Source organism: Bos javanicus, chromosome 9 (genome assembly GCF_032452875.1).
Source record: "Bos javanicus breed banteng chromosome 9, ARS-OSU_banteng_1.0, whole genome shotgun sequence".
Taxonomy (NCBI): Eukaryota; Metazoa; Chordata; class Mammalia; order Artiodactyla; family Bovidae; genus Bos; species Bos javanicus.
Window position 1 is genome coordinate 75,044,513 of NC_083876.1, and position 144,179 is coordinate 75,188,691.

Here is a 144,179-nt window from a genome sequence, read left to right on the forward strand (position 1 = left end):
CTTCACAAACCTCCTTAACCCTATATTATGTGCTCTATAATTTTTAAAAAATTTTATTTGTTTATTTTTGGCTGTGCTGGGTCTTTGTTGCTGCGTGTGGGCTTTCTCTAGTAGCAGCAAGTGGGGGCTACTCTTCGTTGCGGAGCACAGACTTCTTGCGGTGGCCTCTCTGGTCGCAGAGTACAGCACTAGGTGCTCGGCTTCGGTCGTTTGAGGACACAGGCTCGGCAGTCGTGACTTGCTGGCTAGAGTGTGTAGGTTTCAGTAGTTGTGATGCACGGGCTTAGTTGCTCTGAGGCACGTGGAGTCTTCCTGGACCAGGGCTCGAACCTGTGTCCCCTGTGTGGACAGGCAAATTTTTAACCACTGGGCCACCAGGAAGTCTTTATAATTCTTAATTAGGTATTATTTATTTCTAGCCTCCTGTAGACCAAACCATATTAATAAAACATGAAATAAATGTCACCTAGGTAGCCATGATATTTTTTTGTCCATTTGTCTAGTAACCTCTAAAATCCTTAGATTATTATATTTTGGTCTTAGAATCTGCTCACTGTTTTGACCTTTTTCCTCAGATGATTTCAGCTACCCCAATATTCATTCTAGAGTGATTAGCACAGGACTAGAAGTAAAATAACCTGCATTCTAGAATGAGCTTGTTTTCTCATATGTGAAACAAAATTAATGCGTATATCATACTTTGCTGTGAGATGGATTAATAAAAGCTATGTAGAAGTGCACTGAAAGCCATAAATATTTTAAAAATTAAAATATTATTACTAAAAAGAGAAAAATATAAGAAGAAAGAAACATGGAAGACATTCATGGGCTGTGCACTGTGTTCCAGGCACTTAACACAGGTTACTTCACAACTGTGCTGTGAGGTAGATATTGTTATCCCTGTTTTAGTGATAAGGAAACTGAGGCAGAGAGAGGTTAAATAACTGTTTAATGCTGTTGACTTGTAAGTGTTTGAGTCATGACTCACACCTAGCATTTTGGATTCCAGACTATGCCTTGTTTTCACTGCACCAAAGCTGACTCTCAATTAATTTTGTATAATCCGTAGGGATCAGTTTACTATAGTCAACCTCAGTATCCATGAAGGGATTGGTCAGGACCCTCCTGGATATCAAAATCATGATGTTTAAGTGACTTCCCTGGAAGTCCAGTGGTTAAGAATCTGGGCTTCCACTGCAGTGGCTCAAGTTTGATCTTTGGTCAGGGAACTAAGATCCTGGATGCCTCAAGGTGTGGCCAAAAATAAACAAACAGATCATCATGCTCAATTCCCTTATATAAAATGGCATGGTATTTACATGTAAGCTATGCACACCTTCTGAATACTTTAAATCATTTCTAGATTACTATGATACCTAATACAATATGTATGCTATGCAAAGTGTTGCCAGTGTGGCAAGTTCAAGTATTGCTTTTAGGAATTTCTGGAATTTTTTCCCAAATATTTTTCATCAGCGGTTGGTTGAATTCTGTGGATTTGGAAACTGTGGATAATGAAGGGTCAGTCGTATTGTGAATTTTCCCATTTACTCCCCATCCTATCTCTTTCCTAGTCATCTCTGGTAGTGTGCCCTAGCATCTCAGGGAGGCACGTGTGCTTAAATGCTCTGTCTGACTCTTTGCGACCCTTTGGACTATAGCCTGCCAGGCTCCTCTGTCCATGGGATTTTTCAGGCAAGAATACTGGAGTGGGTTGACATTTTCCCCCTCCAGGGGGTCTTCCCAACCCAGGGATGGAACCTTCATCTCCTGTGTTTCATCAGCTGCAGGCAGATACTGTACCGGCTGAGCCATTGGGGAAGCCCCCTTAAGGAGGCAATGGATTATAATCAGAACTTCTTGGTTTTGGCAGTTCAGTTTACCTAATTTCCCATGTTTGCTTTAGATTAAGAAATCTGAACATCATGAAAATACATGCTATCATGGCAACTTACAAATGTAACACAAATCTAAACATCATAAAAATGCATGCTATCACAGCAACTTATGCATAGTTTTATATATCTAATGTCAGTCCTTAAAAGGAAGAAACTGCTCTGAGGATGCATCTCACAGGTCAGTTCCAGAAGGTCAGGAGGTGCAAATGAGCTGAGCTGTTGATTCAGTTGAGGCAGTTTTGATGAGCACATGCTTGCATGTGGGTCTATAATGTGGTTCATCTCCATAAAATTCCAAGCTTTATGGGTTTGAAAGCATTAACTCATGTCTTAGGAACATCCCACATAGATTATTATAATTCTTGGTGTGTTGCCTGACCATCTGCTTACCTACAGGAATTACAATCAGATGGAATGGCCCCGTTCAAATCTAGCTCAGAAAAGAAATATGAGAAACCTGAGTCCTTTTCTGTTTTGTTGAAGCAGCACTATTTTTTTATACTCTGCCCGGCATAATAATAAAAGTATGTTAATTTGTGATTTTTCTTGCTTCAAATTGATCAGAGCAGGAAAACAGGTATAGTTTCCCTGCTCTGTGGTTCTGTGAGAATAAACCAGTGATCTCACCCAGCAAGCCTGTAAGTTAATGATACTTTAATGCTTGCTGCCTTGTATCCTGTCAGGATGTCTCCTTAATTTCAGTTTGTAGATTTAGCTAAATCACAGGAAAAATACATTGTATTTCTGCTGGGTCACCTAGTTATGGTTTGAATGGAACAGAGGGAAAGTGACCAGATTCCCTTTATTTTTCCTTCTCTTCTGATAATCAAATATTAATTTTTAAATCACCTTATTAGCTGAATGCTAACTGACAGGAAACACCCATTGTGGTCCAGTAAAGAGCTTGTATGACTTTAAGAATGTCATGATTATTAAGACCATAATGAGGTTTCTGTAAAAATCATCATGTCAAATATTAATTTCTTAGTTGCCTATGAACAACACAAAAATACCAAATTTCAACATTGCTCATCTCATTTCTCTCTTCATATAACCTCATATGGCCATGTGACTCTATCCAGGTATAAAACCCGGACGGAGTCCATTGCATATAAGAACTGTATATTTTTCCCTCTCTGAAAACATGAGTGTACAGTTATAAAGACTGATTAGAATACAGTACACACAGAAATAGTGTCGCTATATAATGCCTATGTGGGTTTATGATCTCCTAATTATCTTCTGTTTCATGACCACACATTACATCCTAAACCTATGGGGCCACTAGAAGACAAGGCATCCATAGTCACTCTGGGAAAATAGCTGAACCTCAGAAAGATCCCTCCTTCCTTTCTCTCTTTCTTCCTCCCTCCTCTTCTCCCCTCCCTCCCTCCTGCTTCCTCTCCCAACTTCCACACGTATTTTATTGCTTCATTCTAAGTGCTGGCACTGCCCTGGTCTGAGGACACACAGATGAGCAATAGCCATTGCACTTTCCCTTAGGAAGAGCCCATTCTAGTGAATGAGATAAACATTAAACATAATTTCACCATGAACTTGGGGATTGCTCTCTTGGTAAGTGCTATGTCTAAAAATTCCTGGATACTGTGGGGGAAAATATGGAAGTACAACATTTTATTAGTATTTTTCTTTCTTTTTTTCAATTGAAATACAACTGACATGGAACACTGTAGTTTCAGGTATGTAATGTAATGATTTGATATGTGTATATATTGCAAAAGGACCACAATAAGTCTAGATAAGAGTCATGCCACGCACAGTGTTTTCTGAAATGAGATTATCTCCATTGCTGTTTTGCTGTCAGCAAGAAGCATTTGGCAACTCAACAGATGAAATCTTTTCTACTCTCCTTTCTGCTTCTTGACCAGTTTCAACAATGGCCTTTTGGTATCTTGAGCAAATGCAGTTTTACAGGAAAACAGTTATAGTTCTAATGCTTTTGCTTAGTCAAAAACCATTATATTCCCTGCCACCCAAAATGACATTTAAAAAATTACTTTTTAGGTTTTTATTCTAGTTATCTTAGACATATTCTTATAGTGTCCTGCTTACTGCTGCTGCTAAGTTGCTTCAGTCGTGTCCGACTCTGTGCGACCCCATAGATGGCAGCCCACCAGCCTCCCCCATCTCTGGGATTCTCCAGGCAAGAGCACTGGAGTGGGTTGCCATTCCCTCTCCAATGCATGAAAGTGAAAAGTGAAAGTGAAGTCGCTCAGTCGTGTCCGACTCTTCACGACCCCATGGACTGCAGCCTACCAGGCTCCTCCATCCATGGGATTTTCCAGGTAAGAGTACTGGAGTGGGGTGCCATTGCCTTCTCCTGTTTAGGTGCATGTAATTTTTCAAGTGCGGCTAACTTCCAACTAAAGACAGAGGACTGATTTTTATGGAAGCCCAAAGAACTTGGAAGAGTTTTGTCCTTAAAACAATGGTGACAGGCGACCAGGGTGGGCTGCAGGGAGAACTGGAGAAGAGAATCATGGTGCTCATAAAGGGTCTGAAAAAGTGGGGAATGAGTTGAACAAACCTCAGGGCCCAGAGTTGTGTGTGAATCTGTTACTCTATAAAGTTTGGCTTTGAAGTGTAGCTATAGAATTTATTATCAGTTAGTTTATCTTCCGCTTGTTTTATTTATAGAAGTTTTCCCAAAATGTGTCTGTGAATACTTATTCCATGGACTGTTAACAAATGTTACATGGAAAAAAGCCACAAAATACACAAAATTATCCATGGTCAAAAAATGTTCTTTACTGTCAGACTTCTCAGAAATTTTAAAATCTAAGTCACATTATGAATCACCAAGAGAGGAATCATAAACAACATATATTCAACATATATTCATATATTGATAATGAACCTCTTTTTTTTTATAGAACATCTTGTAACTATTGCTTGGAATGAAGTTTGGGAAACACAGGCTTAGAAATACTTTCTAAATTAATTTATTCTCTTAAGGATAACAATGGTGAGAAAAATGTTTCATCACATATAAAAAATTAGAGAATAAAATGACTCTGGGATTAAAGTATTCCTATGACAATTCACAAAATGGCTAATTCACATGTGCAAAATAATTGAGAATTGATATTTACTACAATATTATTTAATTTCACAACAGAATAGTGAAAATGAACACCAGTGTAGTTTACATATATATGTGAAATTTGGCAAGAGCAATCTGTTCCTAGGTACTTTGGAGTCAATTATGTAGAGCTTCCCAGGTGGTTCAGTGTGTAAAGAATCTGCCTGCAATGCAGGAGATGCAGGTTTGATCCCTGGGTTGGGAAGATCCCCTGGAAGAGAGCATGGAGAATCTCTTGGATAGCGAAGTCTGGAGGGCTACAGTCCATGGGGTCACAAAGAGTTGGAAATGACTGAAGCAGCTGAGCACACACCCATGTAGAGTCAGAATAATTTTTATTTCATTTCTTTCAGTCTACCAGAGTCCATTTTTCAAGTTTCACCCATCTGATGTAAACATGAATAGTTTGTAGCATTTCCATCCTTCTTTTGCTAGAAATGAATTTTCTGGTTTAGGAAATGACTTCACTGGAGATGAATAAAAGTGAAATCTAACTGAATGCTGCATGATTTCATAACTCTGTAAAAACATATCGACCGCTTTGAATTGGTCTATGAGGATCTCTTCCTGTTTGTTTCAATATCAGTTTTCTCAATTACTCTAGCTCCTGTGTTCAGTGGGACTTTGTGGTGTCTCTTTGGGATTTTAACACATGCTATAGAACTCAACACCCAATTCCATTTCCTGATTTCTTGATAGAAGCAAAAAGTACAGTTGTGCTTTTTGTTCCTGTGGCATCTGAAAAAGAAATTTTCTCTTTTCTGGAGTTAGATTGTTTAATCTATCTTTTTTATTGAAAATCATCCTTTAAGTTATTGGCCATATAGTAAAACACTTTACTTAACAGATAAAGTAGAAACGCATTTCAGATGGGTGGAACTGTGTTTATTTGAAATTTAAAAAGGTGGGTGGGAGGTCGAGAACAAGATGGCAGAGGAGTAGGTGGACATGCAGTACATCTCTCTCCATGGATACATCAGGAATACACCTTCAGACACAGAAGTGCATGCAGAACACCAGCTGAGAGTGGACAGGAGTACCTGACCAGAGGAAAAGAAAATGTAGAACCACACAAAACTTGGTGTGATGAAGGAAGTAGGGGGAAAAACAGGAGTGTTAGTAGCACTGGATCTGCCCTTGGTGGGTGGGGGAACTGAAGCAGGGGTCCGATCCCCACATCAGGACACCTGTCTGAATCAGAGTTGAAACATTTAAGGTTGAAAGTGAAACAGCTGATCTGTGGCAGCCTAAATGGAATGAGACAGTCCTTGCCACAGCCATACATACCCGGGACAGGAACCCTGGTCCCCTGGAAGGCACAATGGTTGGGAGCTGGAGTTTAGGGAGCAATCCCGGGGTGAGGGCTGCTGTTGACTGTGGAGAGACAGATTGAGGGGGTGTGAGGGAGGAGATCATGCTGGGAAATGCCGGTGGAGGAAAGCCAGGCAGCAATGGAAGCAAGGCAATACTGCTGAGTCACATGTAGGGGATGGAGCCATCACCATAGTCTCTCTCCCCACACGCCAGCATCAGCAGCTGAACAATAGAGAGGCTGGCCCATCAAACACATGATGCACTGAACTACAGAGTAGAACCCCACCCGGGGTGTTCCTTCAAGTGACTGATGTGCCGAACTAAGAGTAGGACCCCAACCAGGGGGGCCCCTCTATGTGCCTGCTGCACTGAACAACAGAGAAGGACCCCGGGCCAGGGAGCCTCTAAGTGCCTGAATGTGCAGAGCTACAGAGAAAGACTGGCCAAAGAGGCCTTCTGATTGCCAGCTATAAGAGGCCTGAGAAAAGACTCTGATGGGGCCATAACTCCTGCGGGAGGGAGTCTGTGTCCTGGCACACTTGGCATCACCATGGTCCCTGCAAGCCAAGCAGCTGTGCCACCTTTTGGTTTCCTTTGTCTTCCAGGTCAGTCTCCTGTACTTTATTTTTGTTGGGCTCTTTTGACTTTGCTCATGGGTGTACATATATATGTGTGTGTGTGTGTGCGCGTGTGTGTATGTATGCCATTATTTTAATTATTATTTGCCTGATTTTGTAACTGCCATTTGTTTGGGGTTCATCTTTGGTTTCTTGTTTTTGGATATTTGTTTTAGTCTCAATTAATGCCATAACAAATCACTTTTGTGGAATCTTCATTCCTGACCAGAGATCAAGCCCTGAGCCTTTGGAGTGGGAGTTCTGACTCCAAGACCCTAGACTACCACAGAACTAACCCTAGGGAGTATCAAATAGTGAGAATTCACACAAAGGAAGCCGCTTGAATACAAGACCTGGCATCATCCAACCATCAGTAGCACCCTGTGCAAACAAACAAAACAAAAACTCAGCACAAATTTCACCCTATATGAAGCTTACACAAACCACTGGACCAACCTTAGGAGGGCAGAAACCAAAAGGAAGAAAGAATTCAACCTTATTCAAGGAAAGAATTCAACTTTCCTTGAAGCCTGGGAAAAGGAGAAATCAAACACAATACATTAAAAAAATAATGAAAAGGCAGAGAAATACTACACAAATGAAGGAACAAACTCAAAACACAGAAATTCAAATAACTGAAGAGGAAATAGGCAAACTACCTGAAAAATAATTTAGAATAATGATAGTAAAGATGATCAAAAACCTTGAAAACAAAATGGAGAAAATGCAGGAATCAATCAACAAAGACCTAGAAGAATTAAAGAATAAACATAGAGAGACAAACAACACAATTACTGAAATTAAAAATACTCTAGAAGGAATTAATATCAGATTATATGAAGCAGAAGAATGAATCAGTGAGCTGAAAGATAAAATGGTGGAAATAATTTCTGAAGAGCAGAATAAAGTAAAAAGAATGAAAAGAACTGAGGACAGTCTCAGAGACCTCTGGGACAATATCAAATGCACCAACATTTGAATTATAGGGGTCCCAGAAGAAGAGAAAAAGAAAGGGTATGAGAAAAATTTTGAAGAGATTATAGTTGAAAATTTCCCCAACATGGAAAAGGAAATAGTCAATCAAGTTAAAGAGGCGCAAAGAGTCCCATCCAGGATAAACACAAGAAGAAACATGCCAAGACACATACTAATCAAACTAACAAAGACTAAACACAAAGAAAGAATGTTAAAAGCAGCCAAGAGAGGATCAACAAGTAACATTCAAGGGAAACCCCAAACACTTAACAGCTGATTTTCAGCAGAAACTCTGCAGGCCAGAAGGGAATGACAGGATATACTTAAAGTACTGAAAGGGAAAAATCTACAACCAAGATTACTATACCTGGCAAGAATCTCATTCAAAATTGATGGATAAATGAAAACTTTTCAGACAAGCAAAAGTTAAGTGAATTCAGTACCACCAAGCTAGCTTTACAACAAATGTTAAGGGGGCTTATATAGTCAAGAAATACAAGAGCAGAAAAAGGATCTAAAAATTCAACCCCAAACAATTAAGAAAATGGCAATAGAAACATATATATCGATAATTAATGGACTAAATGCTCTAACCAAAGACACAGACTGGTTGAATGAATACAAAAACAAGACACATATATACGCTGTCTACAACAAACCCACTTCAGACCTAAAGACACATGTAGACTGAAAGTGAAAGGATGAAAAAATATATTCCATGCAAATGGGAAGCAAAAGAAAGCTGAAGTAGTGATCCTTATGTCGTTTCTGACTCTGTGCGACCCCATAGACGGCAGCCCACCAGGCACCCCTGTCCCTGAGATTCTCCAGGCAAGAACACTGGAGTGGGTTGCCATTTCCTTCTCCAATGCATGAAAGTGAAAAGTGAAAGGGAAGTCGCTCAGTCATGTCTGACTCTTAGGGACCCCATGGACTGCAGCCCACCAGGCTCCTCCATCCATGGGATTTTCCAGGCAAGAGTACTGGAGTGGGGTGCCATTGCCTTCTCCGTCAGGCAAAATAGACCTTAAAATAAAGAAGATTACAAGAGATAAGGAAGGACACTACATAATGATCAAGGGATCAATCCAAGAGGAAGACATAACAATTGTAACTATCTATGCACCCAACATAAGAGCACCTCAATACATAAGACAAACACTAACAGACATAAAAGGAGAAATTAACAATAACACAAAAATGGTAGGAGACTTCAACACCCCACTCACACCAATGGACAGATCACCAAAACAGAAAATTAATAAGGAAACACAAGTCTTACATGATACATTAGATGAGATGAATCTCACTGATATCTTCAGGACATTCCATCCAAATGCAGAAGAATACACCTTCTTCTGAAGTGGACATGGAATATTCTCCAGGATAGACCACATCTTGGGTCACAAATCAAACCTCAGTAAATTTAAGAAAATTGAAATCATATCAAGCATCTTATCCGACCACAACTCTATGAGACTAGATATCAGGTACAAGAAAAAAACTGTAAAAAACACAAGTACATGGAGATTAAACACCATGTTTCTAAATAACCAACAGGTTACTAAAGAAATCAAAAGGGAAATTAAAAAATTTCTAGAAATAAATGACAATGAAAACATGACAACTCAAAACCTGTGGGATGCAGCAAAAGCAGTAATACTACTTCAAGAAACAAGAAAACATCGAATAGACAGCCTAAGTTTACACCTAAAACAACTGGAAAAAAAAGAAGAAAAAACCCCCAAAATTAGTAGAAGGAAAGAAATCATAAAGATCCAAGCAGAAATAAATGAAAAAGAAATGAAAGAAACAATAGTAAAGATTAATAAAACTAAAAGCTGTTTCTTTGAGAACGCAAACAAAATTGACAAGCCATTAGCCAGATTCATCAAGAAAAAAAGAGAGATAAATCAACTCAACAAAATTAGGAATGAAAAAGGAGCTTTTACAACAGACAATGCAGAAATACAAAGGATTATAAGAGACTATTACAACTACATGGCAATAAAATGGATAACCTGGAAGAAATGGACAGATTCTTAGAAAAGTTCAATCTTCCAAGACTGAACGAGGAAGAAATAGAAATTATGAACAACCCAATTAAAAGCACTGAAATTGAAGCTGTGATCAAAAATCTCCACAAAAAATGAAATCTCAGGACCAGATGGCTTCACAGGAGAATTCTATCAAATATTTGGAGAAGAACTAATGCCTGTCTTTCTAAAACTCTTTCAAAAAATTGTAGAGGAAAGAACACTTTAAACTCATTCTACGAGGCCACCATCACCACATTACAAAAACCAGACAAAGACAACACAAAAAAAGAAAGCTATAGGCCAATATCACTGATGAACATAGGTGCAAAAAATCCTCAACGAAATTTTAGCAAACAGAATTCAGCAACACATCAAAAAGCTCATACACCATCATCAAGTTGGGTTTATTCCAGGGATGCAAGGATTCTTCAATATGAGCAAATCAATCAATGTAATATACCATATTAACAAATTAAAAGATAAAAACCATATAATAATCTCAATAGATACAGAAAAATCCTTTGGGAAAATTCAGCACCTATTTATGATTAGAACTCTTCAAAAAATAGGCATAGAAGGAAACTACCTCAATATAGTAAAGGCCATATATGATCAGCCTACAGCAAACATTATTCTCAGTGGTGAAAAACTGAAAGCACTCCTCCTGATATCAGGAACAAGACAAGGTGTCCACTTTCACCACTATTATTCAACATAGTTCTGGAAAGAAGAAAAAGAAATAAAAGCAATCCAGACTAGAAAAGAAGTAAAGCTCTCACTGCTTGTGGATGACTGATATTGTACATGGAAAACCCTAAAGATAGTATCAGAAAATTACTAGAGCTAATCAATGAATTTAGCAAAGTTGCAGGATACAAAATCAATACACAGAAATCACTTGCATGTCTATCTACTAGCAATGAAAAATCAGAAAAATTAAGGAGTCAATCCCATTCACCACTGCAACAAAAAGAATTAAATATCTGGGAATAAACTTACCTAAGGAGACAAAAGAACTGTATACCGAAAATTATGACACTGTTGAAAGAAATTAAAGATGACATAAACAGATGGAGAGATATTCCATGTTCCTGGGTAGGAAGAATCAGTATTGTGAAAATGGCTATACTATCAAACTCAATCTACAGATTCAATGTGATCCCTATCAAATCACCAATGTCATTTTTCACAGAACTAGAACAAAAAATTTCACAATTCATATGGAAAAACAAAAGACCCCAAATAGCCAAAGCAGTCTTGAGAAAGAAGAATGGAACTGGAGGAATCAACCTTCCTGACTTCAGATTATACTACAAAGCTCCAGTCATCAAGACAGTATGGTGCTGGCACAAAAACAGAAATATAAACCAATGGAACAAGATAGAAAGCCCAGAAATAAACCCATGCACCTATGGGTACCTTATTTTTGACAAAGGAGGCAAGAAGATACACTGGGGTAAGGACAGCCTCTTCAATAAATGGTGCTGGGAAAATTGGACAGCAACATGTAAAAGAATGAAATTAGAACACTTCCTAATACCAAACACAAAGGTAAACTTAAAATGGATTAAAGGCCTAAATGTAAGACCAGAAACTATAAAACCCTTAGAGGAAAACAGAGGCAGAACACTTGATGACATAAATCAAAGCAAGATCCTCTATGACCCACCTCCTAGAGTAATGGAGATAAAAACAAAAGTAAACAAGTGGGACCTGGTTAAATTTAAAAGCTTTTGCACAGCAAAGGAAACTATAAGCAAGATGAAAAGACAACCCTCAGAAAGGGAGAAAATGATAGCAAATGAAATAACTGACAAAGGATTCATTTCCAAAATAATACAAGCAGCTCATACAACTCAAGACTAGAAAAACAAACAACCCAATCAAAAAGTGGTAAATAGACCTAAACAGACATTTCTCCAAAGAAGACATACAGATGGCTAACAAACACATGAAAAGATGCTCAACATCGCTCATTATTAGAGAAATGCAAATCAAAACTACAGTGGGATATCACCTCACACTAGTCAGAATGGCCGTCATCACAAAATCTACAAACAATAAATGCTGGAGAGGGTGTGGAGAAAAGGGAATGCTCTTGCACTGTTGGTGGGAATGTAAATTGACACAGCCACTATGGAAGACGGTATGGAGATTCCTTAAAAAACTAGGAATGAGATCACCATATGACCCAGCGATCCCATTCCTAGGCATATACCCTGAGGAAACCAAAATTAAAAGAGACAAATGTAATCCCATTGTTCATTGCAGCACTATTTACAATAGCTAGAACATGGAAGCAACCTGGATGTCCATCAACAGATGAATTGATAAAGAAGTTGTGGTATATATACACAGTGGAATATTACCCAGCCACAAAAAGGAATGCATTTGAGTCTGTTCCAATGAGGTGGATGAACCTACAACCGATTATACAGAGTGAAGTAAATCATAAAGAGAAAGATAAATATAGTATTCTAATGTATATATCGGAGAAGGCAATGGCAACCCTCTCCGGTACTCTTGCCTGGAAAATCCCATGGACAAAGGAGTCTGGTAGGCTGCAGTCCATGGGGTCCCTAAGAGTCAGACACGACTGAGCGACTTCACTTTCACTTTTCACTTTCATGCATTGGAGAAGGAAATGGCAACCCACTCCAGTGTTCTTGCCTGGAGAATCCCAGGGACAGGGGAATTTGGTGGGCTGCCGTCTATGGGGTCTCACAGAGTCAGACACGACTGAAGCGACTTAGCAGCAGCAGCAGCAATGCATATATACGGAATCTAGAAAAATGGTACTGAAGAATTCATTTACAGAGCAACAATGGAAAAACGGAGATAGAGAATAGACTTATGGACATGGGGAGAGGGGAGGAAAGGATGAGATGTATGGAAAGAGTAACATGGAAACTTACACTACCATATGTAAAATATGGGAATTTTCTGTATGGCTCAGGAAACTCAAACAGGGGTCTGTATCAACCTAGAGGAGTGGGATGGGGAGGGAGATGGGTGGGAGGTTCAAAAGAGAGGGAATATATGTATACCTATGACTGATTTGTTGAGGTTTGACAGAAAACAGCAAAATTCTGTAAAGCAAGTATCCTTCAATAAAAATAAGTAAATTAAAAAAAGGCGGGGAGTGTTCCCAGCTCATACTCTAGAGTGAAGGTTGGATATTTCTGAGGTGGTAAAATTGAGGGTAATGGGTTTTGATTTAGATATCTCAATTTAAAATTATACCACATGTGTTCAAATAGAAATCTTTTTTAAAAAATTAAAATGCCCTCCATTGCTGCCCCGCAAATAAATTCATCAGCACCATCTTTCTAGATTCCATATATATGTGTTTGTATACAATATTTATCTTCTTCTTTCTGACTTGCTTCACCCTGTATAATAGGCTCTATATTCATCCAGTTCATTAGAACTGACTCAAACGCACTCTTTTTTATGGCTGAGTAATATTCTATTGTATATATGTGCCACAGCTTCTGTAAAGCTATTATCCTTCAGATAAAAAAAAAATAATTAAAATGCCCTAAAATCCTGGTCATAAAGTGCTCCAGAATAGTAAGTTGTTAAAAAGCATTTGCAACTAATGCAGCATTGTCTCAACATTAAATAACAATGGAAACCAAGTGGATTTTATGACTTTGTTCTAGGATGTCCTTAGATATGATAATCTGATTGTTAATCCACGTTTTCTCCCTGTCCAATTGGATTTCACAGTCAGTTCGAAAGTGGGATTTCATCTTTTAATTTATTTATTTAAAAAATTGTCTATTATTTGTTAACTGAGCTATCCTGATAGCTCAGTTGGTAAAGAATCCACCTGCAATGCAGGAGACCCTGGTTCAATTCCTGGGTTGGGAAGATCCCCTGGAGAAGGGATAGGCTACCCACTCTAGTATTCTTGGGCTTCACTTGTGGCCCAGCTAGTAAAGAATCTGCCTGCAATGCAAGAGACCTGGGTTCAATCCCTGGGTTGGGAAGATCATTTGGAGAAGGGAAAGGTACCCACTCCAGTATTCTGGCCTGGAGAATTCCATGGACTATATAGTCCATGGGGTTGCAAAAAGTCGGATGCAACTGAGTGACTTTCACATACACATTATTAGAGTATAATTATGATTATAATATACTGAATTTTAAGATGTAAAGAAAGTCAGGCATTTATTCAACAATGATTGATCATTATACATCTTACATACCATAGTCTATGCATGGATCTTCATGCTGTCCAGAGACTTAGTATAATTCACTGCAAAAAAAAAATTGGAAAAATCAACAATAATCCAAAAACTTGTCAAAATTCTTGTATCAAATTCTTAAAAACAAAACAGTTTGGACTTACTCAAGAGGATAAAGAATCCAAACTTAAAACTGGGCCATACATGGCCTTGGACCTGTAAAGTGTGAGGACCAGCTTGCAAGAGTTGATTGTCCTCATCTCTTTCCAGCTCCTAGTTTAGTAATGTCAACTTGAAATGGGCCATGACAGAAATAATTACACCATACAAACTGGCAAGTTGTACAAATTGGGGCCGTTTGTCCCCAGAAAACTGGTTTTGAGACATTTACCTGTACACCACTGAATGTATGTTACTTGCTGTCTGAAGTTATTTATAACCAGATTGTGCTTATTCTAGTAAAAAAAAAAAAAAAAAAAAAGAGGATAAAGTCAGAAATAAATAGGAGAAGTAAAAGTGGTAAATTCCAAAAATTGTGGAAATTAAAAAACATGCTCTTAAGCAATGGATTAAAGAAGTAATCACAAAGGAAATTATAAAATACTTCAGTTCAGTCGCTCAGTCATGTCCGACTCTTTGCGACACCATGAATCGCAGCACGCCAGGCCTCCCTCTCCATCACCATCTCCCGGAGTTCACTTGAACTCACGTCCATTGAGTCAGTGATGCCATCCAGCCATCTCACCCTCTGTCGTCCCCTTCTCCTCCTGCCCCCAATCCCTCCCAGCATCAGAGTCTTTTCCAATGAGTCAACTCTTCGCATGAGGTGGCCAAAGCACTGGAGTTTCAGCTTTAGCATCATTCCTTCCAAAGAAATCCCAGGGCTGATCTCCTTTAGAATGGACTGGTTGGAGATGAATAAAAATGAAAATAAAGCATACCAAAACTTATGAAACACAGCAAAAGCAATGAGTGCTAAGGAGAAATCTTATAGCTATAATCGCTGACATTAAAACACAAGAAAGATCTCAATTCAACAACGTAATTTTACAGCTTAAAGAGCTAGAAAAAGAAGGGCAAACTAGAACACACCCCAGTATAATGACAACCACTTTCCCAATGATGACACAGAAGCACAGGATATATGCTACTCAGGGACCTCTCCTGCAGTTGCTGTTTGAGACCTGAAAAGAAATTGGGTTTAACTTGAAGGTGGCACTTTGAAGTATGGCCACAGGAGGTCAGCAGTGTGCTGTGGGTCCACCAAGAAGCAAAAAAAAAAAAAAAAGAAATTGAGCCTTCTCTACTCTCTTTAATCCATAAATTCCTTACTCTAAACTAGGAGTATCTATTCTTTTCATACTTTCAGATAGATTGATTGATTAGCTTTAAGAAATAATGTTTGCAGCTTATAAAATAGCATAGGCACTAATTTCTTCTTAAAGATTCATGTACTGTGATACCAGTGTGTTTGAAGAAATGGTGTTTCATTAAACCTGTGTTTGATTAAGGGTGTTACCACCCATGTCACATTTAGATCACCACTTTTCAAGGAAAATACACGCTGTATTTGTATAACTGAATCACTTTCCTGTACACCTGACACTAACACAACATTGTAAATCAACTATAGCCCAATAAAAAAATACACTCAAACACATGTATTGTTAGAATTAGAGTATGCATAATTTCAGATTTCTCTGATATTTGGGACAGCAGAGACTGAATGGAAATACCTCTGAAATCCATTAATAAGAGGGCAGCAGAAACACTGTGCATACTTGTGCGTAGCAGACATGCCTCAGTATTAAAACACAGATTCCTGGGCATAAATCACATAAGGATATAGAAAGGCCACTAGCCATTGTACCGGAAGATGTTTGCCCTTCAAATGAAGCTGAGGATCATTTGTTCAGTTTTTGAAGTTAGACATCATGTAGTTTTGAAGTTGTCATTGTGATTTGAAGCCAGTAACTAAAAACAAGCCAACAAAACAAAATAAACCCCAAACTACTGCTCTTTATCTCCCCAAACAGTTCTTATTCTCTCACATTACACTCACCAGGACAGTTTTCTTGACAGGAACTTCTGTTTCCTTCCTTCCTTCCTCTCTATCTTTCTTTCTGTTTTTCTTTCTTGTGACGAATATATGATGTTTACTTTTAAAGCACACTTTAAAGGAGAGAGGTGAAATTTTCCCTCTCTGTCCTTGGCTGCCCACCCTCTCCATGCTTGTCTTGGGAATAAAGAGGTCAGAGAGGATGATCTCATAAATGTCTGATGATTTTAAAATAGGTTTGCTCTCCCTTAAGAGGGGAAGACATTTGTATCACCTGTATTCTAGGTTGATGATAAAACTATCTTGTGAAATTGGTTAATTATGCTGGGTTTCAACTGTTTACTACGCTGGTAACAAGGGTTTGCAGGGAGGTCCAAGGGGAAGAAATTGGTGATGAAGGAGGCCTCGACTTACAGCTTTTACTAGCAGTAAAATCTGAAGCCTGGAAAAACCTCAATATTGCCCAATTACGTAAAACCAAGTTAATATTTCTTGCACTGTCAATATTTAAAAGCCACTTGGTGGACCATGTTGGCACACCTATATTTTGTAGTTTGTAAGGAAACAACTGTGGTCACATTTACAGTATTCCATTGGATAATGTGCTTCCAAGTCAAGATGTGCTGTTTCTCACTGATCATATTTACAGACGTGTTTGCATCCAGTTCAGTTCAGTTCAGTTCAGTTGCTCAGTTGTGCCTGACTCTCTGCAACCCCATGGACTGCAGTATGCTAGGCTTCCCTGTCCATCATCAATTCCTGGAGCTTGCTCAAACTCATGTCCATCGAGATGGTACATCCAGATCAGATCAAATCAGTTGCTCAGTCGTGTCCGACTCTTTGCAACTCCATGAATCGCAGCATGCCAGGCCTCCCTGTCCATCACCAACTCCCGGAGTTCACTCAGACTCACGTCCATCGAGTCAGTGATGCCATCCAGCCATCTCATCCTCTGTCATCCCCTTCTCCTCCTGCCCCCAATCCCTCCCAGCATCAGAGTCTTTTCCAATGAGTCAACTCTTCACATGAGGTGGCCAGGGTACTGGAGTTTCAGCTTTAGCGTCATTCCTTCCAAAGAAATCCCAGGGCTGATCTCCTTCAGAATGGACTGGTTGGATCTCCTTGCAGTCCAAGGGACTCTCAAGAGTTTTCTCCAACACCACAGTTCAAAAGCATCAATTTTTCGGCACTCAGCCTTCTTCACAGTCCAACTCTCACATCCATCCATGACCACAGGAAAAACCATAGCCTTGACTAGATGAACCTTTGTTGGCAAAGTAATGTCTCTGCTTTTGAATATGCTATCTAGGTTGGTCTAACTTTCCTTCCAAGGAGTAAGCGTCTTTTAATTTCATGGCTGCAGTCACCATCTGCTGTGATTTTGAAGCCCCCAAAAATAAAGTCTGACACTGTTTCCACTGTTTTCCCATCTATTTCCCATGAAGTGATGGGACCGGATGCCACAATCTTATTTTTCTTAATGTTGAGCTTTAAGCCAACTTTTTCACTCTCCTCTTTCACTTTCATCAAGAGGCTCCTTAGTTCCTCTTCACTTTCTGCTATAAGGGTGGTGTCATCTGCATATCTGAGGTTATTGATATTTCTCCCGGCAATCTTGATTCCAGTTTGTGTTTCTTCCAGTCCAGTGTTTCTCATGGTGTACTCTGAATATAAGTTAAATAAACAGGGTGACAATATACAGCCTTGACAAACTCCTTTTCCTATTTGGAACCAGTCTGTTGTTCCATGTCCAGTTCTAACTGTTGCTTCCTGACCTGCATACAAATTTCTCAAGAGGCAGATCAGGTGTTCTGATATTCCCATCTCTTTCAGAATTTTCCACAGAGTGCCCCCTAAAAGTTAAAATGAAATCTTGGAAGAAAGGAGGCAACTCATTTTCCTCACCTCCTTCTCTTTTTAAAAACCTTCTCTTTGAATTTAATGTTTTTACATGATGATTATTTCCCTCTAATACTTAAATATTTTTCAAAATTACTCTGAAGTCTTCAGTGACTCCTTTCTGTATCAGAGACATACTTTGCAGCAGCCCCTTCTCTTATTCATTGTAACGATCCGACCTCCATACTGACATACATCTCAACTATGATCAGAGGGATGCTATCTTTCAAAAATAAACCAAAGAGAAATGTAGTTAGCCAAATCTAATTAAGAGAATCCATTTAACATTGTGATGTAGTAGAAACAAACAAATTTCTTTTCTTGCCTCACTGATATTTACAAGTTACTTGAAGCCATTTTCAGACACCTCTGTTTGCTGCAAGCATAGGTAACAGCTGGGTAACGTTTATAGCATTCCATTCGATAATATACTTCAGAGTCCAGGTTTAGGATTTCAGATCTGTATTTTATAGGCATATGTGCCTCCAGATATCAGAAGACTTTGAAGTGAGATAAAATCATAAAAAAGAAAGCATATCATTCTACCACAAATTTTTTTTTAACTTTTTTTCTTTTGCAAGTCAAGTATTACTATTAGTATGATAGCTCTTTTTTATATTGCTTCAATTTTGAATACTCTTAAGATCTTAAACCATTCTCCTTCCTACGAAAGTCATTCTTAGCAGTTTCTTTCCATACCTACCCCACAGTACAAAAATGCAACCTTGAAAACAATGGAAAACAAATTTTTTTTTGAAAACAACTTTTAATATGAAATACTGTTGAATTTTATGATGAGCCTTATTGAATTCTCCAGTTTTTGAGCAGAATGTGTTGGGAAAAGCATGGTCTGTGGATTCTGACCCACCTTTGTTCAAGCATATTTCAGTTAGATACCCCTGCACTTGACCTCAGTGAGCCTTGCTTTACTCTTTCATAACATGGATAAAACAATCCCAATTTCCAGGGTTGTTTCAAGGATTAAATGAGAATGACTGTAATAGCTAATATTCATAAAGGAATTTCTACATGCTAAAAACAGTCAGGGAGGAAAACCTTTTCCTCTGTCCTCTTAGGTTCTGTGTCTGGGTACCTGTGAATGTAACCGAGAAAGATTAACAGGAGAGAAGGAATACACATTTATTAATATTTTACATGCACAGGAATTCACAGGAAAGAAGTGAAACTCAAAGGAGGGGTTAGACTTGGGAGCTTATGTAACATTTTGACACACAAAAGAGGGTTTGGATTTCAAGGGACTGTAAATTGTGGGGAAGTGACTAGGAAATATATGGGGGAACTAGTGGAAGACACAGGTTATTTTAGTAAAGTTTGTTTATGCAGAGTCATCTTGGTTGGTTTTGACTCTCTCATAATAAAGGTCACTTTCCTCATTTTGGAATAGGAGTGTGGGGAGAACTTAAGCTACCTTCACAAACGGAAATTTATGCCTGCATGCAGGCAAGTAAGGGGAAGGCAGAGAAGTCTTCCTTTTTCTGTTGAGTCTTAATTTCCTTTAGCTTAAAATAATCTTTATGCCAAATTGGCGTATTTGTGGATGAAACATCCTGATTCCTTTCAGTACTGTGCAGACAGCTTTATGCAGATCAAGTGTCCTTGGAAAAGGTGCAGCATTAATTAGGGCAGAGAAATATGAATGTCCCTTCCTATGTCATTACAGATTTTCCTAAGAGTGACTTTTGATTAGAACATAATAGTCTAAAGGACACGTCCTAGTGTACTTTGGCATTTCCCTATTGTTGAAGAGCATTCAGATGGTTTCCGCTCTTTGTTTTGCTATTAAACACTGCAGTGAATATCACTGTGCCTGAATTTGTATCTGCATTTTGGAATTTTCACCCTTAGTATGAGGCCCCCAAATAAAATTAATGTGTCAAAGGATTCGAACGCTTTGAAGCCAATTTGCTTTCCAGATTGATTGCCCTATTTATTGATCTCATTCCATCCTTGCTATTGTAATTTAGTCTTTTTCTAGTTGATAGGTGCGGAATGTTCTTTGTTTCAACTGAAGTTTTTAACATTACTAATGAATTGAGCAATAAAAATTTACTGAAAACTGTGTTTTCTCTGTTGAGAACTGTTTATTTATGTCTTTTTCCTATGTATCTGTTGCTTTGGTGTTTTCCTCATTAATCCCAGGACTTCTTCATATGTTAAGATTATTAACTCTTTTTTCATTATCTGTTACCAAAAAAAAAAAAATATCACACCATGCTGTTTGACTTTAATTCAGTTTGTGTTAAATTTGATGATTGAGAAAATTTAAAGTTTAATGGAGTAAAATCTATCAATCTGTTTCTATTGTAACTTATTCCCTTGTTTTTATGATCTAAAAGTCTTTACCTTCCAGAGATCAGAAAAAAATTGTTAAAGTGTATTCTTCCAAGTTTATTTTTGGTTTAAGTTTTTTCCATTTAGTTCTTTGGTAATCTAGAATTTGTTTTGATGTGTGGTGTAAGGGGAAGATCAGAGTATTCTTTGGTCTGTACCATAAGATAGGGCCCACAGAACTTGGGTCCCATTAAAAATAAATGAACAAGACATCTAAAACAAGACGCGCAAAGCCAAGTAATCAATTAATGGATTTTTTTCTTGGAAAAAAATCTGTCTTTACAAAAGAAAGAAACTTAGAAAAATTTTTTTTGTAACCTTAGGTTTAACTTAAGATTTAAAAACACAAGAAAGTCTCTTTTTTTATCTTAATTATTGAAGGCACACAAAACATTGTGTTATGTTGCTTCAGTCGTGTCCGAGTCTTTGCGACCCTATGGACTATAGCCCACCAGGCTCCTCTGTCCATCGGAGTCTCCAGGCAAGAATACTGGGGTGGGTTGCTATTTCCTTCTGCAGCAAAACATTACTTTTACCTTATTCTAGAAAATCCACTTGAATAAACTCAGGGAGATAGTGAAGGACAGGGGAGCCTGGCATGCGGCCGCCCATGGGGTCACAAAGAGTCAGCTATGACTTAGCGAATGAACAACAACAAAGAAAATTTGTATCTTGGTATGTAAAAACTCTGAAACTTACATACCTGTATCTATATCTCTTATATCTATATCTAGTCTTTATTATCTACAGACATACATACATTCCTCGTTTGGCCTTCTCAACTTCTAAGGACTTGCTGGGTTAATTCTCTCCTGCCACACTGTAAGTTAAGACCTCAGGAGGGTATCCTGATTGAGATTGAAGCATATACATAAATAAATCCCCAGCCAATGCTTGATTTGAATAGATATATGGGAGTTGGGGATGGAATTGACCAGATGCTGGACCATATGATAAACACAGAGGGTCATGGTGTGGTATAAAAACTGGGCATTTATATGGTACAGCTGGCTGTGCATAATCTTCTACTAATTTATAAGGCAGGAGCATCTGGTCTCTAGCTGCTGCTCTTTCCAATTTTCTAACGGCCTTCTCCTTGAGTCTCTTGTTTAATCAAGCAGCTCCCCCCGCCCAACAAACAAGCTGCGGGAAAGAAGGGGGGTGGTCACACCAGGGAAAAACAACACGGTCCTGAATCTGCCTTTCAGAGAAGAGGGCCAGAAATAACTCCAGGAAGATTCTTGGTCTCATTCTGAATAAGACTTCTTTCTTGGCTGGTAGCATTTTGAACACGGTCTTTTACATGGAGCATCTTGGTTGCTATCATTGGGCAGGGTCTTCCTCTATAAGGAGAAGTTTCTCTTTGTCCCTTAACCTATTAGAGGAGAATTTAGGTCAAATGAAAGCCTCATATTGCTTTCAACCAGTATTAGTATTAGTTTCTGTTTAATTTGAATTGACTAGCATTACTGGGGACTCTTCAGGCAAAATTGGGAAGCAGGATCTATGACTCACTCCTCACCCTACCCCTCCCCTCAAAACATACCTTTGAGGGAATCTGCCACCCTACCCACTGTTCTTTCCTTTGTTATATTTTTTTCTTCCTACCTCCTGCCAGAACGAGGTGGGGTAATGGAGGTGGCATATGCTTTATTACCTACTAGACTAAGATCAGCATTCTACTCCTTATCTACCTAAACCCACTCATGTATTAGGCGATGAAGGTTTAGAGTATTTTTATTTTAAAAGAGACTTCTATCATTGATTTCAAAACATTCAAAGAAATGAGCATCTTCATGATGAAATTGTGTTTCCAGAGATGCATGGATCATATAGTTTAAAGAAAAGAAGCTCTTTAACTTCAAATAATGCTATTTGGGAAGAAACCCACTGGTCTAGGCTTTAGAAGAACTTTAGTCCTGATTTTGCCACGCATAGCTTTGTGATGTTGGTCGTGTCACTTAGCTTCTCTGAGTCTCTGTTTCCAGAATATTATGGTGGGGGTAATAAGACCACAACTCATTTTACAAGAATATTTTTTAAGATGTAAGACATTAGGCAAATATAAGTGACTATGATTAGATCCATGGACATGTAGAGTATTAGAGCTATACATAATTTATTTAACCGTGTCCCTGACAATTCCTTCTCACCCCCTCCTTCAGCTTTAGCCATTTCTTCTGGGGCTGTGTGCTGTCCTTGATGTCCTGTGATCTTCCCACCATGCCCTACTCCAACCTAACACTACCTTCACTGATGGCACCCTGAGTTTTTATGTAGTGAATATTTTTAACTCCTCTGATCTTAAGAATCACTTGGGGTGCTCTCCTGGTGATTCTGAGTCAGAAGGTTTGCGGAGGAGTCTGCTGATCTGTATATTTAACCAAAGTCCCAGGTGATTTTTATGATCACTTGAGTCTGAGATACATGAATTCAATAAACATGAAAGTAGAAAGATGTCCTCAAGATCATTTAAACCAGTGGTACTCAAAGAATGTCTTTCCAACCAGGAGCATCAGTATCATCAGGGACTTGTTGGAAGTGTCAATTATTGACCCTCTGTTGAGTAGAAACCCTGGAGGGGAACCCACTGACTTGCATTGTAACAAGCCCTCCAGAGATTCTCACATAGGCTAAAGTTCCAGACCACTGGCTTAGACCAGCCCTTTCCTGTTGTCCTCGATTTTACAGATGAGAAATGTTGATACTCTCTTCTCTCACGTTGGGACCTTGAGTGCTGATGGAAGGACAGTACCGCAATCCCTAGATGATTGTGAACAGGGTGAGATGACAGAAGGTAGGGAGCCACTGGGGATGGCGCATCAGTGAGTGTGGTCCTTAACTCTCTCTACCTCCAGAGTGAGGTCTTGCCTGTGCAAATAAGGAATCATGTTTACCAAGGAGATTGCTGAAAGACAAAAGCTTCTGGAGAGCCACGTCCCTGTGGTAAACCAGAGCCTGGTGTTACCAGTGACTCCCCACCTAAGAAATCCCCTGAGAACCCAGAAACCAAGGAGCCCCAGTTCCCTCCAGAGAAAGACATGCTTCACCCTTGGAGAAGTTTCAGCTCTGCTTTCGGTGGTTAGTCTCTGCTCATTCTCAGGGTGGTTGATGAACGAATTCTAATTAGTGCTGCCTAAGAGTCATCTGAAATTGTAACCTACTGGTGGACACTAATGCGGTTAGATCACACATCTTCTTACATCACAGTGGTGAGGATGAGTGAGTGTTCAGCAGCTAGTTCACACATTCTTGGTAAGTGCAAAACCAGTGTTCTGAACTTTAGTCATTGACTACAATTTTCACAGTGTTTTCAATATTCAAGTACAATATGTTCTATTATTTAATACTTTTTATCTACTGAACTTTAGAAACTCTTTAAAAACAGTTTTGAACTAATAAAAAAATTATGAAGATAGTACAGAGGTTTCACATATACCTACACCTAATTTCCCTTATTATTATCTGATGTTGGTAATATATACTTGTCATAATGAATGACCCAATCATGATACCTTATTATTAATTAAAGTCCATGCTTTATTCAGAAATCCTTAATTTTAACTTAATGTCCTTTTTTTTTTCTGTTTCTTGATCCCATTTAGGATATCACATTCAATTTAGTTGTCATATTATATCTGGGTTCTAACCCAGACCTATTGAACAGTGAACTGATGCAAAATGATGATACTCTGTGTCATGTTATTGCCATGAGTGTTAAAGCTCTTTGTCTCTGACCCAGGAGTCTCATATCTGCTGTCAGCATTGAAAAAATATTGACAAGCTAATTTGGTGCTTCTAATTGGAGTAAACTATCAGATCTCTTACAGTTTTTGAAAACTTTGTGTTATACAATTGAGATAGTCAAAAGAATATGGAATATATTAAATTTATAGATATAGAGAATAATTCACTTAAATTGTAAAAGCCCTCTTAAAAGTGATTATTTAAAGATTGCCAGATTTATAAACAGAGTAATAAGGTTTATAAGTTGAACTGAGAAACAAAGAATAATAAGGGATTTGAATTTGTCATTCTCATAAATCAAGTATTAATTGAAAACAATCCAAATATCCTCTGAATAGTTTTTTTTTCTGGCAAAAAAGCCATTGCTAAGGATGTCATAAAACTCATGTTTTATATCATAAAACTCATGTGTGTGTTTAGTCACTCAGTCATGTCCGACTCTGAGGCCCCATGGACTGTAGCCTGCCAGGCTTCCCTGTCCATGAAATTTTCCAGGCAAGAATACTGGGGTGGATTGCTGTTTTCTACTCTAGGGAATCTTCTGGACCCAGGGATAGAACCAGTGTCTTCTGCATCTCCTGCATTGACAGGCAGATTCTTTACCACTAATGCCACCTGGGAAGCTCCATAGAACTCATACAAATAATCCCAAGCTTGATCTTGGGTTGCTGTCCTATGAGAACCCATCCTAGAAATGAATTTATGCCATGAACTCTTACCTCAACCCTATTTTGAGAACACTCTCTAAAATTCCTCCTCATCAAAGTGGGCATGCCCTTTTCACATTCCCAATGTCTCTCCCTCCATCCTTTTAAAGAAAATCTGGGATGGGACTTCTGGGCTTGACCACTATCCAAGGAGAACAAACAATGCCTACGAAATGACAGTTGAGTTGGAAGAAGAAACAATTACTCTAGGAGAGCTCTCTGCTCAGAGCTGCCCTCAAGCTGTTCTCTGCTTATCTCCATTATTACAACTTTGTCAAGAGTGGCTTGCTCTCTCACACTAACTTATGGAGAAGAATAGGCAGTAGCTTGTACAAAATGATAAGAAAAGCTCCCCCTCCTGTCCTCCTCACCACTTCTCCCATGATCTTAGTGGTTCTACTCTTGTTTCATTAAATTATCTGACAAATATGAATTGAACATCTGCCGTGCATTGGTTCTGTTTTAGAGAATGAAGAGACAGCTGTGGGAACAAAACCAAACCAAACAAAATGAGAGCCCTAGTGGAGGAGGGAAAGATAAACAATTAACAAGACAAATAAGTAAACTACAGTGCATCAAATGGTTTAAGTGCTGTGGGGGAAAATGAGGAGCAGAGAGAATTGTAATGGGTAGTTTGCAACTTTAGACTGAATGATGAGGGAAACCTGAGTGGTAAGGCAACGTTCCAGTAAATACTTGCTAGAGGTGATGGCATGAGCCTATGGCTTTCTAGCACTGCTCTCCATGAAGCAGCTGGTATAGAGGCCTCGGGGCAAGAGCATTTTCATTCTAGGGCCAAGCAGCAGAGTCAGTGTACTGGAGCAGAGTGAGAATAGCTGAAATCAGGAAATGAGGTCTGAGAGATTATGAGCTAAGGAATTAGATCATCCAGGGTCTTGGGGACCATGAGAAGAACTTTGGTTGTTTTTTTTACCTGTATGAGATGGGGAGACACTGGAGGATTAGGAGCAGAAGAGTGACATGATCTAATTTACATTTAGAAGATCACCCGGCTATCCTGCTGAGACCAGACGAGAGCGAGGCAGGAGCAAAGAGGAAGACTAGCCAGGTGGCTCTAGAAATCATCCAGATGAGAAAGGCTGTTGGCCTGGAATAAGGTAGTTGTGAGAAATGTTGTATTTTGGAGTTTAGATCCAAGAGAATTTACTGACAGATTGAATATGGAATGTGACTGAAACAGGGGAAAAAAAGATGGCTCCAGAGTTTTTGGCCTGAGAACCTGTAAATGTGGAATTGCCATTTGATCGTAGGGCCAGATCAGTGATAAGCTTCCCTAGTGGCTCAGATGATAAGGAATCTGCCTCCAATTCAGGAGACTGGGATTCAATCCTGGGTTGGAAATATCCCCTGGAGAAGGAAATGGCAACCCACTCCTGGAGAATTCCATGGACAGGGGAGTCTGGTGGGCTGCAGTGCATGGGTTCGCAAAGAGTCGGACATGACTGAGCAACTAAGACTTTCACTTTTCTTTTTCAAGATCAATGAATGCCTCAAGTCCTGCTCAACTCTGCTCCGTTCTGGCTGGAACTTAGTGTGGGTCTAGCAAGTCTAATTAAGATTTCGTCTGACAGGCTTCACAAGTCTATCCTTCAAAAACCCAAATAATAGATACTTCAAAATGCAAAGCAAAAAAATTAGAAGATTTATTGAAAGGGATATATATATAGTTGACTCATTTTGCTATAAGTAGAAACTAACACAACTTGGTAAAGTAACTATATTCCAATAAAAATTCATTTAAAAAATAGATTTATTGAGCCCTGAAGTCTACAGGCTCTATAATGGAATTGTTGGCAATCTCTGGGAGGGCTCGTGCCCAGGGGCACCTCCCAGCATTGCTGCTGCTGGTGCTGCTGTCCCCGAGGTGAGTTGCTGCTGACTCATGTCTCCGCAGGAGACCCTCCAACATAACAGGGACTGGTTAAGTATGCTGAGCCCACTGATTGCTCCTCCCAGTCAACAGCCAGCAGAGCAGCATCAGGATTCTTCTAGAACCTTGAGTGCTCAATGTAAAGAAGACGTGAGTGTGGAAGAGGACAAGGGAGCACTGACTCTGTTGTATGACGCGTGTCTGAACTGTTACTTTGATCCCCAGACTGGGAAATGCTATGAGTTAGTGTAATGCCTCCTTCCAGGGCAAAGAATGGCCACTCCAGGTGGAGGAGGATAGCAGTTCTGACTCTGCTAAGTTGGCATCACATGAGTGTCTTGGGCAGGCCCATGGAATTAAAAGGAGGCTGGCTCAGTGGAAAAGAATCCACCTGCCAGTGCAGAAGACACAGGAGGTGTGGGTTCAGTCCCTGGGTCAGGAAGATCCCCCTGGAGCAGGAAATGGCAACTCACTCCAGTATTCTTGCCTGGAAAATTCCATGGACAGAGGAGCCTGGAGGGCTACAGTCCAGGGGGTTACAAAGAGTCAGACACGATTGAGCAACTGAGCACTGAGCAAAAGAAATGAAGTTAGTTTGTACATAATGTTCAATGTTAAGACTACCTACATTCTTTTTGTGTATGGAGGTGTTTTTTATAACTGTGAAGGAATTAATACAGAGACAAGATTATAAAAAAGTTTATTGATTGAAATAGTATAACAATATATTCCGAATACAATGAAGAATATGACATATCTTTGTTACAACATATTTTATAGTTGCTTAAGAATGCCCGAGCCATATGGCTAAGTATGAAAGCAAAAACAAAGTATAGCAAACATGAAACAAAACTTGATTCTAGCTAATAACGTTCATGAGGCAACCATAACTTTTTTAAGCCAGACGTTAGGACTATTGAACTTCAGAAACTTAAATGCTGTTGGCCATGTATAATCCTTACTCCCAACCCATCCCATTGCTGTTAATTGCCCCTGAAAAGGACAGTAAGCCCCCCAGAAAAGCATAATTCAAAAACACAGATTAAAGTAACTTTAGTTTTGAGACGTATGCTCAAATTCGCTTTTTATAACTTTATAGAAAAGCAGTAAGGCTAATTCTCTAGCTCTTTCTCTCTTACTATCTCCCTCCTTGCATTTCTGAATACTTTTTAATGTTTATTATTGTCTAGGTGGCTCAGTGGTAAAGACTCTGCCTGCCAATGTAGGAGACTCAGGAGACATGGGTTCAATCTCTGGGTCAGGAAGATCCCCTGGAGTAGGAAATGGCAACCCAATCCGGTATTCTTGCCTGGAAAATTCCATGGAGGGAGGAGCCTGGTGGGCTACAGTCCAGCGGGGTTGCAAAGAGTCAGACACAACTGAGCAACTGAGCATGCATGCATACATGTAACTGTGTAAAACCAGAAACTCTATACTTTTGTCACAGTTTGAACAATGTTTATGAGAAATTGTATAAAGGTTCTCCAATTCATATTGTTTCACAAGAAAGACAACCTTAAACACATATGCAAGGCTGAGCCCCAAGTGAGGAAGGCCACTTGAGCCCAAGGTCATAGATCTTTACTCACTTGGGACATGGAGCTGTTAGAAGGTTGTTGGAGGTCTTTAATGGCCCTACAATCTCTATCAGCACCAGCTCCTTTTCCCAATAAACCCACCACCCATGCTATGCTTTCAGCTGCAAGCCAACCTTTCTACCTCGTCCCCAGCCATCTCCCATGTCCCCAGTCAAACTGTCATTCAAAAGATCCTTGTATGTAGAGATAATGAAGATCCCACTGGCAGGAGACCCTTCACTGGAAGGGCTGGGTAATGAGTGTGGTGTAGTTTAGAGTTAGGCATTAGTTTTTAACTTGTTGCTGAAAATTATTATACCTGATTTTGAGAATAAGGATATAGTCTTCTCAGGCAGTATTAAAAATGAAAACAAAAACAGAAAAAAAATATTAATGTGCTGCTGCTGCTTCTGCTAAGTCACTTCAGTTGTGTCCGACTCCTAGCGACCCCATGGACTGCAGCCTACCAGGCCACTCCATCCATGGGATTTTCCAGGCAAGAGTACTGGATTGGGTTGCCATTGCCTTCTCCGAATATTAATGTGAGTATGTGCTAAATGAGGGAAGTTGTATTGAGTAGGCGTTCTTTGGTGTTTAGATGTTATTGTTGATAAACTATTCAGATACTAACCCAGAGACTGTGAGAAGCTTTTTTAAAATACCATTCTTATTTACATAGGGTAGAACTTAAAATAAAATATTGGTTCATTAAGTAGGAATATTATATAATGGAAAATGAATGTCTTTGGAGTATATTCGTATAAAATAAAAACATATGGGAAAATACTTCTTCACACAAAAATTCCACTTTTGTTAAAGTTGAATTACCTATGTCACGTTAACTGTCAATAGAGACTGAAAAAGAATTATATCTGGATCACTTGTTTGTAAAACTATTTTTAAAGATTTATTCAAGAATATTTTTTTAAAAATGCCTACACCTCTTTGGTTCTTTAGTTTTTATTTAGCAGACTTGGAAGAATGGAGATTGTGTTAGAGATGTTAGAAATGTAAACAAAATTCTGTATTTCAGAGAGTCCTTTTTTTCTAAATTTTTAAATTCTGATGATTTTGGGGGTGGGGGAGAGAGGTACTTCTTATTTTTAATTTACAAATAAAATATAAAAGAAGAAAGAACTATTAAATAAAGTCCCTGAAGTATAATGGTGAACACTGTGTTAAGAAAATATAAAAACTAACATTGTAACATTGTAAATCACCTATACTTCAATTTTAAAAAAAAAGAAAATATAAGAATGGCTTTCAGTAAGATTCTTCAAAACAAATCGTCTCATTCTCAGAGAGCTTTGAATTGCACTCTGCAGAGTACTTCAAGGAGTTTCCACGCATCTCTCTCGGCTTCTCTGACTTTTTCTGTCTAACATGGGCTGGTATAGCTCAGCCACTACACAGTAACCAGTGTGAGGTGAGGTAACTTTAATTTCAACAACTCTGTGAGCTCCTTCATACACCTTTTGCTCCTGCACACAAGGGGGAAAAATGAGATGATAAACAGTTTTCAGTAAGTCATTGGCTTGCTCTATTTTTGATAAAACTAAGTTGTTCATGACCACAGTAGTAGTGGGCTGTAGAGCTACCTCCCAGACACATCCTCCATCTCCCGAGTCCTAGTTCTCAGACTGAGAAAGGGACAGGTCACGTAGCTGAGAAGGAACCACATGACTCCTTCGTGAGTGATGTCCATTGATTGCCCCAGTGGTCAGAGTCTCTTTTTTAAGAATTTGAACTGTGCAGTGAGGAGAATAGAGTAGACTTGGAGACAACTGTAGACATGTGACTTACTTCTCCAGTTCTCCTTCCCAGTCATTATAAAGCCTGGCCACACTTTATTTCTTGCTTCCAGCTGCCTTAAGATTGATCTTTGCTGCTGCTGCTGCTGCTAAGTCGCTTCAATTGTGTCTGACTCTGTGTGACCCCATAGATGGCAACCCACCAGGCTCCCGCATCCCTGGGACTCTCCAAGCAAGAACACTGGAGTGGGTTGCCATTTCCTTCTCCAGTGCATGAAAGTGAAGAGTGAAAGTGAAGTCGCTCAGTTGTGTCTGACTCTTAGCGACCCCATGGACTGCAGACCACCAGGCTCTTCTGTCCATGGGATTTTCCAGGCAAGAGTACTGGAGTGGGGTGCCATTGCCTTCTCCGAAAAATCCTCTCCTCTCCACTTTCCTATTTGAACCAGTTTGAATGGGTTTCTGTTGTTTTTATAGCCAAAAGAACCCTGTCTTAGATGGATATCAAAAAGGGGAACATTTAGTTGACCACCAGACCTAAATAAAGGCACCAATGGGAAATTATAATATCATAGCAAAATTGGCACAAATATGTAATGCTCTGATCCAAAAGCCACTTAAAAGTGTGTAAAGATTCCATAAAAATGAATATTTGTGACCATCAAATGGAACTGAATATTGTTAATATCAATCTTTAGATATACAGGGACGATCAAATGGAAACCAACTGAGAGATTAAAAAGGTGCAAGTGTGCACGCAATTCTGATGGTGATGGTAACCATCAATTGCTTATCAATGAGGGTGAAAGGGAGAAGGAACTAGAAAAAGATAAGGAAAAATGAGAAGGGGTAGAGTAGCAAAAGACAGGACCTGTTTCACGGCTAGAATGTTACTTAAACAGAAGGAAAAATACCAAATTTATCTATCTGAACTTACCTTTTCCAGTGAATTGTTAAATATGAAGACTCGATATACTAGCTCATAGTATTCCATTGACACATTTTCCCCTTCTTGGTCTCTGTATGGTAAGTTGGGAGCATGGAGATTTACTAACAAAGATCCATTAACGTGGGTTATATTCATGACTGGAGGATCTATTTTTGCTGAAAGAATAGGAAATTTTGACAAATCACTCAAAATGTAATATTTCCCATGAACACATAATAACAGATCATTATTAAATTCAGGGATCAGGCAAAAGTCATCAGGGAGGGATACTGGTGACACTCAAAATATAAATATCTGAGAAGTTTCTTTGAAGATGATTTTTTATTTGCAAAGACTGATGTATTCTGAATCAGCTTTAAGAGGACATTTATCAATCACTTCCACAGCCTGCAGTGATTGTTTCAGAAAATGAACTATAAAAAGTTATTTGGGTGAATATTCTTAGCATAAGGCAAATATTTTGTAGGTCCTTAAAGAGGTAGAATTTCAAAGCAGCATTAAAATCATTCGAAGACTTGTTTGCATAACATTATTTCAATGGAACTATGTTATATAGTATGGAGTAGCTGGAGAAGGATTGAGAGAGAATTTTTGTTTCTTGAATTTTGGTGTCAATAATCAGATGATCATTAACTAGGAAAGAAAACCAAATAAACTGTCACTTTAATTTCCCCCAGATTAACTATTTGGGGGCAGGGTTTAAGGTCAGTTTAATTTAATTTAGCAAGTTAAATTCATTTAGTAATTATAAATGAATTAATTCATTAATTGATTTTGTTGTTGTTTTCTTATTTGGCATTCATTATGTGTTTTTAGTTTGTAGATTTCTATCTTTTATAATTCTTGAAAATAAGCCATGATCAATAGATTTATAGATAGATAAATTGATATAGAGATCGGGATACATATGTTTTTATTCTAGAATTTCAGTTCAGTATCTGTCACTATTTCTTATTTGATTTTTCCATGTCTTAATTTCTTTTTTATTTTTCCATCTCTTTTTCTCAGTATTTTGAATGGTTTCTTCAGAGCTGTCTTCTAGTCCATTGATTTAAGAGTTGGAGACTAGTTGGCAACTGAACAACAACAGCATTTCTAAACTGATCTTTGCGTGTGTGCGTGCTAAGTCCCTTCAGTCGTGTCCGACTCTCTGTGACCCCATAGACTGTAGCCCACAAGGCTCCTCTGTCCATGGGATTCTCCAGGCAAGAATACTGGAGTGGGTTGCCATTTCCTTCTCCAAAACTGATCTTTAACTCCTCTTAAAATCAAAGTTTTAATTTAATTGATTATATTTTTTTATTTCTATGAGTTCTATTTGAGTACTTTCCAGTCTATTTGGTCTTAGTAATATTTTGTCCTTTGATTATGTTTTTATTCTCCTCTATTATTTCTTTAAACATTTATTTTATTATCTGCTTTCAATAATACAAATCCTTAAAGCGCTGGTCCAGCCAAGTGCTTGTTTCTTACAAACTTGCTCGTGTTGATCTGCTTCCTTGTGTTTTTATTGTGAACACATGTTGAAAGTTGGTACTCATTTTTGTTGCTTTGGTTTGAAGTTTTAAACTTTAAATAAACTTTTAAAAAAATCAACCTATAAGATAGATGCAGACAAATAAATCATGACAATATGGCTAAACAAATCTTTACAGATAAACACCATGTACAGATACCACCCAGACAAGAACAAGGACATTACCAGCACCCCAGAAAACTCCATGTTTTCTCCAATGACTTAACCCCAGAGAATAACCACAATTGTCCTAGCTTTTATTGCCATGTGCATTTGTTTTTGGAATCATGCAATGTACACTTTTTTGTCTGGCTTGTTTCACTCTTTCACTTTTATTTGTATGTATATAATTATGGGCTGAATTATGCCCCACCTCAGACTCATAGGTTGAAGTCCTAACCCTAGCACCTCGGGATATGACTGTATTTGGAGACAGGATCTTAAAAAAACACACACAGTTAAGATAAAATGAAGTCATATGGGTGATCCCTGATCCAATGACTGGAATCCTTATAAGACTGAATACAGAGGGATGACCATGCAAGGCCACAGTGAGTGAGGTGGTCAAGGAGAATGGCTTCAGAAGAAACCAAACCTCTGGATACCTGATCTTGGATGTCTAGCCTCCACAACTATAGGAAAATAAACTTGTTCGAGCCACCTAGCCTGTAGTACTTGGCTACGGTGGCCCTGGCAGTCGAACGCGTACATATCCATCCATGATGCATGTGTCAAGAATTTGTTTTTTTGATTGCTGTGTGGTATTTAACTGTATGAATAACACAGTTCATCCATTGTGTTATTCACAGACTCTTAGTTTGTTTTTAGTTTTTGGATATTCTGAGTAAAGTTTAATGAACATTCTTTTGTATGTAGTTTGGGAAACAAGCATTTCATTGGGACTATAACTAAGGCTGAAATTTCTGGGTGATAGAGTTTATATATGTTTAACTTTTATAAATACTTACATTTTCCCCACAGTAAATACACCATTTTTACTCCCACCAGCAGTATATGAAAGATTCTGTTTTTCACTTGACATTATTATATTTTAAAAAGTTTAATTTTGGTCATTCTAGTAAGTGTGTAGTACCAGTTAATTGTGTTTTTAAGTTGCATTTCCTGCTGACTAGTGGAATTTCATGTTTATTGGCCATTTGAATGTTCCCTTTTGTGAAAAGACTGTTCAAGTCTTTTGCCCCTTGTTATTGATGTGTAAGAATTCTTTGTACATTCTGGACATAGTCCTTTTTCAAAAACAGGCATTGTGAATATTATATCTCTGTGGCTTGCATTTTCATTATTTTAATGTTATATTTTAATAATCAGAAGTTCATAATTTTAGTGTAGTCCAATTTATCAGTCATTTCCTTCTTCATTAGTACTTTTGGGGGTCTACCTATCTCCAAATCATAAAAATATTCTTCCATGTTATTTTACAGTGTTGGTTTAGTTGCTGAAGTTGTGTCCAACTCTTGCAACCCCATGGACTGTAGCCCACCAGGCTCCTCTGTCCTTGGGATTTCCCTGAGCCATCAGGGATTCCCATGTTATTTTATAGAAATCAGCAAAAGTTCTCTGTAAAGGGCCAGATAATACATATTTAGGCTTTGTGGGCTGTATATGGGGCTTCCCAGCTGTCTCAGTAAGTAAAGAACCTGCCTGCCAGTGCAGTAGACATAAGAGATGTGGGGTCAACCTCTGGATTGGGAAGATCCCCTGGAAGAGGGCTTGGCAACCCACTCCAGTATTCTTGCCTCAAGAAACCTATAGACAGAGGAGTCTGGCAGGCTACATAATCCATAAGGTCCCCAAGAGTCAGACATGACTGAAGTGACTGGGCATGCACACACATACATGAGCCATATATGTCTCGTTGTAACTGCTTGACTTTACCATTGATGACTGAAAGCAGTCACAAACAAAGTGTAAATGAATGGGGGTGACTTTGCTCCAATAAAATGAGATTTTAGAAACAGAAGTAGGTCAAGTTTGGCCCACAGTCTGTAGTTGCCAAGTTTTACTGTTTTCATTTCGCCATACTTGATTTTGAAAATGAGGGATGTAGGGGACCAAGATTTCTTATTTTTCCAATTGATCCAGTCTCCTTCATTAAAAAGACAGTGGGTACTCTACTGAATGGCACCATGGACACAGATCACATGACCTCATCTCGGTAGTGCTGCTTCTGAACTTGGGTCTGAGCATTTGCTTCTGCAAGGTATCCCATGGCACCATCAGCGTGGTACAGCCTCAAAGTGGTATTTTCTGGAACATGAAGGTTGTATGTATTTGAATCTCAAAATGTTCTGAATTTAGGAAACATTTGATTCCTAACAGTCAAGACTGAAACTGTACACCTTTCTTTGTTTCTCTAAAGGGCTTTTTCCTGCACTTTTATTGAGAGTGTAGCCCTATGTGGGGGCAAGATATTTTGGAAGTACACTCCCCACGCTGTGCTGGCTATGACATTGTCTTCTGTTCAGGGAAGGGCTGTTTCCCCTCCCAGGGTCCAGTTACTAAATTGGGCAAATGTCCTCAGGGCAGTGGAACTTCACTTTGTTTCTTCTCTGGTTTCTAGCTTCTTTGTTTTGGCACCTGGGGATTTCCTTCCTTTTCTTTCCCTTTCGTCTACAGAGTTAAGAGAATGTGGTATAATATATTCAGAATTTCTAAGCCTCTTAGAAAAGGGGGATTCATTTTAATTTGTAACCAAAAAAAATGTTAATTCACTTTTCAACTATGTTGGAAACTTTGCCCGATTGCTTGAAGAAGGAATTCTTGTTTGTTTACATTTTAATCATGCAAAGTGGTTGATATTTAATTTTGTTTATGGTTTTCATGCTCCGAATTCTGGTGACCATAGACCTCCTGCCTATCACTTGAAAGATGAGAAGCATGAGTCAGTTTTGTAGGCCAGTATGATATGTATAGGGCTTCCTGGTAGCTCAGCTGGTAAGGAATCCGCCTGCAATGCAGGAGACCCCGGTTCAATTCCTAGGTTGGGAAGATCCCCTGGAGAAGGGATAGACTACCCACTCCAGTATTTATGGGCTTCCCTGGTGTTTCAGACTGTAAAGAATCTGCCTGCAGTGTGGGAGATCTGGACTTGATCCCTAGTTTGGGAAGATCCCCTGGAGGAGGGCATGGCAACCCACTCCAGTATTCTTGCCTAGAGAATCCCCATGGCAGAGGAGCCGGGTGGGCTACAGTACATGTGGTCACAAAGAGTCGGACATGACTGAGTGACTAAGCATAGCACAGCACGATATGCATAACTGATTTTCTCCTAGTAATTTTGTTATTTCTGGCCCAAGTTATGACTGTTGAAGAATTTCCCTTTAATCATATGCATACAGACCTCGTCCTTTGAATGTAGTGACTCATTATTTTAGAGTCTGGATGTTTAATGTGTTATTTGATCCTAAATACAGATGAAGCACATAATTTCAAGCATTGGCCTAGGAACACCAGTGAACCTGACTACAGACTTCATAAGGGCTCCTGATCTGTGATCTATGATGGAGGACTTTGTGACTCAGAGACCATTATCAGCCGTTTCACTGGACTGTGATTGTGTTGCAATGGCCAATTTAAGATTACTTGACCTCATAGCACTGTTTTATTCATTGACTTCTCTCTCCTCGAGATATTCACAAATAAAGCAGTCCCCTGATTTCCTCCTACATCTTTGGCTATTTCTTTTCAGTCTCCTTTTAAGATTTATCCTCCCTACTCAGGCATCTTTTGTTGGGGTTCTCTCAACACCTGGTCTTACTCAACACTCAACACTCTGTCTCAGTCCTATCAGGCTTCCCCGATGGCTCAGCAGGTAAAGAATGTGCCTGCGGTGCAGGAGATGCCAGTTCTTTACCTGGGTCAGGAAGGTCCCCTGGAGGAGGAAATGGCAACCCATTCCAGTATTCCTGCCTGGAGAATCCCATGGACAGAGGAGCCTGGCAGGCAATAGTCCAAAGGGTCACAAAGAATCTGACACGATTAAGCGTGCATGTGAGCAAATTGTATCAATACCCTTTGTACCGTAGGCAAATGACTCACAAATGTGTGTCTCTAACAGAGTCCTGGATCTGTACAGATATTATCCTTGGGTGTCTGAAAAGTATCTTAAACTCAATACAATAAAAATTGAACTCAACAATCATAGCTACTTTGAACCCCCATTAAACTGGTCTTTTCCCATCAAATCCCATGAAAAACATCTCAGTGATTCATCTAATTATGCCAACCAGAAACTTAGAAGTCCTCTTTCACATATCCTTCTCCCTTAACATTATATCCAGTCTATCACCAAGCCCTGACAATTTTTCCTACCAAATGTCCCTCCAACAATAAATTTTCTGTAGCCCTTTTCATTACCCTAATTCAAGCCAAATTCTATCTTATATTTCAGGAGTCTACCTCACTTACCCATATCCTATTTGTTTTTTGTTTTCTGATATGTAACTTTCCAATATACCCAAAGTGATCTTTTTAATACCCAAGTCTGATCATGTGACCCCTTGATTTAAATTATATTTTTCTGGAGAAAATGATTACTTCAAAGCAATATCTCATTGATGGCCTACTGCTCCAGCCCTGCCTCATTTTCTGCTCCCTTCTGCCTGCTCTTCTTAACCATACGGTTGTCTTTCAGTCTCTTGTATTTGCCATGCTTCTTCCTGCAAAAAGGGCATTTGCCAACCCCTGGGATGCACTACCTTCTTTGCAGTTGGTGTTGTTCAGTAGCTAAGTTGTGTCTGACGCTTTGCGACCCCATGGACTGCAGCACAAGAGGCTCCTCTGTCCTCCACCACCCTTGGAGTTTGCTCAAATTCATATGCATCTTCAGCTATCAGCTCAAGTGTCATTTCCTCAGAGATGTTTTTCCTGACATCCCTGATCAGGTCCCTCCTTAACCAGGCTCTCACAGCACTGGGCACCTCTTTGGTAGTTGCTGTTGTTCAGTCGCTCAGTTGTGTCTGAATCTTTGCAACCCCATGGACTGCAGCATACCAGGTTTCCCTGTGCTTCATGATCTCCCAGAGTTTGCTCTAACTCATGTCCACTGAGTCAGTGATGCCATCCAACCATCCCATCTTCTGTTGCTCCATTCTCCTCCCACCCTCAATCTTTCCCAGCCTCAGTTCTTTCCCAATGAGTTGGTTCTTTGCAACAGGTGGCCAAAGTATTGGAGCTTCAGCCTCAGCATTAGTCCGTCCAATGAATATTCAAGACATTTCTTTAGGATTGACTGGTTTGATCTCCTTGCAGTCCGAGGGACTCTCAAGTGTCTTCTTCAACACCACAGTTCAAAAGCATCAATTCTTCAGCACTCAACCTTCTCTATGATCCAACACTCACATTCATAATGACTACTGTAAAAACCATAGCTTTGACTATATGGACCTTTGTAGGCAAAGTAATGTCTCTGCTTTTTAATATGCTATCTCAGTTGGTCATAGCTTTTCTTCCAAGGAGCTAGTGTCTTTTCATTTCATGGCTGCAAATTGCTATCTGCAGTGATTTTGGAGCCCAAGAAAATAAAGTCTGTCACTATTTCCATTGTTTTCCCATCTATTTGCCATGAAGTGATGGGACTGGGTGCCATGATCTTAGTTTTTCAAATGTTTAAGTTTTAAGCCAGCTTTTTCACTCTCCTCTTTCACCTCCATCAAGGGGCTCTTTAGTTACTCTTTGATTTCTGCCATAGGGTGGTGTCATCTACATATCTGAGGTTATTGATATTTCTCCAGGCAATCTTGATTCCAGCTTGTGCTTCATCTGGCCCAGCATTTCTCATGATGTACTCTGCATATAAGTTAAATAAGCAGGGTGACAATATACAGCCTTGATGTACTCCTTTCCCAATTTTGAACAAGTCCATTGTTCCATGTCCAGTTCTAGCTGTTGCTTCTCAACCTGCATATATGTTTCACCGGAGGCATGTTAGGTGGTCTGATATTCCCATTTCTTTAAGAATTTTCCACAGTTTGTTTTGATCCACACAGTCAAAGGCTTTAGCATAGTCAATGAAGCAGAAATAGATGTTTTTCTGGAACTCTTTTGCTTTTTCTGTGATCCAACAGATCATAGAAATACTGGTCCATGATTCTGAGTTGATGGTAATCCTTGGGGACTCAGAATACTACTGTGTGAATACAGAATGGATCAAAGATTTAAATGTAGAGCTAAACTATAAAACTCTTAGAAGAAAACTTAGGATAAATCTTCATAGCCTTAGATTTGGCAAAGGATTCTGAGATATAATGCCAAAATCATGAGCAACCAGAGTAAAAATAAGTAGACTGGACTTTATCAGAGTTAAATACTTGGGGCTTCAAATGACACCATCTAGAAAGCTCAAAGACAAAACACATAATGGGAGAACATACTTGAAAATCACATATCTGATAAGATATTGTTGTCCATAGTACATAAAAAAACTTCAAACTCAGTGATTAAAAACAAAGCATTCAATTTCAAAATGGGCCAAGGGTCTGAATAGACAGTTCTCCAAGGGACATATGCCGAAGTCCAATAAACACATGAAAAGATGCTCTGTATCACTAATCGTCAGGGAAATGCAAATCAAAATCACATGAGAGACCACTTCATATCCACTAGGACTGCTATAATCAAAGAGCAGATAGTGGTGCTGAGGATGTGGAGAAATAGGAAGCCTCATACTCTGCTGATTGGAGTGGAAAATGGTGCATCTGCTCTGGAAAACAATGCAGCATTTCCTCAAATGATTAAACAGAGTTATAAGGTGACCAAGTGATTCCACTTCCAGGTATGTACCCAAGAGAATTAAAACATATCAACCCAAAAACTTGTATATGAGTGTTCACAGGTACTCTATTCATAGTAGTGTAAAGGTGGAAATAAACAAACATGCAGCAACTGAGGAAAGTATAAACAAATGCAGTGCATTCAGGTACTGCAATGCTTTTCGGCAGCAAGAAGGAATGAAATACTGATATACATTACAACATTAATGAATCTCGAAAACATTAAATGCTAAATGAAAAAAGCCAATCACAAAAGATCACATATTATGTGATTCTATTCATATGAAATATGACCAATAAATGGTGCTATTTCTTCCATGGACAGAATTCACTGGTCTAAGATACAGGAAGTAAAAGATGGAGGGGCAATTCTCACTTTTAAACACAGCGGATGATTCATCAAATGGTTTGTTTCCCATACATTTGATCCTTTCCTTCTTCTGGGTTATAACAATAGTTTCCAAGAATTGGAAGTTAAGGCTTCTTCCTGATGGTTGGGAGATTTTTACGCCATTTAACCAACAAGGAGGAAGAGAGGTCCTTGTGTTGTCTAGGATGACTGGTTTCAATTATCAAAGTGAAATAGAGCTGTTATAAATACATTGGGGTCAAATATGCTAGGCATCCTCAGAGGTGCTTCTTAGAACTCCTGTTTTCAGAGATAAAAATTAATGTAGGCTATGTTAAACTAATAGAGGAAAGATCAAAAGGACACAAACTCCTGAAAAATGAAAGGCTGAGGTGCTGGCTGAAAAGAAAGCAAATGTTGAGTTAATCATGAGAGGAGACGTTATAAATATTAACTATAGATTCATGATTAGTTGCATTGTGAGGACTATAATATCTATATTTTTGTTCTTGTTCTGTTATGCATATCTTTGTACATATACTTTAGACATATTTTTCTCATACATTTTGTCTACTATTTTATATGAAGTCTGTTAGTTTTTTAAATAACTTTCATCATAAGTTATAATACATTATTCTGAGATTATGACTAAATTAGAAGGAGAACAAACCTTATTGAGAATTGGATACTAGAGAGTATTTTGGATCTCCTGTTTTGGAGAGGTAACTAAAAACCTTACTTTTCTCAATAGAAAAATTGTCTAAAGTGTATTTTTAAGAACGTAACCCTCATGCTTAGGAAGGGCAATATGAACCCTTTCTGCTATATAAAAATACTTTTTTTTCTAGATGGCAACATCCTGGCAGCAGGATGGAGTGTCAGCTTCGTAATCAGAGGCAGCCCATTTTGAATCCTGACTTGGCTTATACAGGCTGTGAGACCTGGGCTACTTCCAAAGAGTCTGTCCCTTGATTTTCTGGACGGTTAAATGAGAACAGTAAAACCCATCTGCTAGAGTTGTTCTGAGAATGAGATCAAATGAGATGATGGTGTGCACCTCAGCAAAGCCCAGGGCCTGGTAGCTAGCTAGCCAGGTTCTGTGAGGGCTACTGAAGGTCAGGGAAAGCAAATGCAAAGAAATGCCATGGAACTCACTTTCCCACCATGGAATGAACCGCTGTGTCATGGTCCAGCCTGAGTGGATCCCAGCCAGAGCTGTCTTCACTCTCCCATAATAAGGTTCCCATATATCTGATGTTTCATTGGTAAGGTCACAGAAGAACTCTCGAATCCCCCAGCAGGTCTCTTTATTTTTCCACTGTCTCTCTCCATACCTAGAGACAGAAAAAGACAAAATCTGAGTTCCTTTATTCCACTGGAGGAGTCTTCAGTTTTTTTTCAGTCTATTCAGTTTTCAGACTGGTTGGCATTTGTCCTCCAATATCATCAGCACCCCTGTGAAAGTTGACAGTTGTTCTTAAGTCTCTTTAAATGTTTTTTTCTTTTTGTTAATAAAAATGCTATCTTGTTGAAAGATAAATTCAAGCCTGATAATCTTCTGTATCCCTAGCATAAGGGTTTTTGGATCTTTAGTACTTAGGCAAGTTTTTCTTCTGGTGTCTGAACCAACTTCCATTTTTGACTACGTCCTTCAGGCTCCTGGGGTTTCAGGGCTTTGTGGTTTTCCTCACTTCTCATCAGCCTGCTGTTGAGTAATGCGGCTGGTTCTGAGAAGTTGCTACCACTTTTCATCTCAGGTGATGTTTACCCAACACCTAAGGTCAATCTCTTTTTTTTGACAACTGATCAGGGGTGGTAGTGAGGGTTAGCTAAGGAGTTTTGCAATTAGAGGCTGGGAGAGAGGGAGGAGAACCCAAGAAGAGAACATAATGAGTCAAAGAGCCAGATACAGTGATTCAGCCTAACACTCTGGGATGGTGTAACAGCAAAAGGGAAGATTACCAGTCACAGATAAGAGAAAACGCAATAAGGTGATGGTGGAAACAGAGGAGGGATTAGATGCTGGGGAGAAAAGCCCCCAAAGTATTTGCTGAAGGACTTGAAATATAATTCTATAGTCATATAAGGAGGAACATTCATGGTATTTGTTCTCTGCAAACTATATGTTGACAATAGTTTCATTATATCAAAAGATACCATATGGGCAGAACCAATAACATATATTGAACACAATTTAATGTTTTCTAACTGCAGATGGTGATTGCAGCCATGAAATTAAAAGACGGTTACTCCTTGGAAGGAAAGTTATGACCAACCTAGACAGCGTATTAAAAAGCAGAGACATTCCTTTGCCAACAGAGGTCTGTCTAGTTAAGGCTATGGTTTTTCCTGTGGTCATGTATGGATGTGACAGTTGGACTGTGAAGAAAGCTGAGCGCCGAAGAATTGATGCTCTTGAACTGTGGTGTTGGAGAAGACTCTTGAGAGTCCCTTGGACTGCAAGGAGATCCAACCAGTCCATCCTAAAGGAGATCAGTCCCGGGTATTCATTGGAAGGACTGATGCTAAAGCTGAAACTCCAATACTTTGGCCACCTCATGTGAAGAGTTGACTCATTGGAAAAGACTCTGATGCTGGGAGGGATTGAGGGCAGGAGGAGAAGGGGATGACAGAGGATGAGATGGCTGGATAGCATCACCGACTCGATGGACATGAGTTTGGGTGAATTCCAGGAGTTGGTGATGGACAGAGAGGCCTGGCGTGCTGCAATTCATGGGGTCACAAAGAGTCGGACACGATTGAGCAACTGAACTGAACTGAACTCTTATTTATTGATGAGACATTGTCTTTGCTAGCTAAATTTAGCTGTAATGACTGGCTTCTTTTTTTGGTGTAATATATCATCTTTTGTCCTATTCCAAAGGGAATATATATCTATGAGTATGAGAGGGTAACAGGCAGGAAGGCCAGGGGTCTCCAAATGGAGGAAATAGCCTGCAAGTGTCAAACATTTTTATCTCTCTTAAGCGGCAGGAGGAAACAAACTAGCAATATTTTTTCCTTCCCTATACAAATTTAAAGGGAGGTTTCTCTTAAAATACTGTGTTGCCATAATGACACCCGGTTTCGCCTGAAGTTAGCTATTCTTGAGCCTAGAGATAACCAATGCCTTTTTCTTATGGAAATGTTCGTCTTAAGCTATGCTAATGTACTATGCCTTTACCCCAAACTCTGTCTCCAAGTCGGTTCTGCCTCTTGGCCCAGAACCTACATGACAAACCAGTATGGATATTGCTCCCCTAATCTATGTAAATGAAACTATTTGTATGGTGGTCTGCCCTTCTTAAAGATTCAAGTTAATCATTTTATGGCCCAGGATAAACCATTTATCCCAAAATGCATCTTATGGGTGAGGGGCCTAGTGCCATTCTGAATTTTAAGACATTCCTTTCTTTCATTAACAGACTGCTAGTGACTATATAACATCCAGCTGAAGACTACCAGGGGGGTACTCTTTCTGCCCCCTTCTGATGCCTATGTCAGAAGCTTTCTCTATCTCCTTTATACTTTAATAAAACTTTATTACACAAAAGCTCTGGGCGATCAAGCCTCGTCTCTGGCCCCGGATTGAATTCTCCTCCGGGGGCCAAGAATCCCGGTGTATTCGCGTGATTCAACAACAACCTTTCAAGTATATCTATGAGATATCTAACAGTATATCCACGAGAATTGGATAGACCCAAAGCAAAAAATTTCAAAAATATAAATCTGCATCGTGCTACTGAAAATACCACATAGGTAGGAAGGGATCCAGATATTCTGAACTTTATACAAGTCTGGGAGCTCTATTTAAGAAAAAGAATTAGAACTATGAAATTCTTCCATGGGGCCCTAAAGTCTAATCTTCATTAATTTCATGGTAAAACAACTTCTAATCCACTGTTTATATTGAACCACAAATAGGCTCATTTTGGACATGTTTATACTGCCTAAAGGGGAAGCATAAAAAGATCATCGATCCCCACTTCCTATATGCAAGGAGCATTTCCAAAATAGATGCACAAGTCTATTTTAGAAGTGGAGAAATTTTTATCATAAAGATTCATAAAGTTTATAATTGCTCCACAAAACATGTTGAAAAAACCCACCAAGACTGAGAAACTTTTGGAGATAGTCCTTCTGAAGTTAGAGAGATTGATTAATGGAAAAATTTGACCTTGAATCTATCCCATGCTAGAGAGACAGGAATGAATTTATGGCATAAAAACTGCCATTTTAGTCCATAGCTGCATCTGATCTTCTGAATTTCTAATAGAAAACCATAAAAGCTAAACAGTAATATTGCCTGCCTCATGTTCAACTAGCATCTCAATCTATGAAAGAGAAGAGCCTTAACTCCCACCTTGTACTCCACCGCCCCACCGTGTCCTCCGCCGCCCCACCGTGTCCAGAACAAGATGTGTGAAGGGGAAAATCTGCCATCTGCAAATCTGAAACTTCTGTTCCCAGGCCTTGATCCAGGAAAGGAGTAGATTATATCTGAGTTTTTGCATTGATCCATTAGAATTAGCCTGAAGATCATGAAAGAGGAACATGCCGTGGTGTGTTCCAATTTGCGTTCATGCTTTCAAGAGGCATTCAGTTTTAAAAGGACTTTTCTAAATAGCAAACTCACTCTAAACTTAAAAAGACTTTTAATTGAAAATATACTTTACACACTCACTTCCCTGTGTCCCACAACTTCTTTTTCAACTATCAATAGCAGCAGTTTAATTGAGATTGAGTACTTATTATATGCTAAACAAGTCGCTTCTAGCACTCAGTGGACAAATGAATAGTAAGAGTCTATTGTGAAGCTGAAGGCTGAGCCTGTAAGGCCTCAGTGGGGTCTCCTAGGGATGAAGTACCTCCCTCCACAGACTTCACGTCATCATGCATTTTGTGTCACCTTCAGGGGAGACACTCTTCTGCCCCAATCTCTGCTTCTTCTCAACCCTTCTGAAACTGACAAAAGCTCAGATCCTGACACGCCATCACATTCTAGGACATGGAATCTCAGCAGCCATCTACTAGCTGGAGGACACTCAGATGACTTACATTTTATACTGCACAAAATAGATACTGTTGTTCCCAAGACAAGCCCGTCCAGGCTGCCAGCGCAAAATGTTGTGAAAATTTCGGGATTGAAAATGGACTCGTTGAGGTTTCAGAGACTCGTTGGCTGGCTGAGTTTCTAAAATAATAAGAAGAGAGACAAAACTGAACATTGATACAAGCACCATTGTCATTAGCCATAAGTTTCAGTGTAGTAATATCTCCATTGGGATTCTTTGAAATTGTTCTAAGAGCAGGTGGTAGACATGGAGCCCAGAAATCAACATTTTGGATCTCTGATGTGATGGATTTTGATGCATGCTAAAGTCTCAAAACAGTTGTGATCCAGACTGTAAAAACATATGTGATAATCTCCCACATCACTCCTAAACTGGAGAGGAAGTAAGAGAGTGAGAAGATACTGTCTTGATCTGTCCCTGGTGGTGATGAAATATAATGACTGAGATGCTCATCTTCCTAGGAGGTCTTGTATTACCACTCCTCAAGGTTTCGCCTGGGATCAGTTCAGTCTCCAGGACCTCACCCTAGCACTCATTCCTCCTTTCTCTGGTTTTTCCTCCATCTCCAGGTCCTGCCTCATTGTCCTCTGCCTGTCTAGTTGACCTGACTTTATTCCATGTACTCAGGAGTAGATCCTCTTACCTGCCTGCATCCTGGCTCCAAGTGCCCGAGCATAATTGTTTAGGTGACTGGTCTAAGCTATGGAGGGAGACTGCCCGTGCCAGGAACTTCCCTGAGAGGAGTCTCATCAGGGGTCATGACAGGAATGGGCATAATTTCACACTGGCACAGTTTGTGATTTCTTGCTCAATTAATGGAATGTGAAAGCTCAGTCTCACCAGCCTTTAGTCCGCTGGAGGTAAAAGATCTTTGACAATTTTTTTTCTGGAGTCTGAAGGAAACCAGAATATATCACCCCCAGAAATGTCTCTTTGACATAAAAATTATTTTGAGCTGAAGGCAATTGAGAAGCAGCAAATGCAGTAAAAACTTTCCTGATCCCCTCCTTTTCTGCCTAAATGCTATGATATGCTGTCGCTCAGTCATGTCCAACTCTTTGTGAGCCCTGACTGTAGCCTGCCAGGCTCCTCTGTCCATGGAATTCTCCAGGCGAGAATACTGGAGTGGGTTGCCATGCCCTCCTCCAGGGGATCTTCCCAACCCAGGGATGAACCCAGGTCTCCTGCATTACAGGTGGATTCTTTACCCTCTGAGCCACCAGGGAAGCCGGCATATAAATTCTTCTTTTACTGGAGACAGACTCTTACCAGCCCAAAGAAAACACTAGATGAATCTGCAAATGAAACTGACTCCATTAGTTTCCTCATATTTACTTTCCCACAGATTGCCACCTTTGGAAGCCTAGAACTGTTCTCCTTTGTCTTGTCATATTTCCACAGGTATATCATTCTTTGTTGAAGATGCTACAGAAGCTGGGATTTTAAGACGCCATTTTGAGTTCATCTTCATTTAAGTTCCTCACTAGTGATGTGCTATGTATGCATTAATAAACTGTTTTTCTTTTGCTAGAGTCCTAGTTGACTTTTTTACTGGATAAATTTGTCATGTAACATTGTGTAAGCAAATTAAATAAAAAAGAAGAGAGTACCAGATGAAAACGTAAAAGAGGCAGAATTAAAGGTTTGCCTTCCTGACAGGCCCAACGTTTCTGCTGAAGGATAGGAGATAGGCAGAAGCAGGAGTCAGGAAGCATGTCTCCCCTGCCTCTCTCTTCCTCATCTTCTATCACTTGCCCCCTGGCTTCTCCAGAGTGTCCTCCTTTCTCCTGCTCTACCATGCCGGGGGTGGCCCCATCTGAGGTCTCTGTATTGGCCCTTTCCTTTTCCTTAAATACTCTTCTCTGGATTTCCACAAGCCTCATTTCTTCACCCCCTTCAAGTCTTTGCTCAAATATCATTCAAAGGGAAGCGAATATTCTGATGCCTATGATCTCTTCCCTGAACTTTCGAAACTTGTTATTCTCGGGGCTTCCCTGGTGGTCCAGTGGTTAAGAATCCCCCAGCCAATGCACGGGACACAGGTTTGATCCCTGACCTGGGAAGATGCCACATGCTGTGAGGCAGTGCACAACTACTGAACCCGCGTACCCTAGAGCCCGTGCCCCACAACAAAAGAAGCCATCACAGTGAGAAGCCCACGAACTGCAACTAGACTGCGGCCCCTGCTCACCGCAACTAGAGAAAGCCTGCAGGCAGCGAGGCAGACCCAGCACAGCCAAAAGTAAGTAAATAAATAAAACGTGTTATTCTCCAATGAATAAGGCTGTTTCCTTAGGTATTTATTTTTACCAACCAAATTGCTGTTATTTGGTTTCTGTTTATTTTTTACTTTTTTGGACTTCCTTTCGTCCAAAGTACAAGAACATATCACTTGGAAAGAGTCAAATGCCATGATTGGTTTCGCTCAGGCAAGTCACTATCGGATCAATCATATTTAGCACATAAAAACTTTGAAAGTTTTCAGGAGTTGATAGGAAGTGATAGGCACAGTTTCCTAAAGATCCTGCCTACAGTTGATCTGCTATCCTGAAGACAAATGGTCCAGTGTCCTTTATCTCGTCTGTCTTCAGGCTTCTTCTCTCATTTTTGTAACACCGTTGGTAGGCACCATCAAAGAAAATAACAAGCCCTCTGCAAAACACCGCAGGTCTTCTACCTGCAAGAATCCGCCCAGCTCACCTATGAAAAGGATAATATTATGGTCTTTCTCTTACAGACCAAAATCCAAGCCTTGGGGAGGTAAAAGAGCTGGCAAAGTGGCAGACAGTGAAGCTGATTTTATACCAATGCTGTCTGGCTCCAGAGCCTTCCTCTCAGCGGCCACAGCAAACCAAGAGCAAAGCCTGGGGGGACAGGAGCCAATGGAGGAAGCAGAGCAGTGAGAAGTCAAAGATATTCCTCCTTTTTGCCCTCTTCCTCCTCTTCCTGGCTGGTATTCATAAAACATATTTTGAACATTAAACATCTATCAGGCACTGTGCTCAAAGCTTCATTTCTTTTTTCATTTTTACAACCACCTAATAAGGTAGGTACTTTCATTAGGACATTTTACAGATGGGAAAACCGAGGTCTAAATAAGTTGTGTGATTTGCCTAGGGTTGGTAAGATGCAGCACCAAGGTCATTTTGGTGGCACTTGAATTCCTGTCATATTCTTTTAATTGAATCCTTGGTATGACCAAAGACCAAAGGCATAGTCTTCCCAAATCCACACATTTCTGGGAAATGGAGGCTTGTTGTGTTTAAATTATCAGTCACTGGGCAAGTGTAGAATGCTGGGAAAGTTACTTGAGCCACTTACACTGGAAGGTACACATCTGTTAACTGGGGGCCCTCATGGTTTTGCTCAGAGGTAAGCTGGGATGACAAGATACTCTCTGCTCTTGAAGAATTCTCCATGAATGCCAACAGCAAATTCTCACATGTTGTTTATGATCTATTCTATGCTAGGCACGGTGCTAAACACTTGGCATATATTATTAACTCATTTAATCCTTACAGTGACCTACAATCCCCATTCTACAGATGGAGTAATCGGGGCAGAGGAGGTTTAAGCCAATCAGCCCAGTTTTTCTAGATAATAAAGAGACAGAGTTGAAATCCAGATTCAGGCAGTCTGGTTTAGGAGCTCTGCTTGTCCCTTGAAGTTGAAAGAAATGCTAAGGAGACCCAGAAGGGTGTGTATTTGTCCTGTGGAGTTTTTTGGACCCTAGAGTGCCTCCTCTTTAGTAGCTACTCATGAAGTCTGCATGTATTTATCCAGGCTATAGAGGGAAACTGGGCTTCCCAGGAAGTGCCAGTGGCAAAGAACCTGCCTGCCAACGCAGGAGACGCAAGAGACATGGGTTTGCTCCCTGGGTCAGGAAGATCCCCTGGAGGAGGGCATGGCAACCCACTCCAATATTCTTGCCTGGAGAATCCCCATGGACAGAGGAGCCTGGGGGGCTACAGTCCATAGGGTCACAAAGAGTCAGACACGACTGGAGCAACAACACACTGAGAAACTGACCCCATATCTGTTCTGACCAATATGTGACAGGAGAGAGCTGAAATTTTTCCAAAGCCCAGAAAAGCGCCACTGCTATGTCTAATGGTCCCCTGGAGCAGACTCTGATGACAACACTGTGAGAAATTAAGAAGAAAGGAAGCACTTACCTACCACACCAGGCAGGAGGACACTGAGGAGGAAGCCTAGAAAGCAACATTTCGGCGTCATGGTTGCGAGTGTGACTGGTCGGGTGGCCAGAGTTCACCTTAATGAGACGACAGCGCTGGACAAGAGAGGAAACCAGAATCCTCTCGCTCGAAGATCCCCTTTTGGTTTTAACCATGCTTCTTGAAGTAAATACAATTTCATCCTGTTCGTGTATTATCACTTGAGAGGACTAAGTATTAAGAATCATTTCAAAAATATTGTCAGTTAAGTCACTTTAATGTGGAAGCTTGTTTTTCTTGGGAGCTTTGCTAGCTGAGAAAAGGCAGAACACTGAGGGTTGGTGGGCCGGGGGGCAGGCAGGGTGAGGAATTATGCCAGGTTCTGGCAGGTGAGCGGAGGAGGCCTAAATGGCATCTGGCAGAGGGGGCAGAGGGGCTGCCAGTGACTCTGAATAACGGGCTTGGCGGTTGCAGTAATCAGGGTCCCTGGCAGTGGTTCAAGCAGGTGGGGTCTCTGGCTAATTTTTCCTTTTCCTCCCTTCATGGGAGCTCCTCGAGTAACCTCCTCGGTGTAGACCTCATCCCCTCCATCTACCTGGCCTCTCTGCAGGGCTCTCTCCCACCCTCTGCGGCCGTCCCAGTCCATAGCGCCCTGGGCCCCATGCAGCTCTTGCCTCTTCCTTTTCCATCTGCACTCTCCATTTCCAGCAATCTAGCTGATAAAGATTTTGAGCCCAACAAACCAAGTAAATCCTTAAAAGGAGGAAGACCAAGGACAATCATTTTGAACTACGTTAAATCTTCATCATATCTTCTTGGAAATCTAATCAAACTAGGTCATCTGTTCTTTGCCCATGATTCACTACATCAGTTTTCTTACCAAACTTTTTTTTTATTACATGTTTTTAGCAACACTAAGATTATACATTAAAGAACAAGAAACTCAAAGATTTTCTTTTAAGGAGGCTTTTGGGGTAAAAGAAGAAATACATGCTGGTTTCTTTTTCCTTTGGGGTAGTTGAACTTTCAAGCTCTTGGTGGAATAACCCCTTTAGTCGGCAATAGTGATGGCTGCTGAGCAGTATCCATTAATTAATAATTATTTAAGTAATAAGTAAGTAAATACTTGACTCAATAACATAGTTTCTGCCCTACCATGAGATAGGCATTGTTCTCAGCATCAAGGATGAAGCAGCAAATAACATAGACATTGTCCCTACTTACCTGAAGATGAGTTTTAATGGGGGAAGTAGGCACAGTTCCTAAGCAGGATGGGGGGCTTTGTGGAGACAATGCTGGGTTTTCTAGCACTTTCTGGCAGGGTCAGACTTCTGAATCCAAACTCCTTACCTCCTCCAGGTGAAGTTTCCACTGCTTCTAAGTTGACTTAGGCTTTCAAAGAAGAAACAGCAGCCTATCTCAGGTACCCTTTGTATGAATACTTTCTGAGGGATCTTTGTCCCTTAGCGTTTTCAGCATCATCCTTCATTTCCTTGCTCATAATTCACCACTGAACGCTAGACTTTTTATTCACCTTGGTTTCAAGTGGGGAATAGTGATTTAGGTTTGAACCATTGATGTTCAATATCTTTAATGCCAATAACTCATGTTTTAGAGCAACCAAATTGCTCCAACTTCCAGTTAAGAAAAAAAAAGAAATGAATTCAAGGTTTAATAAGTAGAGAAGCAGAGAAGGAAATTGGGTTTTCCACTGTAATGACTTTTTGTAGGAACAAATAAGGGGAAAATGGGGTCGGGGGAGAAGATTGGAAGAGAGCAGAGAATATACTAAGAACCAAATTTGCTCAAATATGTGTGAATGTCTGTGCTTTGTTAAATTTCAGAAACGGAGCTCATCTTGTCACCCTTAGATGAGCTGTCTGATTGTCTCAGATCACAGTCTGCATAAAAGCCAACACTGCCAACCATGCCTCAAGTTAATGAAAAGATACAATTAAAATACCACCAATTGGAAAGCAGAGGAATTTGTATAGAATTATTTCAAATCAAATGAGATCTGCTTTGGGAAGTAAGAAACTTACAGACAATGGGAGACCCCTGCTTTATTCGGCTTCAGGCATGAAATGCTGGCTGCAAACTTGTTCCTTCCCCTCCCAAATCCCCCACTCCCAGCCACCAGCCCCTTAGCAGGAAGAGACCACCTCGACAGTGACCATGGATGCCTCTACCGTGTTGGATCTGGAGAGAACTTGCCTAAAGCCCTGCCTTGGACAGACCTGATTCTCTTTTCTCCTGTGGCTTCCAGCTGACCAAAAATTCATCAAATTAAGGAATCTTTATTCATTATTTTTAGGAATGATATGGGATTTTAGTTATTATTTTAGAAATACACATTGAAGTATCACAGATGACATGACATAATGTCTGGGATTTGCTTCAAAATAATCCAAGCGGTTGGGGAAGGGGGGTGACCATCAATGAACTGATAACTATTGAAACTGGGTTCTGGGTACAAGGCAGTTCATTATACTCTGTACTTTTGTGTATGTTTGAAATAATTTGTAACAAAAGAAAAAAATTTTACGTTTATCTACAAGATGTCATCTCTGTGAAATTTCTTATAGTGATTTTAATGCCATTTTAGTGATGATAATAGTATCTAATAACTATGAGGCAGTATGCTGTATCCTTTTTGAACATTACTTTAGTTAATCCTCACAACAAGCCCAGGAGTTTGGTATTATTATCCTGATTTTGCAGATGAGGAAACAGTTGCTGAGAGGCAAGAGAAGCTGACCAGGCTTGATAGCATGCAGTAACACAGTGGGCAGTGAAGCCAGGTCTGCCTGCCCTCAGGGTCTGAGGATTATAAAAATCGGAAGTTGCTTTTTTCTTGTAATGTTGATTCCATAAAGGGATTGAATGATGTCAAAGAAGATTCAGCTATTTATTCCTTTGTTTATTCACTCAAACAAATCTTTACTGAGCATGTGCTGTGTGCCAGGCACCCGACTAGGCATGTGGTACTGAACATACCAGCAGAGTCAGTCCACAGGGAGCCCGTGTCATTGTCTTCAGTGCGTCTTGGTAATGAAGGGCTATATGTTTCTTATTATCTTCAGAAAGGTGTTTAAAAACTGATGTTCTGCACTATTTCAGTGGGTTTATCCAAGGGGGTCGGATGGATTGGGTTTCTGCTTCATGCCCTTTCCCTCATTCTATGACTTGGTAAGCAGCAGGACATCTTTCAAACTTCAATCATGAATTATATCTCGAACACCACTCTTCTCAGCCTACAGAGAACCACATGCCTCTAATACCCTTAACTGGGAAACTATTTGTTCTTTCTTACCCGCTGGACCCTCAATAACTCTGCTGAGTAATAACCATGACCTTTAAGTACTTCTGCATTCTGGAAATAGCTGGCATGAGTTTTAAAATAGTTTATGGGCTTAAATTCAGAAAAAAAGGAGCTGCATTGTTCAAATACAGGCAATAAGCACAATGACCAATTTGATCAAGTTTAATTTTATTTTTGGACTTTGTACACTAATAGATTATTCTCAATCTCCATTCATTGGATTTAGGGCTTTATTAAGATAACTTTTTCTGCTCTTCTCTCATATTGTTTGGATAAAAGATGCTACTGATTTTGCTTCGATTGTTCTTGACTGAGGTCTTCCACTGACCTCAAAAACTCTATTGGGTGTCATCAGTCATGATACTTAAGCACTAGCATATGCCTGTACCTTGTTGCAACTCTGAAAGGATTTTTGGCATAGCCAGGTCACCCCCGTGATTGCAACCACGTAGGTCTCTGCCGCCATCATCTCCTTCCCGGGTTGAGGCTGACTGTCTCCTTGCCATTCTCTCTGCCTCTGTCTCTGTCCTCTGCATCAGGCAGATTGTTTCTCTCAAATGTCAGATCAGAGCCATTGCTCAGAATCCTCCCATGTCTTCCCATGCCTCTCAGAATAAAAATAAAAATTTTGATGGTCACCTCTGAAGCTCTGTATAATCTGGCCTTGCTAGATTCTAAATTCATCTGCTATAACTCTCCTCCTAACCCCAAGCCCTCCGGCCCTGGTGGCCTTTTCTGCTGTTTGTCAAATACGTCAGGCACATCCTCCACTAGGACTTATTTTTATTAGCTGTCCCTTCTGCCTGAATGCTCTTTCTGAGATGTCCAGGCTCACTCACTCACCTCCCTCATATTTTAACTTGGATATTATCTTATCAGTGAATCCCTCTGTGACCACCCACCATGGCAGCACTTCATCTGCTTCATTTTTCTCCATCACACTTTCATTTAATGCACCGTGTTATGTTATTCTTGCTGTCTGTCTCCTCCACTAGAATACAGACTCCATGAGGTCAGGAACATTGTATGTTTTAATTGCTGCTTCCATTGGGAAGGATGCCTGACATAGAGTAAACACAGAATATATATCTAGTGAATCAGTGAAAGGAAGTGATATAGCAGTTTTCATGAATTTGCAAGACTGAAGTTAAAGGAATAAGATGCTTCTCTGTTTGGGGGGCTTCCCTGGTGGCTCAGACAATAAAGAATCTGCCTGCAATGCAGGAGACCTGGATTCGATCCCTGGGTGGGGAAGTTCCCCTGGAGAAGGGAATGGCAACCTACTCCAGTAATCTTGCCTGAAAAAATCCCGTGGACAGAGAAGCCTGGTGGACTACAGTCCATGGGGTTGCAAAGAGTCAGACACGACTGAGTAATTAACACTTTGCTTTTGCGGTCTGAGTTTTGGAGTCCTGGTGGGAGAGGGCTGAGATTCTCTGCCTGGGGTCACTGTAGTTCAGTCAGACACACAGAAGAAACAATGACCTTCTCCGTGTTATGTGGCCATGAAGCTGGACAGATTAATCTATGTGACCTGAGAACTATTTGCTTCTTGAAGGTTGGAGAGATTTCCCTGAGAAATCATCTGGGTGCTTTCCTGGGTGGGACGTCGGGGAACTTGGGGGTAGCATTTCTTTGCCAATTTTATTATAATTCTCGCATAATCATTAGTCTGTTTAGATTTTCTATGTCTCCTAGGTTTAGTTTCTACAAATTGTATTTCTTTAGAACAGTCAGTCTCTACTTCATTCATGCTTTTAAATGTATTTGCAGAGAGTTGAGCCAATTATTCCCTTATGGTGCATGCAATTTTGCCTGTTTCTGCAGCTTCCCTTTTATAATTTCCTATTCTGAGTAGTGATATTTTCTCCCTTGTTTTGTTATTTTTAGTTAGGTAAGCTAGTTATTTATCTTTTCCACTTTTTAAGGAAGCAGACTTTGTGATATATTCTGCTTTTTGAAAATTTCATGTCTCATTCATTTCTCCTCTTTTACCTTTTAAAGTTCTTTTCTTCTACATATTCTTTTTAAGAAAAATTCTGTGTCATATGTTTATTGCATTTGCTTTGTTCTTTATTTGATATCAATACAAATATTTACACTAGGAATTTGTTCTGGACTGTATCTAGCAGGCTCTCCCTTTGTTTCTGAAATGTGATTTTTTTCCCCTCTATTATTAACAATTCTGTAACTTGGATTACTTGTTCTGATCCAAGCGTTTTTAAAGAGAATTAAAAACAAACTTTCCAAGTGGGAAAAGTTTTTGATTTCAATTCTCATTGCTGCTTTTTCGTGATTCCCAGGGAAGAAAAAGATGCTGATTTTGGCAACCACTTGCAACTTGGAAACCCCCTTTATTATTGCTTTGCTTTCTGGGAGGAGTTGAAGAGCAGAGAAACAGATCAGTATTAATTTATTATTCACGAACAAAGATAAAACATGGCCAGACAATCCAACAAGGACACTGAGCTTCTTAACAAAATTTAAAAATCCTCACGAACCTGAGTAAGCAAAGGAACTTTCCCATTTTAAAATAATGACTTCATGTACTATTTTATGATAGCATTGTGAGTAACTGCCGTTAAGTAACTTATGCCAGTATATTCCCAGCTTCATCGAAGGCTGTTTCTGGGGGTAGGTGCCAGTTGTCAAAGAATAACACATATTCAAAGACAAGTGGAAGGTTTAGGGTCCCCCCTAGCCCTTTGGTTTTGAATAATAGGAAGCTAGAGATATCAGACCACAACAGAAAAATCCTGGACTTTGGAGACAAGTGACAGTTGAGTTTGAGTCTCTCAACATGAGTATCTCTGAGCTTCATTCACCAGTGTAGTCCCCAGTCAGGTGCTCAAAGGCCTGGAGGATGCCATTTTTTATCCCCCTCCACCAAATGCCCAGAAAACCCAGAGCACTAATTTTTGATTTCTGGAGTCTCTAGACTTTTAGGCTTCGTAAACTCTCCAAAGTCAGGGTCCCACATCATACTGCAGAGGTGACCTGCCTTCCCCCATCCTGTCCTTTCCTCAGCCTAAGAGGCTCCCGCAGAGGTTCCTGCCCAGGGTCATGCTGGGCTGCTGGCTTCCACATTCCAGGACTTGGCTGACCCCTTCACCTCTGACCTGCAACCCACCCCACTCCCAGCTGCACTGGTCCCAGGCCTGCTGTCCTCCAGGTTTTATTGGCTTCTGAGTGCCTACTGTGCTGTGTTCCCAAGATACACCTTTGTGATTTCTAGTTTACCTAACAACTTTTAGCAACTTCCCTGTGCCCCAGTTTCTTTACTTGGAAGAAACATAGAATACTTTCCACATTAGGTCACTTGGGATCAATAAGAAATTTGCCAGACATCTGCTTAGAGCAGACTTGATAAATATCAGTCCTTCCTGCAGGCTGGGGGAGTCCAGAGAACTGTTGGTTTTCCAAACATTCAGGCAGGAGTCAAGGGGGATTCCTGCTGTGTGAAACAAAGGATCCCTACAGATCTAGAGAGTGAGTCATATCTTGTTCCATGTAACCCTGCAAGACACTGGGAATGATGGAAAAGAACAGTTCTATAGACACAACACAGGTGGAATTGTTGAGGTAAAATCAGTTCACTGAGTTTGATTCCCTGTTACAAAACATGGAAATTGGTACTCTTAAAAAATATAAAAGAGGCTTCCCTGGTGGTGCAGTGGATAAGAATCCGACTGCTAATGCAGGGTACATGGGTTCGATCCCTGGTCTGGGAAGATCCCACTTGCTATGGAGTAACAAAGCGGATGCACCACAACTATCGAGCCCAAGCTCTAGAGCTCGAGTGCTGCAACTACTGTGCCTCTATGCCACAAATACTGAGGCCTGCGTGCCTAGAGCCCAAGCTCCACAAGAGAAGCCACAGCAATGAGAAGCACTGCAATAGAGTAGCCCCTGCTCGCCTCAACCAGATAAACCCGAGTACAGCAGAAAAGATGCAGCACAGCCAAAAATAAATAAAATTATAAAAAAAATTAGAAGTTTTTTTGTAACATGTCTAGCTTATCATCTGACTTTACTCCCACACCTTTATTCCAGATTTTACTTCAGTTCTTGCTTGCAAGAATTTGTGGTTTTTTCAGATTTTTCTGGAAGCACAAAAACAGGACACTTCTCTCTACACACACACACTTCGCTGCAAAAGGAGTAAAACTGACATGGACATAATCGTAAGCCAAATAGAAGTGACTGTATAGACAATTCATTTCCTCAACAAGTATTTACTGAACACTTGCTGTGTTCAGTAACACTTGCCAGGCACTGTCCTAAAGTCTGGAAATATTACAAGGGATTAGAAAAGTTCTTCCTCTCAGAGAGCTGACATACTAGCATCTACATGTTGAGGCAGACACATGACTGCTTTCTCAGGCAAGGATCAGTGCCCTCAAGAAAGACGAAGCAGGGGGCAGGGGGAGAGCTTTTCAGCAAGGTGCTGTTGCCAGTGGAGGTGAGCAGAGGCCTGAGTTGGGTGAGGCAGGGAGCCCTCCACGATCTAATCTGTACTTTTAGGTGAGAAGAAATACGTTTTTTCCATGGCTTGTTAACGTACTCACTTAATTTGCATTTAACATTCTTGAGGGTCAGTTAGTTAATTTGAGTCTTAAAATTCCTAGCCTCTTAGTAATTCCCCAAACTTCTGTGTAATATAAACTTTTGGTTTTCCTTGTGTGTGTTCTGCACACTGATTGCTAAATATTAAGACATAGATACAAAAAGACCATTTTTAAAGATTAGACTATTTTTAGGATGGTTTTAAAGATATGAATAATTAGAAAATGATTCTATAATATTAATGGATAGAAACAAGTGAATGAATAAAAAACATCCCAGTTAACTGAATGGAAACAAAAATGAATTTTAAAGTTACTTTATTAAAAAATATCCCTCATGGTAATTTCTCATAAAAAATACATACATGCTTTCACTTACACATTCTATTTAATACTACTGATTTCAAGGCAATTTTAAGTGCAGTTTTGAAAAGCATTCAGGATTTCTCCTTAAAGTATATGAAAAAATTATATACATTGCTTGCAGCATTGCGAAGTCGTTTCAATCGTGTCCGACTCTGTGCGACCCCAGATGGCAGCCCACCAGGCTCCCCCGTCCCTGGGATTCCCCAGACAAGAACACTGGAGTGGGTTGCCATTTCCTTCTCCAATGCATGAAAGTGAAAGGTGAAAGTGAAGTTGCTCAGTTGTGTCCGACTCTTAGCGACCCCATGGACTGCAGCCTACCAGGCTCCTCTGGGATTTTCCAGGCAAGAGTATATCATGCTGAGGCACAAAAAGGAAAACAGTCCTTATTAAGCCAAATAGAAATGACTGTATAGACAATTCATTTCCTCAACAAGTATTTACTGAACACTTGCTGTGTTCAGTAACACTCTTAAAGTGGTTAGAAAAGACCCTGGAGTTAACACCTACAGGAAGCAGGGTTATGTTCACCATTAACACGTAGATGCAAAGGTTCACATGTGACAATGGCTTTTTTTTTTAAAAGAGACTGCAGTTTTCAGACCAAAAGTGACATGGCCAGACAGGCTCTTTACACTTTTATCTAAACCATGACACTCCATCTGATTTCTATCAAGTGACGCCATTTCTGAAATCCTGGATCTGTTCATGGAATAAAAGTGGAAAAGCTCTTCAGGAAAAACAGATCCTTCCCAGTTTGTCACCTTGGTTGATCTCATGAAAACTCTCTGGAGTCTGCTGTAAGTCTGTAACCAATTAAGGACTCTTTACCACCTTCATCCACAAGCAGATCCACTAACACATGCGGTTTATCATAACCAAAGGAGGTGGTGGTGTTTCTCAGCGTTATGAAGTCTTGTCCTTCAGTCTTTACTTCAGTTTTATTACTTGGGGGAAATTCTGAGCTGGAGCAGTTGTCTGACACCGCCAGGCCACTATCAGAGCCATTTCTGGAGTGATACGCATTCAAAGTGATGCTGCAGGATTCAGACTGGTTGCTGCTTGCGTGGATAGAATCCTCTCTCTCTGGGGTCAGAGGACTACATGGGGCCAAGTCAGAAATATTTTCTTCAATGGTCACCACTTCCATTTCACTAGAAAGATCTCCGTGTTCCACTTTTCCTGGATTGTCCTCAGTGTGCAGGCTTGAAATGGTCCCTGAGGACAGCTGCTCATTTTCTACGGCAATTGGCTGGTAGGTGATGGGTGATATAATTTTTGAATCAAATTTTGCCTCTGAAGAGGCATTTTTTACCACAGACAGCTAAGGGAAGAGAAATCAGTGATTAAACAATAAATTATTAAACTTAAGTGCTTATTCTCAAAAAAAAAAAAAAAGTTTAAAAGGGTAGAGGGTAACTAAATGTATCACTCATTGGCATATTTAGGATAACAGTGGAATAGAGTCTGATAATTGCCTTTTCTTTCTTTTTAATGGAAACACCATTAAGATTAAAATCAAGTTTTTAGAAAGTCACTATCTCACCAACATTATGTTGCTTTTTGTGTTACCTTCAACAAGCATGCACATTATGTTTGTAATAGGAGTATAGTTACTTATTCTAGGTAATGTTTCACCATTTGTCTTTATAGTCTAATTTTCATAGGCTCAATAATTTTATATTGATGATGAAATCATTTATCTAATACTAAGTGTTAAGGTGTTCGAATTTTTACCATTTGTAGAACATGCTAAAGTTAATACTTTTATACATCTTTTTATTTATGAAACTATCTTTTTAAGGATTAATTTTTTAGAGTGTGGCATGCTTAGGATGCTGCTACTTTGTACACCCATTGCATACTTATCAACTCCTCAGGGTTAAAATTTCTTTTTTTGCCAGCATACACTACTTTTATTACAAGGTACTAGTGGATATTCAGGTTTATTTTTCCTTCTCGAGTAGGTGTAAAATAGCATACTGCGAGCTTCGTTTGTGCTTAACCACTGCTGCTAAGTCGCTTCAGTTGTGTCCAACTCTGTGCGACCCCATAGACTGCAGCCCACCAGGCTCCCCCGTCCTTGGGATTCTCCAGGCATGAACACTGGAGTGGGCTGCCATTTCCTTCTTTTAACCACTGCTGCTGCTGCTGCTAAGTCGCTTCAGTCGTGTCCGACTCTGTGCGACCCCATAGACGGCGGCAGCCCGCTAGGCTGCCCCATCCCTGGGATTCTCCAGGCACTAGTAGTTAATAATTCATATATGAATTGTCTGCTAACTTTTGACAGTTCTTATCCCCTCGACTTAAAGACAGTGTTTCCATAACAAATTTACATGTGCCCTTTACATACCACAGGTATGATTCCTGTCATATTTGACTTAAATAGTTATCATTCTGACACTTTTAAATGTTCTTTTCATTATACTTTAAAATGTTAGGCACTAAAATGTCAACCTTCTAGTTTAGACTCACTGTTGGTCATCTCTCCTTCTACACTTCAACTACCATGAAGCATTTCTGTATTCGCAGGTTTTCAAAAGCCACACCTTATTGACAGTGGGCCTTAGCACACACTGTCCCTCGGTACCTGGACAAACTCCTCTGCCTCTCAGGACTGTTTAGCTGTCACTGCTCCTGGAGAAGCCATGACTAACCCAACTCTGCAAAGATGGACCAAGTCCTCACCGGCATGTATATAAACCTTGATCTTCAAACCTCAGATTGCACTGGACAACCACTGAGTCCTTATCATTTTTCCACTTGACTTTAAGCTCCTGAGCACTTAGGCCTAACTATGCCTCTGCCCCTCAGATAAAAAGGCACCTGGTGCATAGTAATAAAAAAAAAAGTGGTTTTGGGTATGTGGCAGATTGAGTGATTTATGATAGGTGACATGCAGCTGAGTATCATTCTACTTTAAAAAAAATTTTGAAGAATTATCAAAAAGGTTTAAATTAACATTTAGTGTCCAGTTCACCCTTGAACAATACAAGGGTTAGGCACACTGGGCCTCTCTTGCAGTCAAAAAATCTACGTATGACTTTTGACTCTCTAAAAACTTAACTACTAAGAGTCTGCTGTTGGCCAGAACTACCAATAACATAAACAGTTGATTGACCTGTATGTACCCTGTGTATTATATTTATACGCATTTTATACATTTACGACATACCTAACTTCACTTAATTTTTTCAATACTTCTAGGCTATATGGTGAGTTTTTTTTCAAACTGTCACAAATCTCCAAAAAAATTTCCAATATATTCACTAAAAAAATACTGAAGTGGCCCTGTGCAGTACAAATCCATGTTGTTCAAGAGCCAACTATAAATAAATAAAGAAAAAAATATCTAAATATATTACCAAGGATTTGGGTAACTTGGTGCCTTCTCGCTTAATTGGATAAAACTTCTTAATGATACAACATACAACTACCAGAGCAAATACAAGAAAGAGAAGTAAAGCAGCAACAATAGGAATCCAAACAGGATCTACGAAAAGGGAAAAAAAATCACAAATTAGAATTGCAGTCAAACAGTGCTAGATCCATCAAACAGTTTTATACAGTCTCAGTGCTATTCTTTAATGGATTTACATATCCAGTAATTAATATGGTCAGAGTTTTAAAGAACACTGACACAGAAGTCAGAAGACATGAGTAAAAAATTAGGTACCTGTCCAAGATATCAACATGCGATTCTTCCCAGCTTTCAGATTCTAAACTTTATGCAACTATACTGTCATATAGTGTGGCTAAAATGACTTTTTCATAATAATTTCCTTACAGCCCCCAATACAGGGTGTTTCTCTCAGTTGAAAAGGCAAAAAAAAAAAAAAAATTAAATATATCTCTTTGGAAATAAACTCTGGTAATGTCTGTAACTCTTTTTTTTTTTTGTCTGTAACTCTTAAAACAATCTGTATGTCTTTTAGTCCCACTCTTCTCAATTGTTACATTTTGTTATTTAAAGATTACAAAAACTTTATACAATACACAGATATACACAAATACACACATACAGGCAAGCTGCACAGGAATAAAGTCCCTTTGAATGTAAATCAGATATAAAGAATACATAAAATAGGGAAGGGAAGGTTTGTTTCAGGGCACAAACATCTATAATCACGACTGTATATTTTTCTCTAATGCTGCTTTTTATTTTCACAGCACAATCTTCAATTTTTTTTTCCAGTCCTCTCTTCAAATTAACAGTGCTCTACATGCTGTGGTGGTGTTTGCCATCCTTCACAGCATTTTATTACCTTTAATTTCTATTCCAAAGTTACTTCTTTGAAATAATAACTCTGACAGCAAGATCTTTTTTGACCCATCTCCTAGAGTAATGAAAATAGAAACAAAAATAAACACATCGGACCTAATGAAACTGAAAAGCTTTTGTATGGCAAAGGAGACCATAAACAAGGCAAAAAGATAGAAAGGGACAAAATATTTGCAAAGCAAAGGAAAGAGGATTAATCTCTAAAATATATAAACAGCTCCTGGAACTCAAAATCTAAAAAAAAAAAAAAACAACCCCAAAAAACAGCCCAATTGAAAAATGGGTGGAAGACCTAAACGGACATTTCTCCAAAGAAGACATACAGATGGTCAAGAGCACAAGAAAAGATGCTCAGCATCATAATTATAAGAGAAATGTAAATCAAAACTACAATGAGGTTATCACCTCACACCAGTGAGAATGGCCATCATCAAAAATTTTCAAACAATAAATGCTGGGAGGGTGTGGAGAAAAGGAAATCCTCTTGCACTGTTGGTGGGAATGTAAACTGATACAGTTACTGTGGCAAACAGTCTGCAGGTTCCTTAAAAACAGAACTACCATACAACCCAGCAATTCCGCTACTGGGCAAATACCCTGAAGAACCGTAATTCAGAAGTGAGATGTATGGAGAGAGTAACATGGAAACTTATATTGCCATATGTAAAATAGACAGCCAATGGGTATTTGCTTATGTCTCAGGGAACTCAAACAGGGGCTCTGTATCAACCTAGAGTGGTGGGATGGGAAGGGAGATGGGAGGAAGGTTCAAGAGGGAGGGGACTTGTATATACCTATGGCTGATTCATGTTGAGGTTTGACAGAAAACAACAAAATTCTATAAAGCAATTATCCTTCAATTAAAAAATAAATAAATTTAAAAAAAGGACATGTGTACCCCAATGTTGACTGCAGCACTATTTACAATAGTCAGGACACAGAAACAATCTAAATGTCCATCCACAGAGGAATGGATAAAGAAGATGTGGTAAGCAGTTACAATGGAATATTACTCAGCCATAAAAAGGAATGAAATTGGGTAATTTGTATAGATGTGGATGGACCTAGAATGTGTCATATAGAGCACAGTCAGAAAAACAAGGATTGTACGTTAATACATATATGTGGAATCTAGAAAATGGTACAGATGAAACTATTTCCATAGTAGGAATAGAGATGAAGACATAGAGAACAGACATGTAGACATGGAAGGGAAAGGGTGGGACAGACTTGGAGATTAGCCTGACATACTTAGACCACCATGTGTAAAACAGATAGCCAGTGGGAACCTGCTATAAGGTGCAGGAAGCTCAGCTTGGTGCTTGGTGATAACCTAACTGGGTGGGATGGGGGGTTGGTGGGGGTATATACACACACACAGTTGATTCACCATGTTGTACAGCAGAAACTAACATAGCAATCGTACGCCAACAAAAAAACAGAATAACTCTGGAAGTTCCTAAAATAAATGCCTGTATCACACCTGTTAGAGGACATGAAAAAAATTTTTACAAAAGGAAAAGATAAAATAACCCCATAAGCAACACAGCACCCTGCTCAAAAGCACTGGAGTGGACAGGCAGAGAATGCTGCCTGCATATGAGCCACAGAGGTACCACTGTGCAGCCACCTGTCAGTCTGGTTTGTAACTCAGGATTTCTTTTTTTTTTTTTTAATAAATCTGGGGTATTTGCATTATTTCAAATTTTATGCATTTTCTTACTCAAAACAGCATAACACAAACGGATATTAAATGCACTGCATCATTTTAAGTTATCTATTTGAAATCCTCATGTAACGGCCTAAAAGTTTTCAGTATTCATTTTAAGTGTTTGGTCTGATTCTTCAGGCTAGATTTTCATTCTTCGAAAAGAAATTAGCAAAATTTTTTGTACATTTTTAACCTAGGAAATATATTCTAAAAACACTTGAACACCGTAACATATATATATACACACACACACACACACACACGCCCAAAGACAGTCAGCAAAGTATGATTTATAAAGACAAATCGACAAGTTAATCCAAAAATTGAGAAACATTAAATATGATCTTTGGGCTTCCCTTGTGGCTCAGCTGGTAAAGAATCCACCTGCAATGCAGGAGACCTGGGTTCGATTCCTGGGTTGGGAAGATCCCCTGGAGAAGGGAAAGGCTACCCACTCCAGTATTCTGGCCTGGAGAATTCCAGAGACAGTATAGTCCATGGGGTCGCAAAGAGTCAGACACAACTAAGCGACTTTCACTTCACTTCAATTCAAATATGATCTTCATAATAAAATATTTTAGAGACATTAAAAATACTATTAATAAAGTATGTAAAATAAAATGAAAAAATATTTATAGCATATGCTTAGCATGTGTGCATGTGTTCAGTTATGTCCAACTCTTTGTGACCCCACGGACTATATTATATGTAGTCCGCCAAGCTCCTCTGTCCATGGGATTTTCCAGGCAAGAATACTGGAGTGGGTTGCCATTTCCTACTCTAGGAGATCTTCCTGACCCAGGACCAAACCCACATCTCCTGTGTCTTCTGCACTAGCAGACTCTTTACCACTGAGTCACCTGGGAAGCCCCATATACTAAGTTCTATTTGTACTACAGCATGATCATGGCTACAAAGCAAAGAAAAAATAGGATGGAAAAAACCCCACCAAACTGTGAATAACTGAATATTCATTTGGATGGCAGAACTACAGCTTTTGTTTCCTTCTGGCTTTTTATATTTTAAAAATTATCTATAATGAACTTTTAAATTTCATAACATCAAAAATAAGCCCGAAGTTTTGTTAAGGTACCTGCCAAATGAGAATGCCTGTTTAAGAAAATAATAATAAAATGAAAACATTTAAGAATGTGTTATAAAAATGACCTATAATCTATGATTTAAACCCATCTTTTTTTGTTTTTGGATGTTAATTTCCAGTGCTTGTCTAGTTCTCAGGTAACACAATTTTAGTCAGTGCACTACTGTTTAGTTTATAAACTTACTGTCCCCAGGAAGAATATTTTAATGGATATATAACATTTTGCTATATTAGAGTAAGTAACAAACTGATGTTATGTCCTTACCCATAATCCTGAAATGCAGAAGTTTATGCACACAGCTTTATGTGTTACATTTTTCTTTCCTGGGTCAAAGGTCATCACATGGCTCTCTAAACTGGTTGTTTTGTATCTTTTAAGACTGAAAAATGGCCTTATTTTTAATTTTAAACTTCTCAGGAATGGAACTACTAAATATTTTTTGTAAAGAGCAGAGATGTACTGAAATTAAAAATCAACTCTTTTCACATTACCATTTTAGTGATCACTCCTTATACTGGGTTTCCCTGGAGACTGAATGGTAAAGAACGCACGTGCCAATGCAGGGCATGTGTGTTAGATGCCAGGGTCGGGAACGTCCCCTGGAGAATATCCACTTCAGTGTTCTTGCCTGGGAAATCCCATGGACAGAGGAGCCTGCTGGGCTAGTCCACAGGGCCCCAAAGGAATCAAACACTACTTAGGGACTAAACCACAACCCTACATTTAGGAAAAAATTGTAACAACTTACCTTCTGTGTTGTTATCATCAGAAAAGGTAATACAAAGTTCATCAGACTTTTCAGTTGTAACAGCCCATAATTCTGAGACTCCTTCTGCTGAAACACAGTACTGAGAATTCAGTGAGGACACAGGAATATTTAAGAAGCACTGAGTCTCGTTACAATCCTCTTCCTTCGTGTACATTTTATCCGTAGTCTGGACAGAAGAAGAAAACAAAGAAAATGCATGGCACCTTTTACTTTGGGGAAAAAAAAAATCACCATACTTACCCTGGTCGAACATTTGAAGAAAAACATAGACATGATGAGTGCTGAACATGTCTGAACACAGTGTTGATATTCATACAGTAAGTCAACCTGTTACTTCAACAAAGCATGATGCATGATGCTATAAATCCATTAAAATGTTCTTTATAGAGATTATAAATTTAAAAATTAAAATATAGATTATGAATATAAAAACTCAAATAGCAGGAATGTTCAGTGTTGGCTGTCAAAGCAACAAATGCTCACTGGTCCTATTTCTATAGTGCCTGAAACTGTGCTGATGTGAGAGACGAGCATGTCATAGGAAGAATAACCCAGGCATCCTGCCGGAGCATCTCTTAGCAGTAATACATGGAAGGGACTGAAGCAATCTCTGGGAGCTTATTATTCATTCAACCAGCCACAGTGCACTGATCACTGTGCTAGGGCCTAAGGACACAAAGGTAAGAAGTGGTGCCTGACCTCCAGTAACTTACGATAGAGTGTACAGGAGACACAAGAAGGAAATGCGAGTGAGTGATGAGGACTGTAAGAGAAAGCCCCACTCTATGAAATGAGGAATAACCAGACCACAGAAGAGGAAACAGTCCATGGGGTCAGAAAAGACTTCAAAGGAGAGCTGATTTGCCAGCTGAATACTGAAGAATAAATAGAAATTCTCCAAAGCAGACAAGGTGGAGAAGGGCATTCTGCAAAAGAGCAGGGTACCTGCAGGAAACTAAGAACAGTAAGCAGTTCACCAGAGCACAAACGAAAATGAAGCTGGAAGGCTGGAGACATGTAGCTGGAAAGGATGCAAGAGGCCAAATCATGAAGGCCAAGGGGGCCATGTCACCGAAGATAATTTAGAAATGATTTTGTACTTAATGGGGACTTGTTAAAGGGTTTTAAGCAGTGAAGTAATGTGGTCAGGTACACACTTCAGAAAGACAACTCAGCTGGCAACCAAAGTGATGTTTCACAACCTAAATCAGATGTCCTTCTTCTCGTAACATCTTTCCATGACGCAAAATGACTCAGTGAGAAGAGTCAGATCTCTCCAATGTCTCAAGAGAAGTGGTCCCCAGTGAACTTTCCCATGTCAGCTGCCCCAGTGCTCTGCCCCGCTGTGGTGCTCCCTTCGCGTGCCTGGGTGCCTCTGCCAGGCTCTGCCTGAAACACTCTCCCCACGTACATCCAGGAGCTCACCTCCTAACCTCCCCCAGCCCTGGCTCCAGTAACACTTCCCAGCAAGGCCTGGCCACCCTGCTGGAAATCACTACTGCCCCACCCAGCTGCCCGGCCCTCCTCCCTGCTCTGTGGTTCTCCCACAATACTTATCACTGGAGCTTTGTCTGCACTGCTCACGGCTACTCCTAGGGCCTAAAAGGCACCAGGCATGTGCTTGACAAATGCTGTTAAGTAAAGGAATGGCAGTGCTGTGGACAGTGGATGCAACAGAAAAATTTTAGGCAAAGTGTGGGCTGCACGTCACTGCCAGGGTGCAGTCATGTCCTACAGAAGTATGGGTAGCTGCTTCTTTCAAAGACAGTGATTCCAATTAGAGCTTTGTATTACTTCACGTCACTACCAATGAGAAGAAAGGATTAAAGCTATCCTCATCTTACCAGTGGAGAAATGGAGATACACAGGTTAACAAATGGAGAGACACAGGTTAACAGTCTAGATTAGAACCACACTGTTAAAAGAGGCAAAGAAAAAACTTAAAATGTATTCACGTGGCAAGTATTAAAGATTAACTCCAGTACTGAGTCCCTTCAATATATATTTCTTTTTTCTTACTAAAACTGATGAGCCATGAGTCTTGACTGAATATTCATAAACATTCTTTCATTTTACCACATACAAAACAATTTATGCAAACAGGAAAATTTCAGTGTAGAAAAAGATGAGATAGAACGCATACCTCGCTTCTATTGATGCTCAAAAACACACTGTATGTGAATGTATAACAAGTATTTTCATCATCATACATAGCTTCTGGCTCTTTTCCATTTACAGTAATTAAAGGGTGAAATATATCAACAATGATTTGGTTTTCCTTCTTTCTGATACCCAGTTTAGGCGGTCCAACTTTCCCTGGGGGGTAGGGAACAAAAAAGAATTTGCATCAGCCTTGGAACTGTGATCCACAGCATATTACATAACATTACCAAACTCAATCCATCAACCTACTCTTTTCGTTGCTGTTGTTCTAAAGCAGGACTGCATTTAAATCATTCCACAAACATCTAGAATATATTTTAACTGTCTTTAATGAATCTTGGTAAAAAGCCTTGACATAAAAGAAGCTCAATGAATTTATCTTTCCTTTATCTTTGATTCTGTAGATTAAAAATCATTAAACAGAACATGGTTTTTAAAATACATTTCAGAAAAGGCATTGTAATTATCTTTGAGTCCTCATCAAAACCCTTCGTATTTCCAGTGCCTATGGACACGGGGCATGAAGACTTCATAAAAGTTTGCAAAATACATTCAATTTTTACTACGAAAATCAGAACTAGCTATTCACTGATTCCATAATATTATTATTATGTCTTTGATGTCTGGAATTTGTAGGTGAACCATTTATCTATTCTTCCCATATTTACTGCACACCTACTATGTGCCTGACAGATCTGTTTTTACTCACCAATATACCCTAGGGCCTAGCATACTTTCTGGCACATAGTATGACCTTGATAAATCTGTGTGGGAAAAATCTGACATAACAGATAGTATAATTATCAGGGGACAGAAGCGTGGGATCTGGGAATGAAACTACTTCAAGGGCGGGTAGAGGCAGGGCTTTTAGAAGAGACGAAGTAGGCACAAACCAGAAGGAAGGAGCAGACCCGGCCAGTGGCTGAAGTCACGAAGCATGGAAGCTGAACGAGGATTAAAGAGAAGCTAGAAGGCAAGGCATTAAGAGCTACAAGACTGGGAAGGAACCATGTGACTACAGACTTCTCTTACCCATGAGTGACGATATGAAAGCTACAAGGTAGGGTGTTAGCCAAAAAAGAAGAATGGGCCCTGAAGAGTCTGGAGCTTGAGGTGACAACGAAGATCAGGCAGATCATGGGAATGGGATGTCGGAAGCGTGAAGAACTGAAAAATCACTGTGATTGAAGAAATTATAGAGCTGTAAAATTTTTAATGTGTTTAATTAAAAATGTTAAATTTAATGTGTTAAATTTCCAGAGGCCTTAAGGGGAAGACTGAGGGCAGTTCTCAGGTCCTGAGAGCAGTTCTCAGGTTTAGAAGGGCAAAGTGACGGGTACCTCTTATCTTGTGGGGCTTGGGCGAAGAGAAGACAGGAACTCCCTATATTTCTCCAAATGTTCCTGAGGACATTGTGATAATTTTTAGCAACTGCTTATATAAGCAAATATATACAGAAGACACGAATGAAATTAAAATTCAGACATGTATACATTCTACTCACCTTCTTTGCATAAAATAAATTCTTTGGACTGTGCATAGACAGATTCTTCTTGTCCAACCCTGACTTTAACTCTACCCCAGACAGAACTTGATGGATCATTAATTACAGAAAAGATATTACAAGAATGATCAGAGGTATTGCAGGCATCAATCCATTTCCCGTCCCTAAAATAAAGAACACAAAGGTAACTTTTACTGTTAATACATGAACCGTCTCTGTCCGTGCTTTGCTGCTCATTCACAGCATGGAGCTGATAGAAAGAGATGAATAAGAACAGGATCAAGAAGCTAGATAAAGTGGGAAACTTTTACTCTTTGGTTAGAAAATCTGTAAAATCATTTACAATGAAGAGGCTCAATTCAGAATAAGACCTATATAAACCACATTCCACATGCAATTTAAAAAAATCTGTTCTTTAAACAAATCCAGAGTCCATTAACAGTCATAACTTATAGAATCCAACATATAATAACCCCTGACACTTGTCAAAAATTCTGTTGAAATTTTTCTTTCTACTTCATACATATACTATAGGAAGTAAGATGACTTGGCTGTTTTTAACACAGAACTGTAAGCTTTATTCGTCATGCCTTAACATGTCAGAAGTTGGTCATACTCCTCTACCCTAAATCTGACACAAAGAAGAACTAAGAGGCAGGAAATATTCTGAAAAGAACTAATTTGCATCCTTATTACATCTGGATGTTGTTAAGCAGTTCAGGCAGTTCTGCCACATGGGAAGGAATGATGACGGAAGAATCAGTTATGAGATGTGCAAAGGCCTTGGCATAAACAGGATAATAAGATAAAAGTGACACTCACTCATAGTTCATCACTTGTACGGTAAACATAGGACTCTGTAGTATAACAGGATAGTCCCAAAATATAACCGTGTTCAAGTTGTAGGCTTGTATTGTAACATTGGTTGGTGGTGGCACTACAAGAGATGCAAAAAGTAAGGATCATAGTGAGCAACAAACATTAACATTACAAAACCTTAACGGAAGAAGCCAAATATACACTTGAAGGATTCACCAGGATAGAAAATTTATTTAAATTAAACGTTTCTAAAAATTAATTTTATTAAAGAATGTACAGAAGCATTCTAATTCATTTCAAATTACTGAAACAACATTGTGATATAAGGGACACACAAATACAGTATGAACAATGGTGGTTCCCAGGGGTGGAGGGAGGGGGAAACGTGGAATTGTGTCCAATGGGTACAAATTAGGCATGCAAGATTAGTAAGTTCTCGGTATCTGCTGTATACCCTTGTGCCTATAATTAACAAAACTGTATTGTTTACTTATAGGAAGACTCTTGACAGTCCTTGGACAGCAGGAAGATCAAACCAGTCCATCCTAAAGGAAATCAGTTCTGAATATTCACTGGAAGGACTGATACTGAAGCTGAAGCTCCAATACTTTGGCCATCTTATGTGAAGAGCTGACTCACTGGAAAAAAGTCTGATGCTGGGAAAGATTGAAGGCAGGAGAAGGGAGTGGCAGAGGATGAGATGGTTGGATGGCATCACCGAGTCGATGGACATGAGTTTGCGCAAACTCCAGAAGATAGTGAAAGACAGCTAAGCCTGGCGCGCTGCATGCAGTCCAGGGGTTGAAAAGTTGTACAGACTTAGTGACTGAACAACAACAACTGCTGTATTTAAAATGTTTTTTATGAGTGTAGATCTCAAGTGTTTGTACCACAATAAAAAATGTGGCATATACATATAATGGAATGTTACTCAGCCTTAAAAACGAATACAATGATTCTGACACCTGTTGCAACGTGGATTATCCTTGAAGACATTATGCTAATTGGAATAAGTCAGATACAAAAGGACAAATACTGTATGATTCCACTAATATGAAGCATACAAAATAATCAAATACATTGAGACAGAGACTAGTATGGTGGTTATCAGGGGCGGGTGCGGGGGTAGGAGACAATGGGGAGTTAATGTTTAATGGGTACAGAGTTTCATATGTGATCACAAAAAGTTCCAAAGATGGAGTGCTGGCTGCACAACAATGTTAATATACTCAATGCTATTGGACTGCACATTTATAAGAAGAACAATGGTAAATTTTACATTATATATATTCTACCACAGTAAAACACAATTGACTTAAAAAAATACTAATATAGTATAAGCAACACACTGCTAGAATATTTTAGGAGTCTTTATCAATAATCGCACTGCAATTACAATTGCACTGCAATAATAATCTTCAATTCGTTTAATCACTAGAATTTTCTCTATCTGGTACCAAAGATTGTATTCAATGGCTAGAGAAGAACTGGCCATAAGTGGGATGGTCAATTTCAGTCTAAAGTGCTACCTGGGCTCTCAAACCTCCACTCAGCACTGTTACACACCTTTACTGCCTTTTCTCCAGCACAGCAATAGATACTGAACGACTGCCTGACGGAGCCATCAAGCAGTCCAGTTTCGTCAGCAGCTTTTTTCAAAACATACCCTATATTTCCTTCTGCCTTTGCTCTTTTAAACCATTTTAGAAAATGTCTGTTGATAAGATGTACAAGTGTCACACAAGAAAATTGGCAGAAGTCATTTTAACATCTTATATTCAAACTCTACCACAACCATTATCTAGTTACTAAAAGCTGCCATTTCCTCCCCTGCTGGGTGTAAATGGTTATCGTCTACCACCCCACAGAAAACTGAACACACACCTCCCTTCCTCCTTCTCTTTCTCTCCCCCTCTCCTTTCTTGCCCTTCTCTGTGAACAAACATGAAGGTATAGAGTTAGCAATATGACCTGAAATGTAAGACCATTCAATCCTACCTATCTAGAAAACTCTATCAAACATGATCTGCTTGTACAGCTAAAATAAATAAATGAATAGCAATGTGGTTAGGTGCAGTGGCTTCCAAACATAACTTGTCACCCTAAAAACCTCAAAGAGAGCCAAAAGTTTATACTTTTAAAAAATGTATTCCAGATAATAATGATAATCACTTAGATTTATACTGAATTGTTTGTTGCTTATTCACTAAGTTGCGTCTGACTCTTTGTGACCCCATAGACTGCAGTCCGCCAGGCTCCCCTGTCTACGGGATTTTTCAGGCAATACTGGAGTGGGTTGCCATTTCCTCTCCAAGGGGACTGTCCTGACCCAGGGATCAAACCTGCATCTTCTGCACTGCTGGAGGATTCGTTACCACTGAGCCACTAGGGAAGCCCTATACCCAGTAGCCTTATACCTAGTAGACTGTTCTAATAAGAAATATATTCCCCAGGTTAGACCTTAAGAAATCTGGATTCTTTCCTTGCTATATTACTAAAGAGTTGTTTCAGAATCCCTCACCTGTCAAGTAAGGTGTTAATTTCACATACACAGGATATTTGCTTACTGCTGAAGAAAACACCTACTATATTTTTTCCCAAAACAAAAATTCCAATATTTGAAGCCAAACTGGTACACTGTCTTAATTTACAATTATTTAGCAATTGCATTATTGTTTCAAAGCAGAACACAGATCAAGAGTTATTTAGGTAAAAAACACAGTGTGTGCCTGCATGCTTAGTCACGAAGTCATGTCTGGCTTTTTGCAACCACCTGGACTGTAGCCCATCAGGCTGCTCTGTCTATGGGATTTTCCAGGCAAGAATACTGGAGTCTCTATGGGATTTTCCAGGCAAGAATACTGGAGTCGGTTGTCATTTCCTCCTCCAGAGGATCTTCCCGATCCAGGAATCAAACCTATGTCTCCTGTACTGGCAGGCAGATTCTTTACTGCTGAGCCACCTAAGGAAGCCCTCAAGGACAGTGTGATTCTATTGTCATACCCCGACCCCTTTTTTATTTTTCCCTTTATATCAGTGGTTTTCCACAAGAGGTGCTATGTCCCCTAGGGATATACGGCACTGTCTAGAGACAGTACGGTTCTCCTAAGGGTGTGGTGCTGGTGGGGTTCTACTCGCATCTAAGGGACAAAGGCTGGGGATGCTGCTGATATCCTGCAACACACAAGACAGCCCTCCACATTTTGGCAGTCAAAAATGCCATCAGTGCCGAACACTGAGAAACCCTGCCTTATCATAATTTTAGGAATCGTTTTTATTTAAGAAGAAAATTAATTTAAAGACAGAATGGAATTCAAAATCACCCCACACCTGTCAGAATGGCTATCATCGAAGTCTATAAACAACAAATGTTGGTAAGCATGTGGAGAAAAGGAAACCCTAGTATACACTGTTGGTGGGAATGCCAATCAGTGCAGCCTCTATGGAGAACCGTATGAAGGTTTCTTAAGAAACTAAAAATAGAACTACCATATGATCCAACAATTGCACTCCTGGATATATACATATATCTGAGGAAAATAAAAACACTAACTTGAAAAGATATATGTACTCCAATGTTCACAGCATCATTATTTACAAAAGCCAATATATGGAAGCAACTCAAGTGCCCCAAAATGGATGAATGGATAAAGAAGATATGGTGTTTGTATGTGTATATATAATATACATATATGCATATATACACACATACACAATGGAATACTACTCAGTCACAAAAAATGATGGCATTTTGCCATTCACAGCAACATGTTTGGACCCAGACTGTATTATGTTTAGTGAAAAAAGTTAAAACACTGTATATCATCACTTACATGTGCAACCTAAAATCAAATGGATGACTGTATCAAAAAAGAAACAGGCTCACAAACATAGAGAACAAACCAGTGGTGACCAATGGTGTGGTAGGAGTAAGAGAGGAGTAGGGGATTAAGAGGCACAAACTACTGTGTCTAAAATAAATAAGCTACAAGAATACACTGTACAGCACAAGGAATATAGTTGATTAATAAGTTTAAATGGAATACAATTTAAAAATATTGAATCACTGTTATATACCTGAAAGTAATACTGAAAATTAACTACACTTCAATAAAAAATAAAAGACAAACAGAATTTTTTGATAAACTAATACGTTTTACACTTCCTGCTCAGCAAATAGCCTTGGTGTCTCTTGAAATCTCTAATTTCCATATTATTCACCAAAGTAGTAGAACACTTTGTACCTAAAGATCGAAATTATGAAGTTGGAATGATGTCTCATGTTCAAATACTCAATATGCCCTTTAACCTGTAGCCAGTGATCAGACAGCATTTTTCTACTTTTCCTTTCTGGAATAATGTTGATGGCTTTTGGTATCTATCATCGCTGGTTCTCTAAGCAATTTTCTTGCAGGTAGTCAGGAAGCACTGGACTTGCCAGATTTCGCACTGGTGTTAGTCGAGTTCCCGTGGCCATACACAGCAGGGTGGACTGAGCCCTCCTTAACAGGGCTCCTTCCTCTATGGTGTGTTCACACCTCAGCTTCATGAAGCAACCTGTCTCAAACAGTTTACTTTCTATGGTTGAGAAGGAAATTAAAGGCATCCCCCTCTAGGGTCAATTCAACATTAATATCAAATATCAATCACACATATAAATGTAATTTTGCAATTACATAAGAAACCTAATGTTAAGAAAATTCGTAATAAATCAGAACGTCCCTCAGATGCCATTTCTTAATTTTAGCATCTTTTGCTGCTCTTGTTGTTCAGTCTCAAAGTTGTGTCCAACTTTTGCGACTCCATGGACTGCAACACTCCAGGCTTTCCTGTCCTTCACTATCTTCCTGAGTTTGCTCAAACTCAGGTCCATTGAGTTGGTGATGCCATCCAACCATCTCATCCTGTCACCTCCTTCTCCTCTGCCTTCAGTCTTTCCCATCATCAGGGTCTTTTCCAATGAGTAAGCTCCTTGCATCGGGTGGCCAAAATATTGGAGCTTCAGCATCAGTCCTTCCACTAAAAATTCAGGGTTGATTTCCTTTAGGATTGACTAGTTTGATCTCCTTTCAGTCCAAGGGACTCTCAAGAGTCTTCTCCAACATCACACTTCAAAAGCATCAATCTTTGGCGATCAGCCTTCTTTATGGTCCAACTCTCAAATCCATATATGACTGCTAGAAAAACCATAGCTTTAACTATATTGACCTTCGTTGGCAAAGTGATGTCTCTGCTTTTTAATACACTGTTTAGGTTTGTCATAGCTTTTCTTCAAAGGAGCAAATGTCTTTTAATTTCGTGACTGCAGTTAGTAGCTGAGAATTTACAAACCGTCAGGTCCTGGTTTCTTTTAACAGTCCTTCCCTTGATTACTCTCTCTAACCTTGTATTTTACAGTAAGAAATAAAAAGACACCACATGGCACCTTCAATCTGCTTGGAAACCTCCTTTGCTAGGTCACTGGGCTCACCAGGCACATATCCTACTTTCCCTGCTATTAAAGGTGATGGTGGTGTTAAGTTTCCTGCCACTATGTAACAAGGATCCTTTCACAGTTTCCAGTAAAGACAAGTCCTTCACTTCTTTTTAAGTACCTTTTAAAAAATTATTCCCAGTAGGAATATGTATGTACCCAATCTGAAATTAGTTTCTACATTTGAGGGAAAGGCATATAGAAATAAACCTATGTACTAGAATATAAAATAAAGTGCAATTTATATTTAAGAGGTTACTGAATGATACATTATGAAATACAAACAGCAGCAGACTTATGTTGCATTCATCTTTAGAGTGAATCAAATATTTCCCAAAATTTAAGTAAAAGCTTGGCATGATTAGACTAGGACAAGGACTTAAATCACAGCTTTCAAAGCAATCAAGGCAGGTAGTAGGAAAAGAGGTTTCAATGGATTCTAAAACACAGAAATTACTTACTAGATTATAGGAGAGACTTTTGAATATTTACATCAAAGGATGTAACCTGTGGTTTTAATGCTACAGAAGAGAAACCATGTGGTGATCAGACATCTGCTTTTGTCATCCTTGCCAAAATCACATGATAAAGTAGACATGAGCAGTGTTCTCCTTAAGTTTCAGAATTTTGTAACCTAAAGTTTAAATGGTTACATAATCAGCTTAAAATAATTGAGGCTTACAGCTAACTTCTACTCATAATGAATGTACTCTATGTCAATAAAAATATGTGTAGAAATAGCAAGAGAATGGAGTTAAAGGAGTATCTCATGAAGTAGCATCATCTTACAGATGTCCCCATCTCTTAGAAATGCCCAGAAGTTTTCTGTAACACATGTTGTTTTCGGAAATGGGTTTAGAGTCCTTGTAGCATTATATCCGGCATTATACAACCCAGAGTCAAGTTCAGCTCTGTTTTAAGATCTGCTTCCCCAAACTCCTCTAGAGCTAGCAGCTGAAGGTTAAACAAAATCAAACAAAGGAGGGAGGAATCACTTTTCATAACATTCTAATTACAACACAGATAAAAAGGAGAGATCTGGTTACAGCGGATTGTTTCCTGGTGATAAGATATGCAAAAAAGAGCAAGGATATGAAAAAACAGCAAGGGAAAGGACAGAAAAGACAAATGAAGTTCAGCACGTGGTGAAGCCCTGCCGCTAGATGGGGCAATGGAGGTGTCACCGAAGCCCCTAAACCAGTAGCTAGGACAGCTCTATGATCCTCACTGGGAAAGGCAGCAGGGGGGAAGCACATCATTACAGACACCTCCAGATTTCCTTTGCAGGGACGGTGATAGGGGTGCAGGCAGCCTCCTATGCACCATCCCGTAGCCTCTGAAAGCATCTGTGCTTCGACCGAAAGACGGACAGTCACAGTAGTTCGATGATTTTTACATAATAGCATTCAAAGACAAAAAAATTACGTGAGTGCGTGTGAGCATGGTCAATCATATTTGACTCTGCGACCCCATGGACTGTGGCTCACCAGGCTCCTCTGTCCATAGGATTTTCCAGGCAAGAATACTGGAGTGGTTGCCATTTCCTCCTTCAGGGGATCTTTCCAACCCAGGGATCAAACCAGCATCTCCTGCACTGCAGGCAGATTCTTTACCACTGGGTCATCTGGAAAGCCCCAAAAGTTGTGTATATCTAAATGCAAAACAGAACTCTGCACTCCATGGACACCATTCGACTATCTGCTCACAATCTCTCCAGGGGAAGGACAAACAGAAGAATAAAGAGGTTAAGGAGACAGTGGCCAGTAAGTAAGTTGTTTTGGAGGATTCAAAGTCATCTGACACTACAACTCAAAAACAAACTAACTTAAAGCATCTAGACTTTTTTTTTGAGTGAGCAACTCTCAAAATATCTAACAACTTCCTCATGTTAAAGATGTGGGGTTATGGACATTTTCACAAAGGTTTCTTCTTACACAGCAAAATAAGAAATGACATGAGAAATCCAGGCAGAAAAAGGGAAAAACATCAAGACTTCTGCATTCTTTTCAGAATATATTTATGATTATGATCTATCTACTGGTTTTACGATGCTGATAAAATAACTTTTTCTTAGGGCTTTCCAACTTCTTCTCTTAGCAAATATTGATAGCACCATCCTCTAAATTTAAGCTGAATAAAGACATTTAAGAATTCTTGCACATGGTGTTTCAAGCATTCATAAAAGTTTAAAAACTGAAACATTTAAATATTGGGGGGCTTTGAAAGGGGGCTTTGAAAGGAATCCTATCTATCACTTTGTGAAACAAAAGGAAAAAATGATCCTATTTAAAATTCCTTCTATTATTTCCTTGTACCTTCGTAAAAAGGGTGTTAGAACTAAGGGTTCAAGTGAGTTCATTAAAATATTTCAGGTCTGTTTCACCTTCCAGAGTTCCTTAGCTCTAGTGTCCTTGAAGTTTTCTCTTCCTCCTGTCTGCAGGTTTTATCACTCACTCTCTCTTCCTTAAAATATAAGACCCAGAAGCAATGTAACTGATGTGAATGAAATACTTTTCTGAAGGATGGTTCTATCAAATCGTGGCTTACACTTAATTTGTAATGAACTAAAACTCCCCAGGTCTTTCACAGAAACCACAACCAAATTAGGGCTTATCCAATAAACTTCTTCCCAGACACTTTTCTGATCTGAAATGCAGCACTGTAATATTGTTCCTGTTTATTCAATTTCATCTAGTTGGGTTTGCTTGGCATGCCAATAAAATTCTAATTGAACCAGGTCCACCTAGTCCATGAGAGAACTCATTTCTCAAGACTAATTCTCATTTGGACTGATAAACTCTAAGTTGAGAAATAGTTTAGGAACAGAAAAAATTAAACAGGACTTTTCAATCTTAGGAAGAATGGGAAAACGTTGGAACAAGGAGTTAGTCACGGAGCTTATTTTAAATTTTTCATATTGATCTGGATGAGTTTGTTTTTAAAGCTGACACAATTTCTCATTCATAACTAAAACAATGCAATATTTAAAATATGTATTTGTGAAAATGATGCACATAATTGAATGACAGTCACCAACATATATGAAATATTTACTGGACAAGCTGTGAGCTCAACTTTGTTATGCATTATCTCAGTTAAACACCACAACCGTCCTAGAAGGGAGGTAGTATTTACATCTTTTTACCGAAAAGAGAGGGGAAAAAAAAAAAGCTTAGAGAAGTTACTCAAAGACTTGACAGTGTGCAAAGTTTTGTTGGTTTTAATTAATAAAAGCTGTGTAAGCATCATCTTTGTGATAGTTTACTAAAAGTGGGGAAAAAATATAAATAGAAACTGGAGATAATTGTTTTCTGATGACTTCATAAGCATTTGCTTCAAGTAATTTTGCCTAATTTATTACACTATCACAATTACAAGACAGTCACTGAAAATCTGAACAATATACTAAATTATTTATTTAGAATGGACATGATTGAAATGGATATCTAGTATTGGGATAATCTAAAACAAAGACACTCCCTTAATAAGAAAATTACAAGTAACTGATTCCTTTTTGTCAGGAACTCATTTAATTCTGGCTCATCTTTCATTTTGATTCTTTGTCCAATTAAAATGGAGCCATTAATTATCCATTTAGCTCAGTCTTTAAAGGGGTTATTTCTCTCTTGAGTTCTTTAGGTTTTCTTTTATATAGAACCAAAATGTGGATCTTTCAAAAACCCATATAAATCATGGATCACAATAAAATGAAAACAAATTATTAATACCCTCTTCAATAAATATAATTGAAATGCACTGATTTAAGCATTCTGAATCTCTGAAATACATATAGAATCTAAAGTAATGAAAACTCTCAGCACACCCAGAGCATTACCTAAAGTCAGAGAATGAACAGCTAATAATCAAGTGGAGAAGGTGTTAAGAGCCTCACTCCTGTTTTAAAGCAGTCTGCTCTTCAGATAATACCCAGAGTGGAAGAACAAACTGGAAAAAGGTAGCTGACACCTGTGGTTATACAATGCTCAAGTACAGAAGGCCACAGATCTTCCTATGGAGAAAGGCAGGCAATCCTCCTCCCAGGGCTGGTATCAAGAACACAGGAACTGTGTAGTCCCAAGGGGCCCATGGTCAGGAGGCCTCCGGTCTCAGAAGGAAGGGCCTTGTACTTGGTTTACTGCTCTGCCCTAGCCAGGAACCTCAGTCACTCTCTTCCTCTCTTCCCACATCCAGTCATCCCCAAGTTATGCTCTCTATTCTGATTTTTTCTTTTCCATTTAAACTTACCACTGTCTTCTCCCAGACTTAAGTAGCAGCCTCCTATGTGGCATCCCTCCTTTGAATCTATCTCAAAACTATCCTCTAAGATGAATGGTCTTTCTAAATGGCGTATCTGATCCTGCCTAAAATCACTGATCTCCTGAAAATAATCCCATGGCTACCCACTGATTTGAGCAAGAGTGAGCCTGTTATCTTGTTGGCTCAGCACCTGTACTTCTTTCAGGAACATTATGGCTCTCCCTCCCAGGATTCTCCTACTGTTACCACCTGCAACAGTATCCTTCCCATAGCTGGCACCTGATCCAAGCTGGGCAAATCGGAGCCTTCTTCTGGGATTTTTCCAGGGTGGAGGAAGCTGCAAGATGTCAAAATCCAAAAGCCTATCAACATCCATGATTCCTGCCAAGTAGAGAAGGCTGCCAATAGCCAAAGTCAGTAATAAAAAATGGAGGGTCTTGGCACTTTGAGTTTCTGGTTCAGCCGACATCTCTACGTTTCTGTTTTAACTCTGGTTTGGATTCTCTGAGCCAATAAACTCCTCTTTTTGTTGAAGCTGTGTTTCTGTCCTTTGCTGTTACACATGACAAGGCACTTCATTAACTGGTTCCTACCAACCAACTGGTTCCTAAACAACAATTTTGCTGTTGTTGTTAGTCGCTCAGTTGTGTCTTTTGAGACCCCATGAACTGTAGCCTGCCAGGCAGCCTCTGGCCATGGAATTCTTCAGGCAAGAATACTGGAGTGGGTTGCCAGTCCCTTCTCCAAGGGATCTTCATGACCCAGGGATCGAACCCAAAATGCTTAAATTATTCCACAAATTCAACTTGCTGTTTCAGAGCCCTTCCTCTGCACACATAAGTCTCTTTGCACCTTCAGCTCCAACTCTGGAGTCACCTTCTCAGTGAAATCTTCCCTGATTCCCCTGCTGAGTCAGGCATCCATGTCTTGCTTTCCAGTAAACTATGTGTAAGTTCTGGCTCTTATCACCATGGACTGAAACTGCTCTTATGGGTGACCAACTTGCCCTAGTAATGGCAGAGGACAGAGTTAAGTACTTCGGACTCTGGAACCCAACTGCCAAGCTTCCCAGTGAATAGCAGCAATTTAGTAGATTCCATGCCTCAATTTCTCATCCATAAATAAGAGCTAGAACAGCGTCTACTTTACAGGACGTTTGGGAAATGATGTGATAAGAACTTACAACAGAGCCCAATAACTGTTAGCTATACCATCAGGATCCTTGAAGGCAAAAACTGAAGTTATTTTTGTCTTTCCAACACAAATGGCGCAATGTCTCTTCCAAGGAATGACTTAACTATTTGTTTGCTTGACTTCTAAAGAGCAAGCCAAAGGAGAGCGGGATACGAAGGGATCGCACCTAACAAGTGTCACAGAGGAAGTTATAACACAGGTGCAGACCCGGAGTTCGCCAAGGGTAAAGGAGGCGGGGTCGCCCTGACCCCTTCCAGGCAGCTGCTAACCGCATACACAGAGGAAACGCTCAAGAATGCCCCGCTTTCCGATAATCTAGGTTTGCCCCTTTTGCAGTTTACTGATTTCACCGGAGCTCCTAATTATCACTACACTGAGCTTTAGAAAAATATGTTTCCCGGGAAATCTCTTTAAGCAGGCGGAGATAAAGGAGGAACTGAGGTCTGCCAAGAGACCTACTGCCGGACAAACGGACTCGAGAGTACATGCCCTGAACCACTTCCAGACTCGCATGTAAGACGGCCACTTAACTGCCTTTTAATAATTCTCAGCTGGCGAAAGAACGTCTAAGGATTTGGGGCCGACCTTACGAATATTTAAATCATGAGCTGTGGCCACAGTGTGCAACTGCTCACCAGGTAACTCACTTATTTAAAAACGAATGAAGAAAACGCGTTTTGTTTCGGCAACCGCGGAAGAGGGCAGAAAAAGGGAACTCCGCTGCAAACCGCGGAGACTCGGCGTCACCTTCCCAGCGGCCGCCCCCTTAGGACCCGAAGCCGCCGCCGGGCGTCGAGAACCGCCGCGGGCGCGGCCCCGACCCCGGGCGGGGCTTCCTGGCCGGTGGGGCTCCCTCCTTTCCCGTCCCCACCCGCCTGCGGCCCTGCCGCGAGCGACAGTACCCGAAGAAAGTCCTGGATTCGCGGCGCTCATCTCAACCCAGCTTCCGGTCAGCAAGACAGGGACGAGGAAAAAGAGGAGAGCCATGTTGCTCCAGACTAACGCGGGTGCTGCCCAGCACCACGGCGGGTATACACCCGCGCGGACCTCGGGCTTAGGTCTTGCGTCACTTCCTCCGCCGAAAACCATCCCTCCAGCGGAGGCGGGGCGTGGACGGGAAAGTGGGGCGCGGACAGGGAGGCCGAGACCAGGACTGGGCGGCCAGCCTGGCCAGGAGGCGGGGCCAGGGCCGGGAGGCGGGGCCTGGGCGGGGAGGGCGGCCTGCGTGGGGGTAATTAGGGTTCCTCAGGGGAGGCTGAGGTGGCCTAGGAGGTTGAATCGGGTAGGCGAGCTGGAATACAGCGGGAAGTCAAAGAGAGGTCGCCTCTGTGGAAGCTCGGCGTTAAGGGCACGGCAGTCTGTGGTGGAGATCTTGGCTCACCCGTTTGTGAGCACCTTGGGTCCAAAGGTTATGTTCTTTAAGCTTGGCACTACTTGCCGTAATTCATCTTCCTCTTTTTTTGCAGTGTTCTAGGATTGCTGCTGCTGCTGCTTTTAAGTCGCTAGGTAGTGTCCGACTCTATGCGACCCCAGGGATGGCAGCCCACCAGGCTCTGCCGTCCCTGGTAATCGACAGGCAAGAACACTGGAGTGGGTTGCCAGAAATTCCAATACTTTGGCCACCTGATGCGAAGAACTGACTCATTTGAAAAAACCCTCATGCTGGGAAAGATTGAAGGCGGGAAGAGAAGGGGAAGACAGAGGATAAGATGGTTGGATGGCATCACCGACTCAATGAACATGAGTTTGAGTAAACTCCGAGAGTTGGTGATGGACAGGGAGGCTTGGTGTGCTGCAGTCCATGGGGTCGCAAAGAGTAGGACACGACTGAGCAACTGAACTGAACTGAGGATTGCAGAACTTTGTTCTACACCACAGATCAGATCAGATCAGTCCCTCAATCATGTCTGACTCTTTGCGACACCATGAATCGCAGCATGCCAGGCCTCCCTCTCCATCACCAACTCCCAGAGTTCACTCAGACTCACGTCCATCGAGTCAGTGATGCCATCCAGCCGTCTCATCTTCTGTTGTCCCCTTCTCCTCTTGCCCCCAATACCTCCCAGCATCAGAGTCTTTTCCAATGAGTTAACTCTTCGCATGAGGTGGCCAAAGTACTGGAGTTTCAGCTTTAGCATCATTCCTTCCAAAGAAAACCCAGGGCTGATCTTCAGAATGGACTGGTTGGATCTCCTTGCAGTTCAAGGGACTCTCAAGAGTCTTCTCCGACACCACAGTTCAAAAGAATCAATTCTTCGGCGCTCAGCCTTCTTCACAGTCCAACTCTCACATCCATACATGACCACAGGAAAAACCATAGCCTTGACTAGACGGACCTTTGTTGGCAAAGTAATGTCTCTGCTTTTGAATATGCTGTCTAGGTTGGTCATAACTTTCCTTCCAAGGAGTAAGCGTCTTTTAATTTCATGGCTGCAGTCACCATCTGTAGTGATTCTGGAGCCCAGAAAAATAAAGTCTGACACTGTTTCCACTGTTTCCCCATCTATTTCCCATGAAGTGATGGGACCGGATGCCACAATCTTATTTTTCTTAATGTTGAGCTTTAAGCCAACTTTTTCACTCTCCTCTTTCACTTTCATCAAGAGGCTCCTTAGTTCCTCTTCACTTTCTGCTATAAGGGTGGTGTCATCTGCATATCTGAGGTTATTGATATTTCTCCCGGTAATCTTGATTCCAGTTTGTGTTTCTTCCAGTCCAGTGTTTCTCATGGTGTACTCTGCATATAAGTTAAATAAACAGGGTGACAATATACAGCCTTGACAAACTCCTTTTCCTATTTGGAACCAGTCTGTTGTTCCATGTCCAGTTCTAACTGTTGCTTCCTGACCTGCATACAAATTTCTCAAGAGGCAGATCAGGTGGTCTGGTATTCCCATCCCTTTCAGAATTTTCCACAGTTTATTGTGATCCACACAGTCAAAGGGTTTGGCATAGTCAATAAAGCAGAAATAGATGTTTTTCTGGAACTCTCTTGCTTTTTCCATGATCCAGCAGATGTTGGCAATTTGATCTCTGGTTCCTCTGCCTTTTCTAAAACCAGCTTGAACATCAGGAAGTTCATGGTTCACATATTGCTGAAGCCTGGCTTGGAGAATTTTGAGCATTAGTTTACTAGTGTGTGAGATGAGTGCAATTGTACGATAGTTTGAGCATTCTTTGGCATTGCCTTTCTTTGGGATTAGAATGAAAACTGACCTTTTCCCGTCCTGTGGCCACTGCTGAGTTTTCCAAATTTGCTGGCATATTGAGTGCAGCACTTTCACAGCATCATCTTTCAGGATTTGGAATAGCTCAACTGGAATTCCATCACCTCCATTAGCTTTGTTGGTAGTGATGCTTTCTAAGGCCCACTTGACTTCACATTCCAGGATGTCTGGCTCTAGGTCAGTGATCACACCATCGTGATTATCTGGGTCATGAAGATCTTTTTTGTACAGTTCTTCTGTGTATTCTTACCATCTCTTCTTAATATCTTCTGCTTCTCTTAGGTCCATACCATTTCTGTCCTTTATCGAGCCCATCTTTGCATGAAATGTTCCTTTGGTATCTCTGATTTTCTTGAAGAGATCTCTAGTCTTTCCCATTCTGTTGTTTTCCTCTATTTCTTTGCATTGGTCGCTGAAGAAGGCTTTCTTATCTCTTCTTACTATTTTTGGAACTCTGCATTCTGATGTTTATATCTTTCATTTTCTCCTTTGCTTTTCGCTTCTCTTCTTTTCACAGCTATTTGTAAGGCCTCCCCAGACAGCCATTTTGCTTTTTTGCATTTCTTTTCTATGGGGATGGTCTTGATCCCTGTCTCCTGTACAGTGTCACGAACCTCATTCCATAGTTCATCAGGCACTCTATCTATCAGATCTAGGGCCTTAAATCTATTTCTCACTTCCACTGTATAATCATAAGGGATTTGATTTAGGTCATATCTGAATGGTCTAGTCGTTTTCCCTACTTTCTTCAATTTAAGTCTGAATTTGGCAATAAGGAGTTCATGGTCTGAGCCACAGTCAGCTCCTGGTCTTGTTTTTGCTGACTGTATAGAGCTTCTCCATCTTTGGCTGCAAAGAATATAATCAATCTGATTTCGGTGTTGACCATCTGGTGATGTCCATGTATAGAGTCTTCTCTTGTGTTGTTGGAAGAGGGTGTTTGTTATGACCAGTGCATTTTCTTGGCAAAACTCTATTAGTCTTTGCCCTGCTTCATTCAGTATTCCAAGGCCAAATTTGCCTGTTACTCCAGGTGTTTCTTGACTTTCTACTTTTGCTTTCCAGTCCCCTATGATGAAAAGGACATCTTTTTTGGGTGTTAGTTGTAGAACGTCTTGTAGGTCTTCATAGAACCATTCAACTTCAGCTTCTTCAGCATTACTTGTTGGGCATAGACTTGGATTACTGTGATATTGAATGGTTTGCCTTGGAAACGAATAGAGATCATTCTGTTGTTTTTGAGATTGCATCCAAGTACTGCATTTCAGACTCTTTTGTTGACCATGATGGCTACTCCATTTCTTCTGAGGGATTCCTGCCCACAGTAGTAGATATAATGGTCATCTGAGTTAAATTCACCCATTCCAGTCCATTTCAGTTCACTGATTCCTACAAGGTCAACATTCCCTCTTGCCATCTCTTGTTTGACCACTTCCAATTTGCCTTGATTCATGGACCTGACATTCCAGGTTCCTATGCAATATTGCTCTTTACAGCATCGGACCTTGCTTCTATCACCAGTCACATCCACAGCTGGGTATTGTTTTTGCTTTGGCTCCATCCCTTCATTCTTTCTGGAGTTATTTCTCCACTGATCTCCAGTAGCGTATTGGGCACCTACTGACCTCGGGAGTTTCTCTTTCAGTATCCTATCATTTTGCCTTTTCATACTGTTCATGGGGTTCTCAAGGCAAGAATACTGAAGTGGTTTGCCATTCCCTTCTCCAGTGGACCGCATTCTGTCAGATCTCTCCACCATGACCTGCCCATCTTTGGTTGCCCCATGGGCATGGCTTAGTTTCACTGAGTTAGACCAGGCTGTGGTCCTAGTGTGATTAGATTGACTAGTTTTCTGTGAGTATGGTTTCAGTGTATCTGCCCTCTGATGCCCTCTTACAACACCTACCGTCTTACTTGGGTTTCTCTTACCTTGGGCGTGGGGTATCTCTTCACGGCTGCTCTAGCAAAGCACAGTCATTGCTCCTTACCTTGGACGAGGGGTATCTATGCCACAACCTGGCCATAATTCTTCCTTTACCACGTATTAGCTTTTGGCATCAATGCCTCTGGGAATTTGAGAGTTTCAGGCAGAAAGAGCCCTTACATGGCTTCTGTAATCCCTGCATTTGTAGTTGAGGAACCAGAAGGTTTGCCGGGAAATGGTTTGTACAAACTGTCACAGCCCAAATCTAATTGGCTCGGGCAAGAACTACTTTATTTCTTGGAGGAAAAAGAACTTGCATTACCTTTTCAGCTATTAAATAGCAGCCTCTCATCATAAGATCTGCCCTCTTATCTCTATGACCACATCTCCTATTACTCTGCATCGCCTCACCTATTCTCTTTCAGCCACATTGGCCTCTACCCTTCTTAGAACATTCCAGGATCATGCTTAGATATGCATATGGCTAACTACCTAGCTTGCCTCAAGTGTTTGCTTATGGCTTTCTGCAAAATTTTGGGATTGCAACCCATCTTCCCATCCTCTTTACCTTGCCCTACTGTTTTTTTGGTGTGTGTGTGTGTGTGTGTGTGTGAGGGGCATTTATCACCTTCCCTCATGCTCTACAATATGTATATTGATGTTTATTTTCTCATCTTTGTAGAATGTAAGTGCTGTAGGGTTGAAATCTTTGGGACTCATTTAGTATTTGTTGGATGAAAGAAGGCATGATCACATTAAAATTAAAAATTTTTTTAGAAAAACATTATGAAGATGTACAACATAGAGAGGAAATATTAGCAAGATCACTTTATTTATAATAATAAATCCCTTAGCTCAGTATTTCTGAAAATCAGTATGAACAACCTGGGATCTTGTTAAAATGCAGATTTGGATTCAGTTGGTCAGATTCAGGTTGGGCCTTGAGAGTCTGCATTTGTAACAAAATACACAAAGAATGCCAATGGCCATAGTTCTAAGATCATACTTTGAATAGGAAGGGTTTAACACAAGTAAACTGTTTGGGGTAATATTTTATTTTTTGAGTTTATGGTGTTCAATGTCTGCTTGGGTGGTTATAACAGGATACCACAAACTCAGTAGTTTATAAACCACAAGATTATATTTCTCCTAGTCTTGAGGCTTGGAGAAGGCAGTGGCACCCCACTCCAGTACTCTTGCCTGGAAAATCCCATGGATGGAGGAGCCTGGTAGGCTGCAGTCCATGGGGTCACTAAGAGTCGGACACGACCGAGCAACTTCGCTTTCACTTTTCACTTTCATGCATTGGAGAAGGAAATGGCAACCCACTCCAGTGTTCTTGCCTGGAGAATCCCAGGGATGGGGGAACCTGGTGGGCTGCCGTTTCGGGTGGCACAGAGTCGGACACAACTGAAGCGACTTAGCAGCAGCAGCAGTAGCAGTCTTGAGGCTACAAGTCCAAGATAAGAATGCCAACATGGGCAGATTAGGGCTGCAGTACTCTTCTAAGTTGGGCTTCCTTGGCAGCTCAGATGGTAAAGTGTCTGCCTACAATGCGGGAGACCTGGGTTTGATCCCTGGGTCGGGAATTTCCCCTGGAGAAGGAAATGGCAACCCACTCCAGTACTCTTACCTGGAAAATCCCATGGATGGAGGAGCCTGGTAGGCTACAGTCCACGGGGTCACAAAGAGTTGGACACAACTGAGCCACTTCACTTCACTTCACTCTTCTAGGTGGCAGGCTTCTAACTGTTTACTCACTTGACAGAAGAGGGAGGGATCTCTCTTTTATAAGGTGTTAATTCCATTCCTGAGGGCTCCACCCTCATGACTCCAGCACCTCCCAAAGGTCACACCACCTAATATCATCACCTTTGAGGGTTAGAATTTCAACATGTGAATTTTGGTGGTATATATACAATCAGACCATAGCACTCCCTTTATAAAAGTCACCTTCTAATCAGTGCAAGGATACAAGGATAAATAAGTTCCCTGGTGGCTCAGACAGTAAAGCGTCTGCCCACAATGCGGGAGACCCAGGTTAGATCCCTGGGCTAGGAGATCCTCTGGAGAAGGAAATGGCAACCCACACTAATACTTTTGCCTGGAAAATTCCACGGACAGAGGAGCCTTGTAGGCTACAGTTCATGGGGTCGCAAAGAGTCAGACACAACTGAGCGACTTCACTTCATTTTGCTGTATAGGAGTTTATGGAGCATAATGTTCAATTCAATTGAACATAATATTCAATTCAGTTCAGTAAATATTTTTGTAGTAGCCATCAAAGGTTGAGTTACCCATGGAGTAGACTCTTAGGGGAGATTAGTGTACAGACATGCTCTTGTATGCTCTTGGGATTGACTCCTGTGAAAGGGAGGTGGAGGAAACAGGATTGAGCAGAGGGAGGTGAGCTATGATGCCTTCCTAATAAAGACTTCAGCTGATCCCTTCCAGGCCTTTTAGAGGTATCTTTGAGTTGGCATGAGTGGCTGGGTCTTCAACTCCCAAGACTGATTAGTCATTGAGTATCAACCACCCAGAAAAGGGACATGTTTGGGGTTGCCTGTTTCTTTCAGTGGGGCATTCTCTTCAAAAAGATACATATACCCCCAGTGTTTATTGCAGCACTATTTACAATAACGAGAACATGGAAGCAAACTCAGTTCAGTTCATTCACTCAGTTGTGTCTGACTCTTTGCGACCCCATGAACTGCAGCACTTCAGGCCTCCCTGTCCATTACCAACTCCCAGAGTTGACCCAAACTCATGTCCATTGATTCAGTGATGCCATCCAACCATCTCATCCTCTGTCATCCCCTTCTCCTCTCGCCTTCAATCTTTCCCAGCATCAGGGTCTTTTCAAATGAGTCAGCTCTTCACATCAGGTGTTTGAAGTATTGGAGTTTCAGCTTCAACCTCAGTCCTTCAAATGAACATTCAGGGCTGATTTCCTTTAGGATGGACTGATTGGATCTCCTTGCAGTCCAAGGGACTCTCAACAGTCTTCTCCAACACCACAGCTCAAAAGCATCAATTTTTCGGCACTCAGCTTTCTTTATAGTCCAACTCTCACATCCATACATGACTACTGGAAAAACTATAGCCTTAACTAGATGGACCTTTTTTGGCAAAGGAATGTCTCTGCTTTTTAATATGCTGTCTAGGTTGGTCATAACTTTTCTTCCAAGGAGTAAGTGTCTTTTAATTTCATGGCTGAAGTCACCATCTGTAGTGATTCTGGAGCCCAGAAAAATAAAGTCTGACATTGTTTCCACTGTTTCCCCATCTATTTCCCATGAAGTGATGGGACCAGATGCCATGATCTTCGTTTTCTGAATGTTGAGCTTTAAGCCAACTTCTTTACTCTCCTCTTTCACTTTCATCACAAGGCTCTTTAGTTCTTCTTCACTTTCTGCCATAAGGGTGGTGTCATCTGCATATCTGAGGTTATTGATATTTCTCTCAGCAATCTTGATTCCAGCTTGTGCTTCATCCAGCCTAGCATTTCTCATGATGTACTCTGCATATAAGTTAAATGAGCAGGGTGACAATATACAGCCTTGACGTACTCCTTTTCCTATTTGGAGCCAGTCTGTTGTTCCATGTCCAGTTCTAACTGTTGCTTCCTGACCTGCATACAGATTTTTCAAGAGGCAGGTCAGGGGGTCTGGTGTTCCCATCTCTTTCAGAATTTTCCACAGTTTATTGTGATCCACACAATCAAAGGCTTTGGCATAGTCAATAAAGCAGAAGTAGATGTTTTTCTGGAACTCTCTTGCTTTTTCAATGATCCCCATCAACACATGAATGGATAAAGAAATTATGGTACATATATAGAATGGAATGTTAATTATAAAATAAAACGAATTTGAGTCAGTTATAGTGAGGTGGATAAACCTAGAGGGTATTACACAAAGTGAAGTAAGTCAGAAAGAGAAAAACAAATGTTATATATTAACACGTATATATGGAATCTAGAAAAATGGTACAGATGAACCTATTTGCAGGGCAAAAATAGAGAGGCAGACATAGAAAATGGACTTGTGGAGATAGCGGGAGAAAAATAGTTTGAGTTGAATTGAGAGACTAGCATTGACATATATACACTACCATGTGTAAAATAGAAAGCTAGTGGGAAGCTGCTGCATAACCCAGGGAGCTCAGCTTGGTGCTTAGTCATGACCTAGAGGGGTGAGATGCAGGTGGGATGGCAGTGAGGTTCAAGAGGGTGGGAATATATGTGTACACATTCACTTTATTGCACAACAGAAACCAACGTGACATTGTAAAGTGATTATCCTCCAGTTAAAAATAAATTAAAAAGTGAGGCATTCTCCAAAGGCAGCTGGCAGCTGAGGGTGTCTGCCAGTAGCACTCCCAGTAGCAGGGAGAGAATGGTACGAAATTTTCTATTCCTGGGCAGAGCTCCGCAGTCAACATCTGCTGCAGTATCTATTTTTTGGCAGCATTATGCTAGTCACTTGGAGACTAAAGTTACTTATTAATTCATTAAATGTTATTGAGCGCCACTGTGTATATCCAACACTGCTACACACTGAGGTGTAGACTTAAACAAGAGAGAGATGGCCTCTGTGTTCATGGAGCTTACAGTCTAGTGAGAGATTGAGCAGGTATTAATCAAGCTATTGTTGTTGTCATTTAGTCACTTCATGAGTCTTGACTCTTTTGCGACCCCATGGACTGTAGGCCACCAGGCTCTTCTGTCCATGGGATTTCCCAGACAAGAATACTGGAGAGGGCTGCCAGTTCCTCCTCCAGGGGATCTTTCTGACCCGGGGACCAAACCCATATCTCATGCATTGCCAGGTGGATTCTTTACCACTGAGCCACCTGGGAAGCCCAATAAAGCTATTACAAGTATTGAAATTGTAAGTTTTATCAGGAGAGTGATGGGTTTACAGGAGCATGAACAGGAACTTAATCTAAGTTTTAAGGACTCTTTTTTTAGGTGGTTACAACTTTGTTAGAACCTGAAGGATGGAAGGGTATTAGCCTGAATAAAGCTGGGTGATGGGGGAATCACAAGCTAATAAGAGGGGTAAGAGGAAGATCAGTAGAATAAGTTAAAAATTCAATATATAAATCTTATATAGTCACACAGAAGTCACATGAGCAGTGCCAGTTTCCTTGGTAAACATCTAATGCCTAAGGCCAGAGAATATCCAAGTATATGTTGGTCCGCGTTATATCCTCTGGTGAGTTTTTAAAACCAAGACCACTAATGTGGGGTGAGGGATGGTTAAATCCAAGGTCAAGTGCATAGAGAAGTGCTGCTCAGGAGTAAAGCTACATTTTATAGGCCACATTCAACATATCCTGCTGCTGCTTCTGCCAAGTCGCTTCAGTCGTGTCCGACTCTGTGCAACCCCATAGAGGAAGTTAAATAAAGGCCAAATAAAGTAATTTTAGAAGTCAAAACTATGTTCTAATGAGAATGGGGACAGGGTGTACAGCAAAAACTATGCTTTTGGCTCCTGGCAGTGTGCATTTCCTTCCTTGTTTCTCTAGCACAAAAATGTCTGTCAGTTTCTCTGTAAAGGGGACAGACTGAAAAGTCTGTGGCTAAAACATTTAGTTCTGAATTCTGATTGTTCTATAAATTAAACCCAGTATGCCCTCCACACTGCTCCTTACTTAACTGTGTGGAGGGCATACTGGGTTTAATTTATAGAACAATCAGAATTACTTAACTGTGTTTTTGTCATTATATGTCCGCAGACACGTAAGCACTGAAATTATGGTGATCATTACAAAGAGAAGAACAGGATTATTGGAGCCTAAGTTTTCTCTGTCTTCCGCTAGAAAATAAGCTCAGTGTTTTCCTCACTGTAGTAGTCCCTGCACCTAGGCAAGTGCCTAATCGCAGAGTTATGTTGCACAATGGTCTTCCTAAAATCAAGTGGCATAATTTGATACCATGGGCATGTTTCCCCCATGATCCTCCCAGTCATAAGTAATGCTGTACAGTTCAGTTCAGTCGCTCAGTCATGTCCGACTCTTTGCGATCCCATGAATCGCAGCACGCCAGGCCTCCCTGTTCATCACCAACTCCCAGAGTTCACTGAGACTCACGTCCATCGAGTCAGTGATGTCATCCAGCCATCTCATCCTCTGTCGTCCCCTTCTCCTCCTGCCCCCAATCCCTCCCAGCATCAGGGTCTTTTCCAATGAGTCAACTCTTCGCATGAGGTGGCCAAAGTACTGGAGTTTCAGCTTTAGCATCATTCCTTCCAAAGAACACCCAGGGCTGATCTCCTTCAGAATGGACTGGTTGGATCTCCTTGCAGTCCAAGGGACTCTCAAGAGTCTTCTCCAACACCACAGTTCAAAAGCATCAATTCTTCGGCGCTCAGCCTTCTTCACAGTCCAACTCTCACATCCATACATGACCACAGGAAAAACCATAGCCTTGACTAGACGAACCTTTGTTGGCAAAGTAATGTCTCTGCTTTTGAATATGCTGTCTAGGTTGGTCATAACTTTCCTTCCAAGGAGTAAGCGTCTTTTAATTTCATGGCTGCAGTCACCATCTGCAGTGATTCTGGAGCCCAGAAAAATAAAGTCTGACACTGTTTCCACTGTTTCCCCATCTATTTCCCATGAAGTGATGGGACCGGATGCCATGATCTTAGTTTTCCAGAGTTTCTCATGATATACTCTGCATGTAAGTTAAATAAACAGGATGACAATATACAGCCTTGACGTACTCCTTTTCCTATTTGGAACCAGTCTGTTGTTCCATGTCCAGTTCTAACTGTTGCTTCCTGACCTGCATACAGATTTCTCAAGAGGCAGATCAGGGGGTCTGATATTCCCATCCCTTTCAGAATTTTCCACGGTTTATTGTGATCCACACAGTCAAAGGCTTTGGCATAGTCAATAAAGCAGAAATAGATGTTTTTCTGGAACTCTCTTGCTTTTTCCATGATCCAGCGGATGTTGGCAATTTGATCTCTGGTTCCTCTGCCTTTTCTAAAACCAGCTTGAACATCAGGAAGTTCACAGTTCACATATTGCTAAAGCCTGGCTTGGAGAATTTTGAGCATTAGTTTACTAGCATGTGAGATGAGTGCAATTGTGCAGTACTTTGAGCATTCTTTGGCATTGCCTTTGTTTGGGATTGGAATGAAAACGGGCCTTTTCCAATCCTGTGGCCACTGCTGAGTTTTCCAAATTTGCTGGCATATTGAGTGCAGCACTTTCACAGCATCATCTTTCAGGATTTGGAATAGCTCAACTGGAATTCTATCACCTCCATTAGCTTTGTTGGTAGTGATGCTTTCTAAGGCCCACTTCACTTCATATTCCAGGATGTCTGGCTCTAGGTCAGTGATCACACCATCGTGATTATCTGGGTCATGAAGATCTTTTTTGTACAGTTCTTCTGTATATTTTTGCCATCTCTTCTTAAAATCTCCTGCTTCTGTTAGGTCCATACCATTTCTGTCCTTTATCGAGCCCATCTTTGCATGAAATGTTCCTTTGGTATCTCTGATTTTCTTGAAGAGATCTCTAGTCTTTCCCATTCTGTTGTTTTCTTCTATTTCTTTGCATTGATCACTGAAGACGGCTTTCTTATCTCTTCTTGCTATTCTTTGGAACTCTGCATTCAGATGTTTATATCTTTCCTTTTCTCCTTTGCTTTTTGCTTCTCTTCTTAATTAATCCTAAACCCTAAACTATTAATTAATCCTTAATTAATCCTAAACCCTAAACTCAGCAAACTTATTTTGCCATAAACATTCCCCTCACAAACAGTTCTCAGATAATAATCCTTCCCATGGCCTCAAGCTGCGGCCTACATGCTCATCCTGGGACATTCTTTGTAAAGATCCTTGAACAAATGTCAATGGTTATTTTATAGATTATTTTCTGGGCACAACTGCAGAAGGCTTTGTGCTTTCTCATGCTTCTCTCAAGCACCTTAACATTCTTTCCAGCCAACTCAACTGAAGAAAGGAAAGAACAAGTCAGAATCACAAGGCCTAAATCCTTCATCCCGGGAGTGTGCCTGTGAGATGAGGAGAGGGAGTTGGGGCCGTGCCTCCATTTTGTCAGTAATGCCTAACACGGCTCCCGACAGTTAATAACCTTTCTTCTTGTTTCCTTCCCACTACAGAGGCTATACAATCTCAGTAGTCACTTTCAGAACCTTCGTGGCAGCAGCATAGTCATATGACATAGTTCTGGTTCATGAGACATAAGCAGAAGTCTGTGAGCATGTGTATGCACGTGCTTGTGTGTGTGTGTGTGTGTGTGTGTGTGTGAGGCAGATTCAACAAGAGAGCTTGCTGGCTTTGACCCTTCTCTAATCTTTTTGGCTTAAATGTTGGCACATGGTGCCTGGATCTGCAGCAGCTATCATAAGGCTGGTTTTTCACAATTAAGGATGAAAAACCAACAGCTAAAAATGGAAGGCCAGAAAAAATAGAAAGACTGAGATTTGGGTGTTAGCATTGAGCAGGTGAACCAGTATCTGGTACCACCTACCTCTGGGTTCTTGTTATAGGAGGTAAAATAAAATCCTATGGATTGAAGTCATTGCCAGTTGGATTTTTTGTTAATTAAGCTTTAATCAAGTTAATTAAGTTTTCTATTAATTTTTCTCACTCAGTGTCAGACCAAGTTAAATAAATGCTCTTTCAGAGAGCTGAGATGTAAACCATAGTGGAAGGAAAGATGGCTGGACAGAGGGGTGCAAAAGAGGGAAAAGGAAAAAAAGAAGCACCGAGAAACTCAGGGACAGAAAATAGAGCACTAGAACAGTAAGCAAAGAAGAACCTTTGTTGAAGGGAAACAAGAGGCCCAAGCCTTGGAGATGCAGCAGTAACCCAAGGCTTTGTAGCACTGCTGTGTACCTGAACAGTATTCCCTCACTGTGGTCTCTAAGGACCCCCTCACCGGTGGCTGTTTCCTCTTTTGACTTTCCCATACATTTGCACCACAATTCTTTGTCACTTAAGGTAATCAGAGTCTCTGTCTCTTGCAACTAAAATAGCCCACCTGTCATAATTTCTAGCCAGTGTGTGGTCAGTTCCATAAAGAAGAGCTACCATGTTTTTAGAAAACATTTCTCAGTATCCCACAAAACACTGGGCTGGGTAAACTGTTGCTGAGCAAGAATCAAGCAATGTAAAGAAGCATGCAGTTTGTCTTGGGTGCCTTGAACTTCCTCTTTCAGAGTTTCTTCCTCTTGAAGTGCTTTCCTGTGTCTCACCAATGCCTGGTACCCTCTCACTGCTTTTCAGACAAGAGTCCTTCTGCTTTGAGAATAACTAGAACTGCCTTGGTTAACAAGGTTTCAGCTTAAGATTTCTCTCCACCTCAATCTTTGATCAACATTTAGGTTGTTCCTAAAGAACCACAGTAAGTGGTTCTTTAATCTGCAAGCAGATGTTCTTTGCTGGCTGTGAGTAAAGATGGGTAAACAGATTAGTTTATAGATATCAGCATTCTGATAGCCATTTTTGGAGATATTTTAGCATTATAGACAGTTTCTAAGTAGCAAAACAATGGATTTACAGTGACGGTGTAACAACAGTGACATTGGAAATCTTGACAAGAAGAGTAAGATACTTTGCTCTGAAACAGGGATCTTTTAGGTGTCTTTAAAATTATGCTATGACAACCCACTTTCCAAAAGACAGGACACACCTAATACTAGTTACTGCAAACTCACAGCTCATGAACTAAAGTCAGCCAATAGACATGTTTTGTTTGGTCACCAGGGCTGGTAGAGTATGTATGCATGTGTGCTAAGTCACTTTAGTTGTGTCTGACTCTTTGTGACCCCATGCACTGTAGCCTACCAGGCTCCTCTGTCCATGGGAGTCTCCAGGCAAGAATACTGGAGATGGTTGCCATACCCTCCTAGAGGGGATCTTCCCAACCCAGGAATCAAACCCACATCTCCTCTGTCTCCTGCATTGCACGTGGATTCTTTACCTGCTATTGGGGAAGCCCAGGTAGAGTATAGATTCCTTTTAAGTTTTTAATATCTACATTTATTAATATTATCCTGTACACCAATACTCGGCTTCTGGAGCAAAGCAGAATATTATTTACTTACAGCAAATGATCATTCCATCTTCTCTCTGTCCCAATTCTTATCCCTGGGCCATGCAGTGAGAACCAGATGTCATCCTACTCAAAACAGTGTCTACTGTAGGTGAGCAACTCACTCCCCAGAATCAACCTGCACATTTATTTATCTCTCCCATTCTGAGAGGCAAAGTAAAATCTTTTGCTTCATATTATAAACAAATTCTCCTTGAGGAACAAAGGAGCAGGATCCTGGATTTTTACTCTTTGGGATGTAAATAAATTTATTGACATGAAGATAAGACTAGAGTTTCCAGCTTCACATCACAGATGTCCTGAATTGGGTGGGTGGGGGGGAGATGATGGGGATAGGGGGAGGGGATTGCATCGCTCTATGACATTAAAAAAACCCCACAGCTCTAAGTAAATCTCTCTGGAATTCACAATAAGTAATCACTCATAAATTCATGTCGAGTCTTGTTCTTTTAGCTCAGATTACAAAGGCCCTTAAAATTTGCTCAGAAAATCATGACATAAAAATATAAAACATGAAAACTTTCTCTACTGTTTACTGTCCCAGTTGAACCACAGTCTCACTGTCTCAATCACTTCACACAGTGCTTAATTTAGTCTGCCTTCTGAGTTCTTGCAGCAATTTGAGTTTGGGACCCCCTATTTCATATCATCCTTTACTTTAGTTCAGTTCAGTCGCTCAGTCGTGTCCGACTCTTTGCGACCCCATGAATCGCAGCACGCCAGGCCTCCCTGTCCATCACCAACTCCCAGAGTTCACTGAGACTCACGTCCATCGAGTCAGTGATGCCATCCAGCCATCTCATCCTCTGTTGTCCCTTTCTCCTCCTGCCCCCAATCCCTCCCAGCATCAGGGTCTTTTCCAATGAGTCAACTCTTCGCATGAGGTGGCCAAAGTACTGGAGTTTCAGCTTTAGCCTCATTCCTTCCAAAGAAATCCCAGGGCTGATCTCCTTCAGAATGGACTGGTTGGATCTCCTTGCAGTCCAAGGGACTCTCAAGAGTCTTCTCCAACACCACAGTTCAAAAGCATCAATTCTTCAGCACTCAGCCTTCTTCACAGTCCAACTCTCACATCCATACATGACCACAGGAAAAACCATAGCCTTGACTAAAGGGACCTTTGTTGGCAAAGTAATGTCTCTGCTTTTGAATATGCTATCTAGGTTGGACATAACTTTCCTTCCAAGGAGTAAGCGTCTTTTAATTTCATGGCTGCAGTCACCATCTTCAGTGATTTTGGAGCCCCCCAAAATAATACTTAGTTGGCTGTGCTGGGATCTTTAGTTGCAGCATACAAACTCTTAGTTGCAGCATGTGAGATCTAGTTCCCTGACCAGGAATCTAACCCGGGCCGCCTGCATTGGGAGTGCAGGGTCTTAGCCCCTACACCACCAGGGAAATCCCTCATTCTTTGGTTTAAATTAACCTTTAATGTAAGTTTTCCACCAAGCTATCACAGTCAGTACTTTGATCAAAGAATGTATATGTGCTACCATCTAGACCTCTAAAAGGAGAATTGAAATACATTATGTGAAAGAAGAATTTATAATTTTTTGGACTAGAAATAAAACCAAAATGAGAAGAAAATTTCTTACTACTTGCTAAAGATGGAATATCTGTGTTTCCCCCACCCCTCAATTCATATGTTAAATGCTAACTCCTAGTGTGATGTATTAGGAGGTGGGCCTTTTGTGGGGATGAATAGGTCACAAGGTAGAGCCCTCCTGAGTGGCATTACTGCCCTTATAAGAGAATAGTATTGAAACATGTATATTACCATATGTGAAATAGATCGCCAGTCCAGGTTCGATGCATGAGAGGGCGCTCAGGGCCGGTGCACTGGGATGACCCTGAGGGATGGGATGGGGAGTGAGGTGGGAGTGGGATTCAGGATGCGGGGACACATGTACACCCATGGCTGATTCATGTCAATATATGGCAAAAACCACTACAATATTGTAAAGTAATTAGCCTCCAATTAAAATAAATAAATTAATTTACAAAAAAAAAAAAAAGAAAGAAACCCCAGAGAACTTGCCCCTTCCCTCATGTGAGAACCCAGCAAGAAGATGACTGGCTGTGAGCCAGGAAGAGGGTCTTTACCAATTCTGCTTTGGTGAATTGGTCTTGGACTTTGGTCTTGGGCTTCCCAGCCTCCAAAACTGTGAGAAATAAATTTCTGTTGCTTATAAGCCACTCAGTCTAAGATATTGTTCTATAGAAGCCTGAACAGGCTAAGATATTACTCCAAAGTATGTAGCAAACAATTTTATCTGCATGGAAATTTGTCATATGGAAGTGTGTTAATTTTGTTAGAGAATCCTGGCTGCTGCTTGGGAGTGAGCAAGACAGTCTTTTCTTCAGTCAGTCTACCATCAGACATTTCATCAGTGCAGTGCACGGATTAAGCATGAAGCCTCTGAAGTTGGTCTGCCTGGGTTTATCACCACTGAATAACTTCTCTGTTCCTCAGTTTCATTACCTGTAAGTGGAGATAGAATCATGTGTACCACATAGGGTCATTGTGAAGGTTAAACGAGATAGTTGTGCCTGTGGCTTAGCCCCAGGCCTGACAAGAAAGTAGATAAATATTAGCTGTTTGTTATTATTTGCTCAATATGCCCACCACAGTTATATAAATAAGAATAAGCTGTCATTCCTTTTCTGAAGAACTTGTTTTATGAGAGAGAAACAGAGGGGGAAGAGTTGTAAACTAAAAATGACATTACAGCTTTATTTGTCTTTCAATAAAAGTTTGTGCCAACTCTAGTGAGAACACAGCAGGGAGTGGCCAGTTCTACTCAAAGTGGTGGAAAAAACAATCAGGAAGTTCTTTACAAGATGCAGGGATCTTTGAACTAAATCTTGAAACCAGTTTTTTTCTCACCATCTTGATCTCCTAGCAACCACCAAATACTGGTGGAGAAAATAAAACAGAAATTTTTAATAGTACGTATTTTCCTATAGACTACTAAGAAATGACTATCTTTGACAAAAAAAAAAAAAAAAAATGCTTACTGCTGTAGATTTCAATGATGCAAGTACTCTCTGCTTGCATTTCCCCTGTTTTTGTTTTTCATGGCTCCTGAACTTATAGACCCACAGACTCTACACTTCTACCACACCCACTTCTTTAGTCATTCATGTCAGATTCAAGAACATTGGCAGTCTGGTAGAAGACTATAAGAACTTGGTCTTTTTGTCTTATTGAGGTATAATTGACATATAAAATTTTATTAGTTTCAAATGTACATGATTCAGTATTTTATACATTGTGAAATGATCACCACGATAAGTCTAGTTACATCTATCACCATATATAATTACAACATTTTTCTTGTGATCAGAACTTTTAAGAGCTACTACCAAAGAAAGGCAATGCTAAAGAATGCTCAAACTATCACACAATTGCAGTCATCTCACATGCTAGCAAAGTAATAACTCAAAATTCTCCAAGACAAGCTTCAACAGTATGTGAACTGTGAACTTCCAGATGTTCAAGCTGGATTTAGAAAAGGCAGAGGAACCAGAGATCTAATTGCCAACATCTGTTGGATCATCAAAAAAGCAAGAGAGTTCCATCTATTTCTGTTTTATTGACTATGCCAAAGCCTTTGACTGTGTGGATCACAATAAACTGTGGAAAATTCTGAAAGAGATGGGAATACCAGACCCCCTGACCTGCCTCTTGAAAAATCTGTATGCAGGACAAGAAGCAACAGTTAGAACTGGACATGGAACAACAGACTGGTTCCAGATAGGAAAAGGAGTACGTCAAGGCTGTATATTGTCATCCTGCTTATTTAACTTATATGCAGAGTACATCATGAGAAACGGTGGGCTGGATGAAGCACAAGCTGGAATCAAAATTGCTGGGAGAAATATGAATAACCTCAGATATGCAGATGACACCACCCTTATGGCAAAAAGCGAAGAACTAAAGAACCTCTTGATTAAAGTGAAAGAGGAGAGTGAAAAAGTTGGCTTAAGACTCAACATTCAGAAAACTAAGATCATGGCATCTGGTCCCATCACTTCATGGCAAATAGATAGGGAAACAGTGTCAGACTTTATTTTCTTGGGCTCCAAAATCACTGCAGGTGGTGACTGCAACCATGAAATTCAAGGACGCTTACTCCTTGGAAGGAAAGTTATAACCAACCTAGATAGCATATTAAAAAGCAGAGATATTACTTTGCCAGTAAAGGTCCATATAGTCAAAGCTATATATGATTTTTCCAGTAGTCATGTATGGATGTTGAGAGTTGGACTATAAAGAAAGCTGAGTGCCAAAGAATTGATGCTTTTGAACTGTGGTGTTGGAGAAGGCTCTTGAGAGTCCCCTGGACTGCGAGGAGATCCAATCAGTCCATCCTAAGGGAAACCAGTTCTGAATATTCATTGCAAGGACTGATGTTGAAACTGAAACTCTGATACTTAGGCCACCTGATGCGAAGAGCTGACTTATTTGAAAAGACCCTGATGCTGGGAAAGATTGAGGCGGGAGAAGAAGGGAATGACAGAGGATGAGATGGGGGGATGGCATGCTGACTCAATGGACATGAGTTTGAGTAAACTTTGGGAGCTGGTGATGGACAGGGAGGCCTGGTGTGCTGCATTCCATGGGGTTGCAAAGAGGCCGACACAACTGAGCAACTGAACTGAACTGAACTGAACTGAACTCTTAGCAGCTTGCAAATATGCAATACTGTATTATTAGCTAGAGTCACCATGCTGTATGTTACATTTTCATGACTTATTTATTTTATAACCGGAAATTTATCTCTTTTGACACCCTTTAGCTATTTCCCCCACCTCCACCTCCCATTTCTGGCAACCCTTCAATTTGTTCTCTATGAAGGAACTTGCTTATGAAAACCATGATATAATGAAGTTATCACTATCTCTTAGGCCAAAAGAGGGACGAACAATTTAATCCTGACCTAAGTGAAGATATTTAGCATAATTTTTCAAAACCATATCAAAAAAGGAGAAATGATTTTGATGGAAACACAGAAAAAATGAAGAATTCACGTAGGTAAAATCATGGAGTATGTCACCAGCAGTGTCGGAAAAAAGAGATGTCATTTCCGGATTATACATGCATGTAGTCCCTTTGCCAGAGAATACTATGGTTAATTAAGAGTGTAGTAAGCCAGACTGTCTGGGCTCAGATCCCAGCTGCATTACTTAATAACTCTGTAACTTGAGTACGTTATTATACGCTGCATGCCTCTCCTTTCTTATCTCTGAAATGTTGAAGAAGAGTCATACTCACCTCAGTAGGGCAGATCTAAGACTTCAGCGAATGGGGGTAGGAGTGTTAGCGCAATGCCTGACACACAGAAAGTGCTTGAGAAATCATAGCCAGTATTTCTCTTTTCTCAGCATTACCTCATCAGTTTCATCATCTTTCCTCCAGCCCCAAATGCCAGCACACTCTGTAACACAAGTCTGGTCCATTTTGACATTTCTGATATTAACTTTAGTTATTTAGTGGGACTGAAGCTGAACCTGGCTAGTGGTGTTAGGTGTGATGGAAGAAATTGTCAAATATTTAATGTATGTGGAAGTCCTTCTGACTTATACATTACTTAGCTTGAGTGGAGCTGGGTGGCCATTGTGGCTGTGGTTTCAGTCACATTTCTACATCCCTGAGAACTTGAGTTTTTTGAACTGTATCAGATTCAAGGACATCACCAGTCATCCTCAAAACAGTATCTGCTAGCAGTTGCCAGCTGTAGCCTTATGGTCTGAAGGGAACTAGGAAACCAGTTCGAATCCCTGTTAATCCTTGCATAACAAGCACCCTTATTTCTTGCCAGCTCCAGTGGTGATTGGTGACAAACAACTTACGTAATTTTACAGGTTTTGCCTTTAGAAGACTCTCCCAGTGCTTCCTGAATCCGTGTCTCCCAGGCTATATAGTCCTCAGTTTGATTAAAATAAAACTCTTTTCTATTCCTATTATAGATTGTTTATTATTTCTATCAACAGGTGAAACCCTGCTACAACTCCTCAGATTGCAGGAACAAACAAGTTGAGGTTTATCACAGATTGTTGAGGACTTGTTGACTGTTGTGAAATGTTCATGAGCTAAACAGCTGCTAGGCCACATCCAGACTTCCCAGGTGGCCCAGTGGTAAAGAATCCACCTGCCAAACAGGAGACCTGGGTTAGATCCTTGGGTCGGGAAGATCCTCTGGAGAAGGAAATAGCAACCAACTCCGGTACAGTCAATTGGGTCTCGAAAGAGTCGAACATGACTGAGCGAGTAAACAATAACAGCAACAGGCCTTATCCTCTGATTTAAATGGAACTGGGACTCTCTTGAGATGACCTTGTTTTGCTGTTTAGTTTCTCAGTCATGTCCAACTCTCTGTGATCCCACGGACTGCAGCATGTCAGGCATCCCTGTCCTTTACCATCTCCTGAAGCTTGCTCAAACTCATGTCCATTGAGTTGGTGATATTATCCAACCATCTCATCCTCTGTCATCCCCTTCTCCTCCTGCCTTCAATCTTTCCCAGTATCAGGGTCTTTTCTATTGAGCTGGCTCTTCACATCAGGTGGCCAAAGTATTGGAGCTTTAGCTTCAGCGTCAGTCCTTCCAGTGAATATTCAGGACTGATTTCCTTTAGGATTGGCTGGTTGGATCTCCTTGCTGTCCAAGGGACTCTCAGGAGTATTCTCCAGTATTACAGTTTGAAATCATCAATTCTTTGGCACTCAACCTTCTTTATGGTCCAACTCTCAACATCCATACATGACTACTGGAAAAACCATAGCTTTGACTATATGGACCTTTGTTGGTAAAGTAATGTCTCTGTTTTTTAATATGTTGTCTAGGTTGGTCATAGCTTTCCTTCCAATGACCTTGGACTCTGCCTAAAATTGGGACTCAGGGACATAGACCCTGATACAAAGGACTGAGGTGGAGAGCAGGGCTCTGAGAGAAAATCATGAGACAGAAGGCTGGCGGGGGGACCCATAATAGGCCACAGGGCCCTACATTAGTGAGGGCTTCATTTAGTCAGATGAACATCTTAATAGATCAGTGACTAACCTCCTCCTCTAAGAAGGAATTCTGCTAGCAGACAGCCTTCAGACTTGAACTGCAACCTCGGCTCCTGGGTCTCCAGCTTTCCAGTCCCACCTTGCAGATTGCGGATTTGCCAGCCTCCATAATAATACAAGCCAAGTCCTTAAAATAAATCTTGACTTAGGCAATTGGTGCTTAGCATTTCACAAGTTGACTTGGTTATTTATAGACTATGCTGCTAGCTCTTTCTGCCCAAGTCTCAGAAACTGTGGGGCTCTGCTCTGAAAGTTACAGTTGTCCTTGCAACCCCCAGCCCAACAGCCCTTGCTGCATAGCAATCATGGGTTGTGGGTTGAGTTGCTCTCATCCTGCATTCTAAGCCCACATCTGTTAGGTAAGGGCCATTTGCCTTCTCAAAGTCCACCAACTTAAATGTAAATCTCATCCAGAAGCACTCTCTCAGAAATATCCAAAATAATGTTTGATTAACTATCTCAGCGCCATGGCCCAGCAAAGTTGACACATAAAATTAACCATAGAGATTCAAAGTAGAGTTAGGCACTGAGCGCTCTCAGGATCACTGCCTTCTAGGTTTTCCCACTTGCTCAGGTATTGGTTTGTGATATGGACAGAGCTTGGTCTTCCTGTTTCAGATTGTGGGGTACTTGTCTCTGAGAGGGCTGAGGGAGGGAATAGGGACTGGCAGAACACCAAATTCCCAGAAGCAGGCCTGGGAGAGTAAGAAAAGGCTTACCTTCCTAGTTACACAGTTGAACTTGGACCTAATTACCCCAGAGAAGTAAAACATCCAGAAAAAGGCAAATTAGTAGAATCTGCTTCAGAAAGAATACAATTAGTGTCCAGTACAGCTTTCACATATGTGCTGGGCATAGTGAAAGTTAAGTCGCTCAGTCGTGTCTGACTCTTTGCGACCCCATGGACTGTAGCCTACCAGGCTTCTCTGTCCATGGGATTTTCCAGGCAAGAGTACTGGAGTGGATTGCCATTTCCTTCTCCAGGGGATCTTCCTGACCCAGGGATCGAACCCAGGTTTCCCACATTGTAGACAGACGCTTTACCGTCTGAGCCACCAAGGAAGTCCTGGGCATAGTACCTCAGGAAAATCGGAAATCTGAGATGAAGGCAAAATTAGGGAGGTGAATGGTATCCTGATGCTGCCTTGTAGGACCTGGGCCCATTTCTGACTAGGTGGGGATGAAGATAAAACCCTCCGTTCTTAAAAATTTTAGTACTGTAGTAGTTTCTTTATAAAATGATTATTGCAATGATGCCTGCATTACATTTTTTTAGCAAAAAAATGAAACTAGAGACATAATCATATTTGATGGCAAAAGCTTGTCATTTTCTCTGTTTAAAAAAAAAAAAAAAAAAGAGCCTAGAAGTTTATGTAGCTCTAGTGAAGTTTCCTTTTTAGAAGGTGTTAAATTCTAATCATTATTTCATTATCACTTCAAAAGATTTGTGTTTTTCATCTCTGTGGTTGAAAATGTATGTGTTAATGTGTCAGCAATAAAGAGCTGGGGACTTGGTTGAGTTCCACAACGGTAGTTTTTAACTAGACCACTCAATGTCACTTTGCTTTAGTCCAAATTTCTGTGAATGAAGACTTCTCTTTTACATGGAAGATTCTGGAACAAAAAGTAGACTGGGCATACAGTGTAAAAGGGGAAGGTTTGGATTTGAAAATCTGTAAACCCAGTGTGGTTTGGAGGTTAGGAAATGAGAAAAACATCTAAAGCTGTTTGAAGAGCCTAGACTTGCCACTAGTTACTGTGGCTGCAGAGCTTCTTTAATGTGGCTCCTCCAAAAGAGACGTACAGAATACTTACTGGATTTGGGAGACTTAAAACAAAGTAAGGCATATTATTAATATTCTTTTAATATTGATTATATGTTTAACAACCATATTTTAAATGTGATATCACATATCATAATGTGATATGCTATGCTCAGTCAATCAGTTGTGGCTGACTCTTTTCGACCCTTTGGACTATAGCCCACCAGGCCTCTCTGTCTACAGGGTTTTTCAGGTAAGAATACCGGAGTGGGTTGCCATTTCCTCCTCCAGGGGATTTTCCCAACCCAGGGACCAAACCTGCATCTGCTGTATCTCCTGCATTGCAGGTAGATTCTTTATCTGCTGAGCCATTGGAGAAGCATTGGGTTAAATAAATTTATTATCAAGACTAATTTCAGCTCTATCTTCATACTTCTTTATGCCTATTTAATGTGGCTACTGGGGCTCAGTGGTAAAGAATCTGCCAGCAATGCAGGAGACCAGGGTTTGATCCCTGGGTTGGTAAGATCCCCTGGAGAAAGAAATATTAACCCACTCCAGTATTCTTGCCTGGAAAATTCCATGGGCAGAGGAGCCTGGCAGGCTATACAGTCCATGGATTTGCAAAAGAGGCAGACACATCTTAGCCACTAAATAACAACGATGTGGCTGTTAGAGAATTTTAAATCACAAAAATGGCTTGCATGAACATCAGCTGAACTGAAAATTATGTGCTTTGTTTCTGCCATTTTCTCTACCTATCTCTGGTTACCATTTTGGTCCTAGGCTCTCTTGCTTGGTTAGTACAACAGCCTGCCGTCTGCCACCATGTCACTTCCTCCTCTCCACCTTTCCTTCTTGCTGGTAAAATCTTCCTCAATCAGTGTGTCATCCTTGTGCTTAAGACTGACAGTCTTCTTTCTGCCTGAACTTCCTTGGCATCACTCTGAGGCTTTTGAGGAAATTGTACATCGTTTTAGTTCCCTAGATAGAATTTGTGGAAAAGATACTGGAGCATCTCGGAGTGGAGGACAAATATTGTTTTAGTTCCCCAAGTAAAATTTTTGGGGAGGATAATGGGGCATCTTGGTGGAGGTGGGGAGAGGACTCCAAAGACTGAGCCTTGGGAAAAGAAGCAGGGATGAGAGCCGGGTGGGCTACTTGGGAGAGTCGTTTCCATGGTTTTTTTGTTCCTCTGCATGTGGTTAGAGAAGCTGGTTAATGGCTTCTGATGTTTACCCATGAGTCTGGTTCAGCTACAGGTAGAAAATGGCACTGTCACCGGTCAGCTGACACCTGTCTGATTCTAAAGTGGAGATGTCTAGCTTGGAGCCATGGTCTGGTAACTCTAGCTGAAACTTCTTTAAATCTTCCTCACTGTAGTTGGCCTGAATATATGGCCCATCTCTCAATACTGACTGACTCACATAACAATAGTAACAAGAACTTACCACTGTTTGCTTTGCAGTGTAAGAAACATACATTGTATTCTTTTAAAGAGTCATTATGTCGTAAGAGTCATTATGTCGTCAGATTCCCACAACTGTAGGTAGCACCAATATTGACTATGGTTATTTTGTAGACGTGGTCACCAAGATGCAGACCAACCAACTGACTTGGCAAGGTCCCAAGGCAGACACCTCTGTTGTTTCATCTCACAGATTGGGCTCTTGATCACCAATCAAGACTCTTTTCACTCTTGCACACTTCCTGCTGCTGAATTTCTTCAAGAAACCCCTTTGGCCCTGACCTCTGAAAGAAAGCTTGTCTTTAAAGTTCGTCAAGTAGCTTGGTCTGCTTTCTATTATTTAGATTATAAGAAGAAGAAAGCATGTGCCATGCTGAATAGATGAGTCATGGTCCAAGGCTGAGGAAGTAAAGATTTGTATCATGGGGATTTTCAGGAGGCTGATGAGAGTTTCTTGATGTTAAAAACAAATAAGCAGAGAGCAGAGAAAAATAGCCTCTGAGATTTTATTTTCCCTTCCCTCTTTTCATGAGCACTCTCCCTATTACATTTCTTTTCTTTTAAGCTTTAAAAAAAATTTTAATTGAAGATTAACTGCTTTAAAATGTTGTAAATGTTGCTTTCTGTTGTACAACAACACAAATCGGTCATAATTTTATATATACATACCCTTTCTCTTTAGCCTCCCTCCCCCTCCCATCCCACCCCTCTGGTTTGTCACAGAGTGACAAGCTGGGCTCCCTGTGTTATATAGCAGCTGCCCATTAGCTATCTGTTTTACACATGATAGTGTATATGTCAGTTCTTCTTTCTTAATTTGTCCTACCCTCTCCTAGTACATTTCTTACTTGACACATCACTGTTCATAGGGTTCTTGTCGCAAGAATACTGGAGCGGTTTACCATTCCCTCCTCCAGTAGACTGTGTTTTATCAGAACACTTCACTATTACCTGTCCATTTTAGATGACCCTCCAAGGCATGGCTCATAGCTTCACTGAGTTATGCAAGCCCCTTTGCCACAAGAGAAACATGTATGCAGGTCAAGAAGAAACAGTTAGACCTGGACATGGAACAACTGACTGGTTGAAAATTGGGAAAGCAGTATAACAAGGCTGTGTATTGTCACTCTGCTTATTTAACTCAGTTGAGGACTACATCATGTGAAATGCTGAGCTGGATGAATCACAAGCGGGAATCAAGATTGCCAGGAGAAATATCAACAATGTCAGATATGCAGATGATACCACTCTAATGGCAGAAGAGAGGAGGAACTAAAGAGTCTCTTGATGAGGGTGAAAGAGGAGAGTTAAAAAGCTGGCTTAAAACTCAACATTAAAAAAAAAAAAAAAAAGAAGATCATGGCAACTGATCCTATCACTTCATGGCAAATAGTAGGGGAAAAAGTGGAAGCAGTGACAAGTTTTATTTTCTTGGGCTCCCAAATCACTGTAGACAGTGACTACAGCCATGAAATCAAAAGATGCTTGCTCCTTGGAAGAAAAATTAAGACAAAACTAAACAGCCTACTAAAAAGCAGAGACTTTACTGACAAAGGTCCATCTAGTCAAAACTATGATTTTTCCAATAGTCATGTATGGATGTGAAAGTTGGACCATAAAGAAGACTGAGTGCCAGAGAATTGATGCTTTTCAATTGTGGTGCTGGAGAAGACACTTGAGAGTCCCTTGGGCAGCAAGGAGAGGAGATCAAACCAGTCAGTCCTAAAGGAAATCAGTCCTGAATATTCTTTGGAAGGATTGATGCTAAAGCTGAAGCTCCAATACTTTGGCCATTTATGTGAAGAATGGACTTCTTGGAAAAAACCATGATGCTGGGAAAGATTGAGGGCAGGAGGGGAAGGGGGTGACAGAGGATGAGATGGCTAGATAGCATCACAGACTCAATGAACATGAATCTGAGCAAACTCCAGGAGACAGTGAAGGACAGGGGAGCCTGGCGTGCTGTGGTCCATGGGGTCACAAAGAGCCAGACAGGACTTAGTGACTGAGCCACAGCAACTTGCCCCATATCTAATCTTAACAACTTTTTTGTTAAAGAAAAATGCTTATTGGTTAAAAATGAATTTTATTTCCCAGCATTGTAGTTTTCTTTCTCTACCATGTTCTTAACTGTTTCCCTCTGTATAGGTGCTGAAACATATACTTCACAAGCTAGTTTTTCAAGAATCCTTTCCTGTTAGTGTTAGGGTGTGGCCTTAAGTGAATAAACCCATGGTTCAAGACTCTTTTCTTCCATTTCTGCTGTGCTGTTTTCATTCTCCTCCAGCATTTTACCCATTTGCAAGAAAGTGTTATGAAAGGTGACCTACTCCTTGCCAGGAAGGAAGAGCAATGTGTTTTCTCGCTAATAGAAACACACAGATGAGTCATGTTAACAGTGTAATTCTTTTTTGCCTATATATGTTCCCTAAACATTTTCTTATCAGTCTTTAAGTGCTCTTTTGTGTATTTAGTATTATCTGTGAGAATCTGCAGGACTAGTTAGCATTAAGTTCTGAACAGTTATTTTCTTGGTTACTTGCTGTACTGAGATGAATGAAGTCTCTGCTGAGAAAACAGATGAATTGGACAGTGTTATGTTGGGTATAGTTTTATGAAGACTTGGCTACTGTTACTCTTTAAGCTTGCTACTAATTGAAGCGTCCTCCATACACAATACCTTGGGACCACAGGAACTTTTCTTTTGCACTAAATATAGCAGAAGTTTGACACATAGCACACTGATTAATTAAAAGATTTAAGAATTTTAATCTTTTAAATCTAAGATATTTTTATCTCTTTAAGATTTCACTTCTAGCTCCTCAGTTCAGTTCAGTAGCTCAGTACTGTCTGACTCTTTGCGACCTTATAGACTGCAGCACACCAGGCCTCCCTGTCCATTACCAACCCCCAGAGTTTACTGAAACTCATGTTCATTGAGTTGGTGATACCATCCAACCATCTCATCCTCTGTCATCCCCTTCTCCTTCCACCTTCAATCTTTCCCAGCATCATAGTCTTTTCAAATGAGTCAGCTCTTCCCATCAGGTAGTCAAAGTATTGGAATTTCAGCTTCAACATCAGTCCTTCAAATGAACATTCAGGACTGATTTCCATTAGAATGGACTGACTGGATCTCCTTGCAGTCCAAGGGACTCTCAAGAGTCTTCTCCAACACCACAGTTCAAAAGTATCTATTCTTTGGTGCTCAGCTTTCTTTATAGTCGAACTCTCACATCCATACATGACTACTGGAAAAACCTTGACTATATGGACCTTTGTTGACAAAGTAATGTCTCTGCTTTTTAATATGCTGTCTAGGTTGGTTATAACTTTCATTCCAAGGAGTAAGTGTCTTTTTATTTCATGGCTGCAGTCACCATCTGTAGTGATTTTGGAGCCCCCAAAAATAAAGTCTGACACAGTTTCCACTGTTTCCCCATCTATTTCCCACAAAGTGATGGGACCAGATGCCATGATCTTCGTTTTCTGAATGTTGAGCTTTAAGCCAACTTTTTCACTCTCCTCTTTCATCAAGAGGCTCTTTAGTTCTTCTGCACTTTCTGCCATAAGGGTGGTGTCATCTGCATATCTGAGGTTATTGAGATTTCTCCTGGCAATCTTGATTCCAGTGTGTGCTTCTTCCAGCCCAGCATTTCTCATGATGTCCTATGCATATAAGTTAATGAGCAGGGTGACATTATACAGCCTTGATGTACTCCTTTTCCTATTTGGAACCAGTCTGTTGTTCCATGTCCAGATCTAACTGTTGCTTCCTGGTCAGCTGGTCTGGTATTCCCATTTCCTTCAGAATTTTCCACAGTTTATTGTGATCCACACAGTCAAAGGCTTTGGCATAGTCAATAAAGCAGAAGTAGATGTTTTTCTGGAACTCTCTTGCTTTTTTCGATGATTCAGTGGATGTTGGCAATTAGATCTCTGGTTCCTCTGCCTTTTCTAAAACCAGCTTGAACATCTGGAAGTGCACAGTTCATGTATTGAAGCCTGGCTTGGAGAATTTTGAGCGTTACTTTGCCCATGTGTGAGATAAGTGCAATTTGCAGTAGTTTGAGCATTCTTTGGCACTGCTTTTCTTTGGGATTGAAATGAAAACGGACCTTTTCCAGTCCTGTGGCCACTGCTGAGTTTTCCAAATTGGCTGGCATATTGAGTGTAACACTTTCACAGCATCATCTTTTAGGATTTAAAATAGCTCAACTGGAATTCCATCACCTCTACTAGCTTTGTTTGTAGTGATGCTTCCTAAGGCCCACTTGACTTCACATTCCAGGATGTCTGGCTCTAGGTGAGTGATCATACCATCATGATTATCTGGGTTGTGAAGATCTTTTTTGCACAGTTCTTCTGTGTATTCTTGCCGCCTCTTCTTAATACCTTCTGCCTCTGTTAGGTCTATACCATTTCTGTCCTTTATTGAGCCCATCTTTGCATGAAATGTTCCCTTGGTATCTCTAATTTTCTTGAAGAGATCTCTAGTCTTTCCCATTCTGTTGTTTTCCTCTATTTCTTTGCACTGATCACTGAGGAAGGCTTTATCTCTCCTTGTTATTCTTTGGAGCTCTGCTTCAAATGGGTATATCTTTCTTTTCTCCTTTGCTTTTGGCTTTTCTTTTCACAGCTATTTGTAAGGCCTCCCCAGACAGCCATTTTGCTTTTGTGCATTTCTTTTTCTTGGGGATGGTCTTGCTCCCTGTCTCCTGTACAATGTCATGAACCTCCGTCCATAGTTCATCAGCTTTCTGTCTATCAGATCTAGTCCCTTAAATCTATTTCTCACTTTCACTCTATAATCATTAGGGATTTGATTTAGGACTCAATAATGTTTACCTTGATGAGACTGTGTAGAGAAATCTAACTTTGAATAACTAATTTTGACTCCTAATTTAGGTAATTTGAATAGAAAATTCTACAGTTATATGCAAATGTAGCTTTGTTGTATGTTCTTTTAGACTCCAATGGCACCCCACTCCAGTATTCTTGCCTGGAAAATCCCATGGATGGAGGAGCCTGGTTGGCTGCAGTCCATGGGATCGCTAAGAGTAGGATACGACTGAGCGACTTTACTTTCACTTTTCACTTTCATGCATTGGAGAAAGAAATGGCAACCCACTCCAGTGTTCTTGCCTGGAGAACCCCAGGGACCGGGGAGTGTGGTGGGCTGCCGTCTATGGGGTCACACAGAGTCTGACATGACTGAAGTGACTTAGCAGCAGCAGCAGCAGCAGCAGCAACCAATTGAAAAAATGTACTATATTGTGAGTTTTCTTTTTTGTTTTATATCTGTATTATCTCAACCAGAAATATATATAATTTCTTAATCGTTATATTGACCTTTTCTCTGCTCTAGACTATAAATTGGAAATGAAATGTTCAGTAAATCAGGGCTGTAGGATGGGCTACTTACTGTTTCCAGAATTTTGTACTAGAAAACCTAAAGAATATTCAGCCTAAAATCTAGAATTAGATCTTCTCCCTCATATCTCTTACTGTTCTTTCTTCTTTCTCTTTTTTCCTCCCTTTCTTCTCTCCCTCTGTCTTTCCTTCCTTCTTCCTCTCATTCCTATATTCTTTCCTTTCTATAAACACTTACTAAGAGCCAGTTTCTGTTCTAGGTGCTAGGGATAAAGAAATGAAAATAACAAAGTACTTGCCCTCATGGAGCTTCCTTTCAAATATCAGGCTTATGGGGGTATTGATTACAGGTAGTAAAATTATCCACTCTAAGGTATATAGTTTTATGATTTTTGACAAACCTATACTCTCAGGTGACCAGCACCACAGTCAAGTCACAGTGACTTTTCCTGTCCTGAAGGAAGTTCCATACAGGGACTCCTTTGTAGTCAGACCTCCAACCACCACCAGCCCCTGGTAAACACGGGTCTGGTTTCTACCTCTTTAGTTAAATCTTTCCCTGAATGTCATATAAATGGAATCTTTCAGTGTGTTCCCCTTTGCGTCTGGCTTTTTCTACTTAGCAAAATGCCTCTGGCATTCATTCATGTTGTTGCAGGCATTAGGATTTTGTTCTTTTTACTCCTGAGTTGGATTCTATTTTATGAATGTAAAACAATTTATCTGTTCAACATTTAAGGTCATTTGGGTTGTTACCCGTTTGGGGTGATTACGAATAAAATTGCTATAAATATTCACTTATGGATTTGTGTCTGTGTGTGTGTGAATATGTGTTTTAGTTTCTTTTGGGTAAATACCTGGGAGTGGGACTGATGGGTCCTGTTTTAACTTTATAAGCAGCTGCCAAAATATTTTCCAAAGCGGCCATATGGTTTTGGATTCCCACAGGAAATGAATGAGAATCCCAACTACTTTTTGTCCCTGCCAATATTTGGTGCTGTAAATTTGGCTTTGTTTTTGCTTTAATTTTGCTTCAACCATTCTACTAGGTATGTGAGCCTTTTATTATTATTATTGTTGGAAAGCATTAGTCCTTTGCCCAGTTTATTCGGTGTTGGTATTTTTCAATTTCTCACACTTCCTGGTAGATTAAGAGAGTTTATCAAATTGTGGCAAACAGAGGGGCTCAATCATTATACTGGCAGTTTGAACTGTGGCTTCTTTTCCATGGGGTCAAGTCAGACCTTTGCCTTTCACAGGTTCATCGGGCTTTGCTGAAATCTGGATGACGTGTTCATGCACCAGTGTGGGGAAGTGGGTGAGCAAAGCCCCTTGTTTCTGATGATAGCCTAAGAGCCTGGGGAATCCCTGAGAAAAGCTTTGTTCCTGGATGACTAATCAAGATGGAATGCTCGGGACGCACTGTGGAAATGGACTCAGGAACCCAGTCTTGCCCTGAGCTCACAGGGGCTTAGATTAGATTGTACTGTTAGTAAAGAAAGGCTGGATAGGATTTTAGAAAAAAAGAAGATGGATAGGATAATCTATATTCGTATAATCTATATTAGTGCTGCTATGCTATGAAGCTGAGGGCTTCCCTGGTAGCTCAGATGGTAAAGAACAGGACTGTAATTCAGGAGACCCAGGTTCAATCCCAGGGTTGGGAACATTCCCTGGGAAAGGGAATAGCTACCCACTTGAGTATTCTTTCCTGGAGAATCCCGTGGACAGAGGAGCCTGGTGGGCTAAGTCCATGCGGTTTCAAAGAGTAGCCAAATAATAAGGTGTTGATTTGCATGAAGTTTCACATTTAGAGAATAAGGAGAAGGATTCCACTGTTAAAGAGAAAGAGCATTTTTACAAAGTCCCCATCTTGCTAAATCCAGTGGTCAGGCAATCCTCCAGTGGTGTTTTACTTAACTTATCAGCACTTGACGTAGGTTAACTGACACATCAGACACTTCTTTTTTCTCCTAACTTTAATATATCACTCTTGGGTCCCCTTTGGCAATACTGCCTGCTCTTTCTCATTCTCCTTGTTCTCGTTCCTCCCTCTCTCCTCCTCCTCTGAATCTTTATATCTTTAGCCTGAACATTTCTCTTGAACTCAATTTGCATATCTAACTACTGACCCAACACCACTGCTATGGTGTCTAATAGGCATCTCAAATGTAACACCTCCATGGCCCAACTCCTGGTCTCCATAATCCCAAACCTCTGTCCCTGGCAGGCTTCCTCTCTTCTAAGCACTCAGGCCCCAAACCTAGAGATCAGCCTTGACTTCTCTTTCTCTCACACCTCCATCATTTCTATCAGCATTTGCTTTTGGCTTTACTTTCAAGTTTGTGGGTGAGACTCAGCCCATGATACAAAGAATTAAAAAGGAAAACTATGAACACCTTCCGAATGAGGTCGCCAGTGCTAAACCCAGTGATGTAGAGCTAGAAGCTGAACTGAAGGCTAAAGATTTGATAGTGGATGTTATCAACATGGATTATGGGATGAAAGACAAGAATTCTATTGATCATGTTTGCTTCTATTGTAAGAGTGACCTCAGCAAGGCAGTCATGATTACTAGAAACCAGGTTTCTCAGTTTTTGCCAGAGAGATTTGCTGAGCAGCTGATTCGAGTTTACTGTAAGAAGACAGATGAAAAGAGTCTGTTTGCTGCACGACAGCATTTCGTCCATTGGTGCTTAATCAATGACTTCACCAAGCCACAGGATGGTGACATTGTAGCCCTGCTTATAACACCTTGGAAATTGGAGTGGAATTCAGCTGGCACCCAGGAAGCGGCCAAAGTCAAAGCCCAGTTTTTCCCAAGTGACTCGATGTGAATGTCTACACTTGCTTGTTTACAAAAAGCCCCTCCACATCCCCTTTCTCTCCCCCCCCAGCACAATTAATTTAGGGAATTTGATCACAGAGGTCTACAAATGGAATGACAGCTAGTGCTTTATATTTTATATCTTGAATGTACACACATACTAAGTCATTTTTATCCAGAGGAACAGGTATTAGGCAGACCTTATTAACGTGAGCTATGGAAAGCGCTGCCTTGCCTCTCTTTAATATTAGTCAAAGTCTTTCTTCTTTAGCAGTCTATTTTCTTAGAATTAACAGCTTTTTTAAGTTCTTTGAACTCCTATGACATAAGATTGTTTTTTAAAAAATTTGGAAATAAGACAAAGGCGCACACTGGAATTTGCAGTTGGGGTTGTCATGAACAGCCGTGGTTAAAAACAGTACGTGAAACTCCGGCCCCCTGAGGAGGTGCCCATCACCCTGAATTTGAGGCTAGCTTTCCTTGAGTGATCAGATGTTAAAGCGTCTGCCTGCAATGCAGGAGACCTGGGTTCGATCCCTGGGTGGGAAGATCCCCTGGAGAAGGAAATGGCAACCCACTCCAGTATTTTTGCCTGGAGAATCCCATGGACGGAGGAGCCTGGCGGGCTACAGTCCATGGGGTCGCAAAGAGTCAGACACGACTGAGCGACTTTACTTACTTACTTACTTTATTTTCAAAACATGCCTAGCATCTGACCTTTTCTGTCAGCCTCTACTTATGACCACCCTAGACCAAGTCACCTACTCTTTGAGCCTATTTCTCACCTGTAAAATAATAATAATGTCTTCTTTATAGAACTGTGCAAAGAATAAATGAGGTAACTCATGGAAAGTAAGACAGCATCTTGCACAGTAAGCACTAAATAATTGCTATTTATTATTTGTATAGGGGTTTCCCAGGTGGCGCTAGTGGTAAAGAACTTGCATTGACATGTAAAAGATGCAGTTTTGATCCCTGGGTTGGGAAGATCCTCTGGAGGAGGGCATGGTAACCCACTCCAGTATTCTTGCCTGGAGAATCTCTTGGACGGAGGAGCCTGGCGGGCTATGGTCCATAGGGTCACAAAGAGTTGGACATGACTGAAATGACTTAGCATGCACATTATTTCTATAACTTACAGAAAGAGGTATTCCATATCAGAAAACAGATAAAGTTATATGAAAAAAAAAATTGGTCCTTTTCCCTGGTCCCCACTTTGGATCAACAATTTTCAGTTGCTCTCTTTTAAGGATATGACTATTTACACTGTGACAGTTTGTGGTTTGGTTGAGGGAAGTTGCACAATGCACTTATTTATGCTGACCACTTAGAAAGTTTCTGTGTCATTACAAGGAATTGCATTGCTCTGAATAACATAAAGTATGGCTTAAAAATGGGAATTGGAGGGTTATTGAGAAGAGCCCTCATGTTTGTGAATTGTTGCTCAGCTGTTCTTTCTGTTTAGAGAAGAATGCTTTCAGTGGGCAGCCTGTTCTCCTGATTGTAGAGAAAAGAACAGGTGATATTTCTAGTCTCCTTTATTTTGCCCCTAGTCAGATTTCTAGCCCTTGCACTAGATGTTCCTCCATTAAAAACTGGCAGATGGTTTTATTATCTATTACTCAATAAAGAAACTTACTTAGGGAAGACTTTGGTAGCTCAGTTGGTAAACAATCTGCCTGCAATGCAGGAAACATGTGTTCAGTCCCTGAGTTGGGAAGATCCCCTGGAGAAGAGAATGGCTACCCATTCCAGTATTCTTGCCTGGAGAATCCCGTGGATAGGGGAGCCTGGTGGGCTACAGTCTATGGAGTCACAGAGAATCGTGTGTGACTGAGTGACAAACTTTTTTTTTTTTTTAAATTAACCATAGTTACTGAGAAAGAGAAGCTATGCATGCTCTTATTCAAACTCCCTTAATCTTTTCATTCCAGAAGATGAGAGGTTTAGATTTTGGAAAGATATCCCATATAAATTTTCTGTTGGCCACTAATAAAGTCTTCATTTCTGACTCCTTATCCCTTGGGTATAGGTTGTTTTTCTGGTTATGATTTAAAACACACACACACACACACACACACACACACACACAAGAATGTTCTCTAACCCAAACTTTCTCTCAGTTCTTCTTATGAAAACTGACCATCTATTAGAAGAGGGTGACCAGGATGTGAGACACACACACCAGCCCCTGAAAGGGAAGCTAACTGGTGGTGAAAGAGATGTGTATCTAGCTGGAAACAACGTGCCATTGTGTTCACTCTTACAGCATCTAATTCATGGTAGCCAAATGTTTGAGGGAACACACCATAGAGCTGTGCTGTCTTGTGGATGCTGTGCTGTGCTTGTGGATTGTCTTGACTGGCTGTGACAATTGCTATTACTGTGTGTTTGCAAGAATTGCACCATTTGGAATCAGTGCTGGGAATACACATATATTAAAATGAGGATGTGCCAGAATCAATGGAGCCTTGGTTCATGGTCCAAATGAGGGGTCATCATGTTTAGAGATAAAATTCAGATATGAACTTTATTTTTTCCTATTATGTAATTATAAAGCTTAAAGCTTGAACATCATTGTTTTCCTTTCCTTCTTATTATTTATTTATTTTTATTTGTTAACTTTTATGAAGGGATTGAACCTGGGCCCTCAAGAGTGGACCCACTAATCACTGGACCACAAGAGAATTCCCACATAATTATTTTTCTGATTTTTTTTGAAAAATATAATTGGAACAAGGAACAAAGAAATATAGATGCTTAAATATAATTAACATTCTCTTTTCTGTTTCATAAATGCTGGTTCTTCATTCATTGTTCATTGAAAAAAAAAATTCTTTAGTTTCTCTCCAGACCTCAGGCTTCATAACACAAACTCTCTCATGTTATGCAAATTTCAGAGCTTTGAGGAGCCTGGTGGGCTGCCGTCTATGGGGTCACACAGAGTCGGACACGACTGACGCAACTTAGCAGCAGCAGCAGCAGTGGGTCAAAATACCTAACATTCTCCTTTCAACTTTCTGACTGCTGAGTACTAAAATTCTTGCCAATTTTTCCAACCTCTCCTCAAGGTAATACTCAGAGGTTTTCATTTTCTTTCATTGAATTTCTTTTTTTTCTTCCTTCCATAGGGAAGAAAGATGAGAGATTGCATTTCCCTATGATGGGCTTTACAGTTACCTGGATGACCCGATAGTTATTGTTTAATCAGGAAATACTTCCTCTCTTCTCTCAACCTCAGTTCCGGCTCTATTGTTTTTCTGCTGCTGCTGCTAAGTTGCTTCAGTAGTGTCCGACTCTGTGTGACCCCATAGTCTCTTCACATCCATTCCTCTCAGAAGCTGGAGCTACAAAAAAATAGTTCTAACAAGTCCTAACTTTAAAAAGTATATTTAAATGGTTCTTTTTAAACAGCAAAGTTTGAAAACATATAAGTTATATCCCTACACTGGCTAATTTTATCATAAGTCCTATGGCACATACCCATATGTATTTATTGTTTTTTCTCTTCCCCCCTTCCCCCTCTCAGTTTTGTCTCTTTTAATTAACTTCTGAACTCTCAGCATCTAGAATAGTGCCTGGCACATAAAAAAATAATAAATATTTGTTGAGTATATAAGCTAATATATTTTCATTCCTTTGTGGTTTCTATAGATATTAAGGGTCTTACTATGTTGTATTATATTGAAAAGAGGGGTTTGAATGAGAGGTGAAAAGTTTCAAACAAGAGACCCATATATTTTGGTTATTAGTCACAAAAATATATAGTTATGTGATATACACATCTTCTGAGAATTCTGCATAGGAAAATTGAACCAGGAATATTTATTTTATATCTCATACAAATGTAACATTTTGACACATAAAAGAAATTGGTGCAAGGGTTACAAGTGCTATATTCTGGTCTCAATTCTCTCCTTAATTATGTCTGGGACCATGAGCAAATTTACTTTTCTGGATTCGTTCTGCTGTGTCTGCCATATTGGATTAACTATCTCCATTATCTCATGTGACCATGTTCTCATTGATCTGTGGTCATCAAGCATACATGTTTCTCTACACTTCTGACATTACATTGAGCATATCTTCTTCTTTGTGTTTCCTCCCTAGATTTAAGATTTGGACTCTATCTCATAAAAATGATTGCTACTAATTTTTAGTACTTTCAACGGTCATAATCTACCTAACTGAATTTTTTAAAGACCACTAAATATCTTGAGAAATTTGTATGCAGATCAGGAAGAAACAGTTAGAACTGGACATGGAACAACAGACTGGTTCCAAATAGGAAAAGGAGTTCGTCAAGGCTGTATATTGTCACCCTGCTTATTTAACTTACATGCAGAGTACATCATGAGAAACACTGGACTGGAGGAAACACAAGCTGGAATCAAGATTTCCAGGAGAAATATCAATAACCTCAGATATGCAGATGACACCACCCTTATGGCAGAAAGTGAAGAGGAACTAAAAAGCCTCTTGATGAAAGTGAAAGAGGAGAGTGAGAAAGTTGGCTTAAAACTCAACATTCAGAAAATGAAGATCATGGCATCCGGTCCCACCACTTCATGGGAAATAGATGGGGAAACAGTGGAAACAGTGTCAGACTTTATTTTTCTGGGGTCCAAAATCACTGCAGATGGTGACTGCAGCCATGAAATTAAAAGACGCTTACTCCTTGGAAGGCAAGTTATGACCAACCTAGATAGCATATTGAAAAGCAGAGACATTACTTTGCCAACAAAGGTCCGTCTAGTCAAGGCTGTGGTTTTTCCAGTGGTCATGTATGGATGTGAGATTTGGACTGTGAAGAAGGCTGAGCTCTGAATAATTGACACTTTTGACCTGTGGTGTTGGAGAAGACTCTTGAGAGTCCCTTGGACTGCAAGGAGATCCAACCAGTCTATTCTGAAGGAGATCAGCCCTGGGATTTCTTTGGAAGGAATGATGCTAAAGCTGAAACTCCAGTACTTTGGCCACCTCACTTGAAGAGTTGACTCATTGGAAAAGACCCTGATCGTGGGAGGGATTGAGGGCAGGAGGAGAAGGGGATGACAGAGGATGAGATGGCTGGATGGCATCACCGACTCGATGAACATGAGTTTGGGTAGACTCCGGGAGTTGGTGATGGACAGGGAGGCCTGACGTGCTGTAATTCATGGGGTCGCAAAGAGTCGGACATGACTGAGCGACTGAACTGAACTGAACTGAAATAATATATCTAGACTCTTGTGAGTCCCTTGGACTGCAAGGAGATCCAACCAGTCCATCCTAAAGGAGACCAGTCCTGGGTGTTTATTGGAAGAACTGATGCTGAGGCTGAAACTCCAATACTTTGGCCACCTCATGTGAAGAGTTGACTCATTGGAAAAGACCCTGATGCTGGGAGGGATTGGGGGCAGGAAGAGAAGGGGACAACAGAGGATGAGATGGCTGGATGGCATCACTGACTCGATGCACATGAGTTTGAGTGAACTCTGGGAGTTGGTGATGGACAGGGAGGCCTTGCGTGCTGCGATTCATTGGGTTGCAAAGAGTCGGACGTGACTGAGTGACTGAACTGAACTGAATTCCATTTTGCAGAAGAGGAAATCTATGATTTTGAGAACTTAATCATTATGCCCCAGGTCTATAAACATTTGGGATACCAACCTCTACTTTGATCCCCAAATTTCTGCTTTTATCCACCTTACACTAGATCTATTGACTCTCTAAAAGGTGGACATCATGTCCTAAACACATACTAAGTGTCAAATACTTGGATAATGATTATAATCTTAAAATTCTTAAGGAGATGGAAATACCAGACCACCTGACCGGCCTCCTGAGAAATCTGTATGCAGGTCAAGAAGCAACAGTTAGAACTGGACATTGAACAACAGACTGGTTCCAAATTGGGAAAGGAGTACATCAAGGCTGTATATTGTCACCCTCCTTATTTAACTTATATGCAGAGTACATCATGGGAAGTGTCAGGCTGGATGAAGCACAAGCTGGAATTAAGATTGCCAGGAGAAATATCAATAACCTCAGATATGCAGATGACACCACCCTTATGGTACAAAGTGAAGAAGAACTAAAGAGCCTCTTGATGATGATAAAAGAGGAGAGTGAAAAAGTTGGCTTAAAACTCAACATTCAGAAAATGAAGATCATGGCATCTAGTCCCATCACTTCATGCAAATAGATGGGGAAACAATGGAAATAGTGACAGACTTTATTTTCTTGGGCTCCAAAATCACTGCAGAAGGTCACTGCAACCATAAAATTAAAAGACTATTGCTCCTTGGAAGAAAAGCTATGATCAACCTCAGTTCAGTTCAGTTCAGTTGCTTAGTCGTGTCCAACTCTTTGCTATCCCATGGACTGAAGCACACTAGGCCTCCCTGTCCATCACCAACTCCCAGAGTTTACTCAGACTCATGCCCATTGAGCCGGTGATGCCATACAACCATCTCATGCTCTGTCATCCCTTCTCCTTCCGCCTTCAATCTTTCCCAGCATCAGGGTCTTTTCAAATGAGTCAGCTCTTTCCATCAGGTAGCCAAAGTATTGGAGTTTCACCTTCAACATCAGTCCTTCCAAGGAATATTCAGGACTGATTTCCTTCAGGATTGACTGGTTGGATCTCCTTGCAGTCCAAGGAACTCTCAAGCGTCTTCTCCAACACCACAGTTCAAAAGCATCAACTCTTCAGCACTCAGCTTTCTTTATAGTCCAACTCTCACATCCATACATGACTACTGGAAAAATGATAACCTTGACTAGACAGACCTTTGTTGGCAAAGGAATGTCTCTGCTTTTTAATATGCTGTCTGTTGGTCATAACTTTTCTTCTAAGGAGTAAGCATCTTTTAATTTCATGGTTGCAGTCACCATCTGCAGTGATATTGGAGCCCCCCAAAATAAAGTCTGCCACTGTTTCCACTGTTTCTCCATCTATTTGCCAAGAAGTGATGGGATCGGATGCCATGATCTTAGTTTTCTGAATGTTAAGCTTTAACCCAACTTTTTCACTCTCGTCTTTCACTTTCATCAAGAGGCTCTTTAGTTCATCGCTTTTTGCCATAAGGGTGGTGTCATCTACATATCTAAGGTTATTGATATTACTCCCAGAAATCTTGATTCCAGCTTGTGCTTCTTCCAGCCCAGCGTTTCTCATGATGTACTCTGCTTATAAGTTAAATGAGCAGGGTGACATTATACAGCCTTGATGTACTCCTTTTCCTATTTGGAGCCACTGTTGTTCCATGTCCGGATCTAACTGTTGCTTCCTGATGTGCATTTCTCAAGAGGCAGTTCAGCTGGTCTGGTATTCCCATCTCTTTCAGAATTTTCCACAGTTTATTGTGATCCACACAGTCAAAGGCTTTGGCATAGTCAATAAAGCAGAAGCAGATGTTTTTCTGGAATGCTCTTGCTTTTTCGATTATCCAGCATTTTGTTGGCAATTAGATCTCTGGTTCCTCTGCCTTTTCTAAAACCAGCTTGAACATCTGGAAGTGCACAGTTCATGTATTGTTGAAGCCTGGCTTGGAGAATTTTGAGCATTACTTTGCCCATGTGTGAGGTGAGTGCAATTTGCAGTAGTTTGAGCATTCTTTGGCATTGCTTTTCTTTGGGATCAGAATGAAAACTGACCTTTTCCAGTCCCATGGCCACTGCTGCATTTTCCAAATTTACTGACATATTGAGTGCAACACTTTCACAGCATCATCTTTTAGGATTTAAAATAGCTCAATTGGAATTCCATCACCTCCACCAGCTTTGTTCATAGTGATGCTTTCTAAGGCCCACTTGACTTCACATTCCAGGATGTCTGGCTCTAGGTGAGTGATCATACCATCATGATTATCTGGGTTGTGAAGATCTTTTCAGGATAGACCAATAGATCAGAAAATTGATGCTCAGAGATGACACGTGAGTAGTACAACCATGTAAATAGTACATGCTGATTAGTCTAGAACTTCTTTCTGCAAATTATCATATTTATGCTTCACTTTATCTTTTACCTATTCATGTTCTCTTTCCCCTTATTGAGCAGCTTGCACGCGTGTGTGCAAAGTAGCTTCAGTTATGTCTGACTCTTTGTGACCTGCCAAGCTTCTCTTCCTTTAAATCCCATAGGATTCTCCAGGCAAGAATACTGGAGTGGGTTGCCATGCCCTTTTCCAGGGGATCTTCCCAACCCAGGGATGGAAACCACGTCTCCTGCAGCTCCTGCATTGCAAGTGGATTCTTTACCCTTGAGCCACTGGGGAAGCCCCTAGCCAACAGCTTAGCTAGTTGGAATCATTTACAATGCTGGATGTTTTTTCACTTGGTTAAGTTTTTGAAATCTTCATTCTTGAAAGGTCTGAGCCCTTAGTGGTCCTATCCCTATTGAGTTATTCTGATCTTTAAGGAAATTGATCACTTAATATGAAAATCCTGACAGACAGTCCCTTCCCCCAATGACTTGCGGAGACTGAGTTGGGTTGATTTGCTTCAGGAAAGACTGGACTTGTAAAAAACAAAAAACAATCCTTATTGAACTTGTCCAATTTACAATTACATTTATGATAATTAACAGTCATTCCCAAGACATGTGTCTCCTTCACAAGCCAGAAAATTGAATTAAGTGGGGATGTAATAGGATTCACCCTCCAACCCCACGTTTTCCACATCTTTGATAGGGGGTGGTACTGATTTCTGTGATTCCCTTAGAGATGTGTTATTGTTTTGATTGATATTTTAGGAGGAAGAGAGAGTCAGATGGGCTCCTACTTTGTGTTTTCTACCCTAATATCCCTTACTCTGTGGTAGAAAGATTTTTATTACAGCTCTTTGAACTATATACCCAGGGACTGGAGAAACAATCACAAATTGCGTTTACAGATTATTTGAGACCAATTCAGGCCAAGACTTTGCTTTACTTTGCCCTCTTCTGCTGTTGCTGCTGCTGCTAAGTCACTTCAGTCGTGTCTGACTCTGTGCGACCCCATAGAGGGCAGCCCACCAGGCTCCCCCGTCCCTGGGATTCTCCAGGCAAGAACACTGGAGTGGGTTGCCATTTCCTTCTCCAACGCATGAAAGGAAAAGTGAAAGTGAAGTCACTCAGTCATGTCTGACTCTTAGAGACCCCATGGACTACAGCCTACCAGGCTCCTCCATCCATGGGATTTTCCAGGTGAGAGTACTCTGCCCTCTTGGCCTCCACCATTAGGTTCTACTCTGACAAATGGACCCAAGCAGAATTCTGGTTCCACTGTGATTAGGGTCAGCTCAAATCCAATGTCTAATTATATCTCCAAAGTCTGAGAGCATTCTTTTTCCTAGTGCTTAGTCACCTGGTAAAGGACCTCATGGCCTATGCGTTGGAGATTTAGGAAAATGTTTATGGTACACAATTATGGCAGTAATGAAGCGTTCTTGCTCAAGGGAAGTCTATTGCCTCTTAATTTGAGTGACTCTACCTCCATAACTGGCCCATATCTGGGAGCTGGATGAGAGATCGTGATTCCTCATTGTAATGGTTCAAGTTAGGTTCCTATTTGCTGGTCATAAACAAAATTTTTTTTGGTTAGGGGGTTTGGGGGAGGGGGTTCCCTGCTGGCTTAGATAGTAAAGAATCTACCTGCAATACAGGAGACCTGGATTTGATCCCTGGGTCAGGAAGATCCTTTGGAGTAGGAAATGGCAACACTCTCTAGTATTCTTGCCTGGAGAATTCGATGGACAGAGGAGCCTGGTGGGCTACAGTCCATGGGCTTGCAAAGAGTCACACACGACTGAGCAACTAACACAGAGCGTTTTTAAAAACACACATGTACAGAACTATGTTACCTTGCTGATAGTGTGTAAATATATCTTTAATTTATGAAAATAGTATTGGGCTGTGATCTTTTCCCTTACTTTGGAATTGTATTCATATTCCTTCTGATTGCTAACAGTTTCATACCAAATTTTACTCACCTGTTCCTCCAGTACTGGACACCTGTAATGCCATTAGCTTCCTGCTCTGTGAAGGATCTCCTGTGTGCAGATCCCAGACTATGGACCTCTGGGGAGGCCACTCTAGGGATATATCCAGGGGAAGGAATGCCTCTTCATGAGACCTGCTGAGGACTACCTACGTGCCCTCCTGAATTGCTAAAATACTACATTCCCATCTGCAGTACATAATCATTCCCATTTCCCTTTGTTTTTACTAAAACTTAACATTTTTTTGATTACTTAATTATTGTCTGTCTAATGTCTAGTTTATCCACTTACATTTACCTGAAGTTCAGGACTTTTCTGGTGGCCCAGTGGCTAAGACTCCAAGTTCCCTTTGCAGGGGGTCCAGGTCTGGTCCCTGATCAGGGAACTAGATCCCACGTGCTGCAACTAAGAGATCCCTCATGCCACAACTGGCACAGCTAAAATCTTTTTAAACATTGTTTTTTAATTACCTAAAGTTTAATCTTTTTAGTTTGCATCTCTCTAATAGCAGGCTGGGTTGAGCATCTATTTATATACTTGTTAGACTTTGTATTTCCTCTTCTGTAAATTGTATCATATCCTTTGTCCATTTTTCTATTGTTTCCTGTCTTTTGTTTACATATTTCTGTTCTAAAAGAAGCCCTTTTTGATTTTAGGTATCAAGAATATTTTCTCTCAGTCTGTCACCAATGGGGTTAATTCGTCTGTGTATTTTTTTGTTGTTGTTGGAAAGAAAACTTTAATTTCAATATGTTAATCTATCACTTTTTTAACCATGCTACATAGTATTTGCTGCTAAGTCGCTTCAGTTGTGTCCGACTCTGTGCGACCCCATAGACGGCAGCCCACCAGGCTCCCCCGTCCCTGGGATTCTCCAGGCAAGAACATTGGAGTGGGTTGCCATTTCCTTCTCCAATGCATGAAAGTGAAAAAATAAAGTGAAATCGCTCAGTCGCGTCCGACTTTTTGCGACCCCATGGACTGCAGGCCACCAGGCCCCTCTGTCCATGGGACTTTCCAGGCAAGAGTACTGGAGTGGGGTGCCATTGCCTTCTCCGACATAGTATTTGAGTCTTATTTAAAATACTCCTTCTCACATTAAATCTGCAAAAATATTCTTCTACATTTGGCTCTGTTACCTTTATAGTTTCCATATACAGTTCTTTAAAACATGTACGGCTGACCTTCATGTACAATGGGAAGTAGAAATCTATTTTTTCTTTATAATAAGCTACTGTTATAAAAACAATTACCTACTAAACAATTCTACTAAACAATCCATCATTTCCTTATTGATTACACGTGAATATACAAAGGACTGCTTTTAGCTCTTTGTTCTGATCCCATGCTATTTTTAAAAAGTTGTTACAGTGGCTTGTAGTATGCTTATTATCTATTAGCAGGAAGCCCTTTACTTGTTCTTTTTTCAAAATTGTTTTATGTATGCATAATCTTTTATTCATTCATATACTTTTTGAAATTTGTTTATTCTTCAAAAGAAACCCAACTGGAGAAGGGGAGGAGCTAAGACGGCAGAGGAATAGGACAGGGAGACCACTTTCTCCCCGACAAATTCATCAAAAGAACATTTAAACGCTGAGTAAATTCCATAAAACAACTTCTGAATGCTGGCAGAGGACATCAGGCACCCAGAAAAGCAGCCCATTTTCTTCGAAAGGAGGTAGGAAAAAATACAAAGGACAAAAAAAGAGACAAAAGAGGGAGGGACGGAGCTCTGTCCCAGGAAGGGAGTCTTAAAAAGAGAGAAGTTTCTAAACACCAGGAAACACTCTCACTGCCGAGTCTGTGGAGAGCGTTGGAAGCACAGAGGGCAACATAACAGGGAGGAAAAATAAATAAATAATTAAAACCCACAGATTACGAGCCCAATGGTAACTCCCTCAGCGGAGAAGCAGCTCAGACGCCTGCACCCGCCACTAGCAAGCGGGGGCTGGGCAGGGAGGCACGGGCTGTATCGCTTAGAGTAAGGATCTGGCCTGAATGCCCTGAGCGCTATCTGAGCGAACTAACTTGGGCTAGCAAACCAGACTGTGGGATAACTACCATGCGAAAAGCCAGCCCTAACCTAAGACACCGCCAGGCCCGTGTATAGTACAAAGGACTGAACAGAGATAGCCAGCTGCAGACCATCCCCTCCGGTGACAGGCAGCCAGAGCTGGAAGGAGGCAATCGCAGCCCCAGAGAGACATTATCTACAAAACTGTAAGCAGGCTTCTTTGCTAACTAAGACTTCTTGGGGTTCTGGTCAGTCAACATCCACCTGAGAAGGTGCGCCAGTTGTACACCCAGAAAACCGAGTGGCAGGGAAGGGGGAGGCGATAAGTCGCAGCGACCACACTCACCAAACACCTCATCACCTGAGCTGCCCGGACCTGGGAAGGGCACAAAACGCAGGCCCAAACGAGTCTGCGCCTCTGAGGACTACCCGAGTGGCTTAGACCTGGGAGGAGCATGCAGCCCAGGGCCAGCCCCGGATGGATTCCGGCGGAGCAACCTAGAGCCTGAGCAGTGTGGGCAGGGAGGCTACACATGTTTGTGAGCGGGGGCAGGCCCAGTGTGGCTGAGGCACTGTGAACACACGCCAGTGTTATTTGTTTGCAGTGTCCCTCCCTCCCCACAGCGCGACTGAACAAGTGAGCCTAAAAAAAAACAAAACAAAAAAGTGCCCACCACCGTCCCCTTTGTGTCAGGGTGGAAATCAGACACTGAAGAGACCAGCAAACAGAAAGAAGAAGCTAAAACAGAGGGAACCGCCTTGGAAGCGACAGGTGCAATAGATTAAAACCCTGTCGTTAGTACCGACTACATAGGAAGGGGCCTATAGATCTTGAGAAATATAAGCCGGACCAAGGAACTAGCCAAAAATGAACTAACCCCACAATACCCACAACAACACTAGAGAAAGTCCTATATATATTTTTACTATTTTTATGATCATTCTCTCTTTTTTTTTAATTTTTAAAAAATTTTAAGTCCTCTATTACTCCATTAATTTTCACTTTTATAACCTACTATTACTTTGCAAAAAAAAAGACCCTATTCTTTTAAAAGCAAACTTCATATATATATATTTTATAATTTTTGTGACTTTTTTTTCTCTTTCTTTTTTTTTTCTTCTTCTTTTCTTTAACATTGTAATTTTGAAATTCCAAACTCTACCCTAGATTTTTAATTTTTGCTTTTTGGTATTTGTTATCAATTTTGTACCTATGTTTTTAAAAATAATTTTTGTGATTTTTTTTTCTCTTTGTTTTTCTTCTTCTTTTCTTTAACATTGTATTTTTGAAATTCCAAACTCTACTCTAGATTTTTAATTTTTGCTTTTTGGTATTTGTTATCAATTTTGTACCTTTAAGAACCCAATCTTCAGTACCCATTTTTACTTGGGAGCGAGATTACTGGCTTGACTGCTCTCTCCCCCTTTGGACTCTCCTTTTTCTCCACCAGGTTGCCTGTGTCTCCTCCCTAATCCCTCTCTGCTCTACCCAACTCTGTGAATTTCTGTGTGTTCCAGACGGTGGAGAACACTTAGGGAACTGATTACTGGCTGGATCTGTCTCTCTCCTTTTCATTCCCCCCTTTTAACCTCCTGGCCATCTCTGTCTCCTTCCTCCCTCTTCTCTTCTCTGTATAACTCTGTGAACATCTCTGAGCAGTCCAGTTGTGGAGTGCACATAAGGAAGTGATTACTGGCTAGCCTGCTCTCTCCTCTATTGATTCCACCTCATCTCATTCAGATCACCTCTAACTCCCTCCTCCCTCTTCTCTTCTCCATGTAACTCAGTGAACCTCTCTGGGTGTCCCTGACTGTGGAGAAACTTTTCATGTTTAACCTAGATGTTTTATCAATGGTGCTGTATAGAAGTTTTGAGACTACTGTAAAAATAAGACTGAAAACCGGAAGCAGGAGGCTTAAGTCCAAACCCTGACTCCAGGGAACTCCTGACTCCAGGGAACATTAATTGACAGCAGCTCATCAAACACCTCCATACCTACACTGAAACCAAACACCACACAAGGGCCAACAAGTTCCAGAGCAAGACATACCACGCAAATTCTCCAGCAACACAGGAACACAGCCCTGAGCTCCAATATACAGGCTGCCCAAAGTTACTAAAAAACCATAGACATCTCATAACTCATTACTGGACACGTCATTGCACTCCAGAGAGAAGAAATCCAGCTCCACCCACCAGAACACCGACACAAGCTTCCCTAAACAAGAAACCTTGACAAGCCACCTGTACAAACCCACCCACAGTGAGGAAACTCCACAATAAAGAGAACTCCACAAACTGCCAGAATAAGAAAGGACACCCCAAACTCAGCAATTTAAACAAGATGAAGAGACAGAGGAATACCCAGCAGGTAAAGGAACAGGATAAATGCCCACCAAACCAAACAAAAGAGGAAGAGATAGGGAATCTACCTGACAAAGAATTCTGAATAATGATAGTGAAAATGATCCAAATCTTGAAATCAAAATGGAATCACAGATAAATAGCCTGGAGACAAGGATTGAGAAGATGCAAGAAAGGTTTAACAAGGACCTAGAAGAAATAAAAAACAGTCAATATATAATGAATAATGCAATAAATGAGATCAAAAACACTCTGGAAGCAACAAATAGTAGAATAACAGATGCAGAAGATAGGATTAGTGACTTAGACGATAGAATGGTAGAAATAAATGAATCAGAGAGGAAGAAAGAAAAACGAATTAAAAGAAATGAGGACAATCTCAGAGACCTCCAAGACAATATTAAACACTACAACATTCGAATCATAGGAGTCCCAGAAGAAGAAGACAAAAAGAAAGACCATGAGAAAATACTTGAGGAGATAATAGTTGAAAACTTCCCTAAAATGGAGAAGGAAATAATCACCCAAGAAACCCAGAAAGTCCCAAATAGGATAAAACCAAAGCAAAACACCCCCAAGACACATATTAATCAAATTAACAAAGATCAAACACAAGGAACAAATATTAAAAGCAGCAAGGGAAAAACAACAAATATCATACAAGGGAATTCCCATAAGGATAACAGCTGGTCTTTTAATAGAAACTCTTCAAGCCAGGAGGGAATGGCAAGACACACTTAAAGTGATGAAAGAAAATAACCTACAGCCCAGATTACTGTACCCAGCAAGGATCTTGTTCAAATATGAAGGAGAAATCAAAAGCTTTACAGACAAGCAAAAGCTGAGAGAATTCAGCACCACCAAACCAGCTCTCCAACAAATACTAAAGGATATTCTCTAGACAGGAAACACAAAAAGGATGTATAAACTCGAACCCCAAACAATAAAGTAAATGGCAATGGGATCATAACAAAAGAGTCCGAAATGCAGTACTTGGATGCAATCTCAAAAACGGCAGAATGATCTCTGTTCGTTTCCAAGACAAACCATTCAGTATCACAGTAATCCAAGTCTATGCCCCAACCAGTAATGCTGAAGAAGCTGAAGTTGAACGGTTCTATGAAGACCTACAGGACCTTTTAGAACTAACACCCAAAAAAGATGTCCTTTTCATTATAGGGGACTGGAATGCAAAAGTAGGAAGTCAAGAAAAACCTGGAGTAACAGGCAAATTTGGCCTTGGAATATGGAATGAAGCAGGGCAAAGACTAATAGAGTTTTGCCAAAAAAATGCACTGGTCATAACAAGCACCCTCTTCCAACAACACAAGAGAAGACTCTATACATGGACATCACCAGATGGTCAACACCGAAATCAGATTGATTATATTCTTTGCAGCCAAAGATGGAGAAGCTCTATACAGTCAGCAAAAACAAGACCAGGAGCTGACCGTGGCTCAGACAGTGAACTCCTTATTGCCAAATTCAGGCTTAACTTGAAGAAAGTAGGGAAAACGACTAGACCATTCAGGTATGACCTAAATCAAATCCCTTATGATTATACAGTGGAAGTGAGAAATAGATTTAAGGGCCTGGATCTGATAGATAGAGTGCCTGATGAACTATGGAATGAGGTTCGTGACACTGTACAGGAGACAGGGATCAAGACCATCCCCATGGAAAAGAAATGCAAAAAAGCAAAATGGCTGTCTGGGGAGGCCTTACAAATAGCTGTGAAAAGAAGAGAAGTGAAAAGCAAAGGAGAAAAGGAAAGATATAAACATCAGAATGCAGAGTTCCAAAAATAGCAAGAAGAGATAAGAAAGCCTTCTTCAGCAACCAATGCAAAGAAATAGAGGAAAACAACAGAATGGGAAAGACTAGAGATCTCTTCAAGAAAATCAGAGATACCAAAGTAACATTTCATGCAAAGATGGGCTCGATAAAGGACAGAAATGGTATGGACCTAACAGAAGCAGAAGATTTTAAGGAGAGATGGCAAGAATACACAGAAGAACTGTACAAAAAGATCTTCACAACCCAGATAATCACGATGTTGTGATCACTGACCTAGAGCCAGATATCCTGGAATGTGAAGTCAAGTGGGTCTTAGAAAGCATCGCTACAAACAAAGCTAGTGGAGGTGATAGAATTCCAGTTGAGCTATTTCAAATCCTGAAAGATGATGCTGCACTCAATAGGCCAGCAAATTTGGAAAACTCAGCAGTGGCCATAGGATTGGAAAAGGTCCGTTTTCATTCCAATCCCAATGCCAAAGAATGCTCAAACTACCGCACAATTGCACTTATCTCATACGCTAGTAAAGTAATGCTCAAAATTCTCCAAGCCAGGCTTCAGCAATATGCGAACCATGAACTTCCTGATGTTCAAGCTGGTTTTAGAAAAGGCAGAGGAACCAGAGGTCAAATTGCCAACATCCGCTGGATCATGGAAAAAGAAAGAGAGTTCCAGAAAAACATCTATTTCTGCTTTATTGACTATGCCAAAGCCTTTGACTGTGTGGATCACAATAAACTGTGGACAATTCTGAAAGGGATGGGAATACCAGACCACCTGATCTGCCTCTTGAGAAATTTGTATGCAGGTCAGGAAGCAACAGTTAGAACCGGACATGGAACAACAGACTGATTCCAAATAGGAAAAGGAGTACGTCAAGGTTGTATATTGTCACCCTGTTTATTTAACTTATATGCAGAGTACACCATGAGAAACGCTGGACTGGAAGAAACACAAGCTGGAATCAAGATTGCCGGGAGAGTTATCAATAACCTCAGATATGCAGATGACACCACCCTTATGGCAGAAAGTGAAGAGGAACTAAAAAGCCTCTTGATGAAAGTGAAAGAGGGGAGTGAAAAAGTTGGCTTAAAGCTCAACATTCAGAAAATGAAGATCATGGCATCCGGTGCCATCACTTCATGAGAAATAGATGGGGAAACAGTGGAAATAGTGTCAGACTTTATTTTTCTGGGCTCCAAAATCACTACAGATGGTGACTGCAGCCATGAAATTAAAAGACGCTTACTCCTTGGAAGGAAAGTTATGACCAACCTAGATAGCATATTCAAAAGCAGAGACATTACTTTGCCAACAAAGGTTTGTCTAGTCAAGGCTATGGTTTTCCCTGTGGTCATGTATGGATGTGAAAGTTGGACTGTGAAGAAAGCTAATGCCGAAGAATTGATGCCTTTGAACTGTGGTGTTGGAGAAGACTCTTGAGAGTCCCTTGGACTGCAAGGAGATCCAACTAGTCCATTCTGAAGGAGATCAGCCCTGGGATTTCTCTGGAAGGACTGTTACTAAAGCTGAAACTCCAGTACTTTGGCCACCTCATGCGAAGAGTTGACTCATTGGAAAAGACTCTGATACTGGGAGGGATTGGGGGCAAGAGGAGAAGGGGATGACAGAGGATGAGATGGCTGGATGGCATCACTGACTCGATGGATGTGAGTCTGAGTGAACTCCAGGAATTCGTGATGAACAGGGAGGCCTGGCGTGCTGCAATACATGGGGTCGCAAAGAGTCGGACACGAGTGATCGACTGATCTGATCTGATCTATCAGTAATTACCTTAAATGTAAATGGGTTGAATGCCCAACCAAAAGACAAAAACTGGCTGAATGGATACAAAAACAAGACCCCTATATATGTTGTCTACAAGAGACCCACCTCAAAACACGGGACACTTACAGACTGAAAGTGAAGGGCTGGAAAAAGATTTTCCATGCAAATAGAGACCAAAAGAAAGAATGAGTAGCAATACTCATATCAGATAAAATAGACTTTAAAAAAAGGCTGTGAAAAGAGACAAAGAAGGTCACTACATATGATCAAAGGATCAATCCAAGAAGATATAACAATTATAAATATATATGCATCCAACATAGGAGCACCGCAATATGTAAGACAAATGCTAACAAGTATGAAAGGGGAAATTAACAATAACACAATAATTGTGGGAGACTTTAAAACCCCACTCACACCTATGGATAGATCAACTAAACAGAAAATTAACAAGGAAACGTAAACTTTAAATGACACAATAGACCAGTTAGACCTAGTTGATATCTATAGGACATTTCACCCCAAAACAATGAATTTCACCTTTTTTCTCAAGCACACACGGAACCTTCTCCAGGATAGATCACATCCTGGGCCATAAATCTAGCCTTGGTAAATTCAAAAAAATTGAAATCATTCCAAGCATCTTTTCTGACCACAATGCAGTAAGATTAGATCTCAATTACAGGAGAAAAACTATTAAAAATTCCAACATATGGAGGCTGAACAACGCGCTGCTGAATAACCAACAAATCACAGAAGAAATCAAAAAAGAAATCAAAATTTGCATAGAAACGAATGAAAATGAAAACACAACAACCCAAAACCTGTGGGACACTGTAAAAGCAGTCCTAAGGGGAAAGTTCATAGCAATACAGGCATACCTCAAGAAACAAGAAAAAACTCAAATAAATAACCTAACTCTACACCTAAAGCAACTAGAAAAGGAAGAAATGAAGAACCTCGGGGTTAGTAGAAGGAAAGAAATCTTTAAAATTAGGGCAGAAATAAATGCAAAAGAAACAAAAGAGACCATAGGAAAAATCAACAAAGCCAAAAGCTGGTTCTTTGAAAGGATAAATAAAATTGACAAACCACTAGCCAGACTCATCAAGAAACAAAGGGAGAAAAATCAAATTAATAAAATTAGAAATGAAAATGGAGAGATCATGACAACACAGAAATACAAAGTATCATAAGAGACTACTATCAGCAATTATATGCCAATAAAATGGACAACGTGGGAGAAATGGACAAATTCTTAGAAAAGTACAACTTCCCAAAACTGGACCAGGAAGAAATAGAAAATCTTAACAGACCCATCGCAAGCATGGAAATTGAAGCTGTAATCAGAAATCTTCCAGCAAACAAAAGCCCAGGTCCAGATGACTTCACAGCTGAATTCTACCAAAAATTTAGAGAAGAGCTAACACCTATCCTACTCAAACTCTTCCAGAAAATTGCAGAGGAAGGTAAACTTCCAAACTCATTCCATGAGGCCACCATCACCCTAATACCAAAACCTGACAAAGATGCCACAAAAAAAGAAAACTACAGGCCAATATCACTGATTAACATAGATGCAAAAATCCTTAACAAAATTCTAGGAATCAGAATCCGACAACACATTAAAAAGATCATACACTGTGACCAAGTGGGCTTTTTCCCAGGGATGCAAGGATTCTTCAATATCTGCAAATCAATCAATGTAATACACCATATTAACAAATTGAAAAATGAAAACCATATGATTATCTCAACAGATGCAGAGAAAGCCTTTGACAAAATTCAACATCCATTTATGATAAAAACCCTCCAGAAAGCAGGAATAGAAGGAACATACCTCAATATAATAAAAGCTATATATGACAAACCCACAGCAAACATTATCCTCAATGGTGAACAATTGAAAGCATTTCCTCTAAAGTCAGGAACAAGACAAGGGTGCCCACTTTCACCATTAGTCTTCAACATAGTTTTGGAAGTTTTGGCCACAGCAATCAGAGCAGAAAAAGAAATAAAAGGAATCCAAATTGGAAAAGAAGAAGTAAAACTCTCACTGTTTGCAGATGACATGATCCTCTACATAGAAAACCCTAAAGACTCCACCAGAAAATTACTAGAACTAAGCAATGAATATAGTAAAGTTGCAGGATATAAAATCAACACACAGAAATCCCTTGCATTCCTATACACTAATAATGAGAAAATAGAAAGAGAAATTAAGGAAACAATTCCATTCACTATTGCAACGAAAAGAATAAAATACTTAGGAATATATCTACCTAAAGAAATGAAAGACCTATATATAGAAAACTATAAAACACTGGTGAAAGAAATTAAAGAGGACACTAATAAATGGAGAAATATACCATGTTCATGGATTGGAAGAATCAATATAGTGAAAATGAGTATACTACCCAAAGCAATCTATAGATTCAATGCAATCCCTATCAAGCTACCAATGGTATTCTTCACAGAGCTAGAACAAATAATTTCACAATTTGTATGGAAACACAAAAAACCTCGAATAGCCAAAGCAATCTTGAGAAAGAAGAATGGAACTGGAGGAATCAACCTGCCTGACTTCAGGTTCTACTACAAAGCCACAATCATCAAGAGAGTATGGTACTGGCACAAAGACAGAACTATAGATCAATGGAAAAAAATAGAAAGCCCAGAGATAAATCCACACACCTATGGACACCTTATCTTTGACAAAGGAGGCAAGAATATACAATGGATTAAAGACAATCTTTTTAACAAGTGGTGCTGGGAAAACTGGTCAACCACTTGTACAAGAATGAAACTAGAACACTTTCTAACACCATACATAAAAATAAACTCAAAATGGATTAAAGATCTAAACATAAGACCAGAAACTATAAAACTCCTAGAGGAGAACATAGGCAAAACACTCTCTGACACACACCACAGCAGGATCCCCTATGACCCACCTCCCAGAATATTGGAAATAAAAGCAAAAATAAACAAATGGGACCTAATTAAACTTAAAAGCTTCTGCACAACAAAGGAAATTATAAGCAAGGTGAAAAGACAGCCTTCAGAATGGGAGAAAATAATAGCAAATGAAGCAACCGACAAACAACTAATCTCAAAAATATATAAGCAACTCCTACAGCTCAATTCCAGAAAAATAAATGACCCAATCAAAAAATGGGCCAAAGAACTAAATAGACATTTCTTCAAAGAAGACATACAGATGGCTAACAAACACATGAAAAGATGCTCAACATCACTCATTATCAGAGAAATGCAAATCAAAACCACTATGAGGTACCATTTCACACCAGTCAGAATGGCTGCGATCCAAAAGTCTACAAGCAATAAATGCTGGAGAGGGTGTGGAGAAAAGGGAACCCTCTTACACTGTTGGTGGGAATGCAGACTAGTACAGCCACTATGGAGAACAGTGTGGAGATTCCTTAAAAAACTGGAAATAGAACTGCCTTATGATCCAGCAATCCCACTGCTGGGCATACACACCAAGGAAACCAGAAGTGAAAGAGACACATGTACCCCAATGTTCATCGCAGCACTGTTTATAATAGCCAGGACATGAAAGCAACCTAGATGTCCATCAGCAGATGAATGGATAAGAAAGCTGTGGTACTTATACACAATGGAGTATTACTCAGCCATTAAAAAGAAAACATTTGAATCGGTTCTAATGAGGTGGATGAAACTGGAGCCTATTATACAGAGTGAAGTAAGCCAGAAAGAAAAACACCAGTACAGTATACTAACGCATATATATGGAATTTAGAAAGATGGTAACAATAACCCTGTATATGAGACAGCAAAAGAGACACTGATGTATAGAACAGTCTTTTGGACTCTGTGGGAGAGGGAGAGGGTGGGATGATTTGGGAGAATGGCATTGAAACATGTATAATATCATACATGAAATGAGTTGCCAGTCCAGGTTCAATGCACGATACTGGATGCTTGGGGCTGGTGCACTGGGATGACCCAGAGGGATGGTACGGGGAGGGAGGAGGGAGGAGGTTTCAGGATGGGGAACACGTGTATACCTGTGGCAGATTCATGTTGATATATAGCAAAACCAATACAATATTGTAAAGTTAAAAAAAAAAAAAAAGAAAAGAAACCCAACTGGAACGTTTATTAGAATTGCATTAGGTCAGTTTGAGGAGAAATACATCTTAATAAAGTTAAATTGCTTTACTGCTTTTCTATGGTGTCCTTTAATAGACTTTTAAATTTTTCTCCTAGTACAACTTCTTTTGCTATTTTTATTGATCTGTTATTTTCTATCACATTTTTCTTTAGGAATTGTTTATATAGAGGAATGTAAATTGACCTTAATTTTGGCAATCTTACTAAATCTTATTATTATTTCCTGAAATTGTTTCATTGATTCTGTACCTGTTTGTTTTTGCTAGTTGATATTCCTTGTAAATAATGGCAGTTTTGCCTCTTCCCTTCTAATCATTAAACCTTTGTTTCTTATTTCTTGTATGCTGACCAAGGTCTTCAGTACTGTCAAGTAGAATCTGTATGGAGGGTTTTGCTCCTGATCATACAATGAAAGCATCCAAAGTTTCTCCATTAAGTAGGATATTTATTAAAAGTTTTGTTAGATAATCTTAAGCAAATTCTTTATATTCTAGTGTTCTAAGATTTTAAAAAATAATAAATAGGTGCTGAATCCTTAAGATTCATATAGTTGGTCTCTTATGTACAATGACCAGAGACAGCTGGTCTCTGGTGTAAACACCAACTTTTATCCATCTGCTCCACCAGTAGTGAAACCTGGGCTGCCTCTAGCTCCATGATACAGAGACAGTGCTGCAAGGTAGCTTCTTGGCCAGATTTTCCAGGAGACTTTCCTACGTAATTTTTCTGAAAGTCTTTTTAGGATGCTATTTTACCTATGCACTTATTTTAAAAATTATTTTACTTTAATATTTTGTTTTTGCTCTATTTCATTAATTTCTAAGTATATCTTTATTGTCTCTGTTATTGTTTTTTTTTTCTTTTCTTTATTCACCTGTACTCATGTTTTTCCTTTCTGGTTTCTTGAATTTCAGATATTCTATTTTTCAATAAAGGAGTTTAATCAGTTTTCACTTACTGTAATTCAGTTCAGTTCAGTTCAGTCGTTCAGTCATGTCCGACTCTTTGCGACCCCATGAACCACAGCACGCCAGGCCTCCCTGTCTATCACCAACTCCAGGAGTCCACTCAAACCCATGTCCATTGAGTCGGTGATTCCATCCATCCATCTCATCCTCTATAGTCCCCTTTTCCTTCTGCCTTCAATCTTTCCCAGCATCAGGATCTTTTCAAATGAGTCAGCTTTTCACATCAGGTGGCCAAAGTATTGGAGTTTCAGCTTCAACATCAGTCCTACCAGTGAACAACCAGGACTGATCTCCTTTAGAATGTACTGGTTGGATCGCCTTGCAGTCCAAGGGACTCTCAAGAGTCTTCTCCAACACCACAGTTCAAAAGCATCAATTCTCCAGCGATCAGCTTTCTTCACAGTCCAACTCTCACATCCATGCATGACCACTGGAAAAACCAGTAGCCTTGACTAGATGGACCTTTGCTCACAAAGTAATGTCTCTGCTTTTTAATATGCTGTCTAGGTTGGTCATAACTTTTATTCCAAGGAGTAAGCGTCTTTTAATTTCATGGCTGCAATCAACATCTGCAGTGATTTTGGAGCCCAAGAAAATAAAGTCAGCCACTGTGGGGAACACTGTTTCCCCATCTATTTGCCATGAAGTGATGGGACTGGATACCATGATCTCAGTTTTCTGAATGTTGAGCTTTAAGCCAACTTTTTCACTCTCCTCTTTCACTTTCATCAAGAGGCTCTTTAGTTCTTCTTCACTTTGTGCCATAAGGGTGGTGTCATCTGCATATCTGAGGTTATTGATATTTCTCCTGGCAATCTTGATTCCAGCTTGTGCTTCATCCAGCCCAGCGTTTCTCATGATGTACTCTGCATATAAGTTAAATAAGCAGGGTGACAATATATAGCCTTGATGTACTCCTTTTCCTATTTGGAACCAGTCTGTTGTTCCATGTCCAGTTCTAACTGTTGCTTCCTGACCTGCATACAGGTGTCTCAAGAGACAGGTCAGGTGGTCTGGTATTCCCATCTCTTTCAGAATTTTCCACAGTTTATTGTGATTCACACATGTTACATTGAAATTTATTTTTGTGATGACTTGAAAAACAATATAGCTTTATCATGTAAAGTCAAACATTTGTACAGCTTATGCCCCAGCCATTTCTCTCTAGTTACATGCAAATGAGAAACTTCAGTACTTATGAATCAGGAAAGAAGCAGAAAAATATTGATGGAATCATGCTTTATAATAGCAAATAATTTGTGGACAACTCAAATTCTCGTTTACCAGACAATAGATAAATTAGTATGTTTTCATGACAGAATAGTATATTACACAGAAAATGAATCAAGTACAACTGCATACAACAATGTGAATTAATTTCAGGAATATAATTTTGAACAAACAGTTCAGAGTCAAAAAGGCAACACATAGTATAACATCCTTTTTATAAAGTTCAAAAGCACATAAAATCACATGGTATTTATAAAGGAATCCCTGGTGGTTCAGCAATAATGAATTTGCCTGGAATACGGTTCAATCTCTGGGTCTGGAAGATCCCTTGGAGAAAGAAATGGCCACCCACTCCAGCATTCTTGCCTGGGAAATCCCATGGCCAGTGGAGCCTGGGGGAGCCACAATCCATTGGATTGCAAGAGTCAGAAACCACTTAGCGACTAAACAGCACCACCAGAATATTTATGCATCTGTTTATTTTTACTTCACATATATTTATTGTAAAACATAAAAGGCAAGGGAAGCATGAACATAAAATTCAAGGTAGCTATTCCTCCTGAGGGAAGAGAGAGATATAAGGAGGGGAAGAACAAGCAGGAAGATGCAGATTATCTGTAATGTTCTAATTTGTGGGTGATGTGTTCATGAGTATTCACTGTATTATTTAGAACTTTGTATGTATTAATAAATTAAAAAATTAAAGAAGGTCATGTATAGAGTGATGAGAATGTGTAGGCTATGTACACATCTGGTACCTTAAATCTAGTCTCAGTTAACAACAGAGAATATTTGTATTCAAAGCATCTTGTGTATTTAGTGACTTCACCAGAAAACTGTTTTGAGTGAACCTAATTAAATTATGCAAAAAAAGTCCAATTGAGATAACAGATTTGACATTAGTTTAAGTAAAATATTAACATTTGTCCTTTGTAAGATTTGAGTTCTTACCCTTTGTCAAATTAGGTCACCCAAAATTATAGTATCCAGTCTGAATTAACATAGTTTCTTGTTATGTTGCCATCAATAATGTAACTTGAAATTGTTGTCTTTGGCATTCTTGCAAATTGATGTAAGAAATGGTCCTTACTGTTCTGACCTTAGGATTAAGATTTCTGCATCTTTTTAGAGGTCTCTGTTGCAAAGATTAATAATCTAGCAAAAGCTACCATTCAGAAAGCACTCCATCTGTTTTAGACATATGCTATTACTGAATATCTTTTTCACTATAATCTTCCTAACTAGATGTTATAACCCCCCCTTTAAAGATGAGGACCAAGATAAATTTAAACAAGTTGCCCACAAATAAAAATTGCTTGACAATGATTCAAACCCAGATCTGTTTGATCTTAAAGTTTGTTCATTGTTACTGTACTATTCAGTTTCTATAAGATATGGTTTTTAGTAACCAATTATTTGTAAGTTGGGAAGAGGTAATCTTCAGAAGAGAGGCTATAGACATGACAGAGACTGAAGTCTTGTTGGACAAGCCACAACCAGGATGATGTCCAGTGTCGGAAAGAAAGAATTTTCTTCTACTTTTCAAAGGTTCTTTTAACTGGCTTAGTCATCAAATCAACGTGAGATGGATTGACAGGAGAAAAACAAATTTAACTTTATACATATAGGAACCCCACATACATGAGAGGTTTTAAGACAGAAAGACAAAATAAGGTATATATGTCATGCTGAGCTAAGGAACAGGACCCAAATCTGGGGTTTCAAAGAAGAAGAAGTAATTCATAAGATAATAGAAAGAGCAGATGTTTGATAATTAGATATTTGCCTTGTCATATAGATGAGTCACTTAGATAAAATTTATCTCTGGTGATAATCCTCATTCTAGGAAAAAACCCAATTTAAATTCTCAGAGATACTTAAAAGACACGTAGAAGTTTCTCTTGCACTCTACGAGTTTCCACTGCCTTTAGCTCCAAAATAATTCACATGACAAAGTGGCACATTTTAAGGAGGCTGGTTCTGAACTCCTTCAGTGGACTATGTGTTTGCCCAGAAAATTTCTTTGGCCAAGAAGCTAGCAAAAGAACTGGACTTTGGTCACTCAGTCATACTGGAGACTCAGACTATTTATGACTTGGACATCAAACAGAAACTTGATTGCACAGACAACGATGTATGGGACATTGAGGTGACTCATATGCACAAGAGTTTACCTATGATTTCAGAGTCATTAAGAAACTGTGGGTTAAAAACTCACAATCTGAGCTCCCATATTTCCCAATTTTTCTTGGCCTCTAGGAAACCTAGTATTGGAGGTCAGGGCAAAGTGCCCCATAATATGGTATGAAAATATGTGTGTATCAGTCAGTCAGTTCAGTCACTCAGTTGTGTCCGACTCTTTGTGACTCCATGGATTGCAGCATGCCAGGCTTCCCTGTTCATCACCAACTCCCAGAGTTTGCTCAAACTCATATCTATCGAGTCGATGAAGTCATCCAAGCATCTCATCCTCTGTTACCACCTTCTCTTCCTACTTTCAATCTTTCCCAGCATCAGGGTTTTTTCCAATGAGTCAGTTCTTCACATCAAGTGGCCAAAGTACTGGAACTTCAGCTTCAGCATCAGTCCTTCTAAAGAATATGTGGGATTGATTTCCTTTAGGATTGACTGGTTGGATCTCCTTGCTGTCCAAGGGACTCTTAGTCTTCTCCAGCACCACAGTTCAAAAGCATCAGTTCTTTGGTGCTCAGCTTTCTTTATGGTCCAACTTTCACGTCCAAAATCATAGCTTCAACTAGACAGATCTTTGTTGGCAAAGGAATGTCTCTGATTTTTAATATGCTGTCTAGGTTGGTCATAGCTTTTCTTTTAAGAAGCAAGCATCTTTTAATTTCATGGCTGCAGTTCACCATCTGCAGTGATTTTGGAGCCCAAGAAAATAAAGTCTCTCACTGTTTCCATTGTTTATCCATCTATTTGCCATGAAATGATGGGACCAGATGCCGTGATCTTTGTTTTTTGAATGTTTTGTTTTAAGTCAGCTTTTTCACTTTTCCCTTCGCTTTCTGCCATAAGGGTGGTGTCATCTGCGTATCTGAGGTTATTGATATTTCTTCCTAAAATCTTGATTCCAGCTTGTGCTTCATCCACTCTGGCATTTTGCATGATGTACTCTGCATATAAGTTAAATAAGCAGGGTGACAATATACAGCCTTGACAGACTCCTATCCCAATTTGGAACCAGTCTGTTGTTCCATGTCCAGTTCTAACTGTTGTTTCTTGATCTTAACACAGATTTTCTAGGAGGCAGGTAAGGTGGTCTGGTAATCCCATTTCTTTAAGAATTTTCCATGGTTTGTTGTGATCCACACATTCAAAGGCTTTAGCATAGTCAATGAAGTGGAAGTAGATGTTTTTCTGGAATTCTCTTGCTTTTTCTATGATCCAACAGATGCTGGCAATTTGATCTCTGGCTTCCTCTGCCTTTTCTAAATCCAGCTTGAACATCTGGAAGTTCTCAGTTCATGTACTGTTGAAACCCAACTTGGAGAATTTTGAGCATTACTTTGCTAGCGTGTGAGATGAGTGCAATTGTTTGATAGTTTTAACATTCCTTGGCATTGCCTTTCTTTGGGGTTGGAATGAAAACACCTTTTCCAGTCCTGTGGCCACTGCTGAGTTTTCCAAATTTGCTGGCATACTGAGTGCAGCACTTTCACAACATCATCTTTTAGGATTTGAAATAGCTCAACTGGAATTCCATCACCTCCCCTAGCTTTGTTCATAGTGATGCTTCCTAAGGCCCACTTGACTTCACACTCCAGGATGTCTGGCTCTAGGTGAGTGATCACACCATCATGGTTATCTGAGTCATTAAGATCTTTTTTGCAAGGTTCTTCATTGTATTCTTGCCACCTCTTCTTCATATCTTCTGCTTCTATTAGGTCCATGCCATTTCCGTCCTTTATTGTGCCCATCTTTGCACGAAATGTTCCCTTGGTATCTCTAATTCTCTTTATTTTCTCTTCTATGCACTCACACACACACACACGTATAGCTGTTGTTTAGTTGCTAAGTTGTGTCCAACTCCTTTTGACTATGGATTGTGGCCCTCTGGGCTCTTCTGTCCATGGGATTTCCCAGGCAAGGATATTGGAGTGAATTGCCATTCCTACTCCAGGGAATCTTCTTTACCAAGGAATTAAATGCACATCTCTTGCATCTCCTGCATTGGCAGGTGAATTCTTTACCACTGAGTCACCACAAAGCCCAGTATGTATATAATAGGTTGCACTAGGTCTTCGTTGCTGTGCACGGACTTTTTCTAGTTGCAGTGTGAAGGGGCTACTCTTCACTGTGGTGCACAGGATTTTCACTGTGGCGGCTTCTCTTGTTGTGCAGCACAGGCTGTAGGCTGTGGTGGCCTCAGTAGTTCCAGTACTCAGGCTGTAGAGCAGGGGCTCAGTAGTTATGGTGCATGGGCTTAGTTGCTCCTTGGTATGTGGAATCTCCTGGACCAGGGATTGAACCCATGCCCATTGCATTGGCAGGCAGATTGTTAACCACTGTACCACCGGGGAAGTCCCTGAATTTTGTGTTTTCACAGTCTTCTTCTACTTAATTTTTATTTAGTTGTTATATCATTTTCATATCAAATGGGATCTGATTTATTCCCAGTCTACTGATTTTGAGCAGCAAATTGCTTTCCTTGAAAATGATGAGTTATCCCTGACTCTTCCCAGTGAGAAACTTGGAAATTACCTTTATTTTTTGGCTAGATGATCTGATAAATGAGATTGTGATTACTTTGAATATTTTCTGTTCAATCTGCAAATGAAGAAAAATGAAAGCAATGCAAAAGAGTTGGCTAATAGAGAAAACCAATGCATGTTCCTAGGTATTTAAGGTTTCTTACTTTCCTTGCTTCTTGTTTCTGCATTTGAAACATCATTAAAGTAATAGTTCAATGAGGAAGGAAAGAGGTCACATTATTTTGTTGCATTTTTTCCCATTTTTGAGCTGTAAAATATATCATGCATATGTGTGTGCATGTTAAGTTGCTTCAGTCATACATCTTCATCATGCTTCAGAACCTGCATCTCATTATGTCACCTGCATTGCAGGTGGGTTCTTTCTACTAGCGCCACCTGTGTAGCCCAGCATGCATATAACTGGTATAAAAAAACATACATTTATTGATTGAAAAGGAGGATGAGTCGCATTGTGTATATACCTTCTGTTTCCCCTTTACCTTGACACCCTTGCTCCATGTACTCTGGGCTCTGGGGAGCTGAGCCTGACCCCAACAGTCTCCATCCGCAGCTTCCTTTGCCTTCTGACTTCTGTTGGCATAGGCCAATGGGGCAATGCATTGACTTATTTTCTACACACTGTCTCTACCTTTGTAAGTAGTCCCTTTGGTAAATTCCTCTCGAATTCATTTGAGTATATCATCTGTTTCTGAGAGGAAGTGGCTATGGAGGTATTTACCAGTCTAAACTTTGTGTTTCTCATTCTCTTGCTTTTTAAAAAATGTAATTTCACCATACATGTATTTTAAAACATATATTATTTAGTTCTGCAGTTTTTGACTTATGTAAATGTATTGATTTTTAAGGTATCCCTTTGCCACACTCCATTTTTTTTCTCTGCTAATTTGGAAGTGATACA

The 144,179-nt window shown here is 40.3% G+C and overlaps 2 protein-coding genes across 7 annotated transcripts; both read right to left on the reverse strand.

The window, feature by feature from the left end:
• Nucleotides 1-23,944: 23,944 nt before the first annotated feature.
• On the reverse strand, nucleotides 23,945-54,314 carry IL22RA2 (interleukin 22 receptor subunit alpha 2). 4 transcript variants are annotated; one of them, XR_009738564.1, is made up of 6 exons: nucleotides 48,978-54,314; nucleotides 44,786-44,921; nucleotides 40,883-41,061; nucleotides 39,755-40,027; nucleotides 32,545-32,668; nucleotides 31,137-31,226 (listed from the first exon to the last, which is right to left on the reverse strand). XR_009738564.1 is itself a non-coding variant. In XM_061428105.1 (5 exons), exons 1-5 carry the CDS (start codon nucleotides 49,036-49,038, stop codon nucleotides 29,703-29,705), a joined length of 693 nt encoding a protein of 230 aa, XP_061284089.1. In that variant the 5' UTR covers nucleotides 49,039-54,314; the 3' UTR covers nucleotides 23,945-29,702. The 4 variants fall into 4 exon arrangements, 1 of the variants encoding a protein (XP_061284089.1); XM_061428105.1 differs by lacking the exons at nucleotides 32,545-32,668; nucleotides 39,755-40,027 and adding an exon at nucleotides 23,945-29,852 and having other exon boundaries at nucleotides 31,060-31,226; XR_009738562.1 differs by having other exon boundaries at nucleotides 39,755-41,061.
• Nucleotides 54,315-57,165: 2,851 nt separating this feature from the next.
• IFNGR1 (interferon gamma receptor 1) lies at nucleotides 57,166-81,609 on the reverse strand. 3 transcript variants are annotated; one of them, XM_061428108.1, is made up of 7 exons: nucleotides 81,408-81,609; nucleotides 69,585-69,699; nucleotides 68,763-68,926; nucleotides 67,239-67,411; nucleotides 65,075-65,261; nucleotides 60,596-60,723; nucleotides 57,166-58,554 (listed from the first exon to the last, which is right to left on the reverse strand). In XM_061428108.1, the coding sequence occupies exons 1-7, from the start codon at nucleotides 81,592-81,594 to the stop codon at nucleotides 58,006-58,008; spliced, it is 1,503 nt and encodes a 500-aa protein (XP_061284092.1). In that variant the 5' UTR covers nucleotides 81,595-81,609; the 3' UTR covers nucleotides 57,166-58,005. The 3 variants fall into 3 exon arrangements, with proteins under 3 accessions (XP_061284092.1, XP_061284091.1, XP_061284093.1); XM_061428107.1 differs by lacking the exon at nucleotides 81,408-81,609 and adding an exon at nucleotides 79,591-81,356; XM_061428109.1 differs by lacking the exon at nucleotides 81,408-81,609 and adding an exon at nucleotides 75,516-79,509.
• Nucleotides 81,610-144,179: the final 62,570 nt, after the last annotated feature.

Excerpts from the sequence above, each read along its gene's own strand:
- IFNGR1 (XM_061428107.1), bottom strand. The coding sequence starts at position 79,780 with ATGTCGGCTGAACCAGAAACTCAAAGTGCCAAGACCCTCCATTTTTTA. Across the intron at positions 67,412-68,762 it reads ATTTATTTTATGCAAAGAAG|GGAAAGTTGGACCGCCTAAA; the intron begins GTGAGTAGAATG and ends CCTACCCCCCAG. Across the intron at positions 60,724-65,074 it reads TGATGATAACAACACAGAAG|ATCCTGTTTGGATTCCTATT; the intron begins GTAAGTTGTTAC and ends CCCTTTTCGTAG.
- IL22RA2 (XM_061428105.1), bottom strand. The coding sequence starts at position 49,038 with ATGACGCCGAAATGTTGCTTTCTAGGCTTCCTCCTCAGTGTCCTCCTG. Across the intron at positions 44,922-48,977 it reads CCTCCTGCCTGGTGTGGTAG|AAACTCAGCCAGCCAACGAG; the intron begins GTAAGTGCTTCC and ends TTATTATTTTAG. Across the intron at positions 31,227-40,882 it reads GTTCATTCCATGGTGGGAAA|CAAAAATAGATCCTCCAGTC; the intron begins GTGAGTTCCATG and ends CTATTCTTTCAG.